Genomic DNA, 144,179 nt, shown 5'->3' on the forward strand with positions numbered 1-144,179 from the left:
CACACACACACACACACACACACACACACACACACACACGAGCCCAGCAGCAGAGTCCAGGACTGGGCTCTCACTTTCCAGGCTGGAAGTGAGAGAATGAATATGATTCTGAGTGAGGGAGGAAAGACTTTCAACCTCAGCTGATGGCTGTGGCCACCGCACGCATTGTGGAAGTGGTCAGTAGTGATTGGGAACAAGAAGGCTGCGGAGGAACAGAAAAAGCAGCACCCCTAAACAAAGCTGTGGGAAACGTGACAGAAGGCCAGTTTCAGAATCACAGGGTGATAGTAGAGGAGAGGGGGTACGGCCCAGTGGCTTGGAAGGGGTGTGTGTGTCTTAGGGTTTCCATTGCTGGGATAAAGCACCACGACCAAAAAGAACTTTAACACTTAGACATTGTAGTCATCTCTGAAAGAAGCCAGGACAGGAACTAAAACAGGGCATCAACCTTGAGGCAGGAGCTGATGCAGAGGCCATGGAGGGGTGCTGCTTACTGCCTTGCTCAGTGTGACTTGCTCAGGCTGCTTCCTTATAGAATCCAGGACCACTAGCCCAGAAATGTCACCACCCATCAATAACTAATTAAGAAAATGTCTTACAGTAGATATCTTATTTATTTATATATAACTACACTGTAGCTGTCTTTAGACACACCAGAAGAGGGCATCAGATCTGATTACAGATGGTTGTGAGCCACTATGTGGTTGCTGGGATTTGAACTCAAGACCTCTGGAAGTGCAGTCAGTGCTCTTAACCACTGAGCCATCTCTCCACCCCTAACAGCCAGATTTATGGAGGCATTTTCTCAATTGAGGTTCCCTCCTTTCAGATAACTCTAGATGGTGTCAAGTTGACATAAGACCAGCCAACAACAGCAGTCCCAAGAAAACAGCAGTCCCAAGGGATGCTATCCAAAGCTCTCCTGCTTCTGGATATTTAACTCCTGTGTTTTAAGGCTGTATTTGATTTTCATAAACTGTTCTTGGAGGCCCAATTAACATCCCTCCTCTATCTTGTGTCTTGGCCTCTTCACCTTCTTCACCCCAGCTAACTGGCCCATCTCCCACTCCCTGCTAGCTTGCCTCCAGTTCTTAGGAACTTGTGAGGAACTTCTACTCCTGAGCCTGTGGCTACTGCCATCGAAGCTTCTTCGTAGGAAGCCTGAGCGCAGAGAGTCACCTGGCTTTTAATGCCATGCTATCGAGGTCCCTAATTCTAGGGTCATCTATACACATTTATTCACAATCTCATGACAGCTAAATAAACGGTCTTCAATTTTTGCAACCAAACTGAATCTTGATGTGTGAGCAAGTGCTCCTGGGGTGTGCCAGCCAGCTGATTAGAACTGCACTGTTATGGAGAGGCTGGAAGGTTTGAAGTCCAGAGCCTGATTACAATTCATCTTGGTTCATCTTTAGCTCCTTCCTTGCCAATTTCTGTGCCGGACCTAACATCCTAACAGATTAAAAAAAAAAAAAAAAAAACCAACCCTTGGAATGATTTAAACCAACAAAAGACAAAACAACCAACAAAAACCCACCTAGTTTCCAGCAATCAAAGGGCCAAGTGTTGTCAGATGGCATCCACAGCGCATGGCAGAGTCCCCCCATCTTTCTATAACCTGCCTACCTTGAATATCCACCAATGTATTTGAAAAGTGTCTTGATTTATGATTTATGACTGACTTTCTTTGTCCTGTTACCATAAGAAGCTCATAAAATTGCTACCTCATTGACACATGGAATTTGGGGTAAGAAAATCTGTGTTCTTGGCCACTGGTATTTGGCTCCAGAATAAACTCTCTCTCTTCCCTTTGAGGTGAGAGCTGTGCTGTTACTTAGAATCTTCTCTGGAAGTCTACACCTTACATCTTGGCTAACATCACCCCATTTTTTCCAGTTTTCAGCCCAAACTCCAGATGCCACACTCTGGTAGGCCCAGGTGGTCATTACTTTTTCTCAGGGTTGAGGTGGTGGTGGTCATTACTTCTTGGCTAGATTTTAGCCATAGGCCCCAATCTTCCAGTTCTGCCCTTGTCCGTATGCTTAATGCAAACCAGGCACCCAGGACAACCTTTCCTAACCACTACCACCAGCTCATTCCACTTTCTTGCTGTAAACCAATGGCTCCTTACTGCAGAATGAAAGTTCTTAAAATGGCTCCATTGTACCAGTATCTTCCACCCATCACTGCATAAGAATCTTCACAGGGTTTTTGTATTCCGGCTTTTCTCTATTCCTCCAAGAAAAAGGCACTGACTAGTTTTGCTCCAGACGGTCCTTTAATAAAAGGGCTCAGATCTGGGTCAACTTTCAAAATAAAAGTAAAATGTCTTCTCCCTTCTGAGTACAATTCTGATTTATTTCCCATCCAGTGTGACAAAGATAATGTCTCTCTCACGAGGACAGGGAGGTTTGCTTGACATCCACTATAAAGTGTCCAGTCTCCAGGTTTGGGTTTACTTGGCTATGACAAAAATCCTCTAGGGATTCAGCACCCACCGGCCCGTGTCACCCACTGGATGGAGGGCACCGGGAGGGGAGCAAACTGTTGCTGGCAGCCTGTAAGAAGTCGCATGGTTTTCTTCCTCAGTCTGGAGTCCCCTGTTCTGCCAGAATCCATGCAACACTGCAAGCTAAATTTTCGAGCTGACTAGAAGGGCTGAGCTCTTCAAAGACCAGCACTGTGTCTACTTTGCTACGTGAGTGCTTCAACTGCATGTGCCAGCAGCTAGTTTAATCCTCTGGGCTACTAAAGAGAAATACAAAGATAAAAGAGCTGACAACCCTCCCTCATGGCAAATGATCCATCCCTCTTCTCACTTCATGCCCAGGGCTTGCCCAAGAACATGGCTTCCGAAGGGGACCTTCATACCCGTCAACATGGTTGGGAGAAGAAAAGAGGGGAGTCGCGCCAAGAAACCAAAAGTCAAGCGTACATCATGACAATGAAGGGCCATCCAGGTGGATGCTGTGTCCAGCTTTCACATGTAGACCAAGTAGAAGGCGGTAATCCCATCTCGTGTCATTTATTTAAATAACAATTCAATTGCACATTGGAGGTAAACTGGTTACAGCAATATGAAAATAGAGAATTCCGAAAATAATCTGGCAACTTAAATATATATCTAATAACACAGAGCCTTCTGTAAGGGACAAAGGTAGGAAAAAGAAAACACTGACTTTAAATTGATTTATTTCTACTTAAAAATACAATTTGTAAATGACATCTGTCTTCAAAACTGTCTAAATCGTAAAAATAGAGACAGGAACTGTTGTCTTCATGTTGAAAATTAAATCTTTATCTGCACTCACTGACATATCACAGGTGATAACATTAACATAAATCAGCATATGAAAAGTCACAGGGAACACAGCTTTTACATCAAAAATATTACATTTGCACTTTTCATTTTCCTTCTAGACTGATGAAAAGCTTTCTAGCTGGTCTCTTTCCCTCTCTAGGACCTGACCCTAATCCACTTATCAGCAGACGGATGTTCTGAACACATTTGTTTTACAAAGAGTTCTAGCCTCTCTGTTTTCCAAGACGGTTTTCCTCTGTAAAACTGCTGAGAACAAACTATCAGAGACCACTCAAGTGCAGTGAGGGGAGGAAACTGAGGCAGGGAGACACTGCCATGTTTGACCAGCACGGCCCTGAATCCTGAGGACAGATGGGAGCTCTGACGACTCAACTGGCAACTCCAAGTTGGTTCACAAATGCCTCACTTTTGCTTAATCCAAAACCAGGGGAAAAGCAAGTATCACAAGAGTCACAACAGAAGAGAAGACAGGATTACGATTTGTATTTTGAGGCAAAAGAAAAAAATTTTTTCCTTCTCAAAAGACAAACACCTACAAGGTAAATTTGCTTTGGGAAATAAGTTGTGCGATAAAATAATATCTCAATTATTAAATATATATATTTGCCTTTGTAAACAACTTGCATCAAAAAATTGAGCATCCGATGAACATCTGAAATAAATATTTTAAAATAGTAATCTATAAAGAGACAGCTGGCGTTCATTCAGGAGTTCAGATGCCAACAGTCAACAAAAGGAGCGGTGGACACTTGCCCTGGGACGCCCACGACGCAGCGACTGAGCACAACACATTGTCAGCCACTAAGTGGTTCCCAGTTCAGCACAGGTCAGTGGTACACAGTCTCTCTCTAAGTCTGGGGTAATCTGGACCCAACAGAACCGAAAGCCTGAGATTTAAAATGTTTACCATAATCTCTCTCTTCGTGCAAGTTACTCCCTTAAAAATAAATCACTCGGGCTGTGAGTCCAGTGCTCCTTAGCTCCTGTGCCAGAAACACTGGTGTAAGCGTGGGCAAGGGGAGAGCTGTACCGGAAGCATTTAACTGTCTACTGTGGAAAAAACTACTTCAGGAAAAACGGGAATTTGTGAAAATTATTTATGCTCATCTACTATCTCCAAAATTGTGGGTATCCTGCCCCGCTAAGATAAGACTGAAGTAAGATATATAATCCCTCAAGCAGGATGGGCCACACCTAAACTGAGTATACTTCAAATTAGAAAGACGCAATTCCTTCCTAAATAAATGTAAGTGATATTCTTTAATATCTTCGGTTATTCAGATACTCTCATTTTATCAGTTATGTTCCACTGAAAACAATTTCTTTTAATTTTCTTTTGTACACAGACTATGGAGACTTTTAATTCAAAGTCCTTAAAAAATTTTAAATAAAAAAGTTAATGTGCAATAAAATTAAATGCACCCAATGTCCCCTAAGTTTATCCTTTAAATTATACACTTCTAAGAAGCATGGGCTAACATACAAGGTGCACTGTGCGTTTACTGTCAGTAAGTTTGATATTATCATACCTTGACTTTTCCTATTCAATATTCAACCTGGGCCGAGGATGTGGCTGTTGTGGTAGGATGTGGTCCATTTCTAGCACCGCAAAAAACCAAAACAAAATGAAATTCAACCTGCAGGCGTGTGCACACATTCTTTATTATTTAACACAGTGAGGCAGCTGCTTTGATCTTTGCACGCAAAGTCCTGTTGCAGCCATACTGTGCTCAACCTGTCACTGTGTACAGCAGTCAGAAGGGGTAGGGCTGAGCCGGCCTCTGAGGCTAAACCCACATATCCTTCTGCACGGCTCAGGCTGAGAACCTGCTCGGCCACCTCAACACACAGAATAGCTTTTCCTGCACGTCTCCCTGCAGCAATGAGGTTTTATAAATGGAGTGGGATGGACTGTCCCCCACACAAAAGGCTGTCCAGACCAGAGAAAAACCCTCAATGTGAGGCCTACCTTCCATGGTGATAAAGTCTGATGTGCCCTTTATACTACATTTCAAGTTCACTATTCTAAAATAACAAGAGATAACAGTGAATACTAACTAGGGAGGCAGGGCTCTAGCCATCTAATACGTAAAGGAAAATGTAGACAGTTGGGCTGTGAGAAAGATCGCTCCCAGGTCACGAAGGATTATCAGATATGGGTTATTTTCTATTACTTACCTATAGACCAGTCTATTGATCCATCATATCTACCACTGCATCTAATTGAGAGCTGCTCACAAGAGATTAAAACTTGTATTTATGGATATCACTTAGGCACACACACTCGAGATACTCACAACAGGCAACGGGAAGGCAGAAAATATTTAAATTTAGTTAAGTCACCTTTCATGTTATTCCCTAAGTGGATAAATTGTGCCTAACAATCTTTAAGTAGTACACTGCGGTAGCTGAGAGGGTCAATGTTAGCATTTTGATAATGTAAAAGTATCACCAAGGGTTCACTAAATTTTTCAGAAATCGCCTTATTCATGAAATCTACGACTATTTCTACAACCCCAATAGCTGTGACATTCAGGAGAGATTCTGAAATGGGGATAACCTGGTGATCTTATGGATAAGGACTTTGAGATGGCACACAAGGAGCTCACAGGGGCATGCGGTGGGTCAGACCAACGTTCAAGCGAGCCACTGAGTGCTGTCATCTGCCAAGGACAGGACAGAAAAAGTAAACTACTGGAAGATATTTGAAGCAGGAATGGGCACTCACAGCGGGCAGCAGATAAATGCCAGGATGCCAGGGGCACGAACCTCTCCCAGCCTTGAAGAACTGCTTCAGGGAAGAAGGTTTTCCGACCATGGCCACTGCAAGAGTGGAGTAGCCACAGCTGACAATGGCTACTGCAGCAGACAGAGAACAGAAGACCTGACGTGCTCAAAGGCTGACAAGGATGGCATCATTTTTTAAGATCCATTCCAGACCTGATAAATCACAAATGCTCAGGACTTCAAATTACTTCATTAACTAATTCCAACTAAATGTACCAGAATTGGCAATTCAGGAATTCAAGGATGGCAAACTGGTAGTTAAAAAATCAATAGGAAAAACAAAATGTTGAGAGAATTAACCAAAATAATTCCAGAATTAATTTTTCTACTTGATCATAAACCCCTTTTTTAACTATTTTACTGTCCAGGGAACAGGGCTCTACTGACAAAGATCTACCCACAATGCATGGCACGGGTCAGAGGAGCCAGACCCATGGCCAACATTACCAGCAGATGCTGTGAGTGTCCATCACAGTAGAATGCCTGACAAGGAATGTGTTCTTCTATTTGAAGAGAGGGCACCTGCTTTTTATCTTCCCACACCTCAGATTTTAGACCCTGATCAAAGAACTGTAAAATGAGCTGACCTCCAATTCAATTAGTCCAGACAGACACTCAGACCAGGAAGGAATGACAGCCACTCAGAACTCCTTTCACTCCTTCCCCAAGGAGCTGGTTGGACTCTTGGATTGTACTAATGGCTGCGGATTGTCCTTCACACCCAGGAGTCTGAAATTTATCCACCTTAGCTCCTTCCTACCTACTTGTCTCCTCCTGGCCTCAGACCAATGGAAAGCCACTGACCTGTACTTGGGAACGTCTCCTACATAAAAGGGGGGCATGTGGTCAAATATACCCGGGAGTTGGTGTAGTTATCCTTCCATTCCTGTCCAGCAGGAATCAGGCGCTCCTTCCCAAGGGTCTGAAACACAATCCTTATATTTACAGAACACTGCCTTTGCTGGCAGCTACAGAAACTGCATCAAACAGACTGGAAACCCAGCCTACTCCTGTGCCTTCAAAAGGATGAGTAGATAGCGTTGTCTCTCAGGCCCTTGCTCTTCACAAAGCATCCTAAGTCACAACAGATTTAAAGGACGATTCTTACAAACATCCTAAGAAATCCATGCCACTACAGTATCTTGAACATGACAGAAAATAGGCAAAGGTCTGTGGTATTAATTCTGTTGCAGTATTTATAAAGGATATCTATACTGGATAGATAGTTAGTCCACACTGCTGACAGAGAGGATATGAGCAGTAATAAACAAAAGAAAACCACAAAATAAAATATAATAGTACAAGTAAATTTGTTTGATAATGTAAAAGTAATCGTTAAAAAAAAGATTTCTTGTCTGCTTATGTGATGTCTGTTTCTATGTGAATGTATGTTGGGGTGTCTACAGAGGCCAGAATGAGTGTCAGATCTTCTGAAGTTACAGACAGTTGAGAACTGCCTGACATAGGTGCTGGGAAACAAACTCTGGCCCTCTGGAAAAGCAGAAGGTGTCCTTAACTTCTGGGCCATTCTCCAGTCCCTAAAACAGTCATTTTTAGCTTAATTACTTCATTTTACATCAGAAATGGGGATTTACAGACCATGAGCTTTGATAATTTCTCATAAAATATAGGTATTTTTGTTTGGTTGGTTTGTGTTTTGAAGATAGACCGGGCTGGCCTCAAACCTGGAGATCTGCCTGCTCCAGCCCCCAAGTGCTAGAATTAACAGTGTGTGCCACCACACCCCACCATATTCTTTAATAGTATGAAAATATTACATTTTAAAAAAGTTACCAAAACTCTTCTAAAGAATTTGTAAACTTTCTTCAAAGAAATATAATTATTAAACATATTTCTATAGCTCATGACAATTTGTTTCCCCTTATATCTGGAGCCAGTTGTGTCATTCATATTAATGAGATATAATGATAGTTGTTTCCATGTTATCTGAAGGGATGGTCCTCTGACTCAAAGTGTATTAATCACCTTCCTCAAGGTTGATCAAGAAATGGTACCCAAGTAACCCGACACCAGGGCCTGCTGAGCACTGGAACTGCAGTACAGAAGAGTGGGAGCGACTCCACAATCTGGCCTCTGTCAGTGCTAGATGCATAAATTAATAAACTGAAAGGTTTTGAATGTCACATCCATTTCATTGTAGAGCAGAGAGCAAAGACTCAGCTGATCCTAGAGGTAATCCATGCACAAGGCTCAAACTCACTCCTATGTATACTGCTTCCCCGACGGACAGAAAGCTACCAAATGGACCATGACCTGAGGCCTTAGGCAGAGAGTGCTACCTTGCCATTCCCACTGGAAAAGCCAAGTCCTAGAAAGGGTAAGTTACTTGCTTATGTTGCTATTGGCTAACAGAGCGGGACTCCGAACTACGACCTTGGGGCTCTGTCTAGGAAAGATGGATCCATCTACTGTCTAGCCAGGTCACTGGCCTTTGAAATAACAGAAATGAGACAAAAGCTCAGACTCACAGACAAAGTAACTGGGTTGTCACTGGCTGGAATCCGGCCCTCAGCTCTAACACCTACTACTGATCGGCCGTTGATTGGGAGACAAGAGACAGATGGAAAAAAATATATTCTAATGGAAAGAGTTGTGATTAAATGCTAAACATTGCTGAAAACATCTAATACACATATTCAGTTATGAAATTTCAAAGAGAACTTTAAAGCCAACAACATAGAATGAGGAAGCTCTAATTCACAAATAGTAATTCACAGAGGTTGGGACTCCAGAAAGGCATCTGTTCACCCTCTGATTCTGTTTCCTACTCAGAGAACCAAATGCAGCCCAAATATTTAAAAGGAACCATCAGCACTGGGTCAGCAGCATCATAACTGTAAAAATCACTGATAGTTTCTGTATCATTTAAAGCAACAAGGATTTCCCTTCCTATAAGAAACCGTAATGCAAGTCTGTATTTCAGGCTTCAGCGCTAAGGGTAGGGAGTTCTAAAGGACAGCTTTTTCTTCCCTTAGATTCATAAGAAGTGTGTCTAGATGATTGAATGCTATTATTGGATCTGAAATGAGTACATTCAAATACAGGATAGTTTCTGAAAAATGCCACCACCTTCAACCAACTGGAAACCCTGAAACTTACGACTGTAACATCATGTAGAGATACAAGTCCCTTCTGCCTAGGAACACTGTACCCACCTCAGGACCTCCACTCCCCCTTCCAGAATCTTCACAAACCCACTGTTGTATTATTAGAGGTGTGATATTTATTTACTCTCTGAGATTTAAACAGCAGTAAAATATCTGAGGTTTAAAGGACAAGCCAATCTAAAAATGGCTCAGGTGATAAAGCCATTTGCTACTTGAACAATATTCATTTTTACATTAAAAAAATAAATAATCTAACTAGGCTTTATTGTACCTGCCAGTCTTTTAAAAGACGTGACCCCTCAATTGAAATCTAGCGTGAAGTCCTTTTCAAAGGCAGAGTATAAGAATTTCTATATAGTACTGAATGTCCTTCCATAGGGGAGCGTATGTAGACCAACAATAAGTCACTCTGGTGGCAGGAAGGGCCTGGCAACAGCTTTTCTGTTTCTTATTTGACACGAGCTGATCTCCACAGCAAGAGTCAACGTTAACTGGGGGGCAAGATTCCATCCTGCGTCTTCTGGATCAATCTGAGGATGGCTTCTTCCAGAGATGAAGAGCTGCTTGAATTCTGAAGTGTAGTCTGGACTCCAAGGAGTAATCTTTGTAGTTGTTTCTGATAAATGATAAAATTGAAGAGTCAGCATTTACTCTGTCTAGCAGGGGCCCTCCCTTCTCTGTCTCCCTCTGATCTCCTGCTACTTTCTAACTTTAACATGCATCAGTGGAGCGGAGTAAAGAGCAGACTCTTTCTATGGGGCAAAGTAAAGAGTGAGTCTGCATTCTTGGTTTCCAGAAGCTTCCCCAATGACAATTCAAGAGGTCATACTTTAAGTAGAACATTCTAATTGCCAGACCACAACTACAGCACAGGGTCATGAGGGAATGGCACATTTTGTTAAGTACTGCTACACAGGTCAACATCCATATTTAAAGAGGAAAACGTTAAGGCAGGTTCATATAACACAATGATCATGAATAATCCATTATTCAAAGGGATAAAACTATCTTGAAACCCACACAAAGTTACCCCAACAAAGACCCCACAACCATTTATTCCAGTTCTCATGTAAGTTCTCGGTGATTTTGTCACTAATGACTCAATCAGACCAATGTCAGAAGAGGCCAAGAAGGCAAGGAGTGGAACGCAGTGATAGAGAACTTGCCTGGCACACAGAGACTCTGGGGTCGATCCCCAAATCCATAAAAAGAAAAGCAGGGGGGCACAAAACCCAAAGATTACTTGAGAAATCTGGCTGTGGTAGTTTGAATGAAAATGGCCCCTATGGACCCACAGGGAGAGCCACTATTAGGAGGCGTGGCCTGTTGGAGGAAGTGTGTCACTGGGGGCGGGCTTTGAGCCCAGTATCTCTCTTCCTGCTGCCTTGTGGTTCAGGATGTAGAATTCTCAAGCTACTTCTCCAGCATCACGCCTGGTGCCACCATGCTTCCTGCCATAAACCTCTGAAACAATCAGCCATCCCCAATTAAATGTTTTCCTTTTTAAGTCACTTCACAGCAGCAGAAACCTTGACTAAGACATGGACTTTAATCACTCATGTTGACTTCTCCTCACTAAAATTGTTAGGACTGGTAAAGTACATAGATAGGACAGCTTCCATTTAGGTCTCCTGGTTTATACACTGCTTTGGCAGACAGGCAGCCTAGGCCTCCTCTGAAGCAGTGTTTCTTTCTATTCCCCACTCTCCTGACATTTTTTACACTTTCTTGGTAACTTTGATGAGTGTAATATATTCTGATATTCACAGATTAAAATAAACCTGTTACTAAGATTTATCAAAGAATAACTGAATATTTTCTCAGTGTCTGGCCAGACCCTGGCCATTTTGAAAGCCTGTGCTGAACTGAGCCATGTTTACATCTGTCCTACCAGTACTGCCTGGGCTAGTGGTGGCAGTGCGAGCTTTTGATGGTAGGGAGCTGTCTTTCTGGGGCTCCATCTGCACGGAGCAGCCCAGCCCTGTATTCCAACAGTAAATGTCTGAAGCAGCAGTGTCCGCTGTGCCACCCCTTAATAGCTTCATCTGAGGATGTACAGACATCACGGCTGAAACAGCAGTTGTTCATGCCCAACACAACGCCTGCAGAAGTGGCTTCTTCCTGAATTGTCCATTTCTCTTGTAAGAAGTACTCTGCGGCACCATGTCCCTAAGGCATCTTCCTCCTCTTGCCAGTCTGTTCACAGCTAACATCTCTAGCATCTTATGGCGGCAGAGTCTCTCCTCTCCGTGTCAAGGTCACACGTGACCTCTACAGCCCGTTCTCATGCTGCTCTCCGTGTCAGGGTCACACACGTGACCTCTACAGTCGGTTCTCATGCTGCTCTCCGTGTCAAGGTCACACACGTGACCTCTACAGTCCGTTCTCATGCTGTGTGGCAGCTGCACGCGCTGGCACACATTCTCACGATTTCCCAGTGCTTGCCTTCCCATATTGGAACACTCTTAGCTGGTAACCAGTTGTATGAATCTAGAGATCATGTTGATTTTATTGTTGTTGTTGTTCTTGGGCGTGTGCATGTTGCTGGGGTAGGCATGCTACAGAGCCTGGGGTCAGAGGACAACTCTCCTTCTACCTTTATGTAGGTTCTACAAATAGAACTCAGGTCTTCAGATTTATGGGCAAGTTCTTGACTCTCTGTTTTGAAACAACTTGAAGGAAACCTTGACATCTGCAGGAAGTTAAACAACTTACCATCTTCTTAGCACCACTTAATCATATTAAGATATTAAGATAGTAAGTATCTAATCTTACAGCTTAATCTTGAGACTGGAATGTTCCAGGCCCTGTACAAAACCTCCATCTCAAGCTCTATAGCTTCTCATGACAACCTCAGGAACAACGACTTTGACGACCAAACTGTGTTGAGGACTTGGCTCATGTCCATGTGGCCCTAAACACAGCTGCACATCTCATGGACAGCTTAGCTCCTCCTCGTAGACACCTAGCAGTCACCTTCAAGTACTGCAGCCCTAAGAGAGGTCTCTCTTCCCCCAGAGTCTGTCTCCGAGTGTCCCCCTAGCTAGTAGAGAGCACCACTGTCCACCTACTAACCACGCTGCACAACCCAGAGGCTCTCGGCCACATCTTGTGCAGGATGACCTGGTGACCCACCTTTCCAAAACTACCCTATGTCCTCCTTCAAAGACTCTCAGCTCAACGTCCAGGAACCCCAGATCAACACAGTACACTTCGGCAGAACACACTCAATCCTCTGACCTCTCCTTCCACCTAACACTGCAGAGCATTCCCTGATGAGCTCACAGCAGCCTCGCCATGGCCTTCCCTGACCTGGCATATAACAGGCACTCAGCGAGCAGGGAGAAATACCCAGTGACTACTGAGCTACTTATGACCCAGAATTTTTGCTTTGCTTTTTTGTTTTGTTTGTTTTTAATACATGATCTCACTGTCTGTCTGTTTTTGACTCAAGGTCTTACTTTGTAGCCCAGGCTGGCTCACACTTGTTCCCACTGCTGGGATTATAGCAGGGCTTACACTTGTGTGTGAGCACTACACTCAACAGACATAGAGTTTGTATGGCATTCTTTCTCCACTGCCCCAGTTGTTCCAAACAGGGTTTTGTCTTGCTGAAAGTGAGCCATGACCACAAGTCTGAATCACTATCTAGCAGAAATGACAAAAGACAGAAAGAGCATCACATGAGCAGTTGTTGTTTAGGAAACGGCAGATATGACTTATATGACAATATTTGTTGGTCAGAAAACTATGACCCAAAGACCAGCTCTGAACATACCCGTTCTTCACTTACCTTCCACAATACAGATACATACAATAGACCGAGTGCTGTCAGTGGACACCTTATTACTCTAAAGCCAATACCCACTCTAAGGCCAGAATACCCACTGCTTGGTCATTTGCAGAAAAGTGTACTGACTCCTGCTACAGAAGACAATAAGCTGAAGCTGGTCAGTTAGCTACACACACAATCACCTCTCCAAGTAGCCACAGAGCAATGGACTAAGGCAGGAAACAACACAACACCAGCAAAGGCCCACATGTAAAAACAAGTCTAAATTAGCAAAAGCAGCCACACTGAACCTGCAGTAGCCCACTGGCTTTAAAGGGATACAAAGTCACTGCTGCTGTTGCAATGGCATTGATGTCTCCCACTTCAAGTCAACAGGACAAGTTACCTTCAGCACTCACTCACCTTGCGGTTTCGAGGACCTTGATGGCCTTGTCGATTTCCCCTTGACTTTTATACAAAAATGCCAACTCAAACAGAGTGAATGGCACCAGGTAGTGGTCATACTTCAATAGCTTCTCACTAAGAGAGCAAAGGAAAATCAACTAAGTCTTAACAGAACATAAAAGGTATCACCTGAAGCACGCATCGTTCATTTCCCAGACAACATCGAGACTATCTTCGGAGGAAGGCTGCTGCCTCACAGATTGCTATGCTTAACAATCTATGGGATGAAGTGTGCTTTCTTACATAATCTTCTGTTCCTTGGGGTATGGCCAGCACTGGTACAGCACAGTCTTTCAGGCAGATCAATACCCACCGACCTTCAACAAGATGAACTCAGAGTCGACAAGACCATCTTGCTTAGCGCCTGATTCTAAATTTAGGAATAAGGAAGTTGCACTGGTTTTGTGTTTAACTAAGTATCAATTTCCTTCATACTTAAGCCTTAGAATTCTTCAAAACGTCAGTGACGAGGTGGCTAGCAGTCTTATTTCAGCATCATTATAAAAACTAGAAGCTCAGGGAAACAGTTGAGTAACAAACAGTGTTTTAAATCTAGAGCAACTGCTCTGTGGTTCTAACTATGATGGATTTTTCACTTTTGGATACATACATTAAAAATATACTCCTTATCAAAAGTATAAAATGCAGTATGATACCCCAACGTTTCCATTCTAAATGGCTACTCTGTTTGCTATATAGTATAGATTTGTGTCAGGTTAATTTTAGTTTACCAGGCTATCACCAAAACTAGTCTTAGATGCCAAAGAGAATTAAGAGCGAGACAGTTGTGCAGAAGGAAACGTGGGGACTACAGAGACCTGAGACTTTGTGTCTCCATGGCCATACAGGAGATGAAGCCTACCATAGAAAGGAGGTATCTGGAGCATTAACCTGGAAATGGGAGCTGTCCTTTGGAGAACGGGCAGATTAGAAAAAAAATATTGAGTCGATGTTTAAAAATCGGGAGATCTGACATTAGATGCAGCTTCCAGATTCTTTATGAAAAGTAGTAGAGACCCCTGCTACTGGGCCCACAGTGTACAAAGTGAGTAGTTACAACCTTTAGAGAACACAATGGCTACCGGTTTATTGACAGGCATTCACCCTTGCTCCAACTCTATGAGAAATATCAGGACAGTACTGTCATTGATATATATATAAAATCACCATACACAGAAAGACATGCACTTTGAGAAAAAAAAAAACAAGGAGTGGTATTTATTACCTTCCTTCCCTGTCAAGTTACCATGAGGGATACTCAACCTCTAGGTTATGCTGTCTCTGTCATCCAGTGTCCCAGAATACGTGCAGAATAAATGAAAGCGATACACACATGTACAACACGTGCACATACCACGCCCCTGCACCATACACACATACCACCCATACATCCCCAAACCCCCACACACATGCACACCCCCACACCATACACACACCACACACACACACCTTACACACACATCACCCATACATACATTTACAAACCCCCACACACCACACACTCTACCCCACCACCACTCCCCGCCACATACAGAAGTGATAGAGACCAAGTGAGTTTGAGAGAAGCCCAGCAATCGTTGACGGCGCTTAGCAACTGTCAGCCTGACTATAAGTTTGCATTTTGCCGTCATCTTTAAACACTGAGTGGCAATGTGTAAAGCCATATTCCACGCAAAAAGCTTTGTTCACGAGGACAAAGGCTTGGTCATCCATGTACTCGGGCTAGCTCTTACCTTTCCAAAACATGGTTGAAACACAGCTCGGCTTGCAAGGGCCGCTGTAAGTTTTTGAGGCAACATCCTTTCAGTAACTTCACCAAGCATTCGTCGTCCACGGAGTAGTCAGTAAAGTCTTAAAACAAGAAGCATGAACCAAGGGTTAAAAGCTCGGTGTTATGTGGTATCTAGGATGGGGCTAGAGCCTCGTCTAGGCAGACACTCTGGGCTGCCCTGCGCCTCCAGCCCGGAAATACTTTCAAAAGATCCTAATCAAGAGGAAAACTAACTGACGTTGGGTTTTAGGGGGAACCCCGGGAAGCATGTTCACTAACTCACTACACAATGCAAACACTTGCCGAGAAGAACGCTGAACTCACTCCCTCTCCCAGCGTTATTACCGTGTGTTCGCAGGCAGATGTTTCAGGTGGTCATTCTGAATTTTGTGGCCTTAGCTACGACAGGAAACCTGAACTCTAAATAAAGCATGAGCTTCATTAATTCTCTCAGAGGTAAAGGAGGAGGAACCAGGCTGTCTCCCCTGTTGTTTTGGCTTCTAACTCTGCTGGCGCCTGCCCGAGCAGGAGAGGATAGTGCTTCCATATGGAGAAGCAGATGGCCTCCCACCCGTTCAAAATGCAGGAAGCAGAAACCCCTCTTCCAGATCATTATGTTTACAACCTATCAGTTCTCCCAGGTTATGTTCTTTTAGGGGGAAATTATGCCATGAAATGGTTCCCAAATACAGGAAAGGCACCCAAAACCCCACCAACTTCCATGCTCCTAGAGAACGCCAAGTATTTCCTTTCCCTGCCTGGCCCCCGCCGTCTAAAGCTCAGTTTGAAGGTATTAAGGAGAGTGAGCCGCATCGCATGGTGCCGTGGCTATGTGACAAAGGTAGTCATGCCCACGTGTTCCATGCGTGAAGGCTTTCCTGCTTTTTTCTTTTGCAAGTGACATGTGAAGAAGCCATTCCAAGACAGACTGCTAATTTACACATTTCAGGCTGTGACAACAGTGTGGAGGGGTGGTAAAGGGAACTGACTAGACACCCAAAGTCCCCAGATTGAAAGTCTCATGCTTTGGGGTTAAGCCTCAGGCCTCACCAGTGACACACGCCAGTGTTTCCGTTCACAAAGCCCTCACCTACTGGAGGTTTCCAGTGCTCCTCACCCAACTAGAAGGGGCTCACTTCACTTCTAACTATCAGGTGCTGACACATCACTAGAAAACCCACAGACACCAACACCTCTAACCTTTCCCATTACTTAGAACTACCTTTCCCTACAGCTTCCCATCCCCAACCCATGCTGCTCTCAAAGATGTCTGCTGAGAAGCAGGTCAGTCAGGCCTCAGCCCAAAGCCTGAGAAGTGTCCAAACTGGACACTGGACTTTAGAGTCACTGCTGCGTATCCCATTCAACCGTGAGCAGTAGTTTCTTGGCAGTTTGTGCTGTGGCAACATTTGCTTGCTCAATGAATGATGGTTTTTGAGGTGGCAGAGACAACTACCATTGAAAAACCAGGGAAGTCACTCTGCGGGGATCTTAAGTTAGCAATGTGACAGAGGGGTTCATATTCCACATCCGACATAAACCTCAGAAGCAAAGCCACAGTTTCCTCTGACCACAGCACACTGTCTGTCACATGATCACTCCGTCTTGAGTCGAAGTCTCATGAAAGAGAAAGATTTCAACAGTTTCCATCTTCAATTGGAATTTTTTATTTTTAAATCCCTGCAGCAAGGCTGGCTCTGCAGGTGAAGGTGACTGCCACTAAGCCTGGGTTTGCTCCCAAGGACCCACGTGGTGGAAGAACAGTACAGTGCCACAAAATGTCCTCTGACCTCCACACCCAAAGAGAAATAATACTGTTTGAAAAGTTGTTATTTAAGTCATGGCAACAAGGCCCACTCTTGTGTGCTGCAGTGTAGCTGCTGAGGGAGGGCACCCCAAGAAAGAAGGAAGCTTGGAAACTACAAAAATATCTATGCTGAGCATCTTAGACACTCGCTGCTGCAATGCGCCAAGCAGGAAACGTGGAAGCTGACTGAAACGTGAAAGGCCACCAGACTGCAATCCCTTCGTGTGACGGATTCTGTTTGCTATATAATGTCGCCACACAAATTAACTGCAAGGATAGACAAAGTGGGTCTGCTGCCAACTTCTGCTACATGATGGATTTGTTTAGACTTCCAAAGAAAACGGTACAGAAATTAATACCACATGCCGACCGACGCTAAGCATGCCTCCAAGAGTGCGCGCTTGTGTCTAGGGTGCCCTTTGTGTGGATGGCCAACCTTTACTCACTATGTCCAGGCACCGCCGTAGGTCACTAGTGTCCTCCTACCCTGTTTTTGAGCCACAAAACCAGACCACATTCTGATTTCTAATATGGGCTGGGGTGGAAGCCCCCACAACCTCAGGCTTATTATATAACTCAATTTTCCAATCGCAGATTCCTCACCCCTCATTCTGGAGAATGGGAGCTTAATTACTAAGAGTCAGGAGCTTGGGGTCGGAGAATGTCCCTACATACAACAATAGTCCTAAAAACCATTATAAACTTAATCTGCAGGAACTGGTGATCAATAAACACCGAAGGACAGAGCTGTGGCAAGCCTGGTGTATCTGCTGGAGTCTGAGCTCATTTACCCAGAACCTTCTCAGGCCTCTCACCTGAAGAAGCCATTAGAAACAGAAAAGGCAGCACTTCCCCCGTACCAGACTATGGTGCAAGCATTACTCCCTTAGTTCTTTCTCTCCAATAGAGACCAAAAACACCCTGAGGGTGCAGAGTCTGTTCAGAGAAAATGCACTGCTCATCTGCAAATGTGACTGACAAAAGATCCACTCTTAGGGGTTGGGAGGATACAGTAGAACACCACAGAGGCTGGGGATCCATTATACAGAGTTTGGGGAAGCAGGGGACAGAGGGGGAATGCTGGCTAATTTTCTGGCAGTTGGGGTGACACCATGCAACTGTGTTCACATAACCCTGCAGACGTTTTTCCTTTACTTTCCAGTTTGTAATTTGTGGCCATGTGGAAAAGCCACACCAGCAAGCGCTATCTTTCTCCCCCTCGTCTAAGTCTATGTCAGCTATGGAAACACTAAGGGAGTCTGAATAAGCAAATGATTAAATTAGTCAAATTCACTGATCAACAATGAGCACTACTGAATTTGGTCAAAATTTTAAATTTTTTGGAGAAGCTTATCTCATGGACTCCCATTTTAAAACACAGTGGCTTTTACTTTATGTGTACGAGTGCTCTGCCTGCTTATAATGTGTGCTACCACCTGAGGGCCTGGTGCTGAAACTGGACTAACAGGCAGCTATAAACCAGCATAAGGGTGATGGGAATTGAACCTGGGTCCTCTGCAAGACTAGCAAAAAGTCTTAACCCCTTGAAACTGAGCTATCTCTGCAGCCCTCCATCTTATTTTAAAGGTAAGCTGACAGACTTCCATTTTATTTCAATTTCAAAATGACGTGGCTGTGTTTACTTCCATACAAAATAAAACATTTTTCTTTTTAAAATATTTCAAATAAAATAGCAAAGAATACCTTATATGCATTAGATTGGCTACCATTCCCTCTTGCTTTAGTCGCATGAGTGTTTTGCCTGTGTGTGTGATCATGTGCACCCCTGGTATCCTGGAGTCCACGAGAGGGTGGGATGTCTCATGGACCTAAGTCTAAGGCGACGGAGCCATTCAAAGCACAGCGCGGTGGTGCTAACCGCATGTGAGCAGAGGTTTAACTGTCATGGCGACAGTGTGAGAGGTAGCAACTTTAAGAGAGTGGTGCTGTGTGCTGTGTGCCTCGGTCTCTCCACGCCATGCCCTCTGCCCCCACAGGGAGTAAGAAGGTTCTCCTCAGCTGCAGCACCTTGATCCTGTACCCGCTAGTCTCCGCATCTGTGAAAAACATCTTTTTACTCCTCATAGATCCCCCAGCCTATGGCATCCTGTTATAGTTTATAGCTGCTCCTTGAAAACAAAGATGCTGACTGGTCCTTCTTTAAACACTGGCCATGTGGCTATACCATAAAAACGGGCTCTCATCTTATACCACGGTCTTTTGTGGCTCATGTCCGTTGTTTAGAACTACGTTCCCAGGACTCACTGGTGTCACAAGAGATGCTGTTCTCCCTTTATCTCAATGACAGGCACAAGCTCCAGTCTTGCTCTGGGGATGCCCACAGATCAATGTGCTCCAGGGAGAAACAGGAGAGGAAACAAGTGGAGACAAGCCCTGCACACACTTACTTTGATTTTGTAAGGCCTCTTCAGCCTTCTCCACAGTCACCAAGAGGTTTTCAGAAAGGTCCTTTCTTTTGCCCACTATTGAAAAGCCGTTCCAGACGTACATCATTTCCTATGGGAGAAGGATACAAAACCATTGGCAACTACATGAAGTATTGCAACAGGACAGTCAGGGTCTTGTTCTAACCTTTCTTCATTTAGAATTCGGTGACAGAATTTTTCCGGGTTTTACTATATCCCTTTTATTTACTATGCCCTAAGGTAAGTAAGCATATATCTTATACTCTTACTAGAAAATCACTCATTCATTCAACAAACACATACTAATTACCTACTAGCATACAATCCTTGGGTAGAATATAGATATGGAAGTAAAACAGTATTTTAAACTGACACCACGAACAATTTTGTTTAACATAAATTTCTGTTGTTACTTTTAAGTAAAGGGAAATATTTTAAAATGTCTGCCGCTTGTTTACATAAAGTGTTTCCAAGCATATCGCTAGAAATGATCATTGGAATATTTATTTTACTGGGCTCAGGTTCTTTTATATCATTAAAAACATGTGTCGGCCCAGTAATGCGATCCAATATGCAGAAAACGCACTTGTTTTAAGGCCATATGGCTGAATGACAGCTCCTGAAATGTAAACTAATGACTCCTCCTTGCAGATTATATTTAATGGGCTAACACATGAGAATTTTTTTTGGACCAAAAGCAAATGTGTTTTTGCTTCAAAATATTTTTCTAATGTCCAGATAGTGCAGTTCATATTTTGAAGGGTCTAGGATGAGCATGAATTTTAAGTTGTGACAGATATTAGCAGAGCAGCCGTGGCTATGAGGCAGGAAATGACGGTGTCAAGTTTGTTTTATGGTCCTAGAAACTAGGAGCACAATTCAATAATGTTATTTTTAAATTGATGATGATTTAAAGTTTCTTATTGACAGTATTTATCGAAGAGAGAGAGGCAAGCTTGGTTTGAGATTTTTATGAAAAACGGGCTGTGGCAACAACCCTAGATATGACTAATTCTAGTCAATTCTTTGTCACTACACACCCGCCAACCTTCAGTGATCCAAAGCATGATAGGGTCTTAAACACTCCAGTGTCTGAGTTCTAATGTAGACAAAGAAATGCAATGGCTCGGGTAAAGTGTCTGGAAAGTTCTTTGACACAGAGAACCCTCCCCAGTGCAGAGCACTTGATAGAAGAAGCGAACGGAGCTAAAGCTAATTAAGCAACACAGGCATCAGCTGGGAGAGGGGTTTAGGCATCTCAGTGTTTAGCACAGCCTTCTTGTTGCTGTCTGTGCTTGGGACACAATGACAGGTCCACTGCAATTCTATCTCTCCCTATCAGTCTAATCTTGGGGTTCTGTGGGAAACACCTGGGTCTAGGCTAGCTGCAGGTTAGCTCCTATCTGACCCTGGTCAGGGGTTACATTCTCATTCCTCTTAAAATACACCAAGAACTTCTGAGAGTCAGCATGAAACAAGGATAACCCAAGGAAACTGCAGGACATGAATGGTAACGCAGAAAAGGTAAACTGAATGAGCCTGTGCATAAAGACGCTCAAAGTCTCAGCGCAGGAATGCAAATTAGAAGATTATCAGTCATTTGAATTGATACAGGGTTTTTTTTGGGGGGGGGGGGTTGAAACAGCATTATATACCCAACATTAGCACAAGACCTTTAACTAAGAATTCCATTTCTTTGCAAGCATTCCTAGGGAATTGCATGTACATGTAAATGATGTTCATTGTAGCACGTCTAATACAGTAAAAACTGGAAAATGCCACATAACATTCAAAGGAGATGATTAAATAACCCCCCAAATAAAAAAGGTTCATAGAACCACACAGGAGGACCGAGAGGACAGTGTGCACTGAACAGCTTTTCTCAGAAAAGAAGGCTTCATTTTACAAATTCAAGTCAAGTTGTGTTTTTCACAGTGGCTTGGCCGAAACAGTGAGGCAATTAGGAGGGTGAGCTCAAGCAGGACTTGAGCAGCCTCTAGTCCTGCAGGACAAGGTCCCTGCAGTACAGCATGGCAAGTCCAAAGGAGGCTCCCCTGGGGGATGAGGGTGGGGGAGAGACCCTTGTCTGCGGAAGGGCGTGGCTCGGAGATGACTTTTCCGTTGTTTACAATTCCACAACAAAATGGCATCGTTTTGTTTACATGGGTTAGACACAATATTTTAGGGGTAGAGAAGGCTAGCCCAGGCCTCAAATGTGCACCAATTCTCTGACCTGGCTACCCGAGTGCTAGGACTACAGGTATAAACTGCTGTGCCCAGATTAAACAAACTATATCCTTGAAAAAGTGTGCTTTAAAGGTTTCCTTTACTTTATTTTTACAAAGCTATTAGAAAATGTAAAATTGAATTTGTGATGTTTTGTAATTCAATTCTACTTTATTCAAAACGATTTTTTTGAATAGACTTGATCACAATGTCTAGAACATACTAAGTAGTCAAAACCCATCAGGTAAAATTTTTGATTTTTTAAAATTAGTTTATGCATAAATATAAAAATATATAATAGTTCTTAACTGAGTTATAAGCTTCACAGCCAAAGGTAAGGAAATACATTCCTCGAAGCTCTCGACAGTGACTTTATCTCTAGTGTATAAACAGTGAATAAAAGCAGATACCAGGGCTGGCAAGACGAGTTTTCCTGGGACACCCGAAGAGGGAGAGTACCTCCGAGCCTTCCTCACAGCGAACTTCTCGGTTGGGAGAGATTTCCCGGCGATTCTCTGCTTCAAGCCATCTACCTGTCTGTGAAGATCCCACACAAAAGCCAGTGAGCATACATATCGGTCACAACTGAGGTTTTCAGACTACGCATAGCCCAGTAGCAAATGCACATTTTTGGGCGATACCCAGACCTGAGTCCTAGGGTAGGGACGGCGCTCTGTGGGTGCACAATTCCATGAGAGCCACTGACATACTCCTTCAGCTTAGCTAGTATCTTACATCTGTCAAACACTGCCCATGCCAATCTAGGTGTAAAATTGTCGATTTCCATAAATAAGCAGAAAAGAGCTCAAAGTATTTATCCAGCAAGAGGGAGGGGTATAAAGTACATTTCCTGTCACTGTCTGCAGCCACTACTCAGATCTATAACATAACATGCCTCCAAAGAGAGCCATCCACCTGTATAACTTGACAAAGCTAACCACACCTCTGGCTTTGTGAATTATCATGTTAGGATTTAGTATTTTCAAAGTTCTCAGGAATGCTGGGTGGGGAAACGGCTCAGTAAGTAAGCATGCTGGCTCACAAGCCTGAAGAACTGAGTTCAAACACTCGGAACCCGGGTTGGTTCACACTCATGCCAGTCAAGTGGAAGGTCACCAGGATTTGCAGGCCACAGTCTGCCTCCATGTTCAGTGACACCCTGTCTAGAGGGAATAGGGCAGAGTGTAGAGTGGGACACCTGACGTCATCCTCTGTCCCCTATACATGTACAGACAGGTATGTGTGCACACACGCCTGTACATGATGTGTACATACAACACACATACATACAAAATCTAAACACATGGATGAAGAAAGACTACATCTTTGTGGGGTGGCTTCTTATGCATAATTCTATGAATGCATAAACAAGGAAAAGAATTCAAGAAAAGATCCAGTTACATCACTGAAAGACTCCAACGGCTGTATGAGAGAGCAGGTGCAAAGCCCTGGAAACTAAACCCTAATTCTAGAAAACAAGTGTAGTGCTATGTTTCCATGATTCCCAGACATGCAAATGTATCTGAAATCATACTAAAGAATCCATGCTGGCTCTCGGCTAAATGCATCACTCTAAGTGTGTCCATAGCAGTGAGTGGAGAAATTGCAAACTAAGGAAGTAGAGCATGAAGCAAAACTCAGATGTGTCTTAACACCCCGGGGTCTCTGTGACAGACACAGTCTCATGCTCACCTGAACAGAGACACTACATTCTCCTTAGTCACTGCCACTTCTTCCTCTGGAAGCATGCTCAAAATGGCAGCTTTCAAGAACACATATGTTGCCTTGAGGGGAAAAAGACAAGGGGCTCGTGAGAGAACACTCATAGGAAGGCGACATTCTAACCTCGCACACCAGAAGTAACCGAGAAACCGTGCAGGTGTTACCAAGGCTAACTGTTTCTCCAGGGTCCTAGCACTGAGACAGAGAGGTGGATATGGGCCCCACCCTAACAAGAAGCTCTTCGCAATTGATATCGCTAGGAATGCGAAAATCACTTTTCTGCAATGGAGTGTCACTGGGCATCCCAACCACACTCCAGGCAGGACGTGGCCCCATGCCTACCCCCATACCTAGGAGAAGCTGGCCAACACAGAATGAACTCCATGGCTTTGGTCTGATTGGTTGGTTGGTTGATTGGTTAGTTGGCTGGTTAGTTGGTTGGTTTATGGGGGTTGTTTTGTTCTAAGGTTTTCAGTTTATTAATCCTGTCAGTGTTTTCGTTTTCATTTTTTTGATTTATGGGTTTGTTTGTTTAAAAAGAGAAGGGGAGAGAACATAAAGTTGGGTGGGTAAGGAGGAGTTGGGGGAGGGAGAAATGATAAAGTTCATTGTATGAAAAGAACATTTTTACTTAGGAAGAAAGAAGTAAGCAAGTACAGGCTTCAGCTCTCTGCACCAACTGAAGTGATGCAATCCCAGCACTTGGGACGATGATGCAGGAGGACTGCCATAAGTTCACGGCCAATCTGTGACTCACAGTGAGTGCCAGGCTAGCCTTGGCTACAAGGTGAAATTCTGTCTTAAAAGAACAAAAACAGAAACAAAGGAAAGGAAGAAACCAGGCGCTCCAACATATGTGCACAACTGCACGATTTTCAGAACTGCTTAAAATATACCAGTAACTATTAAAAGAAGATCTGTGTCAGAAGACAGCCACACTTTTCAGTTAATGTAACCATTCCCCTATGGCAGACCATGACATCGAAGTGGGAAAGTAGGCAGAAGGAACAGTAAACCATGACCCCTTTCTCCCAACTTCCCTAAAGTGGCTCAGAATTAACGTTAACTATCACCAAAAGCTTGATCACAGGGGTACTAAAAGTTTACAAAACTCGCCAAGATTTCAGTATTGATGCTCAAGGGCTGTGACCAAACATGCAGTTCATCCTGGCAGTAAAATGCCTTGTTGAAGAGCACTTTGGGGAGGAGTCTAAAAACCTGGATGGCTGAGGCACCTGCAATTACACCCTAGCCACGTCCTACCTGGGGTGTGGTTGGTATACCCACCTCCTCCTCCTGCAGCCTCTACACTGAGACAAGTATCCATCTTCCATCACAAACCACCGTGGTCACGCAGCAAGCAGAGGACATGACAAAAGCAGGGGCTTACCTTGGACCATTTACTCTCTTTGCAAAGTAGATCTGAATAGTAATACGCCTGCATCCAATTTTGTTGGTATATATAAATCCACATTAATTCCCAGTAACAAAGATGGTGAAACTGTTTCCACTCTTCTTGAACTGAAATGCATTTTCGAAATGTTTCTTGAGCCTATAAGTCAATTGCACAAAGCTGATCATCCAGATATTAGACAAGGAGACAATAACCTAATGGGAAAATACATAAAACGCTTTGTACAAAAAGAGCAAAATCATCACTCATTAAGCCACTCAATACGCTGTTCTGCTCTCTTCCATAATGTATGGCAATGCAATTAGTCTGTTGCTTCATTTCACTCTGTGCGGGGACCTCGTGCTTTAGAACACAGGAGTAGGAAAGCCGCTGTCCAAGTGAGACGGAAATGCCAAGTTCTTTCATAAAGCACAGACTATAATGGCGTAAGGATCTTCACTGGACAAAACACACATTAAACAAAATCCCATAATCAGCAAAAGGTAACTAAGCCCTTCTCAGAAAGATTGGTAAAGATGTAACCAGGCCAGTCAGAAAAGAATAACTTATAGCAAATTCATAAACTGTTAACTAAATTTAAAAGTTTGGCCTAGGAACGTAGTTTGGTGGTAAAGCACTTGCCCAGCATGCAAAAAGCCCTATACCAGCACAACAAATAATGGTAATAATAAAACTAAGTAAAAAATTTCAATTCTTTTTTTATACTCATCACATGGGCAAAAAATTAAAGGAGATGTCCCAAGTTGACAAAGAGCACTAGAAGTGTTTAGAGATTCATTTTTTTATATATACACGTGAGAGCCTGTACACATGTGCATTTGTGGTCACATGCATGCCTGGTGGCTACAGGGGCCAGAAGGGGGCGTCAGGTCCCTTGGAACTAGAGTTGCCTATAGGCAGGTGTGAACCACGTGACGGGGTGCTGAGAACTGATCCTGGGTCCTCTGCAAGAACAGCAAACGCTCGTAACTACTGCGGCATCTCCCCAGTCTGTTCATCATTTCTTTACAGAAGTTTGCACTGAAAGACTTGAGAAAGGCAATTTGCCTGGAGATGTCAAAGATGCAAGGATCGTCTGACCCAGAACTCTACACTGGTAAGTTTGTGCACAGAAACATTTATTGGCCAGTCACCAATCACAGATCACTTTAAGAAGTGTAAAATATCCATCTTGTAAAAGGAAATCCAGTCATCAAAATGACTATAGGGAGACTTAAATGTACAACCAGGAAGGTAGAGCTGGGGTTTGATATAAATAGAAAAAATGTTTGATCTCATTTGTGTGGATTTCATAGACACACACACTCTCACGCACACACACACTCTCACGCACACACACACACACACACACACACACACACACTCTCACGCACACACATGCAACGCACTTCTCTTTAGCTTTATGAGAGTTAATGGACTAGTTCCTTTGATGAGGAACCATGGGTGCATCATAGGTAAAAAAAAAATAGCTTCCAAAATGAATGCAGAAATAGATAATGGTTAAAGTTTTCTGAAACGTCTTATTAAATGCCCATGTATTATTTTATACATTCTTTTAAACAATATCAATATATACTCCACCATGAACTACTTCACATGTGCAAACATGTATGAGGTAAGTTACTAAGTACGACAACACACATGCACAAAGTAAAAAGCTTAGCTTTCCAGAACCACATTCCTATTCATTTTTGCGAGTCCACATAACCAAATTTACTTGTGTTGAGTGACCGTGTGACGCGACCCCTCCCACACAGACACTGCCCTAAATACCCTGGCTGACATGGCTACCTTTTCAGCGTTGCCTTTCAGCAGCTCGATTCGGGCATGATAGAAGAGGATGAGGGAGCCCTGTGGAGAAAGGAAAGAACACACTTCAACAGGCAATGGCGGCTATGGGTGCCGGCTGAGACAGACAATGGACACTGAGCATACATTTGGGAACTGCTGAAGGAACGGTGCAAGGAGACTCTCTGCTTCCGCAACATTCACTTCTCCTGTACCTAGAAATGGAACAGACACTGCTCAGTGCTCACAAAACACAGTGCACATTTACAACCAACCCCCAGCTCTCACTGACACACAGCACAAAACAAAATGGTTGTTTTGTGTTTTCATCTGAGAATGGAGTGACTTAAAGAGCTCCACGGCAGACAAGTCCTAAGAATGGAAGTAGCTATCTCAGACAAGTCCTAAGAGTGGAGGTGGCTATCTCAGACTCCCACTGACATTTGTATTTTTCAAGGCAATGTTACCTTACATTACCTCTGAATTTAATTTTCTACAAAATAAAAAAAAATGGAAATACTAAGATGAGTGTAGTGAAAATACAGCCACCTAATACTTAAATCTTATCTAAAAATAGATTTTAAAATGTTTAATGAGGCAGTAGAGAGATGGCTCAGTAGTTCAGAGCATTGGCTGTTCTTAAAAGAGGCCAAGTTCAATTCTTAGCACCCATATGGCAGCTCACAACCATCCATGGCTCCAGTACCAGGAGATCTAATTCCTCGTCTGGCCTCTATGGGCACAAGGCATGCACCTGGTACATATATGCACATGCAGACAAAACACTTATAGGCATAAAATAAATAACATACGTGCACATAAGCAACTTTGAAATTGTTCAGTGAAAACAATCGGTCAATGGTCTCTGCCAAAGATCTCTATGATAAACCTCACCTCCTTCCACCTTAACCCAAAAATTCAAAAGTCAGTAGACAGACTACTAGCTCTTACCGAGAATCAGGGAAATGTAGGTATGGAAAGCCAGAATTGTAAGGCAACAGAGTGGGGACCGCATGCTGCTTCCTGATGCACCTTCCCGTAGCTGCAGAAGGCCCAGGTCCTGCACAGAGTGATTGCATAATAGAGAAAAATCTGACTGAAAAATATTATATTTTGAAAATTTCATATCATTCATATGTCCTGCCCTCCACGAACATGGGGTTTTATTTTTCACACTCTTAGAATAACGGCAGTATTTAAATAGAAAAAAAAAACTTCATAGTTTAAACTGGCATAAGATAGATCCTGTTGTAACTGTCCCAATCAGCTTTAGTTGTCCACTTAATACAGCATAGAGTCATCTGAGAGGGAAGCTCACACCAAGGAACTGCCTGGTTCAGACTGGTCTGTCACATGTCTTTGGGAGATTGTGCTTGATGCATGAAGACAGCCCACTGTGAGTAGCACCAATCCCTATGCAGGTGTGCTGGGCTGCACAACAAAGCTAGCTAACCATGAGCCCATAAGCAGGCAAGACAGCAAGAAGCAGACAGACTTCCCTCACAGCTCCTTCTTCCAGATTCCTGCCTTTAGTTCCTGCCCTCACTTCCCTCAACAAAGGCTGAGACCTGGAAGTACAAGATGAAATCAACCCTTCCCTCCCTACGTTGTTTTTGTTCAGTGTTTCATCATAGCAACAAATATCAAACTAATCCATATTGATCATATGATTGCATAAAGAGGAATAAACTGCTCATTCCCAAGAAATGCTGTATTTCTTGGATGAAGTTTCTGATTTACACAGTGAGCTGCTAGGGGCTTATCTCAACGGTAGAGCACTTACCCAAGCCTGAGTAAAGCCAGGCCTGGGTTTCATCTCCAGCACCACAAAAACCATACTGAGACTCAAGCTCAGTGGACTGTGATAGGCAAGAACGTAGGATTCTATGCCTGCAGGGACCTGGCCACCCACCATGGCTGATGGGACAGGGACTCACAATTTATAGGAACAGAGTAAGCACCATCAGCTAGACAAATACATGATTCTGAACATTAGAAACACTAGAGCCTCATCAGGGAAGTGTGAGAGAGTGCACTGTAGAAGAGATAGTATTTATCTCAAACCTAAGAAAAGAGGCACTCTTGAGAGAACCTCACTTGAAAAGAAGCTGGGGGGAGAAGAACAGAACAACAGAAATTTCTTCAAAATGAAGACAAAATGCCATTTGTACCCTGTTTCCAGAAAATCCAATAAATTCTAGTAATCGGATGATTCTTGCTGGTAAAAGAGACAGCATCTGTAAGGAAAAACAGAAATGTAAGTGCAGTTACATGTTAGACTCTGACTACAGACAGCCCACGTGGGTGAGCTCATGTGTGAGGCTGACTATAGGCGGCCCAGTGGTTAACCCTAACCTGTTCAAAAGCTCCGATGGCCAAATCAAATCTAACGTGACTAGGACTCAGAGGAGACCATAAATAAAGCCCAGCTTCTCCATGGTCCTCTAAACAGTGACTTGGGTCTTCCCCTGTGAAATGAAGTGACTCGAAGGCATTGAGAGCAAGGCTGCTTTCTTCTTTTTCATTTTGCCTTGTTGAGAGAGGGTCTCAGCTGTAGCTTAAGCTGGTCTAGAACGTGCGGTGCCCTCCTGCCACTCAAGTGCTGGATTACAGACATGAGCCTGCATTCCTGGTTTAGGCAATGTTGCCTTCAGCCTCCTTTCTAGAAGGCACAAACCTAAGGTGATGTGGGTGATACTCCAGCACTAACAGAAGTGGGCAGCCACAGCAGCCCGGCGCCCTCTGGGACACCCCTGAAGGAAGTAAAAAACAGACAGTCTCCCAGAAGTGGCCATCTACCAATTCAAGGAGGTAGCCAGTGGGCTGGGGCTAGATGGCCAGAGGCTTTGGAAAACTCTCTGATGGGAGACACGGCATCCCAGGTGAGTGATAAAGTGTAGCAGCCAAGCAGACGGAACAGAAAGTCCACGGGGAAAAGTCCATCCACCTCAGCACTGCCCACTGCACAGGCTCACGAACATACCAGGGACTATATGCTCAAAATACAATTCTCTTCACTCCTTCATTTTCCATCGAATTAAACCTTCATAAAAATTCCAAATTTCTAGATGACATTGTACTCTGACAATCTTACTGACTGCATCCCCAGAGATCATCAACAATTGTTTCTCAAATAATATCACCCCATCCTGTTTTCAACTCCAGAGCCACCAGTGACATGACAACAAATATTTCTGATGCACGAGCAGAACGAGATTCTAAGCTCCTCCTTACTAAACGCCTCACTCATCCCGTCAGGGCCCTGCACACTTCCCTTGCCCTTGTGTGATCTAACGCTACTCCGAGCACATATGGAACCCTGCAGCACTCAGAGCCCAGGGAAACCAGGCCACTCCAGCAGCTACCAACCACACCCAGGCAGAGGTTTGGGATGGAGTTCAAACACAGAAGAGAGAGATTGGGCTCTTGGTTGCATCTACAGAAAGGTTCTGGTTTCTCTGTAATTGCTTCCTTACCAAATTAAAGGCCCCCGTTCCAAGCTTGACTCCTCCTTCAAACTCGTAGAAGAAATGCTGCTCTTCTTTGTTCTTCTGAATGACGTGCAGGATAGAAAGGCACTCTCTGGATGGAGAGAACAGGGCGGAGAATTAGTTTCCCATGCCTCTGACAGAGAAATGTCAAACCAATGCTACACTTGTATCCCTTGAGCTATGTCTCCAGCCCCAAGCTTTTAATTCTAGGAACACAAAATATTTCCCTATGTTCCTTGGTAATGACTTGATTTTTTTGTCTTGTTTTGTTTTGAGACAAGGTTTCCCAGTGTAGTGTAGTCCGGTGTAGTCCTGACTGTTCTGGAACTGACTCTGTAGACCAGGCTGGCCTTGAACTCAGAGATCTGCCTGTCCCTGTCTCCTGAGGAAAAAAATGTTAAAATACTAAATCTTATTGAAATTTATTTTTATATTAGTGGTGGTTTTACCTTATAACAGTTTTCAAAAAATATTTACTTAAAATATTTCTCTTTGTAGACTATTTTGAAAGGATTCATGTATAAGTAGGAATTCAGGATAGTGTGAACTTCTAATGAAACATGCAAACACACACACACCCAGACACGCTGAGGCCTCGCTCAGGGCCCCGTCACGCACGGAAGCAGGTGTCTTTGCTACCACAGGACTCCTCAAATTAGCTTTTCAAGGTTCTGATGACTAGAAAAGCAATCAACGCTTTCACCTTACAAAAGGGATTTGAAAGGGAATCTAAAACACTATGACAAGTTTCCCAAGTCTACTCCCTCTTGTAAGATTATTTTTTATGGCTTCCAGGTTTACATAATGAGTACTGGTAAAAGCGCTCCTAAAATACTGCGGGCTCTGCTTCTAGTGCTGGGATGCGTTCCCACTGATGCTAGGAAGTTTAGTTAGCTTTGCTTTCCCACACACGACAATTATAAACTCTGAAAAACACACAGAAATATATCTGAAACATTTTTGCAGGCTTGGAAACTGAAGGTGCTGGGGGGAGTAGGCGCCTTCTGAAAGCAGGAAACAGCTCATGAATTAACTTTATATCTACGTGTCTAAGTGCCTGAACCCATGCCCACTCCACACGGGGTACACAGACCACAGTCAGTAAGCCAGTCTCCCTGGGTTAAAAGACAGAATCCGAGACAGAGAGGGGCTGGGTGGACATAAGGACACTTCCACAGATGAGAGAACTACACTAACAGAAAACCAGAATCTGTGCCAAAACAACACCAAAGCCTCGGCTAATCCATCAGCTATGTGACTGGGGGAGGGGCTGAGAGGCAGCAGGAACAGGATAGCCCTCCCTGCAGCAGCAAGAATCTGGAGCCGAGTCTAAGCAAATTAAATGCTTCCCAGAACAGAGCTTGGCACATGTCAGAGAAAAGATGACAGGATCCGGCGTCTCTACAAATACATCAATATGGTTTCAAAATTATCCCACATAAGAACATGACACACAGTCAACTGAAAAGCAATAAATAGACTCCAAGATGGCCCACATGTTGGGTCTAATCTAAAATAAACATGTGGATGTGGACATGTCTGTAACTTACTGAACACAGTCAGGCTGACCAGGGTGTAACCAGAGGTTGGGAAGAAATAGTGAGAAAAGATGCAGGAGAAACAAACTTTCAGGAAATAATGGCAACAAGGTCTAAATCCACACTAAACTGCTGGGATGCAGACACACTAAACTGCAAGGAGATGAAAAATGGTAGATTAAATATATGAGATGACATATGAAATACAATCAGCTGAGGCCCTAACAACACAGAAACCGATACGATGAAGCGGTGGCTTTACCTAACAATTCAGAATACTATACATGCACAGAATATCCTTGAAGGTAAAGGCCAAAATAAACTGACTTCCAAAGCACTGAAAACAGAAGAAAAATGCTGAAAGTTGATATGAGAAGTGTTAAAGGAAGCTCATCAGCATAAAAGGGAATAGAAACAATGTCAAATATTTGGTAAGCAGAACAGAGTATGACGAAGGTCATTAAAACAAAAGGATGGTGCTGTATGATGCATTTACTGACACACACGTGGCACACACCATAAGAATAGTTTAAAGAGGGGGCTGGAGAGATGGCTCAGCGGTTAAGAGCACTGACTGCTTTCCCAGAGGTCCTGAGTTCAATTCCCAGCAACCACATGGTGGCTCACAACCATCTGAAATGGGATCTGATCCCCTCTTCTAGTGTGTCTGATGACAGCTACAGTGTATTCATATAAATAAAGAAATAATAAATCTTTAAAAAAAAAGAATAGTTTAAAGAGGCTGACTATAAATGGTCATCTTGACACAGCCTAGACTCACCTAGAACAGATTCTCAATTGGGGGAGAACACACTGGCCTGAGAACAAGTCTGTGGGAGACTGTCTGGATTACTAACGGCAGTAGGAAGATGCAGCCCACTGTGGGCAGCACCATTCCCTGGGAAGGTCCTGGCTGTGTAAGCTAAGCACCAGCCCACACGTGAGCAGCAAGCATTGCTTCTTTACTGTTTCTGCTTCAAGTTCTTTCTTCCTTAAGTTCCTGCTCTCACTTCCCTCAGGGAAGGACTGCGGCCTGGAGTGTAAGCCAAAGAAGCCCTTTCCTCACCTTAGTTGCTTTTGGTCAGTGTTTTATCATCACAACAGAAAAGAAGCTTGAACAAAGGCCAACTGGTGGCAAACGAAACTGTATTTTCATAAAGCTTTTACATTTTACACACAGCAGTACTGTACTAACTCTAATAGTAATGCGCCAAGAAGGACATTATAATCACTACATTAACCACAAAACCTAGAGATACAAATTATAATAGATGCTTTAAAAAGTTCTTATTAAAGCCAGCCAAATGTAGCTGCATGTGCTTGTAATCCCAGCATTCCAAAGTCTGAGGCAGGAAATCAGAGATGTAAAGCCAGCCTGCGCTGTGTAGTGAGACCCTTTCTCAAGAACACAATGTATAAATAACAACATAAATACAAATATACAAGTATTCTTAGGAGAGATAAATAAAGGTTAACTGACCAGAAACTGACTGCCGCTTTCTCTTCCAATATTTGCTCTTGCATGGGTGTGTAAATTTAAGCTTCGATATCAAACAGCACCGAGGATACTGGGCGAGAATCAAGTGCATTTACCAACACCACATGGAGAAATCGAGCCATACCCAGGTCACAGGAATTTTGAAGGACAGAATTATAGAGACCAAAAGTCTCTTTAAAAGCCAGTCCTAGTGGGGTAGTAATAATCCCAACACTTGGGAGTCTGAAGCAGGAAAATCAAGAGTTCCAGTGTACCCTGGCTGTAGAATAAGAGCCTGACTCCAAAAAATATTTAACTTAATTTCAATTTCAGTCACATTTTACTTTGTAACTTACTTATATATTTGGTAACTTGTTCTAATTTTGAGTCCACCTTTGATGAAGTTGATCATATTTTCATCCTGAAAATAATACAATTAAATAATTAGAGCACTTAGGGGGAAAAGTAAAACAGTATGTATTTAATGATAAGAGCGCGCGCGCATGTGTGTGTGTGTGTGTGTGTGTGTGTGTGTGTGTGTGTGTGTGCCTGTGTGTGCCTGTGTGCGCACGCGCATGCGCTGCTGGGAGCACACTAGAGCATGCTGGGTAAAGGAACACCCTATCACTGAGCTGTCTCCCTAGTCCCAAATACTGTATTTTGACTGTGTGATTCTGAAATTGATACATGATTCTTACTTTGCATTTGCAATGTGTCATTTTGTAATTTTCTTACAAGTTTGAAGTTAGTGAAAATACATTTTTAAAAAGCTTCTATTACCTTGTATTTCTAAGGACATGGGCCAAATCTAGCTCAAAGCTACTTCAACAGTCACTATCCTCCACTGAGAAATACTCTTCTAGGCTCGGTGGGAACCAGAACACTTGGCTGCACAAATCTGCTCTAAGGCCAAGCTCTCGCATCCGCCATGCCCAGTGAATAATAAGTTCTTTTTCAGTGGTGCTTGAACAAGAAGTCTACTTAAGTTTCTTTTTTTAAGATTTATTTGTATGAGTTGTCTTTCTGTAGCTGTCCTCAGACACATCAGAAGAGGGCATCAGATCCTATTACAGATGGTTGTGAGTCACCTTGTGGTTGCTGGGAATTGAACTCAGGACCTCTGGAAGAGCAGTCAGTGCTCTTAACCTCTGAGCCATCTCTCTCCAGCCCCAACACTGTAAATTTCACTTGTATAAATTTGTAAACCAAAAATCACTGATCTAAACTCTGAAGTGGTTGTCACTAATACGCAATTTGGGGTAGAAGACCATTTTACTTCTCTGTGCTTAAGGGTCATCGCTCATGAAGATGAGGCAGTTGGCCTACATGAACGGCATCTTTAGGATCAGCACTCTAAGAGTCTTTTAATAAATGCACCAAATTACCAACTAAAGGGCATTATATTAATGGTGATGACAGAGACAGACCCATACTCTTACAGTCCTAAGGCAATTAGCTGGTCTAAAGATCTCAGACACTTTTGAAGCCAAAAAACCCCGATTTTTAGTTTACTATTCTCATTAGCCACTTAAATATTTAACATTCCTATTTTTATGCAAGTCCATAAGTACATAATTCACTATACAACTTAAATGTTTATATTATTATTTAGGAATTATTTTAAGACATTAAGAAATTTTAATCTTACATATTTGAGATATTAAGAAATTAAAATTTTTAAGATATTAAGAAATTTAAAATATTAAGAAATATAAATAAAAATCTTATTTATTTATATTTACACAAGTTCATATACAAGCCAAAAAGAAATTTCTTGGGCTGGATTAAAATCAAATAATGATTATTTCATTCCATGATTCAGTAAACACTGACCAAATGCTTATTTTGTAATGGGCACCCGAATGCAAAAGCAACATGATGTACTGGGCTGCTCCATGGTGAGCATGAAGTCAACCAGAAACCCAAGGAAGGACAAGGACAGACCCAGGAAAGAAGGCAAAGCAATCCTAAAGTTTATGCAAAGGAAACCTCAACTGGACACACCAGGAGGCATTAAAGACCACGCTGGGCCATCTGCAAGTACAGAGATGAGAGCTAACACAGAGATGAGAGCTAACACAGCAACTACTGGAGAAAAGGAAGGAGCTGAGCTTGGCACCCTGTGCCAAGCGAGGGTCAGCAGCACCTGAGGACAACCGTAAGGGGAGAATGGGATTTCCAGTGCGTCCTGGAAACCCCTTCCCAATCTGTGATATTCTGATACAGAACACTGACAGAGTCCGAGAAAGCCATGAAATGCAGAAGCAGAAAATAACAAGGTCAGAGGCTCCTGTCTGAGTGATAACCAATCAGAATGCAGGATGAACTAAAAGTAAAAGGAAACTGGACAACCAACCCTTCAGCAGCTGGTGAGCACCACTGCAGAGCCAGGATTCACGTGGGAGCACGGAGGAAGGGGTGGGGCTACAGATCCTTACCAGCCAAAGCACACATACAAATACAGAAGGGACCACAGGCAGACATGAGGTTTGATGTCAAATCCTCAGTTACAAAACAAAGTTGTAAACCTAAGACAAGTTGTCAAATTCCCACGTAGGGGCCTCCATGACTCACACCGTGACGTTATAGACATGTGGAGACTGCTCTAGTCAATTGGTCTGGGTAGCATACTATAGCATACTACCCTGACTGGGCTTCACTGAACCAGAATCTAGGCTAACCAACATGTCAACTTGCAGAGGAAAAAATACCACCGCTACCACCTCAAAAAAACAAAAAACAAACAAACAAACAACAAAAACAAAAACAGAACCCAAAAAAGCGGAAAAGTAACTTTCAAAATAATTTAAAACTCAGACTTGCTCATCATGTCTTCTCCAGCCCTCACTGGGACATAATCATCATTGGTTCATAATGTAAAATCCATGTTTCTAAAAGCATTGGAGCACGCTCATGTGAGCAAAGGTGAAACTTAGGACCTCATGATGACTCCTTGACTTTTAAAAACTGTTCTGGCTGGGCACAGTGGCCAGCGCTTGGGAGGCAGGGCAGGTGATCCTCACCAGTTCTAGCCCAGCCAGGGCTACATAGTGAGTCTGTCTGGAAACAAAAGCAAGAAGGGGATGAGGATTAAAGGGTGAGTGTAAAACGTGGAGGGCCCTGGGAAAGAGTGGACATGCGTGTACCCATGAGCGTTGCAGAAGCAGCTGACACAGTAAGGGATTGGCAGAGGCTAACAAGGCGTCCTCAGCCCACACGTGCAAACTGGAGTCCTCCTTTCTCACACACTAAGAAGAACCCTAAAAGCCATTTGAAGCAGACAATAAGTGCATATGAGTGGGAATATAGCTCTCCAGAGCCTTCTCTTAGGCAATCCTTATGGGGTGGGGATGGGGAGGACCACAAACATCTTTTATTACCTCTAAGCCTCAGCACTAATGCAGGATGAGCAACATTTACTGTTCTTACACAGTGTTGGCAGGCTTCCCACCCAACCCCAGTATCCAGCCAGGCGTTTATTACCTGCACAAACGTGAGTGCTGCTTTCTGTAGGAGACACTCGGCATAACAGATTTCGGCATGCATCTCCTCTATTAAAAACAAATACAATTATATTAAGACAGAGTATTACTCTAAGACATTGTGAAAAGGGTGGACGATAAATAAGCCCAAGACAGACACCAAGGCCTAGATTGCTTCCGTGCTTCCTGGAGAAACGGGATGGCTTGACCCTGGGTAACCCTGGATTGTGCGGACTGTTCAGGGAAGTCATCTTCAGCCCCATCAGACATCAATAGCAGAGAGAAGCTTGACAAGAGGAGGAGACCAACTGTTTATTTGAACAGGGTCTCACTTTGGAGCCCAAGCAGTTCTAGAACTCACTAAGTAGTCCAGACTATCCTTCAACTCATAGTAATCCTCCTACCTCTGCCTCTTGGTACTAAAGGCCCTTTTGAGAGAAGAAAACTTACCTTAAAAAAATAGTTAACATAAACATCCAGCAGTTATACAGATTGAAAAAGTTAATTAAGCTTATGAATCCTACCTTCTAAACAATGAAGTTATGGTCATCATGACAATAATCAGAGAGAAAGCAGGCACACCGTAGAGATGTAGAAAAACTACTGACCTGTGTGCACAAGTAGGAGCTCCTTAGAAACAACAGAAAAGCCCATCTACAGTGAGCTCAGACCTGAACACAAACACAGGATGCTCACAAAAAGGAGTTACCAGATCCATGCTAGCCCAGCGATGTATGCCCCACCCAACATGTCCTGGCGTCCTGGACAGTCCACTGTATTTGCAGAGATCAGGGAGACAGAACTTTACGTTTCTACATAAACAAAAATCATCGGATTCCTTTCTCCACAAGATGCAAATCGGTGTGTTATTTAAGCAAATGAGCCTGGAGGAAGATTCTGCCACATGCTAGTATAGGGTACTGTGCAGGCTTGCCCTTCCTCTCTGGTGGTCTCCTCATTTGCCTAACCTGGTAACAATGTTTCCACTTTGCAACCATGGATTAGATGAGTACTGCCTGTAGGCTTACCAGACACAGTCAGCCTTGATGAATGCTTCCACCATTATTGCTTCTGGCCCATGCCTGTGCTTCCTGGTAAAGTTCAGAGGGCACAGGGTCTTTTTAATTCAAGTGGTGGGGCAACACGGGGCAATCTGTGTCACTGGGAACACCGTTGACCAAACTAGCTAAGATATATAATCCACAGGCCCTCATACTGACTCAACTCAAATGTTCAGCTTGTGAGAAGTACTATGCAAGAAGTACTATGTTCCTCAAACAGACGGGGAGATGGGGTAGGGGACCTACCAGGATATGATGCTATCTGTGTGCATCCTGGCACTGCCACCCGTCAGGAACCAGTCTCCAGGACACCTTCCCCCAGAGTGTGCCTCCGGGTTTTCTCAGTACCTAGCAGATTATTTTCACCACATGACTAGCCTCTTCCTAGGTAACTGCTATGAAGTGACAACCATCTGCAGTTATCAATGCCAAGGGCCACCCTGAGAAGAGATGACTGGCCTGGGGCAGGTGAAAGGGGGAAGTTAGCCCCAGTAGAGGACCAGAAGATAGAAAGGCAAGATAGTGCAAGTGCCCTCCCAAAAGGGCAATCGGGCTCCTCGGGCCATAGTGTGAGGTACATGAGGTACGTGAGGGGAGGAGAGAGCAGCAGGGTGACACAGGAGCAGGGCCAAATGTTACAGCTGGCCGGAGCTGGTAGGCAAAACAGCAGGTCCTTATCAAGGTCCTGAGCAGAAGGGTGACCAGACCAAAGCCAGAGAGACTAGAGAGTAAAACAAAGGATGCGTCACAACGCAGGGAGAGTTTGAACTCTGTAATTCACACTAAGTGTCCTTCCTATCCACTCTCTCCACGCCCTAAGCTTTGCACCTCACTGAAGCACTGCACTCTCTGAAGTCAGCTGACACGAAGCTATTCAGCACCAGCCACCAGAATGGGGGGGGAGAAGCAAGCCTGTTCCACACTAGGTCCACGAGAAACTCCACGTAGAAACTCCTTACTGAACACAGCTAGAAACTGGACCATGCAGACAGAAACTGCCAACAAGAAAACAAGTTCTACACTAAAGCTAGTGTTCTGTCACGCCCTGTTGTTCTGGGTGTTTTTTTGTTTTGTTTTGTTTTGTTTTGCCAACCTATCCTAAGTTAGTTATCTAGAGAGAGAAACTAACCTCCACCAGACTGCCTACAGGCCAGTCTGCGGAGCATTCTCTTGATGGGTGATTGATGTTGAAGGCACTCCCAGCAGGAGTGGTCCTGGGTGGTATAAGAAGGTAGGCTGGGCAAGCCAGTGTTCCTCCGTGGTATGTGTCTGTTTCAGTTCCTGCCTCCAGGTTCCTGCCTCGGCTTCCCCTGATAATGGACTGTAACATATCCTCCCCAAGTTGCTTTTGGTCATGGTGTCTATCACACCAATAGAAAGCAAGCCAACGCCCTTCAAACTCCAAGTCTGCTTAGGCTGCCCTCACAGGCAAAAGCACTGGGATTACATGCAACTTAATTTACTTAGCTTTATTCTTCACTGTGACTGACTTAAATTGAATTATTTCTTCACCAGCATACATCTGAATTGTAAATTACTTAATTCATGAAAAAAGGTCATAAAGTGCACTCAAAAGCTAGCTGAGGGCAGCCTTTCTATACTGGTCTAAAGATATTTATAGTTCAGAATAAGCTACAGACATAGGCTAGTTAATTTTTTAATAATTAGTAGAAAGTCCAGATTTCTTAACTGGCTTATTTAAAGGCAACAACAACAACGACAACAGCTCAGCCCAGTGTCACTGACTTTCCAAACATGATCATTCACTGTTCCATCAGCCACGTAAGGTGTTTCCTAACCCCTGACAGGAGAGCATGGGGACAGCAGGAGAGCGTGGTTTAGGGAAAGCAGACAGGTTTCCATGCTGCTCTGACAGCTGGATCGCCTTGGCCTCTTTCTCTCTGTGAACATCAGGTAAACACATCAGGTGGGTTAATGCTAAGGAATGCACCAAGAGGGTGCCTGGCACACAGCAAACACTTCAAAAAAATAGAACATTATTGTCTTAAAATTACTTATACTCACTCCAAAAATACCATGTCATTTCCTCTTAAAAATAAGGCTTAAAACTCTCCAATGTCTCCTTCATGCCACAAAGAAAAAGGGAAGCAGGCATCAATGGACAGGGGAAAAGCCACATGGGGTTCCCAGGAAGGAAAACATAACGCCCATTCAATCTCATGGATTGCCTCTGGAACACTCTAGGCCTGCAGGTACCAGCTCTTGTTCCTATGGCTGCTCAGAGATCAGTTTCTGATGAAAAAGAAGATGGGTTTCAACTGCTGACAGAAACTAACAAAATACCATCTGTTTCTGCCATGGTTGAGTCAACACAATACTCTTTTTCGGTAAGTCCTGAAGACATGGGATATGTATGTCACAGTCCTCTCCTGTGAACAACAATCAAAAGTTCACATCACTCAAATGTTCTCCGATGTTCAAACAAGCTGACGACACGCCTACAGGACAAATGGAGCTCCAAGGTAAATTTCTTTGGATGTGTGCAGCGTACACTTGACATTAGGACTGCCCTGCCTGACAGCCATCCCCAGGGCTGTGTCTCTCTCCCCTGCTGCAACTATTCCAGTGTTTGCACTAACCATCTCTTCCAACAAAACAGGCTTGAAAGTGACAACACGAACACAAGTTCTCCTGAGACAGCACAGCCTCTATGCAGTTCCTAGATGCCCCTGGGGGAGGCGCACCCTCCGGTATAGGGCTGATTCAGGCCACTTCTCCCCTCACCTCATAGGAATCTCATAGAAAGTGTGGAGCAACTGACAATGATATTCCTCCCAGCTATTTGACTGAGTGCTTCCCTGGGCTCCTGACTAATCCTAAAGCCCATAACACAAACACCGTCAGCTCTGTAGAGCGCTGTCACTTTACTGTCACTTTTAAAGGCATAAACATTATCCAGATACGCCTTTAATCTCAGCACCTGGGAGACAAAGGTGGGTGTGAGAACGCTGTGAGTTCAAGGTCAGCCTGATCTACACAGTGAATTCAGACCAGAGAGGGTCCATAGGAAGACCCCTTCAGAAAAACAAAACAGTACTTTCACCTTGGAAAAACATTAATAGTTGGAAACCTTCCAACATAGTCGAATAGTTTTTGAGGGAAAAATGAAATATCTATACATATTAAAATTATACATATTAAAATTATAAACTCTTAGTTCCAGTAACTCTACCTTTAAAAAACTGTCTCATGAAGTACTTGAAAGAATATACAAAAATATATATGTACAAGGATTTTAGGACAACAATATTTGCTAACAGGGAAAAAAGTTAAAACCATATAGCTGTCCTTCAAGGAGGAAAAACAAGTGCATTGGTACCATACCGTTCATACCTGCACAGTTCCAAACAGATAAAACGCATTTACACACACGAGTGTGGGGTAAGATCACACTGTGACACGTGTGTGGTTCAATGCTTACAAAAAAACAAAAAGCAAGTGAAAAATAAATTCCATGTGTCCCATATACACATTTCTGTTCACACAAATGCGTACACAGCTTCGAAGTCAACCAGTGACCAGGGTGAGCTGGGAAAGGCCACTCCCTTCGTCCTCTACCCTTCGGGGACGGGAGACGGAGGCTCGGTGGGCTCTTACCTTCACTCAGTTGTTCCAGTGACCCCCGAGAAAGGAGACTGGAGAAGGACTCCACAACTGTGCACTTCTTCCTGTATCTGCATTGAAGACAGGGCAAAGGCCAGCATCAGACAGAGCTCATGTCACTGGTGCTCACTTCAATCTAAGCAGGAAGTCTCCACACAGGAACGCCTGGCCCTCTGCAAGGCCAGGCCGCCCTCCCCTGCATACATGTGCCTAGTCCTGAATCACCAACCAGGGCACTCACGCAACCTGCCCAGCATGGTGTAGAGCAGCCCACACGCCCACTTCATACAAACCTCCCCTCACTTTTCTGCATAAAAGCAGAATGCCTGTGTGTCTCCATGGGTGAAAAGTGGACTTAAAGGGCACTGTGAGGAAATGCTCTTCATTTGAGAGTTACAATGTAATTACATGAAGATTCATCTTAGCCACATTAAAAATTCACCAGTACAAATAACAGCCTTCACTACGGCCTTCTACGTGCACAGTAAAGCTTGTCAGTAAACTTACACTCTAATTTTCACAAACGCATCCTTAGGCAAATCAAAGTTCCCTTCTGAATGTGCTATTTCTCCCACATAGAACGAGCACAGCCCCTAACTGACCTGACATGGTACTCGGTTCCTAAGCGACCTACCACAGAAGAACTAGAAAGATGCTCTCTGCTAACCCTTCTGAAGACTCCCTCAGCCTTCTACCAGAGCTCAGGCCCCGTGTATCCAGCAGAGGACACAGGTGCTAAATGGGAGCCATATTATAACTCCAGATAGGACTTCTTGAATTCCACTGTATAGAACTGAACTGGCCAAGAAACTCTGGAGCTCAAGTCCTACTCCATAGTTCGGCCAACCTCAAAGAAACTCCTTACTTCAGCAAGCTGCATTTGCTCGACACTAGGGCAGGAAGACTGGGTGTCTTAGCTCAGATATAAATTACTCAGTCATACTTTTGGCACGTTTGTAAAGCGTCCTTCATGGCGGAAATGCCATTCTGGATGTCCTGTTGCTCAAAGGTCATGACAGCCTGCAACACCACAATAGTACTGTAGCCCAAGGCGTGGTACATGCTCTCCTTGGCCCTGGAAAAAACACAACCAGTGAGTACATCTCGGTACAATGAAAAAGAGAGAGAGACAAGAGACCAGGTTTTCCTGATACCAACAATACCTCTTCCTCACCGTGTATATCTCAACTTCTTCTCCACAGTTAATGAAATGGCACAAGCTCTGAAAGGCCTGCTTTAAAACCTCAAGTACCAATTTAAACCCACACAGTTGAATAAAGTGCTGTGCACAACATGCCTTTCCCTGATTCGGCACAAGGGGGCAGCCTCTGGACTAGTTTCCTAGAAAAGTTTAAAAGCAAACCCATTTTTTTCCCAGTTGAATAGGGGCAGTGCACCATCTTAACAGCTGAAATGAGTGAGTTGGTGACACACAACTGATCCTAGCATCCCAAGAAGCAGAAACAGGAGCTCAGGAACTCACGGTCATCCTCTGAGAGTTTGAGGCCGGCCTGAGGTACATGAACCTTATCTCAAAAGGGACAAAGATTAAAGGGAAGGGAGGAAAGGAAAGGAAACCAGAAATTTGTATGTGATATGGAGAAAAAGTGCCTTTAAAACTGTTCTCTCCTCTCTAGTCAAAGCCAAGAGGAAGCAAGATTTTTTTTTCCAATAAACTGGGTCACGTGCACGGGACCTGAGCAAAGTAAACCTTAGGATTTAATACGTGAGAGTCCTAATGAAAGCCCCCAGTAGCTGAGGTTATCAAGCTCTCGGTCACTGCCTCGGGGCCCTCGCTCCTCTCAGTCTCCTACCTGACTACTTAAACACTACGGTTCAATGATCTGAGGCAACACTACTCCCTTCACTCACCTCAGACCGAGTCTAGGAGCCTCTGTCCCCACCGAAGGGTGGCAGGTCAAACCTCATGCTCAGTGAAAAGGGCATTTTAACAGCGAATTACCCGTGACGACCAGAGACTATGAAGCCGGTAATTTTATGCTATTTTATAAGTACACAGTAGAGTTGAAAAAGGGATGTTATAAAAAGAATAAAGACATAGTTAGTGAGCAGTCAGAAGCGAGAGAGCTAGAGTGGCAAGGCCAGGCAGATGGAAGATGGAGAAGGAAGCAGAGGTCCAGAAGGCAACAGACAAGTCTGAGGGACAGCACTGGCCACTTCACATTACGGGATTGGCTTCCCCAACTTCAGCATCAAGTGTTCCCTTAGCAGCGGTCTGGAGACCACTGCAAAGTCCATTGCCTGCACAGCCGGGGCCAGGAGCAGGCCGGCCGGCCGGGTGCACGAGGGTGCTGCCAAGCCTGAAAGCTCAGGGCTGGCAACTTCCATGACAACAGTGGGGAGTTCTGACTGCATTCCTATCCTCTCAGGTTTGATCTCAGCACGGCGATTAGCTTCTCTAGTTGTCCCCTGCTCACTTCAAAGGAAGCACTGTTCAGTGATCCTCCAAAGCCACGGTGACGACACCTGAGCAAGCGTAAGCACCAGGAAATTTCTGCTGAGTAAACATGAAGAGACATCTCTTTAAAGCTGACTGCTGAGATGGGTCTCACTCAAAGTAGCTTATTAATATTGAGGCAGACACAGCAACATACAAACATGACATCAGAGAGGCACACAGGACAGCTAATTACCATGGGCGAAGCAACTCTAAGGCATCTTTGAATCTGTTACTGAGAAACAAGTTCAGCGCCGCTGCACACTCCTCCAAGCCGCTCTTGAGATCCACCTTGGCTGATGAACTGAAGAAAAAAGAAAAGGACACCGGATTTTTGTGACTTTTACTATTAGCACCTTATCCAAGGAGTAGAGATGGAGAGCAGTTGAAGTTCCCCCTTTGCTGCTTCTCCGTGTTGGGGCATTGCACACACAGGCTGGACAGTGAGAAGCCTCATCACCCTCAGTGAGGCTGAAATGCAGATAAACCTATGCGGACAGGGAAGTGGAGCCAGAGAGACGACCAACGATTCTGTTTAGCTTGGGCTTGCTCTTGGAAACAGGGCTTCACACCGTAGCCCAGGCTGGCCTGGAGCTCAAAGCCCAATTCAGCTGCCCTATCCTCCGAGTGCTATAATCACAGGCATGTAACTGGACTCCATTTCCCGACAAATCCGTCCGGACAGTGGAAGTAGGTTAGTGTCCCCTTTAGTCTTCTGTCTGCTGCCTCATCTTCCTAAGTGGTGCAGATACAAGGAGGGCACAGTACTGTACTCTCTCTGAATAAACTCCTTATCAGCAGGGGCACTTCACAGAACGTTCCTCCCTGTTCTTTCAAACGGAAACAGAAAAAGCAAATGGGGCTGGAGAGATGGCTTAGCGGTTAAGAGCACTGACTGCTCTTCCAGAGGTCCTAAGTTCAATTCCCAGCAACCACATGGTGGCTCACAACCATCTTTGATGGGATCTGATGCCCTCTTCTGGTGTGTCTGAAGATAGTGACAGTGGACTCATATATAATAAATAAATCTTAAAAAAGAAAATGATACCCCAACAGTGTGTTGACATGCTGATCACCAAAGGAGGAGCTTCAGAACCATGTCTCTTAGAGCTTCTCCCATTTCCTTTTACTTTCCTTCTTTTCACTCTTTCTAATTGTAGTCTTAACCTGAAACTCACTAAGTAACCCAGACCAGCCTAGAACTGATGGTACTCCACCTGCCTTAACTTCCTAAGTACTAAGATTACAGGCAGACACTGCTACTCCTGTGTTCTAGGGCATCATTTTCCAACACCAACTCTTTCTATAACATACCTGGGCCTCAACTTCCTTATCTGTAAAATGGGAGCACAACAATCTATTTCCTGGGGCTGTTTTGAGGAGAAATTGAACGTAAGCAAGTGGCCATAATAGGCACTAACTACGTGAGGTATTGGGAGAGAAGGGGTCGCATGCACGGAGGCCTAATTCTGATGATACTGTGATGGAAAGGCGCTCCCTAACTGTCATACAGTGGTGTGACTCATGGGACTATCTAGGTTGGGGGAAGGAGGAATTCTAGGCTGCATATGCAGCAAGCAAGACAGAAAATGAGAGAAATGACAGAAACTAGGCCAAAGTCAAAAGCTATGGTGTCAGAGGAGGTGGATTCTATTCTAAGAACAAAGGGAAGTACATTATCTTAAGAAATCCTGTCCCCCGGCAGATATGTGGAGCCCACTTTTAGTCCCAGCACTCAAAAGGCAGAGGCAGGCAGATCTGAGTTTGAAAGTAGCCTGATCTACTTAGCAAGCTCCAGGCCAGGTAGGGCCACCCTGTCTTTAAAAAACAAACAAACAGATGAACAACAAAAAAGCTTTCACTTCCTTGCCCATGTGCTCCAGGCTTCTCTCTGTGCGGTTCTGCACCACCTCCCAATCTCATCTGCCCAGCAAGACCATGTTTTAATAACTCCCTCATACATAAATCAGTCAAAAACTAAGCAGTTTTATTAATATGCTTATAAATATTAATATGTAGTAATATTTGCTCAATAGGTATCAGCTCCTGCTGCAAAAGCCGGAAAAGATAAAAATGAGAATGTAAAAAGGGATAAAAATGTGATTGAATAATACACTGAAAGGGATGAGATAAAAATTATCATCTTTCAGAACTAAAAGGTGTGGTGGTGCACAGCTTATCGTTCGAGCACTTGGGAAGCAGAGGCAAGCATGTGTGTTTCCAAGTGAGTTTCCAGACAACCCGGTCTCGGACTGAGTTCCAGGACAGCTGGCGCTACATAGAAAGACGGGGTCGGGGGAGGAGAAGAGGAAGAAGAAGAAAGAGGAGGAGGAAGAGGAGGAGGAGGAGGAGGAGGGCAGTTCAGTCTAAAGTTCCTGTAAATTAGTTCTGCTTTGTGGTCATTTCTGCCCACGCTAGTTTATTTAAGTGTAAGTACAGTGAGCTGCTCTTTAATATCTCATTAGTGTGGTGCTATTTTTGCAATGCCTAATATGTTTCTAAAAAAGTTAACTGATTTGAAACAGCTCCTTGGCAAATACTGGGAACTACCCTGGTTTAGCCTACTAGTGATGATGATGCAAGATACTGAGAAACAGGAAATTCAGTGCCTTGGGCAAATGCCAAATGAGTTAGGAAGAAGCAAGAAACAACAGGGAGGAGGGAATAAGCCGGAAGGGGAGGTACATATACCAAACACCTGCCTTCACCTCCAAGCTCAGGTGGCTTTCCCTAACTAGAAAGGGTCTTTTCCAGAGGATATGGAAAACTGTACGGGTTTTACCCTCTAATACAAAGGGTCAATGTTGTAGACATCACTTTCTAATCCAAGAAGGCCAGGTATGGTGCACGCACTTGTAACCTCAGAAATTAGAAAGGCGGAGGACTGTTCAAGTCAAGTTGAGCTAGATAGTGAATTCAAGGCCAGCCCGGACAACACGGTGAGACCTCTCATCCAAAATGAGAGGCTGTAGACATAGGTAAGTCAGTAAAGCCTTGCAAACCTGAGGACCTGAGTTTGGATCTCCAGAAACCATGGAAAAGCAGGATGTGGTGAAGCACACCTGTAATCCCAGCAACAGTGATGTGGAAGTGGAAAGAGGCAGGTCACTGAACACTCACAGGCCAACTAGCTGGGAAGCTCCAGCCCAGTGAGAAATCCTTCCTCAAACAAAGGTCGAAGGTTCCTGGGGAAAGACAGCTGCGGTTGTCCTGTGAGCATCACATATGCAACCCCCCCACCCCCAAAGCATGCTATCTATTAATCAATTGAACAGGAAAAGGGAAGCAAGGTTAGGTTCAAAGGTTTGATCAATCTATCCTTCATTTTTTAAACATAATATAATGCATAATAAAATAGTGTAAAGAGCACAGTCCAGGATACCCAGTACAGCCACACTACTGTACAATCTCCGGAACTTTTAAGCCCTGCAAAACTGAACCTACATTCTTGAGGAGCAGTGGCTCCCTCTCCCCTGCACTCTTTACATAGCAATCCACTAGCCTCCACACAGTCTGACGTAGCCATTTGAGAACCTCGTCCTACTAAACAGTCTTCCTCATGGTGCTGGGATTCCCCCACAGCAGCCTTCATTAATAACTGACACCAGCCTGCTTTGCACCCACATGGGGTTGAAGCAGGATTCATGCTACAAGAGTAAAGAAGTTTATAAAAGGTTTCTTTCGATTTCTTTCCTGCTTTCGGGAAGAAGAAGACATTTCCTCAATTACAATACACATCAAAGCGATGATACACTTTACCCTTGAGGACACTGATGTACTTTATCCCTGGGATTTGAAAATGAGCAACCTTTCCAACAGCCCACTTCCATGAGAAATGCCTAAGAGTGTGTATCCTCTCTAATTACAGGATATGGTAAGCGGCTGATCTGACGGGAAACGTGTGGGTCAACAGCGTTGTCCCTCATTTCTCCAAAGTGCCTACTTAACACAACTACCTCAGCTAGCAGTCTATCAAGAAACTGGAGGTGAAAAGCACAGCACTTGCCGAAATCTGTGACTTTGTCACTCGTGCCCTTTAAAAACACTGGTTTTTCAATGACACAGTTTATGATAATAAATACAAAATCAAATAATTTCAGAGCCACACAAAGTAGCCACGTTCTTCTCTAGGTTCCTCTACAGGAAGATCTTTTTCCTCTTATTTCTAGGTTGGAGGAGAATCAAAAGAAACCATCAAATGATCTGAGACTAAACAAACAAGAGGGCCAATAACCAGGGCAAACAGAACCATGAAAGGCATGCTGCTTCAGAACGAGGGCAGACCGCCGCGCTTGCCTTCCCACTGCCGCCTGGCTGCAGCACCCCCTTCCCTTCACAAGGCACCTAGTGCTTCCAGCTTGTTAAATGGAGCCCCAGACTCCCAGCTGCCGGCCCTCCCGTTTGGAGACGCAGGGGAGGGGAAGGGCAATCCAAGGAAGAGCAAGCAGGTATAAGCTGGTTATTTCCTGTACCACCAAACTAATGCTGGCCACACTCACAGTCTTCCCAGAGGGTGTGACATCAGCAGAATGCCTCCTGATGAAGCAGGGTGGGCGGCCACATTGCTGAGGCAGCAAACCCTGCAAGCTCTAATACCGTAATAAAAGCATCTCTACATCATTTCCCACGTTCTACCTCCACATCTTCCTAGAGGTACATCTCTAAGCTCTCCTCTTCCTGACTCAGACATATGCACAAATCTCACTCATTTTAACCTAAGCAAACCAAAGGAGGAGACGGCGTGCCCTCAGCCTCTCCCTGTATCCCACCATGGCGTCTCTGCTAGTTTGCATCTGGAAAGTCCGCAAAGACAGATGTGCTAAAGGTGTGTTATCTGGGGATGGTAACCTCTAAGAGGTGTGGCCCAAGTGGAAGGTTGTGGTTAGGTGATGGACAGGTACCCTTAAAGGGAAGTGCAGTGCCCTGGCTTCCTCCTCCAGTCTCCTCCCCTGACCATGACTCAGTGCACCGCTGCCCTGTCTCGAACTCTGCATTTCCTCTGCAGATGCCCCTGTGACAGAGCCAAAAGCAATGGGGCTAGAAACGCTCAACTTGTGGTCTGTGAGACAAAAGAAACCTTTCTAAGTTGATTGCTTCAGGTGGTTTCTATGGTAACAAAGGCTGATTATGATTAGCACACCTTCCTGCTCTATACAAGAACTTGATCAAGAGGTGATAGCCATCACCAAAGCCTGAGTCCCACCCCAATGTCCTCCACTCTTCAAGAGCTGACCACAAAATACAAAGAACACTTTCCAGCAGGCATCCATGCGTGATCCTCAGAGCATCTGCCTGTAGACCACACTCCAGAGCTCGCCCACCCTGAAACCCTAGTCTAGCTTATGACCACGGCTATTTCACTCTCAACGCCATGTCTATGGCTCTTGCTAGAGCCCTCACTCCCTCAGCACCCCTTCCCCCTCCCCGCTTCCCGTGGTCCCTCTGCCCATCCCCCTCCCTGCAGCCTCTCCCTTCTTATTGCATGCTGTCTCCCAGAAACAGCATTTGTGGCCCGGGCTTCAAGTTACGATTCCCAGGCCACAACCTCAGTCAAGCTGTGACCTTACTTGTTATTACTTTCGGCTATTTTTATTTTACCACAGCTTTAAACACAGCTTTATAAATGCTGATGCATTAGTTACCTAGGAAACAAAACAATTAAAGGATAACTATGAGAAGGGAATATTTCTTTCTAGAAAAAAAAAACCAAAAATTCCAAGAGTGGGGACATTTGGAATTTTAAAAAGCAACATGGAAAATAAAATGTTAAAAGATTCTTACAAGTTATTTCCAACTTCATCTCCATCCCTCGCCTCTTCCACATTAAGAGAATTTGCCAGACTCATGAGTAGAGTGGACACACTTGTAAAGAGCTGATTCCAGATGTGAAATCTAACAGAAGACTGATGCAGACACTTCAGCTACAGGCCCTAAGTAAGAACACGAAGTGGTTTCTCATGGGTATTACCACAACTGAAGGCTAAGGAAATGGCTCAGTGGATAGAGCACTGGGCAGGCGTTCATGTCCCCAGAACCCACGTCAAACCAGATGCTGCAACTCATAATCCCGCATGGCTCTGGTGATGGAGAAGAAGCTGCGGCAAGCTAGCTGGAGTAAACAGCTAGCAAAAGACATCCTGTGTGCTCTGATCTCACACACATGCCAGGGCACACCAGCAACCACATCCATGTGCACAAACTCATACATGCATGCATGTACACGTGCATACACAAACATACACATACTTTTAAAAAAGGCAAAAAAAAAAAAACCCCAACTTAAGACAATCAAAAATCTGTTGATTCTCGAATAAATTGAAGAGACAATAACTGGCGATAAATGATATTGTAATTGTAGTCCACACCTACTAGGAATGAAAAGTATAATGATCTATAAGTTTACAAAGCAGACTACAGAGCAATGTAACATGATCCCAATGAAAACAGTTCAGGAAGTCTAAGAAGGACAGAAAGCTCTGCAAAACGGAGGAAGAAAAACAGGGTTTTTTAGTTTTATTAGTTAACATTAGTTTTTAAATCTATTATGGGTTAGGTGTGGTAGCTAGAATTCCTGAACCTTGTGCAAAAGGATAGGGAATTCAAGGTCATCTTCAGCTACATAGCTAATTCCAGGCCTGCCCAGCTACAATAAACAAATATACTAACTGACAAAACAAGCAGGACCAGTGTCAGCATTTAAAGCTAGGCCAGGAAAAGGTTCCTGCTGCCAAGCCAAGCATCATAGTCCAATTCCTGGCACCCACAGGGAAGAACAAGAGAACTGACTCCATGCTGTCCTCCGCCCAACACACACGTGCCGTGGTACTCATCCTCAGACACATGCACACATAACACTCACGTTTGTTGAGAATCAAGAAACTGGGTCCCGGAATTGAATTTAGTTTTGCTCTTACTATACCTCTGAGCCTCTGGACAGTCTTCTTCTTCTCTAACTTACCAAATGGACTCTATAATTGCCTAGGACTACCCCCACCTAGTTCTAGTCTCCCGAGAGCCCCCAAGAATCCACACGTACCCTTCTGCTCTTCCCACAGCAGGCGCTCCCAGCTGTCTGGAAGTCCGTTTGGTGTCACACGGTACAAAGTGAAAGCCGCTGGTTGCCATGTCTGATGGAGACCTGTGGATTGAAAAGCCAGTGAGGGTTTGTAGTTCTTTGTTCTGTGAGAAAGAGCTGCACAAACAGGAGAGTACAACACACATCTGTCAATCATTTCGTAGAGCTACCTCTACTTCAGTTCACAAAGCAAGTAATGCAATTCTACTTTGTGCTAAACATTTCTGAAGCCAAACCACCGGGGAGATTTATCTACTTTCCTTATATTTTAGCATACATGAGATATATTAAAATCATCCACAACAATATTCTCAACCTTCCTAATGCTACAACACTGTATGCAATATAGTTCCTCATGTTGTGGTGAACACCCCCAACCATAAAATTATTTAGTTGCAGGGTTGGGGATTTAGCTCAGTGGTAGAGCGCTTGCCTAGCAAGCGTAAGGCCCTGGGTTCGGTCCCCAGCTCCGAAAAAAAAGAAAAGAAAAAAAAAATTATTTAGTTGCTACTCTGTAGCTGTAATTTTGCTACAGTTAGGAATCGTAATGTAAATATCTGAAATGGAGGATATCTGATATGCAATCTGCCCAAAGGGGTCAGGACCTACAGGTTAAAAACTGCTGACCCACAGTCTTCATGTTTTGCATCCTTTTTCTTTAATTTTTTTTTGTCCTTTTTTTCCCCCCTTTGAGGAAGATGACAGAGATAGGCAGGGTCTGGCTTCATAGTCCTGGCTGGCCTGAAACTCACTATGTAGATCAGGGTAGTCTCAATTTGCAGGCCCTCCCGACTCTGCGTACCAACTGCTGGGATCGTGAGTGTGTCACTGGTTGGCCCACATCATTTCATGCTTAGTCTCCAGATTTTTGTTTTGTTTTGTGTTTAGTTAGGGTCTGTCTCGGGTGGCCAGGCTGGCTTCAGACTCACAGCAATCTGCTTGTTTCAGCCTCCCAGGGGCTGAGATTACAGCTATGAGCCACCATGCATGGCTCAGAACTTTTTTTCCTGAGAAAAGCTATACATATTTTATTAGGACATTATTAAAATATTTATTACAAGAAGGCGCTCTGAGGCAACAGCTACCTTAGGATGCTGGGTTTGTTGCAGTTTTAATGTGTATGGGTGTTTTGCCTGCATGTGTACCAGGTGTGAGAGCCTGGTGACCCAGAAAGCCAGAAGTGGATGTCATATCCCTTGAGTCTCGAGTTACAGACGGTTATGAGCTGCTATATGGGTGTTGGGAACCCAACTCAGGTCCTTCTGGAAGGACAATCAGTGCTCTTAACCAGTAAACTCTCTCCAGCCCCAGTGTTTGTTGGTTTGCTGGTTGGTTTGTCTGTAAAGAGAAAACTTTTCTCTCCAGCCAGACTGACAGTGAACACAAGCCTTGCCTCAGCCTTGTGAGTGCCAGCGCTGCAGGTTTATGGTCCCATGCCAGGCCCTGAACGCCAGCTCTTCAATAAAATAATTCCCTTCCCATCATCGGCCTCTGATTTCCTAAGTGTTGGCTCAGGTGAGCAGCCAGGCCTGGGTCTGGTTACAAACACTTAAATTACACCCTTCTCACCCTTTATGCTTTATACACACTAAGGCCTAGAAAGTCTGTTTTAAAGTGTACATTACTATCACAAGAGGCCTATCATACTACAACCTGCACTTTTAATCAACAGTATTTGCTCAGGATCAGTTATTTCTCTACTTTAGGATGTGAATTCTGTAACACATTTCAATTACAAGCATCAGTAGTAAGGTATGTGTGTCTGCCCTTTGGCATGGCTACTTCAGGGGATCTGGTCACAGCATGTCACCAAGGGCCACAGCATCTTTTTGACAGAAGCCAAACTTCACTGTTAAGGCTAGCAGGCATACTTGTACGCATACAGCTTCTCAACGTCTCCCTTCCCTTCACCTCTGCAGTTTCTTCCACTGCTCTGTAGAAAAGTGACTTGGCAGAGTAATCAGGATATATTGTCTTCTCACAAGGATGCCAATGATGTAACAGGAGAGGCCTCCAGAGAATCAGGTAAGAAATGGGCTGTGGGTGCTGACATTGCAGACTCCTGCCTTCCACTCATTCTCAGCATGACATTTCAAGCAAGCATCAAGAACCTCTTTTCTCCCTTCTTTTATTCAATGCTAGACTCAAACATACAAAGGAGAAAAGATAGCACAGCTCTCATACATTATATCTGGAATGTGGTTTGGGGTACATTTAACTCTCACCCCCAATTCCTCTGTTCCTCCAAAGATAGACAATCAATAACTCATCCTCCAGCCATTTGTTAGCTCGGTCGGCAACCAGATAAAAGGAAGAGTAAGTCCTCTCAAGATCCTAAAGCTCTGGCAGGCATGCAGGAATTCATCCTCTTGCTTGCTTTTGCTTGGCTGGTCACTAAAATTATATTCTAGAAAATGTGACATTGGGGCTGGAGCGATGACTCAGCAGTTAACCTGTTCCTCTTGGAAAAGACCCAGGTTCCAGCTCACATCCACCTACAGCACCAGTTCCCAGAGGACCCAACACCCTCTTTTGACCCCTGTGAACACCAGGCTCACACAGCACACACACTTGGTGCATACATGTACATGCAGGCAAAACATTATATGCATAAATAAATAGATCTTTTTAAAACCTTGACACTAGGTTGCAGCTGTTTTACTCCAATAGATATGCAAGTGTCTGAACATGTGGAGCTGTTGAGATGGCTCAGAGGTTAAGAGCACTGACTGCTCTTGCAGAGGTCCTGAGTTCAATTCCCAGCAACCACATGGTGGCTCACAACCACCTGTAATGAGATCTGATGTCTGAAAACAGCTACAGTGTATTTATAATAAATAAATAAATCTTTTTTTTTAAAACAAAAGAGTTTGTGTTTAATAAATCTCAATATTTTGTCTTCAGTTCCCCAAGTGCTTTGGGAGGCATCTTATCGCCTGGATGACCTCCTGCTGATCAGTGAGCTGCCGCACACGTGGATAATGTGGTTGTTATTTTTGGACCCTGCTGCACCGTGCTGCACCGTGCTGCAGCCCTGACAGAGAGAGAGCTCCCATGCCTTCCGCCTGGTTCTGGACACTCTGACTGCACATATCCTCTGCCACCTGCATGTCGCACACTTACCATCACCTCAGCTTTCTGGTACATGGAGACAAAAAGACGTCCTCTGCTACCCTAACTGGTACTTGGGGATCTTTTTACTACACTGTCATTCTCGTTTATGTGCCTTTGACAGCCATCATTTTAGAGTTACACAAAGTCTTGCTGGACTTTTGTATTATATGGATCATATAATGGATTTCATTATATGATGGCAGCAATCTGAAGGTGCTCTGCGTGCTGTTGCTCCTCACATCTATGTTCCAGCCTGCTCTGCCCTCTCCAAAGTGCACTGTGATTAAAGACCGGCCAAGCAGAAGATGGTGGGCCCTTGGGAGGTAGATCCCGCAGGAGGTCTGATCACTGCAGGTTGGTCAGGTAGTTCAACTACAACCTTTGAGCTTCCACAAACAGTGTTGTGAAAGGAACAAGACTGGTGTGCCTTCCTGTACCCGTTCAGCATGTGCCTATGTTCCTACACAGGCTACCATCATGATACGCTGTCCGTCTGCTGCCCCTTTTCTCTATATGACTTAGCTGCCTTGGGTGTTTTGTAAAGCTGACCACACAGTGACTTAGTCAAGGCTTTGCTTATTTCCTTCCATATAGGTAAGCAGTACAGAAACACTGTGCTGATATCCATGAATGTAAAGAACAACACTAAACTTCATGTTGCTCCACAATTTTAAAATCTGTACAACCACAAGCAGCACAGCATTTAAAATTTACCTGAATGCTTCTTTTCATCTTAAACACTGCTATACTCAAGTTAGAAAGTTTCTTTTCAAATAGTGAAAAAATAAATAAATTTGATTGACAGTGACTAAAGAGGGCCACACATTATCTTTCAACTACAGGTATTAACATATAAGGAAAATAAGCTTCTATACTGCATTGTTTTAGACACTTTAATTTTTAAAAATGTTTTAAACAGCTTTTTGAGATATAATTCCCAAGGTATCCAAGTATCTGCACAATCTAATTTACAGCATCCCATAGCACAGAAGTGCCCACCCATTTACCATCATTCTCCATGACCCCCATGACCTCTAATTCTAAGCAAACATGGATCTCTTTGCATCTGTAGATGTTTTAGGTGACAGGCTTTTCCACTTCCCATTCATTCGTTCGTTCATTCATTGTGTATGAACAGGGAGCAACGCTCTAGCCTATACTATAGAATATGCCATGGTTGGAGACAGATGCCCATTGGTTATCATCTCATTTGTACATGACACATGGGACATTTTACTTTTTGTACAGAATGGAAGACTGCTGTTATTGACGCTCACATATAATAGACTGGGTCATATAACCCCACATTCAACACTGAAGAATTGCCACCAACTGTTTTCCAAAGTCGGTGTATGATTTTAAAATCTAACCGATAAAACATGACAGATGAGTTCTTCCAGTGGCAAGGCCATGGCCAGTGATCAGTGAAAAAGAGAAGTTGTGACAAGGAGGGAGGGAAGGAGAGAGAGAGAGAGAGAGAGAGAGAGAGAGAGAGAGGCGCAGGTGGGGTGTGGTGGCACACACCTGGACCCCTGGTACCAGGGAGACAGATGCAGGAAGATCAGGAGTTAGTGATGAATGGTAGCCTGAGTCACATGAGATTCTCAAACAATACCAAAGAGGGACCACCAGGCCAGATAACCTGAACTAGATCCCCAGAACCGGCCCCGTAAAAGGAGAAAAATGACTTCCAAAAGTTATCCTCAAACCCCCACACAGGCTACAGCAGGCGTGATGTACATGCATACAGGAATGCAAATAAATAAAATGTTTTTTTAATAAAAAAAGAGGGGCTGGAGAGACAACTCACCTGTTAAAATCACTTGCTGCTTTCCCAGGAACTCAAGTTACATTCTCAGAATCCAGAGGGCGGTTCACAACTGCCTGTAACTCCAGCTCCAGGGAATCTGACATCCTACTGGTCCATGCTAGCACCATGAATGTTGGAATGTTTTTCTGTACTGTGTAAAGATTTTCCTTATAGTGTTCAAATGTCCATTTGCATGCAGGCAGAGAGCTGAGTACAGGCCAGTCTTTGATACTGTTATTTTTAGGAAGCACCATCTGTCTCAGCGTTTTGTAAACATTCTTCTCCATCACCTTCTGACTGGTCAATAAAGAGTTGATTGGCTAGGTAGCTGGGCAGAGGAAATAGGAAAGCTGGACCTCCAATCCCAGCCATGGGTCCCAGGGAGAAAGAGGTAGAAGAACCAGGAGGAGAAGAGGTAGAGAGACCACATGGAGAGCCCAGGAGGATTCTCCATGAGGTTCAATGAGAGAGCAGACATGAGGACAAACATGGATCAGAGTGAGGCGTGGGGCAAGTAACAGGGCATTTGTCTGATATTAACAGCCTTAGAGGCTCAGAATAGCTCAGAACCTGCCCAGTCTAGGCTTGCAGCTTGTTGATAAATTTAATAGGTCTTTGGGTCAATTGTTTGGGAGACAGAACGGGAACAGATAAAGTTTTATGCATAAATTACAGTCTACAGCTATGCTTACACCACAGACACAGAGAATATATACAAATAAAAATAAATCTTTTCCTTTAAATCAGAAGCAAAGATGCGCAGCGGAGGGGAGCGGGAGGAAACACACACTGCCAGGACTCAGCATGTCAATCAACAGCGTTCACCTTCAGCGTCCACCACAGCTCGCCTGCCTATCACCACAGCTACCAGGTCAGAAAAATCATTCCAGCTTCCCTCCTTCTCACCCTGATTCCTGACAAGAAAACCTAACTGACAAAGCCATGGGATGACGGTAAGAACATAACTGTTGTATCCTGAAGTAAGAAGATATTAGGAATGAGGGCAGTAGGGTGACCCAAGATACCCAACACCTCGCTTATCTCTAGGATGTGGGGGCAGGGTTTCCATTCTTTCATTCTTTGTTCTGTCTCCATCTTTTCCAAATTTCAGACATGGTCATACATCATTTTCATAATCAAGCAAAGGGATACTTAAGCTCAAATCACTAAAGAAACATTCAAGTATTAGTTTTTTTTTGTTTTGTTTTTTTGTTTTTTGGTTCTTTTTTCCGGAGCTGGAGACCGAACCCAGGGCCTTGCGCTTCCTAGGCAAGCGCTCTACCACTGAGCCAAATCCCCAACCCTCAAGTATTAGTTTAAGGAGAAAACCTCTGACCATCCATGCATACCAGACACAACTCAAACTTAGGCAAGAATGGTGTAAGTATTGCCTGCAGCCCCTCCCAGGTGAGGAGCCACAGTGTTCCTCTACCTAATGTTTTTCCACATCATTTTAGGCCATTCAGAAATCTTTCAATTTTCCACTAATGTGGCAAAGTTCTTAAACCTTTGTGGTCTTTTTCTAACTTGGCCTTTTTCTCTCCTCCGCTATAACGTGCTTCATTACTATTTTAAGAATTAAATGAAAATAGTTCATTCTGAACTGTTTTCAAATTTATGAATGTACCTTCAACCTGGTTTATTACTGTTGTCTGCCTTGGCTGAACATGAACTCTGGGTTTTACTGTGCTGGGGGCTGGGCTGCACTGAGCACTCTCCCACTGAGCTGCGGCCTGGCCTTCTTCTCACGTTTATTCCAAGACAGGTTTTACTAAATTGCCCAGGGCAGGCCTCCAATTCCCAGTCTTCTTCCAGGGCGGGGCTGCTCAACCAGACACCTACTCTTTACTGAAGGAACTAGCCCTGGAGAAACAGTAAATAATGGTGCACTATCGATCTTATTTTCCTATGTTTGGAGACCAGAACACTTCTTATATTCTGAGACTATGTAAAGGTCAGCTCAGTTTGAATCTGAGGCTAGCCCAGGCTCTATAGAAAGATGCTGTCTGAAAACATACAAAGCAAAATCCAAATGATAAAAAAATGCTGCATAAAGAATCTACGACGTGGCATCCATAAGATGACCCAGAATGCTGGCCACACAAGCCTGACAACCTGAATTTGATCCCTGGAGCCCACATAAAGGTGGAAGGAAAGTGAATACCCACTCTCAAAAGTTGGTCTCTGACCCCACCACCACCACACACACACACACACTGTGGCACGTGTGTACCTGCACTCACACACATCCCACACACATACACTACCTTTTGGGAGAGATGCAGCTTAGCAACATGGCAGCCAAGTGAATTGATGAACATGGCAGAATGCTAACTGACCCCACGTAAGTCATATTCGCAGAGACAGAGGGAGCGTGTAGGATGAGCAGAGTGAGGAGCCCCAAACAATGTTCTCTTCCTGGGACAGCAAACATCTTCTTTTTTTTCTTTTCTTTTTTTCGGAGCTGGGGACCGAACCCAGGGCCCAAGCGCTCTACCACTGAGCTAAATCCCCAACCCCGACAGCAAACATCTTAAAGAAAGCCAGTGTCTCAGCATCTATCCCTGGGCTTTGCAAGTGGGAACCTCCATTTAGTATTACACTGACTGGATAAAGGAACCAGGGGACAACTGAAGGATGACACCACCCTCCCTGAGCAGACGGGCCACCCTGGTCTACCCACCAGCCTAGACACACTCACTGTGTTAAGACCAACTGTGGGGAATTCAATCAAAAGCCAACAGCCAGGGAGGGAAGGCACTCAAGGCTGGTTCTAAAGGACGTAAAGTTTTTAACTCCAGAGCAAGAAGCACGGGCAGAAAGCTGGGGAAATAGAAGCATATGAAAGCCTTGTTCACTGGGAAGATCCCCATCCCCATTCTGGAGCAACTCTCAAATGACTCAGAAAGAATATACAACACCACCACTTTTTTTTTTTTTTTGAGACAGAGTTTCATATAGCCCAGACTACCTTTAAGCTTGCAATCCTCCTGCCTCAATCTCCCAGAGACTGACATGATGACAGATGTGTGCCACCACACCCAGCTCACAGAGGAAATATATATAGGTTGTTATTATTATATATAGATTAAGCATGTTCATTAACTCTTTATTTGATTACTGCACAATCTCTGTCTGGAATTACTACAAAATAAGGCTTTTCTCAGGTTAGTGACAAAGTGGGAATAGCTTCAGCATCAGGGGTTCTTGTGGGTCAACCAATATCAGGGAGAACTCCAAGCCTCGTGATCAAGGCCAAGTCCACTCACAAGTCCCACAGGTACCTACAACTACCACAGTCATCCCCTCCAGGCCTCCACAATTCCTGACAGCCCACAGCCACCTTAGAAGCTATTGGGAAGGCAGGACGGCAGTTCCTACTCAGGGGCTCCTCCCAACCCCTTCCAGCCTCTCCCTGGAAGGAGAGAGAGGGGTGGATGCAGCTGCAGCCTCAGTTCACCTGGCAGCTGCTCTCCCCACCACTCCTAACCACCTCAACTCCAAAGGAGAGTACTGGCAATCAGAATGTCAACTAAGCCATGCCGGCTTCCTATCTGTTTCCTGCTCCTGGTGGGAATAGGGTCTTTACAGCAAAGTGAAACCATTTGGGAAAAATGAAAGTTCATTTCCATATAGTATATAAACCAATTCAGACCAGAAAAGACACTACTCCCCAAAGAGTGTGGTTTCCTTGCTGGGAGACGCTGCAAACTCCCAAGAGCAGAAATCTAGACCTTCCCAACCTCTGTCCTTAGGCAGAACAAATCAAATTTCCTGAGTTACTCGAAACAAGCTGCAAGAGGTGGCAGGTCTGCTGGAGATGTGTGCAGCTCCTGCTTCATCTTCCTGGGGCCAACTGCTCATCTCTTTTAACTGAAAGGCGAATAGGGAAAAAACCCTCCTCTACTGGAGGACGCACTCCCAGCCATAGACTTACTTCATCTCTGGCTCGTCCTTTCTCAGCACAATACCACAGAGACAGAGGAAGTGGTGGAGTAGAAAGTGGATTGCTACCCTAGGTGCGCCAGCAGTTTTGATGGTAGGCCTTGGCAAGAGCAGGAGAGGACAATTCCTGGCTCAGTCTAATGAAATGCACTCCATTTGCAAAATCGCATTTTAAACTGAGACACCACATAAATACACATAAGGGGCTGTAAATGGTGGCGATGTTACCAGGCCACGTAAGGTGAGCAGAACCAAGAGCTTCCCGTTACACAGAGCAGGGCACACCTGCCACTCAGCAGTTCTGCCTAATGTTTCCAGCAAGCCTGGGGCAGAGGCCGCTAAAAGCAGTGTTCAGCTAATCACTAATGCCCCTCCCAGCACAGAAGCAAATATTTGCAGGGTGCACAACAAAGGCAGGTTTTCACTGTGGCTAAAACTAGGAAGAACCTGTCGCACTTTATTTTTTATTTTTTTTTTTTCGGAGCTGGGGACCGAACCCAGGGCCTTGCGCTTCCTAGGTAAGCGCTCTACCACTGAGCTAAATCCCCAGCCCCTGTCGCACTTTAAAAAGAAAAGGAAAGAAAAGAAAAGAAGAGAAAAGAAAAGAAGCCTCACAACTGAAGCAAAGAATAACTAGATGTCTTTAAACAACAATTGCAAGGACGAGTTTTCCTGACTGGTTTTTGAGTTGTGGCGAGCAGTTTATTTAGTGAACATGGGAACGTATTAGTGCAGAGATGATGGTGGCTGTGTAGGAGCCATGGAAGGAGAGGTTTGTGAATCCTAAGAGATTAAGCACCAGCATTTACTCTCCCCCAACCTCCATGTTCTCTTAGCTGATATGCTATATTTATTTCAGCTTGTGATACAAAGCTATCAGATGGAATGGTTTCCATAGCTGGATGCTACTTGCAAAGGAAGAGGGACAAGGGGAGTAAGAGAGAGAGGGAGAGAGAGAGAAGAAAAGGAAAGAAAAGAAAAGGAAGGAAAAGAAAAGCCCTAAGCTATTAAGGAGGTGAACAGCGGATAAATGTTTTGTGTTAGGTCCTGGTCTATGGATAACTGAGAAGCTCAAATTCTGCCTTACTCTCTGTCTAAAGACAATGACCACAGCGACAACCACAGATGAAATTCAACTCTTAGCCCATGTCCTTCTCCTTCTAAAGTGCAGCACCTGCAATGATTTCAAATAACACTCTACACTAATCTAACACAATCACTAAAGAAATCCGTCCGTGCCACTTGAATGGTCACTAAGGACTATCCACACCTGTGGACTGAATAAACATCAAAGGAAGAAGAAACCATGCATGAAATTTCTTCAAATCCACACGCCAGGCACAAAGTCTCCATCGAAGCAGCGCTTGCCACTTCTCACCAAGGTCACACGAAAGTTAGGTTAATATCTAAGTGTTAGCCTGGAGAGAGAGGTCTCCAACACTGACAGGCCTGTCTGTCCAATGTGTTCATGCCTTCAGTGCAGAGGCAGCAAACACACTCGGACACAGTCAGAGGGTGGGCAACTCCTAGGATGGGCACAGCAATCACGGTTTAAACAAGCTTTAAGAGAACAAACTGTTAACATGTAAACTAAGAACTGTCCAGCTGCAGGGTGAACACACACAGCTCGGCCAGAGCTGCAGAGTTTGAGGTACGTGACAAAGCTGGAAGCCCAAAGGGGACTTATGTGGGGAGGGTGGTGTTAACAGATCCCACGGGCTTGAAGTTGTCATAGTTCCCACCAAGAGGCAGTGTCACCACCTAGAAACAGGCAGGTCAAGGGAGATCTGCTAGAATGTGTCTGTTGAAGTCACTCCGCCTCATCACTGCATGCAGAAGGAGCTGGCATACTGCTGTGGGATTCTGGGAACACTGCTAAGGTTGACAGCTATATGGCCTTGTCATCAATCTGAACAGGAAGTGCAAGAAATGTCAGCTTCTTCCCAAGGCTGTTTCGTCTTTCAGATGAATCTCTTGCATGTCCTCTCTGACCCACCACTGAAGTTCAGTCTGTCCGTACACAGCCTCTGCCTCTAAGGAGCGGAGGATGGAAGCCAGTGAGAGGAAATCAAGTGCAAATGATGGAAGATCTGGGCTTAGGGCCAAAGGAAATAATCGCTTCTTCCTTTTTATGATGCAATGATGTCCAGCAACACACTGAAACTTAAACCAGAGGGAGAAATTGGGGGAGACTCCCCCAGTCAACCTCCAAGCAATCACCCCGAGGAGCACAGGTTGACCAGCTTACAGTGCTATTACAATCAGCAGTCTGAATGGCCCTGGGCAATGGGCTTGACCTGAGTCATTCCCTCATTTATGACAGGACAGTTGCTATAAGTAAGAAGAGACAGATAGTGGCAGAGGAGGTGGTGGAAGAGGGCCATTAGGCCTGGCCCAGAAGACATTTGTAGAAGGGTCTAGTTCTATGTCTCCCCTAAGACAGGAAAATGATAGCACAGAATACATAATAACCAATCTTCCTCCCTTCCCCAATGGACCAACCAAAGCCAAGCCAGTTCCTCTGCTCTGAACGCTATACTTACCATGCCTCTTGCAGGCTTGCTGAACTAATGAAATATTTCTAGCATCCCTCTCCAGCTAAGAACGCAAAGGCACCATCACCAAAGATCTGGGGCAGCACAGATTTCAAGCATTTGTGTCCCGTATAAGGATGCTCATAAAAGTAGCCTGTAGTTTATATAGCTGAAAAGCTCACCACAGCTCTAATGAAATAACTTGATAACTGGTTTTTAACTGCGTCCTTTATCTGCTTAAAATACCTGTTCCAGGAGTCCAAATACAGTGTTTTCTTCAGCATCAAATCCCCAAAGCTTAAAAAAAAGCTTTGCAACAAACGTAAACATTTGTGAATGGATGGAGGATGGAGGATGGATGGATGGAGAGATGGATGGATGGAGAGATGGAGGATGGACAGATGGATAGAGAATGGAGGAAGGATGGAGGATGGATAGAGGATGGATGGATGGATAGAGGATGGATGGAGGATGGATCGATGGAGGGTGGATGGATAGGGATGGATGGATGGATGGATGGATGGATGGATGGATGGATGGATTGATGGATGGATGGATGATGGATGGATGGATAGAGGATGGATGATGGATGAATTGATGGATGGATGGATGATGATGGATGATGGATGGATTGATGGATGGATGGATGGATGGATGGATGGATGATGGATGGAGGATGGAGGATGGATCGATGGAGGGTGGAGGATGGATGGAGGATGGAGGATGGATAGAGGATGGATGGATAGATGGATAGAGGATGGAGGATGGATGGATGGATGGATGATGGATGATGGATGGATGGATGGATGATGGATGGATGCATGGATGGATGGATAGAGGATGGATGATGGATGGATTGATGGATGGATGGATGATGGATGATGGATGGATGGATGGATGATGGATGGATGATGGATGATGCATGGATGGATGGATAGAGGATGGATGATGGATGGATTGATGGATGGATGGATAGATGATGGATGGATTGATGGAGAATGGAGGATGGATGGAGGATGGAGGATGGATAGAGGATGGATGGATGATGGATGGAGGATGGAGGATGGATAGAGGATAGAGGATGGATGGATGGATGGATGGATGGATGGATGGATGGATGGATGGATGATGGATGGAGGATGGAGGATGGATAGAGGATAGAGGATGGATGGATGGATGGATGGATGGAGGATGGATAGAGGATAGAGGATGGATGGATAGATGGATGGATGATGGATGGAGGATGGATGGATGGATAGAGGATGGAGGATGGATCGATGGAGGGTGGATGGATGGATTGATGGAGAATGGAGGATGGATGGAGGATGGAGGATGGATGGATGGATCAATGGAGGGTAGATGGACAGATGAATGAATGAATGAATGAATGAATGAATGAATGTTCTTTGCTATTTTAAAGGTAGAGTGTCCTAAACTTAGCAACCTTTCCTAATTAAATTCAAGTTGCTGCATTTAGGAATGACAAAATGTTTAAAAATAAAAACAGCAGATGTTTGATCTCTAGGTGGCAGGGATTTTTTTTCTTTTTTTAAAAAATCCTGTATTTATTTTTAGTTGCAGGAAATCAACCAAATCCTGGCACTAAGTCAGGCATATTACATATACAAAGACTGCTACCAGTTGGTGTTAAAGTATTTTAACCCCCAACCTCTGAATATATCACTCCTAAAAACCACTTTAACGTGGTTTTCGGACACAGGGAGGCTATCAATGGCCAACTGATACAAATCAGTTCACACACCCAATCAAGAACATGTGGGGACACAAGAGGAATCCAAAACCAACAGAATGCTCAGGATGCATTCACCAGCCCAGCAAAGAAACAGTTGCACTCTGATGAATTCCAGAGGGGAAAGTGGGGCACGATGACTCAGGACAGATGCCCTGAGTTCAGGATCTGCGTCACACAGACACACAAGTCAGAGTGATTGTGGTGCACAACTTTAAAAGGTCATGAAGCAGAGCTCACTTTCCGGGGCTCACATTTGTTCTGATCTGCTGAAGAAACAAGATGAAGCCAATACCACCCAGTAGGAGGAGAAGGCTAGGATAAGGGCGCAGGCTATTTTAAACAACATCACTTTATTCATCTTCAAAGTCTTAATTACCACAGCAAGATAAAACAAAATGCTAGGAAGAAGGCAGCAGACGACCTGAGACAAACACAACTGAACCTCCCCCTGCTGCTATTGTTCTGCTGTGGGAGGCTCGGGAGCCCCAGGGCACACCTTGCAGCATTGGTCAGCCAGCCACGGTCAGCCACAGCACCGGCACGGCACGGGGACAACCACAGCCTCTGCAGCTCAAGCAGGCGCACAGGCACAGACATGCGGCTTTCTGCAATTACAGCACTCGCCCTCAGGAAGACTCAAAGAAGGGAGGGGGCGTGAGAAGACCCGGCAAGCCTGACAGGAAGCTGCTAAGAGGACAATGTCATCTAACAAAACCTGCAGGTCTCTAATGAAGCCGAACTCTTTCATTTTTTTCCCCAAAGCTTTCCTTAAATAAATCCTCACAGACTTAAAGAGGACCTTGCAATCATGTCCCCCTAGAACTGCTAAATAAATACAGCATACTCACAGGCTAATGGCAGCAGTAACTTCAGAGGAAAGAACACGTTCCACTGTGAAGATGTCTCTCTCTCTCTCTCCTACCAGATCTTTTTTAAAAAAACAACTGAAAGAGGAGTCCTTCCTTAACATAAAACCAAAAGAAATCTTCACCGTCTGCTTCGTTCCCCGGTCTCCAAAGAGACTTCCAATGGCCAGACCTGGCAGTGGAGTTACCGAGGCATCAGCCAGCCGGAGCACTGCAGGGGTGAATTTAAGACCTGTCAGTGACAGTGGCAGCTACACTCACTACTGAGGCGGCTGCTTCCGCAGGAAGGGATGCTGGGAGATTTTCTTTCCCAATCCCTGCCATAGCCTAGTCCTAATCCATCACTGTTTAATTATCCTAGAAGAGCAGGCAAGGCAGGTACAGACCAACTGGGCTGATAAAAACCACAGGACTTCAGTGACTTCTCACCTAACCTAGGCATTTCTCCATCTATCAAGGAATGGCCCAGATTACTTTAAGAAAAATGTGGGAATTCCCAGACATGACTTACATATCCATGAACTTTCTTAAAAGACAACTGAGGGGTACGGAACAAGGAAAAATCAGTTTCTCTAGAATTTTCAGTCTAGATATTTCAGTGACAAACACCTACCACATGGTTGCTGGAAAGGCCAATTTTCACTTGGTATCTAATAAATATTATTTCAAATGTGTTTGCATTTAGAGTTGTGGGGGCTTTTTGTTTTTCGGGTTTTTTGTTTGTTTGTTTGTTTTGTTTTGTTTTGTTGTTGTTGCTTTATTTTTGTGTTCTGATTGTTGACATAAAATCTTACTCTGTAGCCCAGGCTAGCCTGAACTCAGGATCCTTCTGCCTCCTTTTCCCAAATGCTAGGCTTATATAGGCATGCATTACCGAACCCAGCTCTTAAAGTAGATTTGGCTAATCCAAATCCAAAACCATCATCCTTTAAGAACTCTACTCCAGAGAGTCTAAGTAAGCAAGACTCTGAAGCTGGCCTAGGCTGGCTTGGTTTGAAGAGCTAAGGGTCTGGGAAGTAAGGCCTTCTGTAACTTGGTTTCATCTAACAAAGGCTCAGCTCACAACGGAACTGAAACTGTCTTCCTATGGGACCCACTATTTTTTCTGATTATAAAAGTATCTGGATGTGGGGTTGCATGCCTGTAATCCCTGACTGGAGAGGTGGAGGCTGGAGAATCAGGATTTTAAAGCCAGTCTCAGCTACATGGTGAACTCCAGGACGACCTAGGCTCTATAAGACACTGCCTCGGTAAAGAAAAAAGTTCCCATCAAGTAAAATAAACCTGTTTCCAGGTTGTAAATAACTAGAAAAAGATTAAACCAGATGCAATCCCATAACCCAGAGATAATCACTGCAATGTTTTTAACGATATTTGTAACCTGGAGCACTCTCTCCTTCCTGTCACATGGGTAGGACTTAACCATTCTGTTTTCTTCTTTGACACCACTGCTCTCCATGCAATGTACTAGCTTCATGTTCAGGACTTCTCCAGGGATGGCAAGAACAAATGTCTAGTCATCCCACGTAAGAAACTGAGGACGAAACAAACCAGCCCAGCCAAGTCTTGCTTGATGACCAAATTGGTTCCCTAGGGTCACACACAGAGACTCCAAGGTAGTTACCCCTAACAGCTCTGCCCAGTGTGGGTAAAAACTCAGGGTGACTGTATCTAGAGAGTCCTGACCAACCTGAAGGCACCGATGCCTCCTCTTCCTCCAGCAACTGTGTTCTGCTCTATGACTTAGGGAGGGGCTTTGTGAACCTCCCAGCTGTCACGACCTGTTCTCAGAATCAGTTTTCTGGTCAGCTTCCTTTCTCCCTAGATACACAGCATCTCTTCATAAGAAATATAACCATTTGCCCATATGTGACCTATGGCTAACCTCCTGTTCACCTGTGTATTATGTGTCGGAGAAGAGGAACACACAGGTACTGCAGCCATATGAAGGTCTGGGAACGACCTTTAAGAGGTAGTTCTCTCCTACCATGTGAGTCCAAGGTTGAGTCAGGGTAGTCAGGGTTTGCAGCAAGCACCTTTATCCACTGAGCCATCTTGCTGGCCCAACCACTCAAACTTCTAAAAATGCTCACTAGAGTTAGAACGCATAATAACAGTTTGTGCACCTACTAAGGGTTATATGGTGTGGTGAGCAGAGCAAACACAACTGCTCTCCTCGAGCTCTATACAGAGAAGCTATATATTCACCAGATGCAATCAACTCTGTGCTATCTAAAAGAACTACAGACACCAAGGAGTACATCAGAGACCTGCTCTTGTGAGGGTTAACATGAAGGGGTCGGGGTGGGTGCAGCAATCCAACTGCAAAATTCTAAGTAGAGTGTAACTCACACCTCCACTTGTCATCATTATTAATACCTCAACTAATACTTCTTTTTCCTAAACTAAAACTTAAATGTATGTTTCAACTGTATTTTATGAATATAATGTATGTGAGAATAATTGATATGTATATATGTAAAGCATACTTCTTTACCCAACGAGGACAGAACTGTTTGCCTGTGTTTACTCATAACTTTATACAGTAGACTTCCCAGTACTTTTTCTCTGGTGTTACAAGCCCACCCTCCCCACGTGTTTGCACCCTTCGCCCAGCAGTGCTAACACTGAGACTTGGTTGGAGGAGGATGTCAGGGAGGGTGCGGTGGTTTGAGGGAGAAAGTTGCCAGGTGAAGGCGCTGTTTGAAGAGACTAGGAAGGTATGACCAGCCAGCTATCTGCTACAGTGCCATGCCTTTCACACCACTACAGACTTCCCCTTTGAAGGGTAAGCCAAAATAACTCTTCTGTAAGTGCCCTTAGTATGTATTTTATCACACAACAAAAAGAAACTAAGGGAAGCCTAGAGACTTCCTGGAACTTTTATCTATGTACAACTAGCTTTGGTCCCCAAACTAGCTTAAGGCCCTGTGGTACAGAGAATATGCTCAACAGATGTCCTGTTAAGCCTAGAGTGTCTTATAAATTCATAAAATAAGTGTGGGAGAAGAGGTGGTGGAGGAGGAGTAGGAGGAGGAGCAGGAGCAGGGAGGTGGTACCGGCACCTCACCAGGTAAAGCGGGCATTCTCTTATCCATGGTCTGATGGGGTGGATCTCGGAAATGGGGAAACATGCAAAACTAAGCTCTTTTTCTCTTGTTTGTTAAATGTAGAAGAATTTTTTTTTCTTCTATGAAAACATATTTTAATGTTAGAGCCATTCTCCAGCTACATAAAATAATCAGAATATCTCACATCTTGGGTGGTATAATGGTTCTATAGAAAGAGCAGTGCTTTCTCTCTATCTATTGCATGTTGACTGACTTTACCTGTGAAGTCTGTTTTATATCTAAGTTAACAAAATACTTTCAAATCAGTTACTTCATAGGATAAAGGTACGTATTAGAAAATAATTCTTACATGGACGTATGTGGAAAGGCATAACAATACCATTGTACTGAAGCCACAAGAGGGCACACTGAAAGCACAGGTGCCCCTTCAAACAGATAAGCGAGGGATTAACTTTCTTACAAAAATTACACCAAATCATACATTCTTCTGGACATTTTCTTTTAGACAGGGCCACAGTGTTTAAATGCCAAATACTCCCTTAATTGATGGGAGGGCTGACCCGCAGAACTTTTCATCAAGTACTCAAAAGCACAGGTAAGGCTGCCAGAGTAGACAGAAACCAAGTTTCTGCCTGACACGTGCGGGACACAACACTGGAAGGGCATCTATTGGCACTGCAGGCAAAGTCTGAGCATTCTGACTACAGGTGAGAACTGCTGCCTTAAACACGTCTGTTCTGAGCAACAAAGTAAATCACATGGCACGGAAATGACTGCACAACAGTGAGAGTCATATAAGTCCCCTGCTAGCACTTCAGTTGCCAGCAACTGTGACTTTCTAATTCGTTAGTGACTATTAAATGTGTATGATACACAACACTAAATTACACACAGTAAAATGTCGCTCAGCCCTGTATCTCTATGCCTTTGCAGAGTTCTACACATGCTATTCTATGAACACAGAAGACGAGAAGAAGAAGAGAAGGCAGGAGAGGAAGAGTTAGACACTGATTAACTTTCAAAATATTGATGGGGGGTTTAGGGATTTAGCTCAGTGGTAGAGCACTTGCCTAGTAAGCGCAAGGCCCTGGGTTCGGTCCCCAGCTCCGAAAAAAAGAATAAAAAAAAAAAATTGATGGGGACACATTTCAAAAGATGAAATTCTCAAGTACCTGCTTTTAAATGTTTTATTAGTCATTTTTTTCCGGAGTTGAGGACTGAACCCAGGGCCTTGAACTTGCTAGGTAAGCGCTCTACCACTGAGCTAAATCCCCAACCCCTTATTAGTCATTTTAAGTGACTGTTTTATCAAAGGAAGAAAGAAAAGGATGGCATGTCAGGGGGAAGGCAGTGGGGAAGACAGTGGAGGGTAAGATGCAATAAACTCATCCTACACTCAATTGGCAGGTCATTTACACAAAGCTCAAATAAAAATCGATAGTCAACAGCTGAGAAGTGGTTCCTTTAGCACTGGGGAGGTTTGCGTTGCCAGATTAAGCACTAGTGAATTATCAATGTAAGCTGACAAACCTAGCCAGCCACAGCCATTTGGTGAAGAAGCACACACTGTAAAGACCCCTTTAGTCAGTCTTTGAACAATCACAGCAGTTATCCTGGGCTTGCTAGTACTCAGCACTGACAGGAATTTGTTATTTCTATGTGGATCAGTGTTTTGCTGCATGTATGTCTGGTGCCCATGAAGCCAGAATTCTGAGGGCATTAGAGCATGTGCCACTGAAGTTACAGATGATTCTGAGCTACAGAGTGGTTGCTGGGAAGTGAACCCAGGTCCTCTGCAAAAGCAGTTTACTCTTTTAACAACTTAACTATCTCTTGGCTGAATTTTTTTTAATATGCTGCAAATCTTTATATTCTCTTTTGAGTATATTTTCTCAAGAGCGCATGCTTCAGTCTGAGTATCTGTGGACCTCCAAAATTCCTCTGCTGGACCTTAATCCTCAGGAGCCAGGGTAGAAGGCTGGGCTTCTGGAGGGCAATTAGGTCGTAAGAGCTCCACTCTCACAGATGGCCTCACTTCCTGCCTTAGGATTTCATTGCTGTGACAAGACATCACAAACAAGGCAGCGTTTATAAAGGACGACATTTAATTGGGGCTGGCTTACAGTTTCAGAGGTTCAGTCCATTATCCTCATGGCAGGAAGCATGGCAGCCCAGGCAGACATGGTGCTGGAGAAGAAGCTAAGCATTCTACATCTTGATCCAAAGGCAGCCAGAAAGAGAGTCTCTCCTGCAGGCAGCCAGAAAGAGAGTCTCTCCTGCAGGCAGCCAGAGGGTCTCTTCCACACTGGGCAGAACTTAAGCATAGGATGAGTCCCCAAAGCCCACCTACGCAGTGACACACTTCCTCCAACAAAGCCATACCTCCTACGAGTGATACTTCCCCTGGGCCGAGCATATTCAAGCCACCACACCGCCTTTACAAAATGATTGGTTTGCCTCTGCCCTACAAAGAGACAAAGGCTTCTCGCTAGGATCCCCAAGGTCACCAAAGGCACTGTGAGAGCCTGGCCCCTTTGCCTGAACCTTGTGTGCTCCTTTACTTCCAGCCACTGCTCACCTGTGCACTGCCATGGCCTTCATCACTCTTCAGTGTCTGGTGAGCCAAGCCAGTACTAAGAAATACTAATACCTTCACACAGCGATTTGCCAACATTTACCCTTAAAGCCGTAGAATAGACAAAATAACACATTGCCACCAACTGACCACCAAGTGAGGGAGGAAATGGCCACATGCTATCCCACACTCATCTACACTTTGGTTGAAACATTCAGGGGTGAGAAAGGAAAGATGTCCACAAAATATTTTTATTTCCATTGTAAGTTTCTAATTACCTGAATAAAAAAACACCTATTTCACCCCTCCAAGCATGGAGAGTTCTCAGAAGTTCTTATACATCGACACATCCATCAGCATTCCTGCATCCTCAGGATCCCACTAAACAACTACAAACTCCTACACCAGAATTCATTCAACTCCTACCAGGGTGCTATGGCATGAGAAGCCATTGCTGAAAACCATTAAACCCACAACTATTCTAACAGTCTGAAAACAAACGTGCCACGTCCCCTAGATTCTTTCTAACTACCATAAGAAGAAAGTTTGCATTAACCATTGACTTCCCAGATAGAATCTCTGTCCCACTGTCCACTGTGGGTATGAGGAAAAGTCAATCCAAACTGTCAAAGGGGGAGGCCCCCAAATGCCTAGTCCACCCCCACTACTCAATGACAAGACCCCTCTGTCACTCAACAGGACTTATGTCAACAGCCCCGTGTCTTCTCCACACCCACTGCTGTATGCTTGTAGACATATGTATGTGTGTTCAGGACAACTTTCAGGAGTGTGGTTCCTGATGAATGAACTCAGGTCAACAGGCCTGGCGGCAAATGTCCTTATTCACAACCATCTCTAAACCCAAAGACTTTTCTTCAAGATAGCTTTTTGCAACCCAGCTTGTTACAAGGCCAAGGATGATCTTGGACATAATCTCTTGAGTCATGGAATTACAAATTTGTGACACCACTCCTAGTTTACTGAATGGGGGAAAACACTCAAGGCTTTTGACGTCCTAAGCACACTTTTCTCATTTGGGCTATATCCCAGCCCAGAACACTTTATGTACTGTTCTGTGCCACGTAAAGGTTACTTATGAACACTATTTCATGTAACACCGTAAGAGTATGTGCACAGACTGGGAAGAATGGCTTGTCATGAGTGAGCCAAGGAACACAAGCCAACACAGAATGGTTCAACCGAGAGACAATCTCACAAGAGAGCTCAGGGGGAGCTAGCTGTGTGTAACACACGTAGCAGATCTCCACAAGCTACGAGGTAGGTTTAACTGACCAGACCTCCCTAGAAGCTTGCCTCCTCATGCCACACAAGTCACAAAACTCATGAACACTTTAAATTTATTCAAATGACACAGTCCATGTGCCCCTACTTTTCATCAGGCCAGCCAAGACTACATAGTGAGATCTTTTCTCAAAAGAGAGATTATATTAGACAGACAAACAGACAGTGTTAGAATAGCCTAAGGAGCCCACACCGGCGGATCCCGGACCGCAGCAGCTCTCTGCTCCCAAACCCTGTGGGAGAGAGACCTCACCGCCTGATCAGGTGGGCACTCCTGAGGCTGCAGAGCGGAGGAGACCACCAACACTGCCCACCCCTGCCCACATCCCTGGCCCAAGAGGCAACTGTATAAGGCCTCTGGGTTCCCGTAGGGGAGGGCCCGGGAGCGGCAGGACCCCTGCGCCTGAGATACTGCCGGAACCTGAAGGAAACAGACCGGATAAACAGTTCTCTGCACCCAAATCCCGTGGGAGGGAGAGCTGAACCTTCAGAGAGGCGGACACGCCTGGGAAACCAGAAGAGACTGCACTCTGTGCACATCCAGGCGCCAGAGGAAAACACCAAACGCCATCTGGAACCCTGGTGCACAGAGGCTCCCGGAAGGAGCGGCACAGATTTTCCCGGTTGCTGCCACAGCGGAGAGGACTTAGGCAGTACCCCACGAGCAAACTTGAGCCTTGGAACTGCAGGTAGGACCAACTTTTCCCCTGCAAGAAACCTGCCTGGTGAACTCAGGACACACAGAGGCAAAGTTCCTCTAAGGCCGGGCACTTCCTGTGTTTACCGGAAGTCCCACACCGGCGGATCCCGGACCGCAGCAGCTCTCTGCTCCCAAACCCCGTGGGAGAGAGACCTCACCGCCTGATAAGGTGGGCACTCCTGAGGCTGCAGAGCGGAGGAGACCACCAACACTGCCCACCCCTGCCCACATCCCTGGCCCAAGAGGCAACTGTATAAGGCCTCTGGGTTCCCATAGGGGAGGGCCCGGGAGCGGCAGGACCCCTGCGCCTGAGATACTGCCGGAACCTGAAGGAAACAGACCGGATAAACAGTTCTCTGCAACCAAATCCCGTGGGAGGGAGAGCTGAACCTTCAGACAGGCAGACACGCCTGGGAAACCAGAAGAGACTGCACTCTGTGCACATCCAGGCGCCAGAGGAAAACACCAAACGTCATCTGAAACCCTGGTGCACGGAGGCTCCCGGAAGGAGCGGCACAGATTTTCCCGGTTGCTGCCACAGCGGAGAGGACTTAGGCAGTACCCCACGAGCAAACTTGAGCCTTGGAACCACAGGTAGGACCAACTTTTCCCCTGCAAGAAACCTGCCTGGTGAACTCAAGACACAGGCCCACAGGAACAGCTGAAGACCTGTAGAGAGGAAAAACTACACGCCCGAAAGCAGAACACTCTGTCCCCATAACTGGCTGAAAGAAAACAGGAAAACAGGTCTACAGCACTCCTGACACACAGGTTATAGGACAGTCTAGCCACTGTCAGAAATAGCAGAACAAAGTAACACTAGAGATAATCTGATGGCGAGAGGCAAGCGCAGGAACCGAAGCAACAGAAACCAAGACTACATGGCATCATCGGAGCCCAATTCTCCCACCAAAGCAAACACGGAATATCCAAACACACCAGAAAAGCAAGACCTAGTTTCAAAATCATATTTGATCATGATGCTGGAGGACTTCAAGAAAGACATAAAGAACTCCCTTAGAGAACAAGTAGAAGCCTACAGAGAGGAATCGCAAAAATCCCTGAAAGAATTCCAGGAAAACACAATCAAACAGTTGAAGGAATTAAAAATGGAAATAGAAGCAATCAAGAAAGAACACATGGAAACAACCCTGGACATAGAAAATCAAAAGAAAAGACAAGGAGCTGTAGATACAAGCTTCACCAACAGAATTCAAGAGATGGAAGAGAGAATCTCGGGAGCAGAAGATTCCATAGAAATCATTGACTCAACTGTCAAAGATAATGTAAAGCGGAAAAAGTTACTGGTCCAAAACATACAGGAAATCCAGGACTCAATGAGAAGATCAAACCTAAGGATAATAGGTATAGAAGAGAGTGAAGACTCCCAGCTCAAAGGACCAGTAAATATCTTCAACAAAATCATAGAAGAAAACTTCCCTAACCTAAAAAAAGAGATACCCATAGGCATACAAGAAGCCTACAGAACTCCAAATAGATTGGACCAGAAAAGAAACACCTCCCGTCACATAATTGTCAAAACACCAAACGCACAAAATACAGAAAGAATATTAAAAGCAGTAAGGGAAAAAGGTCAAGTAACATATAAAGGCAGACCTATCAGAATCACACCAGACTTTTCGCCAGAAACTATGAAGGCCAGAAGATCCTGGACAGATGTCATACAGACCCTAAGAGAACACAAATGCCAGCCCAGGTTACTGTATCCTGCAAAACTCTCAATTAACATAGATGGAGAAACCAAGATATTCCATGACAAAACCAAATTTACACAATATCTTTCTACAAGTCAAGCACTACAAAGGATAATAAAGGGTAAAGCCCAACATAAGGAGGCAAGCTATACCCTAGAAGCAAGAAACTAATCATCTTGGCAACAAAACAAAGAGAATGAAAGCACACAAACATAACCTCACTTCCAAATATGAATATAACGGGAAGCAATAATCACTATTCCTTAATATCTCTCAATATCAATGGCCTCAACTCCCCAATAAAAAGACATAGATTAACAAACTGGATACGCAACGAGGACCCTGCATTCTGCTGCCTACAGGAAACACACCTCAGAGACAAAGACAGACATTACCTCAGAGTGAAAGGCTGGAAAACAATTTTCCAAGCAAATGGTCAGAAGAAGCAAGCTGGAGTAGCCATTCTAATATCAAATAAAATCAATTTTCAACTAAAAGTCATCAAAAAAGATAAGGAAGGACACTTCATATTCATCAAAGGAAAAATCCACCAAGATGAACTCTCAATCCTAAATATCTATGCCCCAAATACAAGGGCACCTACATATGTAAAAGAAACCTTACTAAAGCTCAAAACACACATTGCACCTCACACAATAATAGTGGGAGATTTCAACACCCCACTCTCATCAATGGACAGATCATGGAAACAGAAATTAAACAGAGATGTAGACAGACTAAGAGAAGTCATGAGCCAAATGGACTTAACGGATATTTATAGAACATTCTATCCTAAAGCAAAAGGATATACCTTCTTCTCAGCTCCTCATGGTACTTTCTCCAAAATTGACCATATAATTGGTCAAAAAACGGGCCTCAACAGGTACAGAAAGATAGAAATAATCCCATGCGTGCTATCGGACCACCACGGCCTAAAACTGGTCTTCAATAACAATAAGGGAAGAATGCCCACATATACGTGGAAATTGAACAATGCTCTACTCAATGATAACCTGGTCAAGGAAGAAATAAAGAAAGAAATTAAAAACTTTTTAGAATTTAATGAAAATGAAGGTACAACATACCCAAACTTATGGGACACAATGAAAGCTGTGCTAAGAGGAAAACTCATAGCGCTGAGTGCCTGCAGAAAGAAACAGGAAAGAGCATATGTCAGCAGCTTGACAGCACACCTAAAAGCTCTAGAACAAAAAGAAGCAAATACACCCAGGAGGAGTAGAAGGCAGGAAATAATCAAACTCAGAGCTGAAATCAACCAAGTAGAAACAAAAAGGACCATAGAAAGAATCAACAGAACCAAAAGTTGGTTCTTTGAGAAAATCAACAAGATAGATAAACCCTTAGCCAGACTAACGAGAGGACACAGAGAGTGCGTCCAAATTAACAAAATCAGAAATGAAAAGGGAGACATAACTACAGATTCAGAGGAAATTCAAAAAATCATCAGATCTTACTATAAAAACCTATATTCAACAAAACTTGAAAATCTTCAGGAAATGGACAATTTCCTAGACAGATACCAGGTATCGAAGTTAAATCAGGAACAGATAAACCAGTTAAACAACCCCATAACTCCTAAGGAAATAGAAGCAGTCATTAAAGGTCTCCCAACCAAAAAGAGCCCAGGTCCAGACGGGTTTAGTGCAGAATTCTATCAAACCTTCATAGAAGACCTTATACCAATATTATCCAAACTATTCCACAAAATTGAAACAGATGGAGCCCTACCGAATTCCTTCTATGAAGCCACAATGACTCTTATACCTAAACCACACAAAGACCCAACAAAGAAAGAGAACTTCAGACCAATTTCCCTTATGAATATCGACGCAAAAATACTCAATAAAATTCTGGCAAACCGAATTCAAGAGCACATCAAAACAATCATCCACCATGATCAAGTAGGCTACATCCCAGGCATGCAGGGATGGTTTAATATAAGGAAAACCATCAACGTGATCCATCATATAAACAAACTGAAAGAACAGAACCACATGATCATTTCATTAGATGCTGAGAAAGCATTTGACAAAATTCAACACCCCTTCATGATAAAAGTCCTGGAAAGAATAGGTATTCAAGGCCCATACCTAAACATAGTAAAAGCCATATACAGCAAACCAGTTGCTAACATTAAACTAAATGGAGAGAAACTTGAAGCAATCCCACTAAAATCAGGGAGTAGACAAGGCTGCCCACTCTCTCCCTACTCATTCAATATAGTTCTTGAAGTTCTAGCCAGAGCAATCAGACAACAAAAGGAGATCAAGGGGATACAGATCGGAAAAGAAGAGGTCAAAATATCACTATTTGCAGACGACATGATAGTATATTTAAGTGATCCCAAAAGTTCCACCAGAGAACTACTAAAGCTGATAAACAACTTCAGCAAAGTGGCTGGGTATAAAATTAACTCAAATAAATCAGTTGCCTTCCTCTATACAAAAGAGAAACAAGCCAAGAAAGAAATTAGGGAAATGACACCCTTCATAATAGACCCAAATAATATAAAGTACCTCGGTGTGACTTTAACCAAGCAAGTAAAAGATCTGTACAATAAGAACTTCAAGACACTGAGGAAAGAAATTGAAGAAGACCTCAGAAGATGGAAAGATCTCCCATGCTCATGGATTGGCAGGATTAATATAGTAAAAATGGCCATTTTACCAAAAGCAATCTACAGATTCAATGCAATCCCCATCAAAATACCAATCCAATTCTTCAAAGAGTTAGACAGAACAATTTGCAAATTCATCTGGAATAACAAAAAACCCAGGATAGCTAAAGCTATCCTCAACAATAAGAGGACTTCAGGGGGAATCGCTATCCCTGAACTCAAGCAGTATTACAGAGCAATAGTGATAAAAACTGCATGGTATTGGTACAGAGACAGACAGATAGACCAATGGAATAGAATTGAAGACCCAGAAATGAACCCACACACCTATGGTCACTTGATTTTTGACAAAGGAGCCAAAACCATCCAATGGAAAAAAGATAGCATTTTCAGCAAATGGTGCTGGTTCAACTGGAGGGCAACATGTAGAAGAATGCAGATCGATCCATGCTTATCACCCTGTACAAAGCTTAAGTCCAAGTGGATCAAGGACCTCCACATCAAACCAGACACACTCAAACTAATAGAAGAAAAACTAGGGAAGCATCTGGAACACATGGGCACTGGAAAAAATTTCCTGAACAAAACACCAATGGCTTATGCTCTAAGATCAAGAATCGACAAATGGGATCTCATAAAACTGCAAAGCTTCTGTAAGGCAAAGGACACTGTGGTTAGGACAAAACGACAACCAACAGATTGGGAAAAGATCTTTACCAATCATATAACAGATAGAGGCCTTATATCCAAAATATACAAAGAACTCAAGAAGTTAGACCGCAGGGAAACAAATAACCCTATTAAAAAATGGGGTTCAGAGCTGAACAAAGAATTCACAGCTGAGGAATGCCGAATGGCTGAGAAACACCTAAAGAAATGTTCAACATCTTTAGTCATAAGGGAAATGCAAATCAAAACAACCCTGAGATTTCACCTCACACCAGTGAGAATGGCTAAGATCAAAAACTCAGGTGACAGCAGATGCTGGCGAGGATGTGGAGAAAGAGGAACACTCCTCCATTGTTGGTGGGATTGCAGACTGGTAAAACCATTCTGGAAATCAGTCTGGAGGTTCCTCAGAAAATTGGACATTGAACTGCCTGAGGATCCAGCCATACCTCTCTTGGGCATATACCCAAAAGATGCCTCAACATATAAAAGAGACACGTGCTCCACTATGTTCATCGCAGCCTTATTTATAATAGCCAGAAAATGGAAAGAACCCAGATGCCCTTCAACAGAGGAATGGATACACAAAATGTGGTACATCTACACAATGGAATATTACTCAGCTATCAAAAACAACGAGTTTATGAAATTCGTAGGCAAATGGTTGGAACTGGAAAATATCATCCTGAGTGAGCTAACCCACTCACAGAAAGACATACATGGTATGCACTCATTGATAAGTGGCTATTAGCCCAAATGCTTGAATTACCCTAGATCCCTAGAACAAAGGAAACTCAAGACGGATGATCAAAATGTGAATGCTTCACTCCTTCTTTAAATGAGGAAAAAGAATACCCTTGGCAGGGAAGGGAGAGGCAAAGATTAAAACAGAGACTGAAGGAACACCCATTCAGAACCTGCCCCACAGGTGGCCCATACATATACAGCCACCCAATTAGACAAGATGGATGAAGCAAAGAAGTGCAGACCGACAGGAGCCGGATGTAGATCGCTCCTGAGAGACACAGCCAGAATACAGCAAATACAGAGGCGAATGCCAGCAGCAAACCACTGAACTGAGAATAGGTCCCCCGTTGAAGGAATCAGAGAAAGAACTGGAAGAGCTTGAAGGTGCTCGAGACCCCAAAAGTACAACAATGTCAAGCAACCAGAGCTTCCAGGGACTAAGCCACTACCTAAAGACTATACATGGACTGACCCTGGACTCTGTCCCCATAGGTAGCAATGAATATCCTAGTAAGAGCACCAGTGGAAGGGGAAGCCCTGGGTCCTGCTAAGACTGAACCCCCAGTGAACTAGACTATGCGGGGAGGGTGGCAATGGGGGGAGGTTTGGGAGGGGAACACCCACAAGGAAGGGGAGGGGGGAGGGTGATGTCTGTCCGGAAACCGGGAAAGGGAATAACACTTGAAATGTATATAAGAAATACTCAAGATAATAAAAAAAAAATAAAAAAAAAGAAAGAAACATGGTAGTCAAAGGCTTCAAGAGTTAATAAAAATCTGATGGATTTTGAAAAAAAAAAAAAAAAAAAAAGAATAGCCTAAGGAGAAATACTGTCTAAATATAACATGATATGATAGTTGGGATGACAAAAGAAGGGACCCTAAGGGAAATCTAAAAAAGTAAGAACAATGGACAGACTGCAGTCAGTGTAAGTGGTCAGTGTTGGCTTCCTGCTACTGTAACAGATTCTGAAACTCAAACAACTTCAGATAAGAAAAGGGTATTTGGGCTCACACTTTGCAGGCTTACTTCACATCCGGTCTGCCTCATTACCTTGGGGTCTGTGGCAAGCAGCACATCTGAGCAGAGGGAGGCCATTCAACTTGTGGGAGCTAGGAGGCAGGAAAGGAAGGGGGAGGGTGGAGTGCCCTGATTTCCTTTGTCAGCACACTGCCAATGACCTAAAGCCTACTACTGTGCACCAGCTCTTAAAATTTCCCAGTTTGGCAAGAGCACAAGGCTGAGAACGAAGCCCACACAATAAGCCGAATAGGGAACTGTCTTAGAAAGGGTTGTACTGCTGTGAGCAGACACCAAGACCAAGGCAACTCTTATAAGGACAACATTTAATCGGTGCTGGCTTACAGGTTCAGAGAGCTTCAGTCCAGTATCATCAAGGTGAGAGCATGGCAGCATCCAGGCAGGCATGGTGCAGGCGGAGCTTAGAGTTCTACACCTTCATCTGAAGGCTGCTCGTGGAAGAATGATTTCCAGGCAGCTATGATGAGGGTCTTAAAGCCCATGCCCACAGTGACACACCTACTCCAACAAGGCTGCACCTCCAAATAGTGCCATTCACTGGGCGGAGCATATACAAACCCTCACAGGGACACTTCTGATCTGAATTCTAGCAAGGTCCATGTTACTCAGTGTGGGAACTATAAAGTGCTGGTTAATAAATGACTGACAGGGAAGCCAGTGCAGGGTGCGTGGGAGCTCATTTTGCTACTTTCACAGGAAATCAACTCTGAAGCCATTCCTAAAAGAAAAGGCTTTCCCACCACTCACTATGATTAAAGTGGGTTTTTCTGCTCATTTGCTCTTATTTGTTTTTTAGTCTCATGGGCATTAAACAACAACAATGAAAACATTAAAACCTGTGAACAAAATAACCATTTACAGTTCTAACATAAAAGTATTAGTACAGGACAGCAAATGGAAGATTAGGATGTAGATAATTTAAGATCCATACGAACATAAGAGATGCCCAAGCTGGTGGTAATGCCTGTAACCCTAGCACTCAAAAGGCTGTGACAGAAAGATCGAGAGTTAGAAGCCAGCCAGTTCCAGACAAGGCTGTCTCTAAACAGTAATGACAACAAAAGTAAACAGATTCAAAGAAGGTACATAAATGTCTTATACGTGGGCACTAAGACAGGTATCATTTAAGGAGTGGATGACGGCAACTTTTAGGTCCACTTGGCAGAAGCTAGAGTCATCTAAAAGGAGGAAACCTCAACTGAGGAAATGCCTCATAGCACTGGGCAGCAGACAAGCCTGTAAGGCATTTTCTTAATTAGTGGTGATGGGGGAGGGCCCAGCGCACTGTGGGTGGTGCCATCCGTGGGCAGGTAGTCCTGGGTTCTAGAAGGAAGCAGACAGAGCAAGCTATGGGGAGCAAGGCAATAGTAAGCTAGCACCCCTCCATGGCCTGGGTCATGCCTCAAGGTTCCTGCTGTGTTTGAGTTCTTGTCCTGCCGTTCCTCAGTGATGGACCTTAGCTGAAATGAACCTGTGGGCTGTTGTCTGTACATAGGCGAGGTCAGGTGAGATCTTCATTAGTCAGATAAGGCTAGAGCCTGTGACTGGGCATCAGAAAAAGGAGGCAGAGTCGAAAGTTTTAGAGGGGACAGAGATAGACAGACAGGCAGACTGACAGAGAGACAGGAGATGAGAGACAGAGAGGAGGAGACTAGATGGAACCTGTGGGAGAGGATGATCAGTCAGAACCACACAGTCCTAGGAGCCATAAGTAACTGGGGATTTCACAGATAGATGACTGAGTAACGTAGGGCACATCTGTCCAATCCAGGTGTGTGACTTGGATCTATTTCAATTGAGTTTTGAGTTCTTGGGTGGGCATTTGGGGGGTTGAAGGTTTACTGTTATAAATCGGGCTGGTAAATTGCGAGCCTCTGGAGTTTTCATTTACTGGGCTATGGGGATTTGTGTGAGCGGCAGCCAGCTTTCTGCCAGCTAGCCACTTAGGGTGGTTGGCCTGGGAAGATCGGGGCGGCCCGCAGAGACCATGGGAGCGGGCGAGACCGCCAGGCGGGTGCCTAGCCGGCCATAGCGTGGACTGTCTTTTTAATAATTACACACTACATGAACCCTTTCCTCTACACGTTGCATTGCTCATGGTGTTTCATGACAGTACTAGTAACCCTAACCAGGACAATCTAGTGTGACTACCCTTCCGGTCACACTCTGTGGTGGTAATACTGAAGCCTATATCACTCACATAGGACTGGTACCCACATGAACAGAAGATACACTTTTGAAAGCACTAGGGATTGGAATGTACGTCCTCTCCCAGTGGGAGACAGCATGGCCTCACTAGAACCCTGTGACACTGGCACCTTTGTCGCAGACTCTCAGACTAAGTTTCTGGTGCTTCAGCCAGGCAGTGGGTTGTGTTACGTTGTTACGAAGTTCAAGCTAATTACCAGGCTGGCATTTCAAGATATGTAAGAGCAGTAAGCATACACTTGAGGCCAACAATCCTATATCCGAGCTCTTAGTTATTTCCAAACAATTCCAACATGTGACAGAGTTATATATATGAAAACATGCATCACTTGAACCCTTTTAGTGCTGCCAAGATGGCTCAGTGGTTAAGAGTTCTTCTAGGGGTCCCAGGTTAAATTCCCAGCACCCACACTGCCACTCAAAACTATCTATAACTTCAGTTCCAGAGGACTCAATGTCCTCTTTTTAAAACTGTAGGGATTCTTGCGTGTGTCTGGGTTTTCAAGACAGAGTTTCCCTGTGTAACCCTGGCCATCCTTGAACTCAATCTGTAGACCAGGTTGGCCTCAAACTCAGGGATTCACCTGCCTCTGCCTCCCAAGTGCTAGGATTAATGTCCTGTGCCACCACCTCCCAGCTTAAAAAAAAAGATAAACCGGTAACAGCTTAAATGCATAACAATGGACAGGTGACTAGCTACAGTATCCTACTTGATCTAATACTATTCAATCAGCTTAAATTTTTACAAAAACCACTCAGGCTTAAACATGTAGTTAAAATTAAATACTAAGCAAAAGCAACAATCTATATAAAGCTAATCATGTAAATAATATGGACAAATGTTTAGAACATTCGCTATAAATAAAGTAATTTGCTGGGAAGCATTCTTTTATTTAACAATGCAAGAATTAAATATGGTGGAGAATGTTTGATAGATCCTAAGTGTAATTACATCCTAACTTTTTCGTTATAGACTGATGACATTTTTCCAGACAGTGGCCACCACTACTCTCAAAAAAACTAAGAATGAAATACTGAGATTTGTATGCACAAGAACCATCAATTTCTCACTACGACACATTTTTTGTTTGGTTTTTGTTTTGTTTTTCAAGAGAGGTGTTTTCTATGTAGCCCTGTCCATCCTGGAACTTGATATGTAGACTAGGCTGACCTTAAACTCACAGAGGACCACCTGCCTCGGCCTCCTGAGTGCTGAGATTAAAGGCAAGGACAACCACTGCCTGGCTTCACTTTTTTTTTTAATTATGTTATTACTTACCTAGAGATGGTCTCCAAGGCATCTTCAAAGATGTCCTGGAAAAAGAGTAAAAAATACAGTGAGTTTCTCAAGAATGAAGACTGTCAGGTATGAAAAAGAATGAGTCTACGCATGGGGACGTGGGGTGGGAAAGGATCAGCAGGGAGCTCAGTAACAACCACTAGAATACCACTCACAGTGAATTTAAGTGAGATTCTTTCTGCTTTTACTGTGACTGAGACTGGTAAAAACACTCGGCCTGAAGTCAGTCACCGGCTTCAAGAGTGCAGCTTCTTGGATGTGAGGGTGATCTGGCTGTGACAGCTGTCGCCAGGGTTCATCTGGCTGATCTGGCTGGCTAGGCGGTGTCCCCTTCCTCCCTCACCGCTCTGCTCCATGAGAGTCCCTTCTGAAGCCCCCCATGAAGAGGATGACCTTCCCGGAACAGAGGAAGACAGACCGGTCTTCAGCCCAGAGTATATGAGCAGCTGCACTCCCCTGCTCAAACGTCCAGACAAGCTCTCGAGTGCCGCTTCTTTCACTCCTTGGTTTCATTCACCCCCGACAAAGAACATCCCATGAGTAACAGGACATGCCCACACCAGTCTTGGCTTTCCCTGGCCTTTACCTCAAACCTACCCACCAATCTTATGATCCTGAGCTAGGCTTGCCACCATCACCATGCTGTGCTGCAAGCCAGTCGCCTGCTCAAAAGCATCATTCTGTCCTAGTCAGGGTTACTAATGCTGTGGTAAACACCATGACCAAGCAACCTGTTCAGCTGACACATCCATACCACTGTTCATCATTGAAGGAAATCAGGACAGGAACTCGCACAGGCGAGGAACAGGGAAGCGGGAGCTGACATGGTGGCCATGGAGGGGTGCTGCCTACTGCCTTGCTCCCCATGGCTTGCTCAGCCTGTTTGAACCCAGGACCACCAGCCCAGGAATAGTACCACCGGTAACGCGCTGGGCCCTCCCCCATCAATCACTAATTAGGTAAATGCTCTATAGGCTTACCTACAACCCATTATGGAGGCTTTTTTTTTATTTAATTGAGTATCCCTCCTCTCTCATGACTGGCTTGTGTCAAAGTTTCATAAAACTAGTCAAAATAGAGGCTAAAGAGATGGCTCAGCAGTTAAGAGCACTGACTGCTCTTCCAGAGGACCTGAGTTCAATTCCCAACAACCACATGGTGGCTCACAACCATCGGTAATGTAATTTAATGCCCTCTTCTGCTATGTCAGAAGACAGCAACAGTGTACTCATGTTTAAAAAAAAAATCTTAAAAAAAAAAAAGTAACTAGCCAGAATATTCATATTCTCTCTCCTTCCCTCCTTCCTTCCTATCCCCATTCCCCATCTCACAAGCACAATACACTCCACACTCAGACACACACAGAACTCACACGTGCTCCCTATCTCCCAGTAGCAGGAGAGCCATGCACCCTCCTTTCCCCTTCATAGGCACACACGTGCCCTGCTCTGCTCTAGATCCCTACAAGCATTCACTGTACCCAGTCCAGCTCCTTGCCGCAACCTTCAGAGCCCCGCACCTCCCTCTAAGCCTCCAGCCTGCCCCTCACCCTCTTCAGCTTCGGGTCTTCTTGTCTGCTCCTCTAACACCATGCTCATTTATGTATGTCTCCCACCAGTGTGGCCCTGCTTGACCCAGGCTGACTCCCAGCTACCTCAGAATGCCATTTCCTCAAGGTCAGGACTTTAATTACACTAATTAATGTCACTAAGAATAGCAACTTATAATTTCTCATTATCTGTCTTATTTTGTCCACAATACTTATAATCTATAATCATCTTCCTTGTTTACCTAGCAAATAACTAGGTAATTGTAAGAAGTAAAATAATTGTAAGAAGGAGAAAATATCACAGTCTCACTCCTTGGGATTTAAATACCGCATTAAGGTCAGAAACACCAGGGACTGCCAGCTGGTGATTGGCAGGATGGGACCCCGGCTGAGCTTACCACGCAAGCCTCATAACCTGGGTTCAATTCCCTGAACCCACAAAAGGCAGAAGGAGAGAAAACAACTCAGACGCCGTTCTTTGACACCCTGCGCAAACAGACGCTCGGCTCATACACACACAACACTACCAACAGCAAAGGAGGTATGGGGCTTGTGGAAGCCCACTAAGAGACGACACTTCTTCCTGGTAAAGCATGCCTACAGTGTGTTTTCTTTTGTTTCCATGTGCGTTATCAGCTCTGTGACTTTTGGTGAAAAGAATGGGACCTGTGTTGCACCCCTAGCCCTGGTGGTAACATGCTACCGGGTAATATCATAAGATCACAAAGAAAAACTATTTTCCCTTCCCTTTAAGGGCTAACCCATGCGGACCTGCCCATCGCTTGGACAAGGAAAGACCCTCAGGAAATCTGTCCACTACTCCTGAAAGATAAAGAAGAGTGTGGAGCCTCAGAGATGCTCAGCTGTCAAGAGCACCCTCGGAGCGTCACTCCGGCCAAGGACCTGAGTTTGGTCCTCAGCATCTGCATCAGCGAGCTCACAATCACCTGTAACTCCAGCTCCAAGGGTTCCAACACCCGCTGTGAGCCTCTGTGGGCACCTTGAACTCACGTGTGCATACAACAGAGATTCACAAATAAAAATAGACCTTTCCTTTAAAAAAATTTTTTAATGGGAGTAACAACTCAGATATGTACTTTCTGAGCCAGGAGCACATCTCAGTGCAACTACAACAGACGTACACTGCTCAGTATGCCTGCCTGAGGCTCCAAGTTCTATCTCATGACCATAGCCTCCGTCTCCTTTCCAGATATCAGCCCAAAATCCTAAATCAGCTTGACTGATGCTCTGGGCATGCCACACTCTGAACACACACACCAAACTCTATTCTCCCATTAATGCGCTTGCCAGCATTCTGGCCTTAACTCACCCAGCTTTTCTGCTTCTTACCCACCTACCCCCGACTGGCAGCCCTGCCCTGTTTTTGCCATTTGTTTTTGTTTGTTTGCTTTCCCTCTCAAACTCCAACAAAACTATTCTCTGGTTTTCTTCTAGGTCATCTTAAATTCTATTATCTAATATAAGAACATTATTATATAAACGAGCTCTAGGTCAGCCAGGGCTATGTAGCAAAATTCTGTCTCAAAAAATAAAGAAAACGGGCTGGAGAGATGGCTCAGCGGTTAAGAGCACTGACTGCTCTTCCAGAGGTCCTGAGTTCAATTCCCAGCAACCACATGGTGGCTCACAACCATCTGAATGGGATCTGATACCCTCGTCTGGTGTGTCTGAAGACAGCTACAGTGTACTCATAAAATAAATAAACCTTTAAAAAAATAAAATGAGGGGTTGGGGATTTAGCTCAGCGGTAGAGTGCTTGCCTAGCAAGCGCAAGGCCCTGGGTTCGGTCCCCAGCTCCGAAAAAAAAAAAAATGAAATAAAGAAAACTATCAAAGCAAGTCCCATGTGAACCTGAACTGAACCACGGAGATCTTAATCAAAAGCTATGAAAGCTAACACTGCAGAGACCACTTCCAAATCCCCACCTGTAATCGCTCCTAGGTCTGTCGGTTCACAAAATACAACCTTCTCCAGGTTTCAAAGGCTACTACAAACTTCACTCTCAATTAGAGCAGACTAACAGGAAGAGAAGAAAAAAAAGTATGCAGCACAGTTGATCCTCTGACCAAGGTCTTTAAATCCAACTTTTATGGGGGGAGGGGTAATTTTTCAGTTAATAAAAACAGGCTTCAGAAAATTTTAAATTCATGTGTGGTGGCAGACATTTCTAATCCCAGCACTCAAGAGACTGAGGTAGGAAGCCTGAAGATTCAAGACCTAAATGGGCTGCAAAGCTTCCCTCCAACACCAAAATGCTCTTTAAAACAAAATTCTAATCATGGAACAGTGATGTCACCTACCTGAAGACAGTTTGTCTTGGACATTTTTTTAAAGATTCATTTATTTTTAATGTATATAAGTACATTGTAGCTGTCATCAGACACACCAGAAGAGGGCATCAAATGACTGTGAGCCACCATGTGGTTGCTGGGAATTGAACTCAGGACCTCTGGAAGAGCTCCCAGTGCTCTTAAGCTCCGAGCCATCTCTCCAGCCCACAACTTGGACATTTGTAACTGAACATAATTTCACACATTCTTCAAAGGTGACCTTACTGTTCTCTAGTTACCCTCCAGAAAGTGCTCCCTTGTTACCTAGAAGAAGTTCTGTGGAGTTGGTTTGGTTTGATTTTGAAACAAGGTTTCACCCTGGCTGACCTAACATTTACTGTGCAGACCAGGCTGGCCTCAAACTCAGAAATTAAAAGCCACTATGTCTAGAACTCTGGAGCTCAAGGGACCTGCCCACGAGGTCCTCCTTTCAGCCTCCTAAATGCTGAGACTACAAACATTGGGCGAAAGGCTTTTGATGCTTAAAGCTTCATTTTTACAACTAACATAAAACAGTTTTTAAAACCCACAGATATGAGAGTCAAAGTCTGGGGTGGTAGGTTAAGTCATCCCTGTGGGAATGATTTAATTGAACACTTTCTATAAGTGGATGAACTACAAACAGACGTGATAGCACACATGCATCTAATCCCAGCACTCAGTAGGCAGAGGCAGTTGGATCTCTGTGCGTTCCAAGCTAACCTGGGCTACATAGCAAGGACAGCCAGGGCTCTGCAGAGAGAGCCTGTCTCAAAAAGCTATTTAAAAAAAAACTATTAAAAAATTCAAATAAATGAGTTAAATGAGTTCATTTTTCCTAAGCAACTGCTTCACTCTGAGGAGTTGTGTTTTACTCAGATGATTCAGTTATCTAAGCAGTGCAGACATGATTCACACACTATTATCATGAAGATCTTCATTTTTTAAAAAGAAGTCAAAGCACAAAAAAAGCTTTTCCTGTTTCCTTCATCGTAGCAAACCCTTTCCACTCACTCCACCTGGAGGCAAGGGTGAACATCACAACACCTACAGAGTTAGGGCCCACGGGCAATCCCAGCAGGATGGTATGACCCCACCCACACACCCACCCCGCCTCCTACAGGTCTGTGCAGGGTCCCATGCTATAACATCTATGGGGCACTAACACTATACGTAAATATGCATTAATCACTTATTTATACTGCCAGTAGAGGGTGGTGGAAAATTCTACTTAGCTTGGGAGATAGACCTGTCTGGGTGTGAACCCTGACCTGAAGCAAGTCTAGCCCTTTAATCCTTCATTTCCTGGTGCTATGCCGGGAATCTCATCCCACTCCCAGGAGTTCTGTGAGGATTTTGGTGACACCATGCATAGAGAACAGGCCTGACTCAGAGCAAGCTCCACCATGAGAGATTCATCCTCAGAAATGAGATGAGCCAACTGACTCTGAAGACAAAGCTAGAGTCCCTCATCAGACCCAAGATTCTGAGCCTCTCCTGAAAAGGAGGGGAAAAAAAAAAAATCAGATGATGGTATATCTGCAGCAAACAGATGCTCCCAAATGTTCGCTGCCGTCTCCTTTCCCTTCTTAGATGCCTTCACCTCAGAATCTTTCACGTGCATTCCCTTTTTACACAGCTGACTTCTGGCATGGAAAGTCTAACTCGGCCGACTCACAGGACCTCAGCACGTCAGTGAGCAGTCAGTGAGCAGTGTGACCTTGGCCGACACACGCAATCTTTTTAGGATCCAGCCTCGAGAGTAAAGCTGAGAGACTGGCACACGTTCAAAGTCATAAACTTTGAACATTAAATTAAAAACAATAAAAAAAAAATAAAAAGAACCTCCTTGAACATGCAGTCAAGTCTCCAGGCTTCTGGGAGTGAGTGGGTTTCAGTGCCACCAAGCAAAGGGAGCCTTTCACAGAAAGGTTCTTGGGAATTACCAACGGAATTACCAACAAGCACAGGGAAGTGAAGAGACTATAAACCAGCCACCAGGTGGCAGTCTCAGGAAGAGCAGGACAGTGAGGCATTAGCTCCCATGGTCCACAGATTACTGTGTTAAAAGTGAACGTTAGGGGTTGGGGATTTAGCTCAGTGGTAGAGCACTTGTTTAGTAAGCACAAGGCGGCCCTGGGTTCGGTTCTCAGCTCCGAAAAAAAGAAAAAAAAAAGAAAAGTGAACGTTAACTGTATGAGGGAGGAGATGCTGTAGCAGAAGAGAGAAGGTCTAAGGACTTAAAAAAAAAAAAAAAAAAAAAAAAAAACCCGCAAGGCCCTGGGTTCGGTCCCCAGCTCCAAAAAAAAAAGAACCAAAAAAAAAAAAAAAAATTGCTGCAAAGCAATACTCTAAACTGCCAAGACAGAGCACACACAGAGACCCCACAGCGCAGTGAGTATGTATGGACATAAAGTGTGCTCTACCCCTGGGGGAGGAGATGATGATTATGGCCACACATGAAATTATCAAAGGGCACATAAAAGATATTCTAAAAGATGTGCTCTTCAGTGCACAGAATAAAGTACATTTGCAAAAGGTCTTTTACAGTTGTATATACTGAATTTATTTAGCAAAGGTGAGCAAATTATTTTACTTTCATTGATATTAGCTAAATTTTTGTTTTGTTTTGTTTTCCAAGACAAGGTTTCTCTGTGTATGGCTTTGGCTCTCGTGGAACTCACTCTTGCAGACCTGACGGGCCTCGAGCTCACACAGATCTGACTGTCTATGCTTCCTGATTAAAGGCATGTGCTGCCACCGCCCAGCTTGTCTTTATGACTGTAAAATAAAGCTTGCAAGTCACTTCTTATATCAACACCGGTCTTCCATCGCCATACCTACGCACGGTTCATAGGCCAGGGCCTACTATTTGTGTAGGAGTGGAAGGTAAGGGAGTAATTTCACACAAAGAGAACAATAAGCCGAACCGAAGACTTAGTATTCTAAACTATCTGACTCTGAAACTATCGCTAACTCAAGTATTTTTAAATTAAAAGAAATAAAAGTTCACACCATAATGTTTCAATTTCATACTATTCATACTATTAAAATATGGCTCAGTGAGTAAATGTGATTGATTTACTGCCAAGCCTGAGTTCAATCCCCAGGCCCCATATGGTAAAAAAGAACAAAAAGAGAGACTCCTGTAAGTTGTCCTCTGGCCTCCAAAATCATGCCATGGCATGAAGGTGCACACAAATGAGGATGTAGTGTGTGTGTGTGTGTGTGTGTGTGTGTGTGTGTGTGTGTGTGTGTAATAAAAATATTCATACAGAATGATCCCTCTGTCAGCATACACTGTCTTAAGAAAAACCAGATCAAGTGAGCTAGTTCAGTGGCGTGGGTGGGAACCGATCCTGTCCCTCTCTGGCTGCCCATGAATCTCCTCAGTCCACGGCTTCTGGTGCGGATGCAGGCAGAGAAAGGCTCAGCCTCTCTGGGGCAGGCTGGCCACTAGGAATGTGATCATGTTCCAGGGAGTATACGGACAATACAAAATGAACTTTTCTTTTCTTTTCTTTTTTTTCAGAGCTGGGGACTGAACCCAGGGCCTTGCGCTTGCTAGGCAAGCACCCTACCACTGAGCCAAATCCCCAACGAAACGAACTTTTCTTATTTTTCCCCCTTTCTTCTTCTTTTTTAAGTGGGGTGGGGCTTAATTCGGGAGGGTGGACAGGGGAGGACTGGGAGAGACGCATGATGTGAGATTTGAAAATAATCAATAAAAATTAAAATATAAAAGAAAACAGATCAAGTGATCTTCCATAGATAAAGTATGGCACAATCGGGTCACTCAGTTCTCTCCAGTTGTTACATAAAAAATGAGAATAGAACTATTTCTAAGACCTATTAAGTGAAAACTCCAGGTCTGGAAAAGACAGCTCAGCATTCCATCTATACTGGTAAGGCGGCCCTGTGAGCATGGTGATCAATGACACTAGGAGGTACAGTGGGTTCCTTGACGTAGGTGGGAAAAGACTGTAAACTTCTGAGTGATGTAAAGCTTACAACAAGCACCCCTATGTCTCTCACACAGAGCATGAACAATCTGAACACTAAGAAGGGACACTGTTCCTTTAGGAAGCAGATCCAGCACACAAGGAGAAAGCACAGGCACAGTAGGACCAGAGAACACTGCCGCTCACTCTGTTCCTTCCCATTCTGGTAACTTTTAAAGATAGATAGATAGATAGATAGACAGACAGACAGACAGACAGACAGATATAGATAGAGCGAGCAAGCGAGCAAAGCAAGCAAGCATTATTTGGAAAGATCTGCAAACTTACACACTAGTCACCAGTTTACTGGCACAAGGTATGCATGCCTGTGTGCCACTTACCCAATTCTCCTATCTTTGACACTTTGCCTCACCGGTTTCATAATCTGTTCTTCTCTCCCAACACCTTTCCCTTGCTTCCTGTCTAGCTATCCACACGGTTTATTTTTCTGAGGCATCTGACAGTAAGATGTGACGTACTTACAGGTGAGTGTGGTTTACATACAGCCTGGCCTGTGTTTACCTTTCAGGCAGCCTGGTTCTGTAAATTAGACTACACTTCATGCCAGTTACTATATGTCCGCTGATCCATCTCCGAAGCGCTTTAATCCTGCAGCACAGGCTCTGGGCTAGAGCCAGCTACTGTACTGGGCACTCAGGCCTCTCCTGCCTTCATTAATCTTGAATTTTTATACCATTATCTTTTAGAAAACTGACAGCTTTCTTTTCTTCTCTCCTTTTCACAGTATTCAGCACTAAAGTTCTCCAACAGATCTCTGTGAGTCTTTCATCTGCATGGACTCCAAGACCCCGACTGCTTTCAATGTTCTATAATGCACTTAGTGTCCCTAACCATTGTGGTGCTCAAGCTGTCCCAAATACAGCCCAGATAACTCAAATTCTCACAACCGTCCCTCTTGAGAATGCTCTAATGCCCAGTGCTTGCTCTCCAGAAGATTCCTGGTCAGAATTCTCCCCCTGTGAGTCTGAGGTATATATGAGTAGGTACTGCCCCACCTGCCCTCCAGTGGTGATGACAGTAATCACCTAACAGGCAGCCCATTTCCCCACTGCTGACTATTTTTGTTTGGCGATTACTAAGAAGTTCAAAGTGAGGGCTAGCAAGATGGCTCAGCAGATACGGATGCTCAGCTCCACACACACCTGCAGATCTGAGTTCAGCCAGTGGAATCCAGATGGTGAAGGAACAGAACTGACTCCCGTGCTGGCTGTCCTCTGACTTCCGAGAATATGCGCAGAATGAGTTAACTGATTAGTTAGTTAATGTAAAAAGTGTGTTTGAGGAAGAGCATGTGAGCTCTCCTGTCTACCACACGCTCCTCAGGCAAATGTGCCCCTAAACTCAGCACCTAGGACAGTGCCATCCTGCTGTGGCACTGGGATCTGAAGCAGTCATCAGCCTCCCACCACAGAAGGCAGGCTCTTGAAGCAATCTAGCAACAGCCTCTGAACACAAACAGCATGGACCCGTCTCAGCCTGCCTAGGTACTCTACCACAGCAAGCTGTTTGCTTATCTTCCATCTGCATGGACTCCAAGACCCCGACTGCTTTCAATGTTCTATAATGCACCTGGTGTCCTTTAACCATTGTGCTGCTCAAGCTGTCCCAAATATAGCCCAGAAAACTCAAATTCTCACAACCGTCCCTCTTGAGAATGCTCTAATGCCCAGTGCTTGCTCGCCAGAAGAGTTCCTGGGTCAGAATTCTCCCCCGTGACTCTGAAGCATATCTTTATTTTCCCAAGCCTGGCTCTCATTTCTGACACACCAATGTACACTCTCAAATGGACTTTAACAGTGTGTTTGGTTTGCTCCCGACTTCACCACTAGCCATTAGCTAATCTCTCAACTCCTCCAAACGCCTGGGTGTGGATTAAGTTCCACCTGCTAAGATTCACCAGTGCACACTGGGTATGGTGGCACACGCCTCTAGTCCCAGACTCTGAAGGTGGGGACTGGGAGAAGGAGGACCCTAAGTGTCTAGGCTAGCCAGGGCTAAACAGTGAAAAATAAAATAAAACAAAGTAGAACCCAGGCTCCTTCTGTCGGGACACACTGTCAGTCTAGAGGGATGGAGCCATCCTCCTCCCCTTTCTGGCTTTTCCTGCTGCCTAGCGGAGGCAAGAACAGGCTGTGTCAACAGCAGTCTCTGGGCATTTACTCTAGCTCACTGCAGAGCGCCATGAAGGTTTAGCCCCAGTCACGGTTGTGTCTTAAACAGCCCCAGAGGGAGGCTCCTGGGTTGAAGGATTGGTCCTCACTGACAGTTCGGCTGGTACTGAAGTACTACTGGGCTGTGGTGGAGCCCGCAAGAGCTTGTGGAGGGACATGCCTTGGAGGGCATATCTGTCACCACGAGCAGTGCACTGCCCCAGCACATCTTCCCACAAGAATGTCTGTCTGTCCGGGGCCAGTTCACCACAGCTGGAAGCCAAAACAAACATTTCCTCCCTTAATAACAGGGATGGAGAGCTAACTGACAGAGCCCAGAGCGCCAGGGTCTTCCCTAAGTTGGGTCATTTCTACATACGACTGGGGGGTCATGCATGAACACGAGTCTAGATCAAACACTATAGCCCGTCCATGAATTTTATTTCCACCTTAAACTGCCTACAGCAACTGCTGTTTTCTGCAAGGAAAATTAGATAGAGGAGGCAGATAACAAAAAAGGATATAAACAAACAAGATAACGTAGATAATAACCACAGCTAGGAGAAAACAAAGGCTCCACAGTAAAGACCAGCCGATCTGAAGATAGGAGCCAGTTAGGGTCATCATCGCTGTGATGAAACCCCATAACCAAAAGCAAAGTTGGGGAGGAAATGGTTTATCTGGTTTACACTTCTACATTATAGTCAATCATTGAAGGAAGTCAGGACAGGAACTCACACAGGGCAGGAACCTAGAGGCAGGAGCTGATGCAGAGGCCATGGAGGGGTGCTGCATACTCGCTTGTTTCCCATGATTTACCACCCACCAAGAAGTGGGCCTTCAGTCACTAAGAAAATGCCTTGTCTATAGCTGGATCTCATGGAGACATTTCCTCCTCTGGGATGACTCTAGCTTTGTGCCATGTTGACAGAAAACTAGCCAGCAAAGCCTCTTTGGAAATTTGACCTCTGTGGTAAGGATGGAAAGTTCAGGAATTGGTGACAGCTGAGTCAGCCAGACCAGGAAGCACTCACACAGGAGCTCTATGGTAGGGAATAACCTGGTACTGAGAGGGAAAAGAGGCAGAGACAGCAAGAGACAGCTGGAGGGAGGCAAAAAGCTCGACTATTCCGGTCACAAGGAGAGTGTTTTTCTTCTAATTACTAAGGACAGCCACTGCAAGTCTGTACACTGAGAAGAAACACATAATCAGTGTCTGGAAAAGATCTGTGGGGACACAGATGGCAAAGCAGATCACAGAGGGCAAAGAGGAGGCAAAGACACCTATAGGATGCTTTGCCAGAGGGTGGGGCTGGGAAGACCATTGTATAGGGTCTTAGACGGGGGCCACAGTGAGACCAAAAAGGCGCTACAGACTCCACAGCAGTGCCTGACTGCAGAGAAAGGGTGACTGAGAGGTGGGAAGGGACTGAGAGGTGGGAAGGGAGGATGAAGGCTGATGCCAGGCCTTTGGGAATGTGGTGCTATTTTAAATCACTCTGTAAAACCCTCTGTTTGCTTCAGGGGGTTACAAGAGGTGACAATCTCCAGTGACCTCCCTTGAAAGCCAGGGCTTTGAAGTCATCAGCACACAGATGAGAGTTCTTTAAACAACCTTAAAATATTCACATCTAACTACTGTCATGTAATTACAGACAACTGGACTTGTATACTTTCAAATGGGAGACTTCTTAAATTTTCTTTGATCTCTTTTTGCCCAAGAAATGATTATGAAACATCAAATATTCAGGAATTAAATATAAATAAAATTAATATAAATATAATATAATTAAATATAAATATAAATTAAATTAGGAATATAAATTAAACACTGATTGATAATAAATAATTTTTAAAATCCTGTTTAAAGACAACTCATTAGCATACATCTCCTTTTATCATTAAGGATGAAGGGGCTCAACATTAAAACAGTTGTTGCTCTTGCAGAGGACCCAGGTTCAATACCCAGTACCCACATGGTGGCTCACAACCATACAAAACTCCAGTTTAAGGGATCTGAAGTTCTTCTGAACTCAAAAGGCATCAAGCATTACATAATGCACAGACACACACTCAAACAGAACACTCACACACTTAAAAACGTGAATAAAGGTGAAAGTGAATTTGCATACTAATGAGGAGGAACTGGGTTTTTTCTATAAAGAATTAAACATTGGCTAGATTTGCTATTGCAGGATGGTAAACATCTTCAGCATTTTTCAGAGTTAAATATTTTGACTTTGTAACAGTCGATGCAACGAACACCACATAAAAACACAGCATATGTTTTTTTATGTGTTTAGGCCATTTCAGAAATATTTGGAAATTCTGTCCTAATTTCAAACCAAAATTCACTTAATTTTTTTTTAATAAAACTGAAATAGCAATTCTTAAATTCGAGCACAGCCCCAGTGCAGACTAACTCCATCCTTTCAAAGAAGAATGACGGGAGGAATAAGGAAGCCTATTCCTGTCATTCTACCTTGAAAAGTCGTGAGAAACACCCATCTGTGGCTGATAGGAAACAAGCCAGAGGCTGGAGACCACAGCGCCTCTAACAGCTTCTCTGGGCCAAAGCACAATCACATTCATCTTATGACCGCTCCATACCCAAACCAGGAGTCGAGCTGTGAGTGAGGAAACTGACTTAGCGGCCTTTCCTTGCTTCCCTGGCTTGAGCTTGTGTCAGTCCTGTGATAAAACACTGATGGGCTAAGGTTAGTGTAGAGTTTATGGCCCATCACTGTGGCCCATCACGGCCCACAGAGGGCTGAGCGCTCCCATTTCAATCATTAATCAGGAAACGCACCACACTCTTTGTACAGGCCAATCTAGTGGAAGCATTTTCTTAACTGACGTTTCCTCTCCTCTTCCCAGATGACCCTAACTGGTATAAAATTAACCAGCATGAGCCAGTTCTCCAAAAGGATCGTTACTACTGATTAAAAACAAAAATCTTAGGGGGCTGGGGATTTAGCTCAGTGGTAGAGCGCTTACCTAGGAAGCACAAGGCCCTGGGTTCAGTCCCCAGCTCCGAAAAAAAAAAAAGAACCAAAAAAAAAAAAAAAAAATCTTTCCTCCTCAAAGTACATCTTAAAATCACTAGCAGCAGATGAACATGCGAGGCCAACGTGGTCAACATGGGTAAGCGGTAGTACTAAAGACAAGGCTCACGACCATCTGTGATGAGATCTGACGCCCTCTTCTGGTGTGTCTGAAGACAGTTACAGTGTACTTATGTATAATAAATAAATAAATCCTTATAAAGAAGAAACAGCAAGACTGATGCCTAGTTACTAGCCAGGGGTGCAGTCACGTAGGTGGATATGCCAGACACTGACTGAAGCACCATGACACACAGCAGGCAGAGGGGCTTCCTCGCTGGGGAAGTCAGATTAGATTTCTACCCTGGGAGGAGGGAGGGAAGATGCGAGCGAACTTTATGGTGTGTAAATCACAGCTTGAAAAAGCTAGGTGGATGGCTGGTTTGTTTGTTCTCATGTACCCCAGGCTGTCCTTAAACTGTGCAGTAGCTGAGGATGACTTCTTACCGTCCTGTCTCCCCTCCTGAGTCTGGCACACATGGGTAAGAATGCGTGTACTGAGCTAATGCATGTTCATGCAGGTATTAGGGTGAATGCAAAATGTCCCCAGAGCCTCACTGCTCAGGGCTTGGTTTCTGGCTGCTGCATTTAGGAAGTGTTTGGATCCTATGGATCTGACCTAATTTATGGCTGGCTGATCCTTTACAGAGTCAGACAAAGAAGACATTATTGGGATGGGAGGCAGTGAAAAGTAGAAGATTGTTAGAAGTAAGTGACTGGGGCTGCTGTTGGGTGTGATCCACAACTCTAGACCCAAGGAGACTGCAACACTTTCCCACAGCCATAGCAGGGGCCTCACCACAGGCCCAGAGACCCAAGGCCAAATGACAAGAGACTAACCCTCTCAGACAGTTAACCAAGCAAACTCCTCCTTTAAACTCTGTTGGGTATTTTTACCACTGCAACAGAAAAGTCTGACTCTAGGAAGGAAACTTCTCTCCCGGGGCTGAGAGGATATACCATGCTGTTAGGAATTGCTAAAATCTTCTGGGAAGAAAGGCCTCAGTTCCGGCTGAACTCCAGGGCACCTCCATCTCTTCCTGGATGGACCTCATCACAGATGGGTCAAAGGGAGAATCCTTCTCTTTGGAGACAGCCAAGACTGCTAAAGAGCTATGGACTGGCAGGGGAAGCTGTGGGAGGGCTAGCACCTGCAGGGGTTGGACATGATGAAAGACTTGATTAGCCTGTGTGGGAGCTGCAGAGGAAACAGGTGGACTTGAGGTGACCTCGGGGCATGGGGCAAGGAGCACTAAGATCTACTCTGGAAAGGTCAATGCAAAAAGCCCCCACGTGAGCAACCCAGACATACTGAATGAGAATCATTGGTAGGAAAACCCAGGGATACCCATCTTAACAAGCCACCTGCTCCCCAGCAAGGGGATGCTAAGCAGATTCAAGTGTGGGAACCACTGAGCCACCATGACAAAATGACCACACTTTACCTCAGAGGCAATAAGGAGCCCAGGCAAGACTTGAGGAAGGTGAAGGTGGGGCTGGAGAGATGGCTCAGTGGTTAAGAGCACTGGCTGCTCTTCCAGAGGTCCTGAGTTCAGTTCCCAGCACCACATGGTGGCTCACAACCATCTGTAATGGGATCTGATGCCCTCTTCTGGTGTCTGAAAACAGCAACAGTACTCACATAAAAAAAAAAAGGTGAAGGTGGACTTTAGAAAGCACAGTCTTCTTGACGCAGTGCTTTAGAACAGTGCAAGCACTCAGACTGCCCCAGTGCCAAGAGTTCTTCCACAACGTCACCTACCTCCTTTACCTTTAACCTCTTCTACAGTAACCGCCATTGAGTAAGATGGTTATCCAGAGTCCAACCATTGGAAACTTAGTCTCAACTAAAATTGTCTTGAAAGGTAGATCTTTTGGAAGTGATTACAAACAGAGAGCTGTGGTGGTTTGAATGGGAATGGCCCCACAGGCTCATATTTGAGGGTTTGGTCCCCGGAGAGTGGAGATATTTGGGGAGGATTAGAAGTCAGCCTTGTTGGAGGAGGTGTGTCACTGGAGGGGGGCTTTGAGGTTTCAAAAGCCATGCCAGGCCCAGTGGCTCTTCCTCCACCCTGGGCCTACAGATTAACCCTCAAACCAGGAAGCAAGCTCCCAGTTAAATGCTTCCTTTCACAGGTTGCTTTGGTCATGGTGTCTCTTCACAGAAACAGAACACTGAGCCTCATGAATGGGTTAGTGTCGATGACTATTGTGGGAGAGGGTTACTGACCGGCAGTAGTGGGTTAGTAACTGGAAGAGTGGGTTAGTAGTCTGAGGATGTGGCTTAGTTGCTAGAGTGCTTGCCTTGCATACATGAGGCCCTGAGTTCAATACCCTGCATTGTTTAAAAGATAAAATGTGAAAACAGGGTGACTTTCAAGTAAGTTAACTTTCTCTCCCCTATGTGCTCTTTCCCTTCATGATGCATGGGCCATGTTAAGACACAGCAGGAAAGTCCTCACCAGATGTGTCATCTCCATCTTCAATCTCAGACTCTAGAATCTCTGCTCTCCAGGAGTTACCATCTCAGTAACAGTGGGAAACAGTAAGCATCCATACTCATGCCTTTCCTACATCCTCGTTCCTTACAAACCTAGTTCCTGCACAAATACCCTGTAAGAACACAGACCTCCACCAACGGAAAGTGGGGTTACAAAACACAAGGTCCAGAACAGCCAGAGGTTACACCACCATCTATCTGTCAGTGTCAGTGGAAGAATGGATGCCACTTCCCCTGGGGACAAATACTAACACTGTTCTGTGGCAGACAAGCTAGAACAGATGGCCCTTTGAGTTCATTTTTCTCCCTTAGAAAAGCTTAAGGACTATAAATCTGCAGCGTTTATCCAGCTGGAGTCCTGGGAATTAACCTAATAGGAAGCTGCATTGTCCTAAGGGACTCCCCCAGTGAAGGACTGCCATGCAGGGTCTGGGAGAACAATGCCTAAGAGCTGCTCTTGATGACAGCGCCAGGAGCCAGCACTTGAGCTAGCACTGATGCCCAACCCTAGGGCTCTGCTTAGACTGCACCCTCCACAGCAATCTTAATAGGCAGGGTGATCTGTTTTCCCTTAATATGAAGACCCCAAGAGATTAAGTAACTTACCCAATGCTATACAAGAAGCAGAAATTCAAGCCCACTTCCACCCGCCTCCAGTTTTGCACACGCCACTTCAGACTAGTATTAACTAAGTTCTGATATCTAACTAATAGGGAAGGAAGGAAGCAAATTATTCACAGGTTCCACTACAGATATGAATAAACTATATTCCTAGAAGTCACCTAGTACAAGGGCCAGCAAAGGACCTCCGAGTCCTTAAGTACTGACTACCATATGATCTGTGTCCTTGCTACTCAAGTGTGGTGCAAAAGTAGCCACACACAGTATCTAGACAAACAGCCACGGTTGTATTTCCAGAAAACTTTACTTATAGAATAAACAAGGCAGGGTTGGGTAACTCCTGTGTTAGGCCTTGCGTGGGAGTTCACAGGTCCCTGACCTATTTCAGAAGGTACTGAATTTAGAGTGAACCTTCTCAGCTTCCAACAGCTCTGTGACCTTTCACCAGTCACTTCCTTCAGCTTTCTAAGATGCACAGGGACTCACTCTGATGCCCAGGCTAGCCTGGGGTTCCTGGGCACAAGGGCTTCTCCTACCTCAGCCTTCAAAGTTACCTGGCACTACAGATATGTTCTACTGTGTGAGCAAAAGCTCTTTCTGACACTGGGGACTTTCTCCGCTCTCTTTCGGGTTTTTGTTTTGTTTTGAAAACAGGAAGCAACTGCTGTGTCCTTTACTTTCGTTTTCCCAGTCCCATTCCCTAGGAACAGTCCACAGCCGGGGACCTTCTTGGGGGGTATGGAGCAAGAACCCAGGCAGGGTCAGACACAGCTGAGGAGGTACACAGGCTGCTTCCTCACCTGATTCTTAGTCTCTGGGACAGAGCCAGAATGAGGCCCTGCTGCACTGGCAGGAGGGCCAGCCAAGGTTTCTCCTTTCCTCCCACTGACTCGGGCCACTGAGCACCCAGGAAACTACCCTCATATACACACAGAGTAAGCGAAATGAGGCTGACTAGGAAAGTCATGAGGCCTGATTTCAAAGCCCTGCCCAGAAACCCACTGACCACCAGGTGCTCACTGACTGAGCCCTGCTGCTGTCTATGTGAGTAGTGCTGGCTTCCAAGGGCATAGAGCACTACCTGGGCTCTGGGCCTGGCCTCCCCTTGTGTCAGACCTTGAGTACATTACTACACTGAATCCACTAAGGATAAACTGCTCAGAGCACTCTTACAGTGCTAGCCTGCTCTTATAATTCCTCACAGTTCCACTCTACCATGCTGCCACCACTGCTCAATGTCTCTGGATTTTATAGAGAATCTTCAGTTGATGTCTTGGTACAAAGAAACACGTTCTGTAGTAACGCTTTATATAAGTCTGACAGTATCTACAGGATACTGACTCAAAATAAATGTAAAAGGTCCCATAAAGTGGTGGCGGCGAGTGCCTTTAACCCCACACTGGCATTGGCAGGTGGATCTCTCAGTTCACAGCCAGCCTGGTCTTTGGAGGAGGTTCCAGAGTTCTGGGGCAGCCAGGGCTATACAGAAAATCCTGTCTCAAAAAAAAAAAAAAAACTAAAAAAACATATACTCTGCCACTAAAAAGGTAAAAATTCTCAGCTACAGAAAGATTCACCTATCTCCCCATTTGGGAAGGGGGAAACAAACAAACAAACAACAATAACAAAAACCCTCAGCTAATCTGATTCAAGGCCTAGCAAAACCTGGCCAGTCTCAGCCAGTTCTCCAGTGTTTTCTGCCACAGACAGACACACACCAACTATGGCTTCATTTCCACCACGCCTTTCCTCAAGCTCTCAGCTCCCACAATGGCTGCTAAAAATCTACCTCTGACCCTCTGAAAAAGCCCTGTGCAAATGTCACCTTCTAGATGACAGATGTCAAAACTGTAAAGAATTTACAGACACAGCATGCATTTCAAACTGCTGGCTACCCATTAAGAACCACCCCTACCCCACCCCCAAAACAATCAAGGCCCAAAGGATTAGAGGCAAGCTCTAAATTACTGCCCTTCCCAAGGTCTCAGTCTGGAATCCAAGTCTGGACCTCCCTTCCCTCTGGAGCAGGATACACCTTCAAAACCACACCCCACTGACCATTCACACTGAACTCCCTTCACACCAAACCCTGTTAACCTTTATTCATCCTATAAATGAAAACTTCACCCTTCTCCCAGTGAGATACCCTCTTATGTGTCCCCAGTGCCTGCTGGTATCCGCCACACCCAGACCCACCCTCCAGAGCTCCACCTAGAGAGGAGGAGTCTCCTATCCCTAGCACTTCCCACTCAAGACAGACTGCACCACTATTAGTTACCGTAAGATCCAATTAACGTACAGTGTATGGTTTACCAAGACAATCTAAATATATAGACCCTATACAAGTGCCAGTATAATAGGATCAAGGCCAAGGTACTTGTCCATAGAACACAGCAAAAACGCATTGGCTACACACACACACACACACACACACACACACACCATGCAAACACAGGGTCTTTAAGGACTCATGATAGCACTGTGAACTCCCAAGTATCCCATACCTCAAGAGTCCCTTCAGAAAGCTGTAATAACTTCAACATGGCTGTCTGGCCACAGTGATACAGAGATCTGGTGCAGTATGAGGGAGCCCAGACTCACTGGGCCCAGGGATGGAAAAGGCATTCTGACAGAGCGGCTAACAACAGGGGGTTTTCTCCTCCAGTTTTCCTCCCTGCCTGACCCTCACAAGTATGGCAGTGAGGGTAAAGTGACTCCAGGAGACTCCACTCAAGACTCACTACTGGGCCCCAGAGGGGCAGGTTGGGCAAACTGTCCATAGAAGGCAAGATGGAAACAAGAGTCTCACGGATTCACAGTATCAGATTCCCACTGCAGACAATTAGCAACAGATCAAGGCAGAGAACCGCCTGGAGAGATGACTCCTTGCCCATGTAAGCAAGGAAAGAGGGAAGGGAGGTACCCAAGTCTGTGGAGGGTTGGGGAACACCAAGGAAAGTTCTGCTGAGAAAGCTGCTCTCCAAGACTAGCTAGGTTTCCAGAAGACATTCTACACCAGCATCTCAGCAAGGGGGGGTGGCTTGTTAACCTGAGCTGGACTGATACTAACTGGTGCTGTTCCCTTCCACTTGCCTGCATTACGAGTTTACAGACAGCCTGTCTATCCTAAGTCCAGGATCCCCCAATAAAGAAGTCTTCCTGAGCCACAGCGTTTATCCTGCTTGCTTCCTTCCCTGAATAAGACCCACCCAATAGGAAAGGGAATGAGCCCTTCTTCTCCAGCTCAGATGCCTGCCTCCGTCTCCACCCAACCTGAGCTTACACAGGAACCAGAATTACCACTGCATGGCTGCTCCTTCTCCCACACCTCTGCCCCAAGCCAAGTCCTCTCCTTGCCTCTTCAGGCCTCATCCCAACCCACAGGAGCTGTTGAGACAGCCTCGGCCCCTCCTGTCTCCAATCCCACGATCTGAAAAGTAGGGAGACCTAGGAAGGAAAGGGAGGCTTCTCTCTGGAGTGTGGTTGAATCAAAGCCGGTCATTGCTTGAGAACCAAGAATGCTGCATGATAAGCATTTGCGTCAGGCCTTTCTCCTTCCACAACTGCACACTTGCCATTTTCTAGAAAACTAACCAGTAACTATAATAAAACGGGGTGTGGGTCCGGCGGTAGTGGCACATGCTTTTAATCCCAGCACTCCGGAGACAGAGGCAGGTGTTCCGGGATAGCCAGGTCTACACACAAAGAAACCATGTCTCAAAGAAAATAAAAATTAACTAATTAATTATGTTCAATTTAATTAAAAAAATAAAAAGATGTATGTAGCCAAGCATAGCAGTACATTCCTTTAATTCCAGGACTCAGAAGGCAGACAGATGGATTTCTATGAGTTGGGGGCCAACCTGGTCTTCGTAACAAGTTCCAAGGTAGACAAAGCTATATAGTGAGACCTTGTCTCATTAAAAAAAAAAAAAAGAAGATAAAAGGGAAGGGAAGGGAAGGGAAAGGAAAGGAAGAAAAGGAAAAGGAGAAAGGAGAAGAGAGAAAAAAGAAAAAAGTTTCAACCCCCAAGTGACCCTTGTAGCTCCTAGGTTTACCTTATCAGATTACAGTTCCACCCAAGGCTTCTCCAGAGATAGCCCCGGGGTCATTTATAAAGCCAGGAGGGGCTGGTAGCTCAAGCAGCTCTCTCTCTTAATCCCCATGTTAAAGTCCATGCTAAAGATCCTTACTAAAAGCTGCGAGTCCTCTCTGAGAAGCCGTACCTACGGCCTCCTTCCCTGAGCATCCTCCTACTGTTGATAAAACCTGTCCATCTGTTTCACACTGGCTCATCTTGACACTCTTTTTTATGTCAAAGGCTAGTTAAGGTCCTTAAAGATTAAGGGACCCTTGGAGCTGCAGCAGGGGAGTGTGGAACTGCTAACAAACACTTGCCTGATTATTTATAAGACAGAATCCAGGCCCCTTAGTATGGCCCTGTAGGCCTCATGGGATCTGAGCCTGCCTTTGCTATGTCAGCCCCCAAGATGCTCCCTCTAATCCGGTCTACACCAACTTCCACCCACGCTGGATCCTGGTTCACCCCAATGTATTCTTCTTTAACCCTGAACTAGTCCCTAAGCTAGAGTGGCCAGCACTCCCTGTTCCCTTTACTGAATGCACCCCAGTCTTATGCTTGCTCTGGAGCCTACCTTATAGAGTCCTACCTGAATCCCACCCTGACGCACGGGTGGACTGGTTACTTGGGTAACTAACCATCATTTACTAAGCTGTGTGCTCTTCTAGGAAACTATCTACCACCCTCCTTCAACGATTTCCAGTATCATTATAAAGCAATTGTGGCAATCAGTTTTACTAAAAAATGTCATTGGCTGGTCAGAGTCACATGCCTGTCAGCCCAGTACTGGGAAGGCAGAGGTAGTATGTGGAAGCTTGAGGCCAGCCTAGTCTATAAGGTCAAGTTCCTAGCCAACCACAATACATAGCAAGACTCCATCTTTTAAAGAAACACACAGAACGGGCCATGAAATCCATCCATAAGCCATTTCTTCACATTATTCAGTGTTTCTTAAGGTTTTTTTCCCTCATTATCACTTCCTTAAGTAGCTTTCCTAGATGCTTTCCTGTTTGTACCTGCTCAGAAATTTTAGCAACATGCAATGCATGCATTGTGTAAGAGAATATATATGGCTTAATTTTCTGACTCGATAATGGGTTCAGAATAACTAAACAAAACTGTAAGTGTTGGGCTAGAGATGGCTCAGTGGTTAAGAGCACTGACTGCTCTTCCAGAGGTCCTGAGTTCAAATCCCAACAACTACATGGTGGCTCACAACCATCTGTAATGAGATCTGATGTCCTCTTTTGGTGTGTCTGAAGTGTACTTATATAGAAAAAATACATCTTTAAAAAACTATAAATGTTAAATCCAAATTTTAAATCTATTAATAACTTGATAATTGTATTTACTGAATGACTTTTAATTTGAAATGCAATTCATACATGTGTAGGTACACAAATTGTTCATTTCTATTAAATCAATGTACATAAAATAAAATAAATTAAAAACGAAATGTAACCATACTTCTCTTTACAGAATCTAAAATACCATTTTAAATAACTTTATTTTTATTTTACAAGCATTGATTGGTGTTTTGTCTGCATTTAGATCTGTATGAGGGTGTTGGATCCCCTGGAACTGAAGTGACAGTTGTGAGCTGCCATAAGTGCTGAGAACTGAACCTGGGTACTCTGGAAGGGCAGCCAGTGCTCTTAATCACTGAGCCATCTCTCCACCCCCTTAAAAAGTCATTTAAAAATCTGTATCAAAAAATAAAATCCACCCAAGGTATACTTAGAATAAATTTCCCCACCACTATCATTTCTGTGAGTACTTAGGAAGAAAAAATATTCCTATAATACTAGTCATGACCTCAAAAAGGATCTCCTGCCCCATCTACCCTCCCACCCCACCCCCCAAAAAACCTCAACACTAAAATGTTCAAATAGCCCTAGCCCTAACTGTTCAGGACCAGGAAACTGAGTAAACCCTCAGGGGCTATGACTTATCAGTCAAGGTCATCAGTCATTGATAAGGCCCCTTCGATTTTAGTCTGATTTTCCAATCAACACTAGCTTGGCACCTAAGATGATCAGAAGTTTGCCATTTTAATCACTGATTGACCAGCAGTAAATTAACCCCACACACATATACATAAGTGAGGCTTTGTCCCTTTTTACTTCCCCAAAGCACTGAAGAGTGGCCAGGAAGAAAGCCATGTGCTCTGGAGTATATGAGAACCTTGGATAAGCTGCCTCCTGTCTACACACACACCAGGTGACTCTGACAGTCTTCCACACTCAAACTGGAGTTTTTTTGTTTGTTTTTGTTTTTTTCTTTCTTCCTCCCAACAACTCCCCCACCCCCAGACAGGGTATCTCTGTTTAACAGAGCCCCCTGGCTGTCCTGGAACAGGATCTATACACTAGGCTAGCATTGAACTCAAGAGAATCACCTGTCTCTGCCTTCTGGGTGCTGGGATTGAAGAGGCATGGTGCCACCACTGCCCATCAGGGTAGACTTCTTTAATCCACTTACAATTAGGGATTCTTCACAAGTACTTCAAGAATACGAGCTACAGCACCCTAATGCACACCTGCTCATCCACCCTAAATGGGTCCACACATGACTTCTCTCTCTGCCCACTCTGAGAGACCTTAAACACAGAATACTTAAGCACTCAGTAAAGGGTGGATAAACATACCACACACCCTGTACACCACGAGGGTAAAAAGCAGATTTGGCACGAACATTTGAGTTTCGTTGTGCTTTGTCTATCACCTAAGACTAATACAGCATGAGGCCTGATGAAGCCCTCTCTTGTCTGAAGTCATGCATTCACTCAACAAGCATGTATTCAAGTCTTTGTGCCAGGCTGTCTGCAGCTCTGACACCTAACTTTCACATGAGGTCCTGAGTTTGTTTTATTGGCCGTTCAAACTGAATGACCTCCATCTCAATATGCCAAGACAGTCCCACTTTACATCTACTGTTATAGCATGCATTTCTCCAACAGTAAGCAAGAGTCAGAAATACCACTCCAGTTATGAGCTGCTCTGAGTCGTGATTTTTTTTTTAAGGGAAGAAAAAAAAAAAAAAAACATGCTAGTGGATTTTTCTATGTGCCTAGAACTCACCATCTAGACCTGGGTAGCCTTGAATTTGTGACTCTCCTGCCTCAGCTGAGTGCTGAGATTACAGACCATTATCCCCAGGCTTAGGATGAGCCTTCATTTTCAATACAAATAAATTAAATGGTTAGGGACAGAGAAGCAGCTGGAGACAAAACTGGGGTAAGCAATTGAGACTGTACTATATAAACTCTATCATGCCAAGACTATGGCTATTCAATGTATACACAAGAGGGAATATTAGAAACTTTGGAGTAAGTGATAGACGGTCAAAGTACTATAGTGGCGTGTTACCTGGATTACAGAAAAATTTACGGCTGTTAAATAAAAAAGGGCAGGCAACAGACTGCCTAAAGCTATAAATAAAAGTTGTCACAGAATAATAACAAATATGCTATCACATTATTTGCCTTGTGTGTAGTTAGGACGAGCAACACAACCATGCCCCCTGGGCAAGCGCTAGTTCCCTGCTGTGTGGTCTTGGGCCCAACAGGCAAGGAAGGTCCTCGGGAAGCTCTGGTTCGCCTTCTTAACTGTCAGTAGCATAGATATAAATCCTTCAGTTTCTGGTCAGTTCTTAAGGTCAACATTTAAAGCACAATATTTATGCGTTACCAAGATCTTCTGGCAGTAAAGACAGAATCCTAACTCACTGGCTTCCTCCACATCATCCATCTATTGCATCATTTGAAACCAAAGCTTCCTCAGGCCGCGACTTGTAAAATTCAAGTCAGGTAAAATGGCAGCAGAAGCGGCAGGAGCCTGACCCTCAACTTGAGAGCAGAGCGCGCGCTCCCAGCAGCAGTAGAGTGCTAAAGGAAGCGCTGGAATCAACAGGTCGGGCGCCCCCGCCCGGGAGCGTTCAGACCCCAGCGCCGCGCGAGGACCCGGCAGGTCACTTCGGTAGCCTAGATAGGCGAGGCCGCGGGCGATTCTGGACCACAGGGGACGTTTCCCGGCCGCAGGGCTCAAGCTCCCGCCCTCGGCCCCGGGGTGACTAGGCAGCCCTACCCCACCCGCCTGGCGGACACCCCGCGGAACTTCCACAGAAAGCGACAGTCGGGTCTAGAACGGCTCCGCAAAAGCCCATAGGGTCCAAGGAGGCTCAGACGGGCTCCGGGCTGCTCTGCCTGGCCCCGTGGGACGCTGCTTGGCGTGAAGGACAGCCCTGCCCACCCTCCGTGCCAGCCAGGACTCCACGGGACTCCGCATCCAGCCCGCTCTGCCTGTCCTCGCACCTCGTCCGCGTCCAATTCCACTCGGCTGCCCACGAGCGCCATGTTCCCCTCCGCGGCGGCCGCACACCCACAGGGAACTCAGAACCGACTCTTTTCTGGGCTCTGGGTTCAGCCCAGCGCCGGTGGAGGAGGAACCAGGCGGCCCCGAGCGACTGGACCGAGCTGTCCCCGCCCCCGGCGCCGCGGTATCTACTGCGCACCCAGTACCCAAGCGGATGCCAGGCTAATGCCCCGCCCCCTCGCCCGATAGCCCCGCCCCGGCACGCGGCCCCCTTAGAGAGCAGCCAACCAGATGCCGAGGGGAGGAGTCACCCACAGAGTCAGCGGGTGCTCGGGAAAAGGACCTCTAGGGTACCGGCCTCCCTAGAGGATTGGCAGGAGCCTGGCGCCTAGGCTGGAGCGCGCAGAGCTGCCAACCCAAGGTCGTGGCTGTGCTCCGTCTGTAACTAGTGGTCCGCCTAGTCCTTGGTCCGGAACCAGAGCGTTTACTTAGCCCAGAGGGCAGAGCATCTGGCAGATGCAGCTAGAGGACAGCCACGGGTCACTGGTCACCTGGAGGCATCTGACACATCACATGCCCAAGTCGCTGTGTCAAGAACATCCTCTACAAGAGATGGGAGCTCAGTTTTGTCACTGCGTTTGCATATCAACGACTTCAATGTAACTTCAGTGTAACTCAGAGCCCTGTATATCTCCCAACACCCTCCAGGTTATTCTTGCTACAGCATCTTTCACTCAGCCCTTCTGTAAATCCAAATAGACGTAATGTAATTTGTGCTTGAATTATCCATGAGGATAGGGATGCTGTCTTTTTCAATACTGTATCTCTAAGACCTAGAACGGCGCTTCCTGTGCCTTGTGCATTCTATGTTGACTGCGTTTAGAAATTGATTCCTGTTTCTGGCTTGCAAATTTTAATTGAGCGATCCAACTGGGAAAAAAAAGTTAAAACTATATATCTTAAGGTTGAAAGACAGTTTTATTTTAAATTCCCCTAAGGGTGTGTCATTTGGTGACAAGTGTTACAAAACACCCCACTCATTTAGAGTACCCCCCAAATTTCCTATCCCTGTTCTGTGGTGTCCCCAGACACCAAATTTCTATCGCTACTATCACTACTTCCCTCTCCACCTGCCTTTTTGTATGCAGTCACTCATATACTCAGTGGCTGATTTATGAAATACTGCTAGTCCATCTGTAAACATAAAAGCAAGAAACTAGTTTTAACTGAGAACTAATCATGTACTAGGACTATGCTGGGGCCCTCATTTGTTTTGTCTCTAGTAAACTGAAACTCAAAGGCGCTTTCCTAGGGTCAGGCTGCTAAGTAAAACAGCGATGCCAGAGTCAGGAACACAGCAGTCTGACAGCAGTACCTGGCTGATAGCAGGTCTCTCTAGGACTACAGCCAACCCGCTTTTTCTCCCTGTGGATTTCAGTAGACTAGCTGAGAGGAGACCTATTAACACACATTTCCCATGAGTCACCACGGCATCCTGATACCAGCTTCATGATGTTATTGTCTGCAAGTGTCTTTGACACAGCAGCAGTAAAAAAAAAAAAAAAAAAAAAAAAAAAAAAAAAAAAAGGTTAAGGGAAGACTCCTCTTGATCAAGAGAATACAATATCTGACCTAGTTGGAGAATTGACATTCCTGTGAGGCATGTCAATCATCTGGCTAAGACATTACCACCCCTTAGAAGGAGGGCTCACCTGGAGCCATGTTAAAGAGGTAAGGGGAATGCTTCTTTCTTTAATGAGATAATGCACTTTTCTTTCATAGACACACACACACACACACACACAGAGAGAGAGAGAGAGAGAGAGAGAGAGAGAGAGAGAGACTCTTAGCAAACTGCAGACATACAGTTTCCTTAATCTGCCTGTTACTTGGAAAAGCCAAACTTTTCCTTTTCTTCTCTTTTCTATGCTTATGTTCTCTAAATGTAGCTCCTCTCCGTCACGTGTCTCGCTTCCATGATAGCTTAGAGTTCCTTTTTTTTTTTTTTTTTTTTTCTCCTCTTGCCTCCTCTGAGAAGCACCTGAGATTTTCAGTTCGCCTGCCTTGGAGTTTTTTCTTTTAAACTCTCATAAAATTGTCCTCTAACTTCCAATTGAGTCCATTCTTAAAGTATTTTATCATGAAACTAAGAACCCTGCCCCCCCAAGAGGAGACCTTGATTTCCTTAGTATCCACTAGCTACTTGAAGGGACTCCCAAAAATTCTAGCACCGCCTTTGTAACCATTTTGCAGCCAGACTGGCAGGGACGATGTCTACAAAAACAAACAAATATATGTGTCCCCTAATTGTTTCTCAGACTATCAAACAAACATGTATGCCCCCTAATTGTTTCTCAGACTATCAAAGCAATGGATCTCAAGAAATCAGAACTCCCTTGGGGAATCTCATCCTGGAAGGAAAGCCTAATGCAGTAGTTCTCATCCCATGGTAGAATGATCTTTTCACAGGGTCACCTAAGACCATCAGAAAACACAGATATTTACATTATAATTACAATTATAAAGTAACAACAAAAATAATGTTATGGTTAGGGTCACCACAACACAAGGAACTGTGTCAAAGGGTCACAGTGTTAGAAGGCTGAAAACCACTGGCCTAGAGCAGGAGCCATCCGGAAGGGAAACTTTGCTCAGAAAGAGATTTACAACTTGTCAGACTGCTTTGCAAAAACAAGGATGGGCAAGACCATGCCTTGATCTGTACTGCCCAGATTCACTTACCTCTGGGGCTCTACTGAAACCCTGACTACATTTCAGGGTCTTCCTCTCAAAGATGGACTTGGAGCAGGGGGAGATGGGAGAGGTATTGTTACTCGGGATCTCTTTATTCCTCTTCTCAGTGTGGCCACATTAAATTGATCTCCTTTTTCTGCTTCTCACCATTAATTTGGGTTCAGAAAGATGTGTGATTGAACTTGGCTTGCTGGGACACAGGCCATGACTAGAACTAACTGGTAACAGTTCCTAACGCCTATAAATCACAGGAAAAGAATGGGTTTGATTGAGGTGACAGACATGAGTTAAGCACTCTGCTGACTGGAGATATAATTCAACAGAGAAAATGTTCCACTAGCATGGAGGATGGACGGCCTGGGTATATCCTGATACTGCTGAGACCTAGTGTGGTGACACACGTCTTCTATCTGAAGACACAAGAGGGCCACTATCTATCAAGTTAGAGGCCACCCTGTACCTAGATCCTGACTCAAAAGGAAATTATTACATTGTACTCTTAGAATAGGTAAATTTTATAGTTACATATATACTATAGATATACATAGTTAACTATATACATATATATACATATACATATATATACATATGTATACACACACATATATATATGGAGCGGGTATTAGAAGTACATTCTTAAGCTGCTTAGAATGCTTAGAGATGTGGAGTGGAAAGGGTTTAGATGTCATTCAGTGCCCATGAAACATCATAACACCAATGAAATACCTTCTTAGCCATCCCTCCCTACCACTACCTCCTGTTTCTGCTTCACTTTCTGAAAGCTAGATTTCCTGTCTGGACCAGCCTCTACACTATTACTCACGCCTGATGCTCCTTTTAAAGGTCATTGCTTCCTGAGTTCGTGTAGCGTGCTTTGATGGGAAATTTTCTTATTGGTCACTTCCTCTCCCATTTGCTTGTTATCTTCACATCACTTTCAACTCCTCCAGTGTTCAAGAGACTTCAAAAACATGTGGCATGAATTAGAAACTGAATTATGCTATAATGAGAAGGAAGTTTATTCTTTAAAAAAAAAATCCTATTTATAAGCTTGGGTTCAGTGGAGGATCTCTGGATACATAGATCAGAGACTAAACCTGAAGTCCTATATGTTCTCAGGTCAACTATCTGTGCTTCAATTGTGAGTAATAAGTGTGTGGTAGCCACTGGAACATCTAGTTTCTGGTTTTTTTCTTTCTTTTTCAGCATAGGAGTAGCTTTATAAGATTCATGAATGATTGGGCTGGATGCCCTCTTCTGGTGTTGTCTGAAGACAGTGACAGAGTACTCACATTTACCTTATGATAAATCTTTAAAAAAAAAAGACCACAGATGATAAATATAAAACAGCTCTTTCCTGTGAACAATTAGGATGGGTTCATTTGATAAACAGAACTCTCCTTGCCAGGAATCATTATGCTCTGGTAGGAAAGTGTGATTACTCAGAGTCCATTTCCTGGCTTATCTAGTATAAGGATTAAGCAAGACAGCTGGAAGAATATTTCAGTTTAAAGCCACACGTACTGAAAGAAATTTCTGTTTCAAAATCAATCTCATATTGGGGACAGTTTCATTCTCACTATTTATGGACTCTTTACCCTTGGCTTGGTGTGGGGACTTTTGTTGATGCTTGATTTAAATAAAAACTACATTTTCACTTGTGTAAGAGCAGCTCGAATCTATGTGCTTGTGATAAGTCATGTTTATGAATGGGTTTGTCTCGGTTCTTGAAGAGTTTCTCCTTCTGGGACAGCCCCTCCCTCTCTGACACACTCTGCCCCACCCTCCTGCTGCCTTTGTGGCACCCTTCCCTGGAATCTACTTCATCTGCACATGTCACTTGCTTAAATTCTGTGACTCGAAGCAACACCTCCTCTACTATAATGTAAGCTACATGCTTAATAAGTGGCCATTGCATGAATGAATTATAAAATGTTCATAGTACATTAAAAATTATTGCTTTGACCTTGCTTTGCCAATTCCCATAATTAGCATAAAAATGCTGGGATTAAGGAATGAGTTCGATTCCCAGAAGTCACTTTTCACTAGTAGGACGCAGTGGCTGGCATGCATTTGTAATCCCAGATGAGAAGGCAGAGGCCAGGGTCCAACTTGTCAAGTTCTGAGTCAGTGAGAGCCCTTGTCTTAAAACAACAACAACAACAAAAAACAACATGGGTGGCATCTGAATGACAGCCAAGGTCATCCTCCGGCGTCCACACACAAGTGTACATGCGTTTGTACAATGGAAGAGCTGGGCATGGTGGCACACAGCTGTAATGTGAGCACTCTGGAATTAAAGGCAGGACATGCTGTTTCCTTAACAGAATAGCTGTCTTTACATCTACTGATTTAAATGATGAAAAATGAGACATTTAGGATTTGGCATAAGGTAAGTGAATGGAAAAGAAATCAAAAGGAAAGGAAAGGTCACGGCTGCGTCTACATATGGTGGAGAAAGTTTATTACAAGTATGTGAGGCTGGGGATTTAGCTCAGTGGTAGAGCGCTTACCTAGGAAGCGCAAGGCCCTGGGTTCGGTCCCCAGCTCCGAAAAAAAGAACCAAAAAAAAAAAAAAACACACACACACACACACAAAAAAAAAAAAAAACACACACAAAAAAAAAAAAAAAACACACACACACACACAAAAAAAAAAAAAAAAAAAAAAAAACCATGGGCTAAACAAGTATGTGAGAGAGCACAGACAGAGGCAGACAGATCCGAAAGCCTCCGGAGTGATGATAACCCTGGACCACGTGGGGAGAGGGAACAAGGAAACCAAGTATAGCAGCAGCCAGGAGGCCAAAGGTACAAACGGAGCAAAAGCGTGGCAACCAACTGTCTGGATTATATAAGGAAGGGCTTCTGGAAGAAAAGCAGCCCAGCCCCGCCCCAAGACTGGAGAATTCAGGGTAGAGGGCTAGTGTGCCAGCCACACCCTGTAACAGGTGTGGACTAAGGGATCCTGGGAGAACCTAGAGGCCAGGTCCACTTTGATATGTTAAATAGGCTCCTCCCTCCCTCTCCACCCCACACCCACCTCCCACCCCCCCTTCCCCATCCCACCTCATCCCCACCCCCACACCCCCACCGCCATCACCTTCCCTCCTAGAGGAGCCCCTTAGAAGAAAAAGGAAGCAACAATACAAAGACTCACTATCCCCGCAATATGTGATTTCCAGGTGGTGTTGAAGAAACATAAGGCCAATAAATAGGAGCAAATCTGTAGCAACCTTTTCATTGCTTTCTGTCCTCCATGCTTCCTGGACACCATGAGTAAGAGAATCTGATTCTTACATAAGGCAGCACGGTCTTACAAGAAGCTTTCATTCCAAGGACTTCTCTGGAACTAAAAGTGGCCAGTGAGGGGCTGGATGGTGGCAGAGTGCTGAACCCGGGGTTCAATCCTACTACTGCTTAAGATGGACATGGTGGTATGTGTCTGTATCCCCAGAACTCTGAAGGTGGAAGGAGCGTGATAAAGAATTCCAGTCGTCCTTGGCTATATAAGAAGTTCAAGGAAAGCCTGAGCTGTAGCAAACCCTGCCCCACCCCCCTAAAAGGAGGCAGTATCTGGATACAATGTATCTGGATATGGTGGTGCTCGCCTAGAATCCCAATGCCTGAGAGGTGGGAGCAGGGTTCCAATGATGGAATGTCCCGGGTTTGACCAATGGTACCAAAAGAGAAAAGAGACGACAACTCTGGTGTCTGGCCCTGGGACAGGAGACTGAGGTGCATATTTTACATATCAAAGCAACCTAGTCTCCAGATTCTCCTGAATTTTGCTGCCCAGAGAGGCTGGGCTACCCTTCCCTCAGATTCTCCACCCTAAGTAATCCAAACATTTGGTCTCCCTGCCCCACCTCCGCTTTCTCCAGTTTTCTGCAAGCAAGTCTTTCCTCTTTTCTTCTCCCTCCCTCACCACCATCTCCCCACCACGACTTCCCTGGCCTCCCTTCTTGGGGCCAGTGAATTCGCCCACCCAAGAGGAATTTATCAACAAACCTGCCTTTAATATATTCTAATCTGGCTTGAATTAGCTCATTTCACTAGTGGAGAAATAACCTGTTAAACACAAGTGCTGACCAATGAGAAATATTACAGTTGACGTCTTAGAAGGCTGTTTAAAATGAACCCCATTTTTCTCTTCCACCATGCCTCCCTCTTCAACTAAAACACAGCAGTGGTTGGAGCTTCTGTCCTATTGGACCATGAGGCAATACTTGAGCAAAACGTTGGGGCTCCTAAGAGCTGTGGAATCTCCACCCAAGTCTCTCTGAACTACCATCCTCTAGCTTCCTAGTGATCGACCAGTAGCTACCTCTGTTTGGTCTGGAGTTTTTTTGCTCTGTTTTGCTTTGGTTTTTTGTTGTTGTTTTAAGATTTATTTATTATATATAAGTACACTGTAGCTATTCAGACACATGAGAGGGGGGCATCGGATCTGACTACAGATGGTTGTGAGCCACCATGTGGTTGCTGGGATTTGAACTCAGGACCTCTGAAAGAACAATCAGTGAGTGCTCTTAACCACTGAGCCACCAGTCTGTTATCAAGTGTTATACTAAATGCGGATTCCCAAGGTCTGGTTGCCCCAGAGAGGAGAGTCTGAACGTAGTCCCAAATGACCTTGCCCCCAAGTTATTGCCGATTGGTGAATAATGACGTGTACAGCCTATAGCTGGGCAGGGTTGAGATAGGTGGGGCTCTGTGTTCCTGGGCTTGGGTCTGAGGAGAGAGAGAAGGTGGAGAGCAAAGAAAGATGTTATGTCCTGGGTTGGGCGTCAAGAAAACATGGCCCCCTAAGGCTGACCAACTGGAGTTAAGAGCAGCCAAGACGGAACTAAGTAATAACTCCGAATTATCAATAGAAAAGTAGATTCTAATAGCACAGAGAGTAGATATCTGCCCAACCTAAATGCTAATAAATGGCTTCAGAGTTCTCCTTAATGCTCATAAAGGCTTAGTATAAATATAAAGGTTGTGTGTATGTCTTTTATCCAGGCACTGACTGGTCAAAGGCAGGGTAGAAGCCTTGGATAGAGATTAAATATTTTCTACAATAATCTCCATCAAGCCATTATTAAACTGAGATTTCAAAATAAACCTAATTCAAAGTGTTATTGCATGGACATACCCACCCATTCTAGAAAAACCAGTTTAGAACTTCTGCTCCATGGCCGATCAGAACAAGTAACTAAAGCAGTTACGGCACTGCACAGTTTCTCTCTTGAGGTCTCCGTAAGAATTCTTCCTCTGTTCTATCATGACTTCTCTGATATCTTTGCCTTCATATGCTGGGCTCTCTTACAATCCCCGACTCCAAATATTCCCCCCATTCTGAAAAATACTCTCATCTTTTAAAATACACCCTTGTGGCAATGTTCACATCATTACGATAGCTCCTTATCTCTCTTTCCCCCTTCTTCCTCCCCTCCTCTTCCTCTTCCTTTTTATTCTCTATTTATTTATTTTATTGGTCTGGTCTTTTGCGAGTCTGCCTTTACATCCATGCTGGTGTCTGAGGTCGGAATTCGGTGTCAGGTCCCCCTGGGACTGAGCCTACTGGTGTCTGTAAAGTACCATGTGGGTCCTAGGAACCGAGCCCAGGCCCTCTGCAGGAACGACCAATGCTCTTAACCACCGAGCCATCGCTCTAGTCCTTTCATTTTTTTGAGACACGACCTTGCTTTGTAGCCCAGGGTAGCCACCATTCCTGATCCTCTTGATTTAACCTCCCAAATCTTAGTGACGGGGATTTAGAGCAACATCTCAGCCTTTAGTGAGTCTAACTCATTTAGGGTGCCAGGCAATCAATGGTCACCAAACCCACTGGCTTCAGAGTTCTCATTCCCAAAAGAAACAGGAAATGTGGACAAGAGTGAGAAATGTGAATATGTTAAGAGAAGTACAAGTTGTCAAAAGTGGATGTTCCAAAGGAGGAAAGCTGGGAGATCACCTTGCTGTCTTGCCCAGTGACCTGTGGGAAGTTATAGCCAGAACTCGCTACTGATGTCATCTTTATTGAGACTGGTTATCCTAGAAAACATCACTGGCCAAGCCAGTAGAGGGTCCACACATGTTAGGCATGCTCCCAACCAGAGAAGTGACTATGTGTCATTCATCCAGCGGGGGAGAAGTCACACGTGTATGTGACTAGCTCATAAGCCTCCACTCCCTTGCCTAAGGGGAGTGAGTACCGTCTCAACTAGGATTTCAGGAGAACAGCTCCGTCCGTACCTGGTTGGCTTTATCCATATTTAGCAATTCTCTTCTCATTTGCATCTTTTAGTCCTAGTATTAACCACACATCTGTCTGGGCTGCGGTTTCTACACCAGCCTAGAATAGGGTCATGCACAAACCATTTTTGCAAGACAGGCAATTGAAACATCTCTGTTCTAACATCAGTTTCAGCTCAGCACTTTAATGATAAGCCCCAAGTGTCTTTAAAGTGAGGGTTCTCAAGTTTAAGCCTGCACCTGAAGAGCTTGTTAAGACAGGCCACAGGCCACAGCCCAAGTTCCACAGTTTCTGATTAGCTCCATGTGGCATGGGGGCCAGTTTCTGCTGCCATTGTTAACTCCAGAATCACCCTGTGAAAGTCACCACTCTTGAGCATAGCAAGAAGTTGTCTATGCCCTTGGAGGATAGGTGACCTACCTGGCTTCCAGATGGAGCCCACCGACTAACTGTCCAGAGGGAAAGTAGGGAGAATGATCTTATGTAGTGCTATGAGCTGAATACTGATGCCCTCCCACCCAGACTTTGTATGGGGAAATCTAATGTTCATCCTGGGGAATACTAAGAGGTGGGTCCTTTAAGGAAAGTTTGGTGATGAGGGCTCCCCTCATGGTGGGATTACCTCCCTTTCCTATGGAGGTTCTGAAGCTGGAGCATGGATTGACAGACGTGAGTGACAGACGCCGTATCTGCTAACACCTTGATTGTGGACTTCCCAGCATCGAAATATTCTTTGTGTGTGTGTTGGGGGTGAGGGGAGAGGCAGGAGGTGAGATTGTGTCTCACCATAGCCCTTAGTCAAGCCTGGTCTCATGGCATTCCTGCTGATGCCCAAACGCTGGAATTATAGACACCAGCCGCCACCCAGTCTTTAAAATATTAATTTCTATTATTTATATGTTATCCAGTGCACAATATCCTCCTTGATGTTCTTCCAAATTAGGAGAAACAGTCATTTCTGATGTGATTCAGTAAAAACCATTTCATCGTCATAAACTTTTGTTGACGTTTGAGACAGGGTCTCTTTGTATAGCCCCGGCTGTCCTGGAATTCTACAGGTAGAACAGGCTGGACTTCACATTCACAAGTAACCACCTGCCTTTGCCTCAGAAATTAAAGAGGTGCACCCCCATACCTGGTGTCATTTTCACAAGCTTCAATTTTGTTGACCAATGTGGGGTAGGGGAATCTAGGTTCTCAGTGTAGCTAATGAGTCCAGTACCTACCTGGACAGCCGACTACCTGTAAACAGTCTGCATCTGCCCCAGGACACCCAGGTTTCTGTTTCTTAACTACTGTGATTTGAAGACAGTTTGAATATTTCTCCCCTCCCGACCCCAGGCTTCACAACTGAAACTTAATCCCCACTGTGAGATGCTCTGAGGCCTGGGATTTAATCTGATTGTTGTATTTAGAGATGGGGCTTCAGGGGAACCGATTAGAGTTAGCTTAGGTCATTAGAACAAAACCCATATAAATGGATCCTGATGGCTTTAGGAGAGAGTACACCTGGGTAAGTGCTGCCTGCCTCTTGTAATGCTCTACACAGCTCCGAGATGAGATGCTGCCAAGAAGAAAGCGATCACCTGATGTGACCTAGACCAGGCACTAGACCTTCGACTTCCAGAACTAAGAGCTAAAATAAACATATTTTCTTTACAAAAATACCCTGCCTCTGGTGTTTCATTATAGTGATAAAAAGGGGGTTAATAAACTGACCTTGATCTGCTTCAATTCTTTCAGGTATACGTGTGTGAATCAAACGTGAAGTGAGGTATTAAAGTGGAGAACCTCAGTTCAAACCCCTGCACCTGTTTAAAGATGAGTGTACTGATGTGCACATTCCGAACATGGTGGAGACAGGAGGATCGCCAGGACACGCTAGCTACCAATCTGACTCCAGGTTCAGTGACAGACCCTGTCTTACCAGAATACATCAGAGAGGGACAGAGCAGGACATCTGACATCTCTGGCCTTTGCACACCCATGGGTGCATACACCCACACATATGAACTTACAACCACACAGAAAGAAAAATAATGAGTAAATGAAACAAAAAAGAATAAACTATATAACTTCCATGTTTAAAAAAACTACAGTTCTGGGAATCTGAAGATTGACTCTGAGGCAGAGCTCCATCGTGCATTGCTACTATGGAGTGTGATATACTGTGCTGGGCGTGACGAAATGGACACGTTCATTGTTTCCAAACACACTCGACCATTTTCCTCTTTTATTAAAGATAATCAAAGCAAGATAATCATTTGCAAATATGAAAAACCTGGACTGAGAACTTATATAAATTCATCTAGAGGAGTAATTGGTGGAGATCATCTCCAATTTGGTCTGCTAGAACCTTCCATAAGAAGGTTCAGAGTTGGCTTTCAAAAGTAGAGAGCCAACCAAGGGCTCTCCATCACACTTCATCTGCAACACCTGGCTGAATTCCTCTCTTCTTGGGGCCTTAAAATATTCTGAAGCACTTATGCCTGTCAGGAGGTGGCATCCTCTCCTGTGAGCCATCATTTCCAATTGGCTCTTGTTAGAAAGAAAACAGGTGCTAATTTCATTTGTGTAAATAACTATATTTCCATAAACAAATTGTTACCAAAAATTTGTGGGAGGAGAGCAAATATTTGAATTCTGTTTACCAAAGCCTAATGCTTACAAAATTTCTATAAACTATGGACAGTTTTCAGAACAGTAAAGTCTCCTTAAGCCTGTGAAATAAAATGAACAAAAATCAATGTTCCAAATGAAAAGCAAGTTGATAAAGACCCTAACACTTCATTAGTTTAGCCCCATATGGATGAGAAAGGCCCTCATAGACTCACAGGCTTGAATGCTTAGCCTTCAGGATGTGGAACTACTTGAGAAGGACTAGGAGGTGTGGCCTTGTTGGAGGAAGTGTGTCACTGAGAGCAGGCCTTGAGGTTTCACCAAGCCCAGTGTCTCCTCCCACCCTCTTCCTGCTGCCTAAAAGTAGGAATGTAAAGCTCTCAGCTGCTACTGCTACAGTGTCATGCCTATAGCATTAACATTAACTCTCTAAAGTTATAGGCAAGCCTCCAGTCATGGAGTTGCCTTGGTCATGGTGTCTCTTCACAACAATAGAATAGTGACTAAGACAATGAGCCCAAATGTTTTTACAGGGGAAAAAAGTCAGTCTCTGTGGCTGGCCAAGCCTTAGAACAACATGAGCCAGGCAGTCAGCTGTTAGTCTACTCTGATGAGCAAGTGACAAGAACACCAGGCTGTTTCTGTGACACACATTTTAGCACACTAACCAGGATTTATGACTAGCAATATGCACTAAGATGTTCTAGACTGCTATGAATCTCAAACAAGCCTAGTTGGTTTAACATATCCCTTTTAGATTCGTGGGGTCCAGTGAAAAATCCCAATAAAAAAAAAAGCTTAGTTCAAAATTTGATTTGAAAAAACGTGTCAAATAAACCAAAAAGTTAAAACACTCAATGAAAAGGTTACTGTGGGAGCCTATGAAGTGCATCATATGCACTATGAGGCCAAATTTATCAATCTGAGTTCAATCCCTGGGACCCACATGGTGGAAGACGAGAACCACTTCTCATAAGTTGTACACACTCAAACACAAATTAAAATGAGATAAAAACAATTTCGAAAGCTACTGTGGAATAGCATTTATTTAACCAGAATAATGATTAAAAGACATTAAAAGCAAATGTAGGGCATCACAAAATTTGTAGAAAAAAAGATTTATAAATTACTTTATCATTAAATGTTGTTAACTAATCAAAGACTTAAGAACAACAAAATACAAGAAATTATTTGTGAAAGTGTGTATGTGTGCTATATCTGTATGTCAATGTGCTCACAGGGAAGTAAGAGGAAGAGATCAGTCATGCCATACCCACTAAGGCAGGCATGCACTGGTGTGTGTGTGTGTGTGTGTGTGTGTGTGTGTGTGTGTGCGTTGTGTGTATGTGTGTGTGTTGAGTGTGGTGTGTGTGTGTGCGTTGTGTGTATGTGTGTGTGTTGAGTGTGGTGTGTGTGTGTGCGTTGTGTGTATGTGTGTGTGTTGAGTGTGGTGTGTGTGTGTGCGTTGTGTGTATGTGTGTGTGTTGAGTGTGGTGTGTGTGTGTGCGTTGTGTGTATGTGTGTGTGTTGAGTGTGGTGTGTGTGTGTGCGTTGTGTGTATGTGTGTGTGTTGAGTGTGGTGTGTGTGTGTGCGTTGTGTGTATGTGTGTGTGTTGAGTGTGGTGTGTGTGTGTGCGTTGTGTGTATGTGTGTGTGTTGAGTGTGTGGTGTGTGTGTGTGCGTTGTGTGTATGTGTGTGTGTTGAGTGTGTGGTGTGTGTGTGTGTGTGTGTGTGTGTGTGTGTGTGTGTGTATGTGTGTCTGGCCAGGAAGTCCTGGGATCTCCTGCTTACCCTTAGCACTGGAGTTACAGTTGTTTGTAGCCACACCTAGTTTACTCACATAAATGCTGGGGATTCCCACTCAGACACATATGTTTGCACAGCAAGCACTCTTACACACTAAACCTTGTCCAGGCCCCAGGAAATTATTTAGATGAAACAGAGAATCTCTCATCCTTGCTATTATTCTCACTTTTTCTTTTCTTTGTTAATAGTTTACTCAAACAATGAACTCAAGTCTTTTACTATCTCTTATCAGTGCTATTTTAGAAAGCTAATTTTTAAAAAAATATTTATTTATTTATTATATATAAGCACTGTAGCTGTCTTCAGACACACCAGAAAAGAGCATCAGATCTCATTATAGATGGTTGTGAGCCACCATGTGGTTGCTGGGATTTGAACTCAGGACCCCTAGAAGAGCTGTCAGGGCTCTAAACCGCTGAGCCACCTCTCCAGGCAGAAAGCTAATTTTTAATAGGAAAGACTAAGTAAGGCAAGGTTCAGGCTCCTAAGGAGACTGACACAAACAATGCAGTGAGTTTCAGGCCTATAATCCTATAACTCAGAAAGCTGAGGCAGGAGAATCACAAGTTCAAGGCCTGCCTGAGCTATACAATGATCATACGGTCAACCTGGGAAACAGTGAGCTCCTGTCTCAAAACAAAAAGTGAAGCTGGGCAGTGGTGGTGCGTGCTTTTAATTCCGTCACTTCTTAGGCAGAAGCAGTAGGATCTCTCTAAGTTTGAGGCCAGCCTAGTCCTCAGAGAGCGTTCCAGGACGGCATACTGAAACGATTTTCCAACTTCCATTACATTCGGTTACAAGTATAAGATTGTTAGTCAAATAACCCCATTTTTTAAAAATAGAAATTTAGGAAACAATTCTGAACTGTCATTTATGGATGACAGTTGAGGATGTGGTTGATGACAGGGTTTTGAGCTGATCTACAAAAGATCTAATCAGTGAATAGCCCACATGCAAAATTCTGTGGGTGTTGTGACCCGAGAGATCTGGTACATTTTAAGGTAAAATCAGAAAACAGAAAACATTCTGTCTGAAAGTTCACTTATCAAGTTTTCATTTAATTACTTCTTGATTGGTGTGTGTGTGTGTGTGTGTGTGTGTGTGTGTGTGTGTGTGTGTACAATGTGAGTGTCCTGTGTGCCATGTGTGTAGAGACAACTTTGTAGTCAGTTCTTCCCTTCAACCTTTATATTGGTTCTGGGGATTGAGCTCAGGTCACCAGACTTGAGCAGCAAACATCTTTACCCACTGAGCCATCTCTCTGGCCCATCTAAGCTTAGTCTTAACCATTATGCTTGAAGAACTTTACAAGATAGTAAACAAACGAATGGCTTGATTTATGTCATTATTACACTGGCATCTCCAGGCCATTCTAGGTCATTCGCCCTGAGTCGTTGGGCTATTATTTTACTGTAGATTTGCTTTGTTTTGTGATACGTTCTCACGGGCTTCACTATGTAAACCTTGGTCACTCCAAAGTCACAAATGTCTGCCCGAATCTGCCTCCCAGTGCTGGCATTACAGGTGTGAGCAACCACACTGGGCTGGTTTGCAAAGTCTTTCTTTCCCCATCTTAACTGGAGTGCCAAGAAGAACAAAACTTTGCAGCAAGCTCAGAAGCCAGGAATGGGTTTTCACAATTAATACAGGTCCGTACAGCCAGAGAACACCTGAGCAAGGCCTTTCAAAAATTTATTTTCTGGTTTTAATTTTTTATTTATCACTTTATTCTATTCCACTTTATTTTATCTGGCCTGCATGTGACAGACGAAGCTTGTTTTGTTTTGTTCTTTGTGTTTTTGCAAATTAAAACGACCAATTTATATGTCAAAACTTTTCCTAATACTATAAGAAGCACCTTTAAGATAATTTTTGAAGCCAGGTATGGTGGTACATGCCTGTAATTCCAGGAAAGAAAAGGAGGAGTCAGCCTGAGCTGTCTAGTAAATTCAAAGCAACCTTGGGCTGTAAAGGAAGTGCATCACTCAAAATAAAAACAACGATTAAATAGATGCTTTGACTAAATTTTCAAATAACATTTGTGTGTTCAAAAACACACAAATATTTCAACCAAACAAACAAAACATCACAGTGAAAAGGAAAATAAACATAGAAGCTCTTCTTGATACCATAGCTCAAAAAAAGATCCCAAGAGGAGGAAATCAAGATCATTAGACCTGACTGAGGTGGGAAGTTAAGGTTTGCGTGAATGCTTAGTCACAGTTGGTGAGCTGTTCAGGGAGGATTAGGAGGCGTGGCCTTGTTGGGGGAGGAGTGACTGAAGTTGGGGCTGGGGAGGTTGAGGTTTCAAAGGCCTCACACCACTCCTGGCGCTTTCTCTGCCTCTTGCTTGCAGTTTTGAGACCTGAGCTCTCAGCTGTTCTCTCAGCCTTGCCATCATGCACTTAACCCTCCAAAACTGTAAACCCATTAAATGCTTCCTCTTCTATAGTGCCAAGGAGGGATATAATTCATCCTCAACTTTCATAAATTTGTAGCTGAGATAGAGTCCTCAAAAGCAAGGCAATTAATGAGAAAAAAGAATCGAGATTACTCACATGCCTGGAAGATAAGTCACTCACGGCAGTGGCCTGGGAGGCTACCTTACATGGTGTGTATTCTAACAAATAGTTCATGCTGGAGAAGTGACAGAACCCAGGAAGAGTTCAGAGGGGGACACGGTCGGAGGGTACCCTTCAGAGCTGTTGGCAGACCTTCTGGGGCCATTCTGTTGGAACCGATTAGCAAACACTGAAGAGCAGGATTTATATCCAAGCACCAGGCAGGAAAAAGAGGAAGAGGGAAAGGCTCCTGTGTGGGGACAATCTCTCCTACAGTGTGGAAGCATCACCTGTCAATAAAATGCTGGTGGCCTGTCACCTTAGGCAGGAAACAGCAAAGTGGGATTTTGGGTAAAGAGAGAGGATTTCTAGGAATTGAGTCAAGTGCAAAAGAGATTCACCCTGAACCCTGTGGGCGCATGAAATTGAGAAGGTGACCAGCCGTGTGGCACCCTTAGAATGAAGCAATGGGATGATTAAGTTATGCGTTAGTCAGGGAACAAACCACGGCTGTGACCCAGGCATTTACTCGTGTATAAGAAGTCTCAGAATCAGTATTTTGGGGAACAAAGTGTATGGGTGGAAAAACACAACGTTACAGATGACTTTAACTATGGTCTTGGACCTCGTGAAGCCTTATCTTGTTTTTAGGCAGAGAGTGTAGGGAGAAGAGTTCTGCTTTTTTATTATCTTCAGCTTAATACTCCTTTATACATAGAAGATATTTATCTTTATTGACTCCAAAAGCAAAAGCCGCTCAATAAGTACTAGCAAACTAAAGCAATAAGTTGAATTGACTCCACGTACAAGGATGGTTCACTATACAAAAAACAAATCTACATGCTATGAACACACTAGTAAGAACTGAGTGAAACACGCACATTATCCCACGTAGTTGACAGAAAATATTTGACAAAATCTAATCTCTTTTTATGATATAAAAATAAAAACCCAACGAACTAGCAATAGAAGAAAACATTTTCGGGGTTGGGGATTTAGCTCAGCGGTAGAGCGCTTGCCTAGCGAGCGCAAGGCCCTGGGTTCGGTCCCCAGCTCCGAAAAAAAGAAAAGAAAAAAAAAATGAAAAAAAAAAAAAAAAAGAAAACATTTTCAACATGATCAAAGCCATACATGAAAACTCCATAATTAGAAGTGTTACCGGAATTTTTAGCAATACAAGTCTGGGCATCTCAACAAACTGGTCTGGACAACCTATCCTAAACATGGCATTGGAAAAGACATAAGTAATAATGAAAAACATAAAAAGGAAATTTATTCAGTGTGGCCACATTAGAAAAGGAGCAAATAAAGAGGGGGCCTGAGTTGGAGAGATGGCTCAGTGGTTAAGAGCACTGACTGCTCTTCCAGAGGTCCTGAGTTCAAATCCCAGCAACCACATGGTGGCTCACAACCATCTGTAATGGGATCTGATGCCCTCTGGTGTGTCTGAAGACACACAGTATACTCATATAGAATAAATAAATAAATCTTTTTATAAATAATTATACCTTATTAAGTTATACTATATACTAATTATATAATATAATGTATAGTTATATAATAATTTGTTATAAATAATTGTGTTTTAATAATTTATTATAAATAATTATAAATTATAAATAATTTACGATAAACCTGCGATGCCGCCCAGGTTGATCTGCAGGACACAGGCCTGAAGGCAAGCAGCGTGAATGACTATGATCCTGATCACCATGTGTGGCATCTCTTTCAGGGAAGAAAGCTCCTTCTCAGGCTGGTACCTGGCTTCAGCTTTTTTCATTCCCCAGATGAGATTCCTGGAGAAATCTTAAGTCTTTGGGATCCAGCGTTTCAATACTCTGATATCCTCAGTATCTCTCTTTAAAGTGCCTTCTCAGCTGTCAGGGCAGGCACATTACCAACCTTCCGGGCAAAAGACTGAAACTCTTTCTCCTAACATCAAGAAGAAGAATGTTCTCTTTCAACATCTCCTCTCAATGTTGTGCTGGAAATTCTAGCCAGGGCGACAAAAGAAAACATAATGACACACAAATCAGGAGAGAAGAAAGCCATCTTCCACAGTCACAGACGACACCATCCGACACAGGGAAGACCAAAGAAGCCACAGAAAAACTATGAGGGCTAGTGATCAAATTCAGTGAAACTGTAAGACGAAGAGGTTCTTTAGAATCGTGTGTGTGTGTGTGTGTGTGTGTGTGTGTGTGTGTGTAAGAGAATTCTCACCCTCGCTAGAACCTACAGTTGAAAGTGGGAAAAGATCTGAATTGATAATTCTCCAAACATGCTATACAGATGTCTAGCAAGCATATGAGAAATACTCTACATCATTAGTCATTAGGAAAATGAAAGCTATAATAAAAGTAGCATTTCACGCCCACACGAATGACTTAAGTTTGACAAAAAGGGAAGAAAGCATTGGCAAGAGCAGAGAGAAATTGCTGCTAGAAATGCAAAATGGTGTAGGCACCGTAGGAAACAGATGGGCAGTCCTTGAATAATCCACACACAGGCTTTCCATGAGACAGTAAGTCTCTCGTGGGTGACCCAAGGGACAAAAGGCAGGTGTTCAAGCAAATAGGAGTGCTCCTAGCAAGCCTGTGCACAATTGCAGAATGATAGAACAGATCCAAGGTACCTCAGTGGCTGACTGGATTTAAAAAATGTGGTATATTTGGGCTAGAGATGACTCAGCAGGGAAGAGCATTGACAGCTCTTCCAGAGGTCTTAGCAGTAAAACCCTCGCTCAAGCAATACCCATAGGTGGTGTTTCCAGTGGCCAAGGCATCATGCTGGTTTTCCTTCCTTCCTTCCTTCTTTCCTTCCTTCCTTCCTTCCTTTATCTCTTCCTTCTTTCCTTCCTTCCTTTCTTTCCTCCTTCCTTCCTTCGTTATTTATCTATTTATATAAGACAGGGTTTCTCAGTGTGTAGCCCTGGCATTCCTGGAACTTACCATGTAGACTGGGCTGGCCTTGAACTCAGAGATCCACCTGCCTCGGTGCACAGCCCCACCCCACCCCCACCTCAGTGCTGGCATCAAAGCCAATACTCCACCATTACCCAGTTCCAGCTAATTAAAAATTAGGTTTTGGTTTGATTTGGCTTTCTGAGCCCCAGCTGATATGTTAGTCTCCCTTGTCCTGGGGATTGCAGGCATTCTCAGCCAGGCCTCAGAACAGAGTGACAAGGATGATTAAAATTAGCTCAGAGAGGACTGGCAGAGAATGTCTATGACAGACACTGATAGGCCTCAAATCAGAGAAAATGTTCAGTCCTCATGAAGTCCACATGCCAGTGCCGCAGAGAAAAATGCCAGATAAGGCCACATTCCTGTAATAAAGCGTTTAGGAGGCCAAGACAGGATCAGGAGTTCAAGACCAGTATGGGCTGCATATCCCTATTTTCAGACTCTGTCAGAAAAGAAAACAACCAGTCATTAATGATATGATACACACAGATAGGCACCAAGAATGGAAAAGAGGCTAAAGGTATTGGACACTACATTGACAATCGCTTTGAGGCACTCCTAGGAGAGCAGTCCTCCTGCAGCTAACAATTACAAACTTAGAAATGAAAGAAAGGGGATGAGAGGGGAAAGGAAGCACCTTGAATTACTGTAAATGACCCCCCAAAGGCAGTCTTACAGTGAAGGGTTTTTAGCTCGAAAGCAGCTCCAACACAGGAGTTTCATTAGTTCAAAGAACTGAGTCTAGAGTGGCCATAGCAGGTGGAGAGGAGAAATCCAGGAACAGGGTAAAGGTAAGGGGGTGGGGGAGTGGAACATGGGGCGGAGCCTGGTCGGACCTCTGGCTGTTCCCAGTTATACAGGGTCAACTCCCAGCTGCTTAGCCAAGGTTAAAAGAACCAAGCTTTATAGCAGGGCAAAGAGCATTTACTGCATGTGTTTGGCTAAGTCAACCAGCTAACTTCTGTTTTTGATTTAAATGCGTTGCTCTTCTGAGAATGTGGAGGTCCAAATCAAAGCCCTTAAAAAACTCGCCTTAAAGGCTATCTTCCTACCCACTACACGTGGGCTCCTCAGATGTGACTCTCTCTTCCCTCTTTGTCGGATGAGAAAGGGAAGCGGGGGGGGGGGGGGGGGGCGGGGGGCAGTTTGGCATCAAGACTCAAAAGCAGCATTGTGCGTGCCTTTGGCACAGTACTCCCTTTTTGAGATCTCACCTCTCGAAGATAAGCAAAAACCACACACAAACATACAAGTAAGAAATACAGGGCGGGGCTCGCCATGTCCTCACATGCCTAGGATCTCAGCTCAGGAGTCAAAGGCAGGGAGACAGATCTTTGCAAGTTCCAAGTCAGTAAAGGTTCCATGGTAAGGCCCCGACCCCTCCTACTCGGCACTCCATCCCCCAAAACCTTCCCCTCAGAAACATGTTGCAGGGAATTTTTTTTCCCCCGCTCTATCTGTTCATCCAAGTTTTCTGTGGCACAGACCCTGTAAAAATAGAAGACAAAGTGCAGGTAGAGAAGAGAGAACCAGGCAGGGACCGAAGGATGGCTCAGAGGTTACAAGCACTGACTCCTCTTCCAGAGGTCCGGATGGCGGCTCGCAGCCTTCTGTAACGGGATCCGATGCTCTCTTCTGGTGTGTCTGAAGAGCGCGACGGTAAATTTACATACATAAAGTAGTACGTAAATCTTTAAAAAAAAGAGAGAGAAACAGGAAGTTTGCGGCGGTGTGCACTATAGAGACAGGATGACACTTAATGATGAGGACCTGAATTTATATGTCATCATGTTAAGGAAAGAATGATAGTTCAGTGAAATTGCAGGAATGATGATCAAATCCAGGGCCTTACACAGGCTAAGCTGACCCTTTACCACGAAGCTGCATCACCAGCTCCAGAATAAGATTCCTATTTTTTTTTTTTTTTTATTTTGAAACAGTGTCTCACTGTGTAGGCCAGGCTGGCCTCTTCACAGAGACATACCCGCATCTGCCTCCCAAGTGCACCAGGTACCAGGGCACCTGGTCTGTAGGAGATAATCAATAACGTGTCAAGACAAATAAAGACGGCACTGCTAGGAAAGGTAAATATAGAGAAGCCACTGGAAAGTAATGGCTGGCTAAGAGACTCTGCCAGGCCAAGGGTCTCTTCTGTCTCCAGCATTTAATCTTCATCCTTCCTTGGTGAAGGCAGAGTGGAGTCTTCATACATTTATGTCTTAACTTTAGGCAAGTGTACAAGAGCCAAAATTAAGTCTTATTTCTGCTTCTTTTTGATTATCTTCAGCTCCAAATACTGCTTTCTTTCAAAATGGAGTGCTTGGAGTAGGCATGCCCGGACACTCCTCAAACGGTTTTACTTATAGTACTGTTTTTTTGTTTTGTTTTTTAACGTTTCAGAATTATCAGATAAGCAGAGATTAAACTTTCGAGAAAATGTTCTGTTGAGGGGCTAGAGAGAGGGTTCGGTGGTTAAGAGTGCTTTCTGTTCTTGCTCAAGACCTGAGTTCAGTTCCTGCCTCCCATGTTGGATGGGCCCCAAATGTCTAACTCCGACAGGAGGGGAGTCTAGCACCCTCTTCCGGCTTCTACAGTATGGTCACATCAGATATACACAAGCACACTTAAGTTCAAACACAGTTGGTTGTTTAAAATGCTCGGTTGAGAGACTTATTGCTGTTACTGAGGTCTGCATTTATGGCCCTGTTGAGGGCAGTAATTTACCCAAATCACAAACTCTCTGAACACCACCTCTGGGAATTCAGCCTACAAATGTCCTTACATGGCCATAGATCACGGTGGGCTTTCAGTAGAATCGCAGTATCTGGGGTAAACATTAGAACGATATAGCTGTTTTCCTTGTCTCTAGGGTAAACATCACAATGAACAGTTGTTTTCCAGAAGTACTCAGACCTGGAAGACATCTTTGTGGGAAGCAGAGATCGTTTTCTGTGATTTACGGAGTTTTCCGGAAGAAGCCTTACAGCCTTCGCCTGACTTTGGTCACATGTCCTGGCACACCCGGGACGTCTTGCATTGCTGAGTACCACAAGTGGTACACAGTACGGACTAAAGGTGCGGGGTGTGATGTTTTCCTTTACGAAACATATAGATTAGATCAGACGCTTTGGTATGAGGAACTTGTTTTACTCAACTACAACTGCGTAACCATCAATAAACACGCCTTTGTGCAGCTTTTCCGTCTTCCGTCCACCGAGGCCGCATCTCCCTGCTGCCAGCCAGGCCTGAGCCCATCCTGCAGTGTTTCTCTTACCCAGTCGCCCCTCACAGTTCAGAACACTGACAGTAAATGACAATGGACGTGGACACTTGGGTCTCTCCTGTGCTTCTTTGAGCCAGCACTACTGTCTTGCTGGCTCCTTATTCATTTTATTTTATCTGTTCTTTATTTTTTACATGTATATGCTTGCATGAGTTTATACATGCTGCATGCACGCCTGATGCCTGTATTGTGACCAGAAGCACCTCCCATGATTGGTATCAGTTAGGGCAATCAGGACAGTTCTTCAGGTGAGGATCTCTAAGCAGGTGATTCTGATTAGTGGTGACTTTAAAGCCAGCTATAGTATTTGCTAACATATTATCTTAGACACTGGCTTGACAGAGCGCAATCTTGCAAGTTTCAAAAGTGTAAATTCTAAGTATATTACTATTACTTCTCAATCTCTTGGTTGAGATCAAGGGATTAGATTGGCACACGTGTGTGTATGCGGTGACGATAGGGGTACTGGGTGCTGAATCCAGGTCCCAAATGCTGAACTAGGGAGCTTTACCCCTAGCAGAATTTCCTATGTTTCTGACTCAAGGTCAGGGGTGTGGTCTTCAGGTTTGAATGGAGTTGCTCCTTAAGGTCATATGCAGGCCCGAGTTCCTTCTACTTTGTTGTTTCTGTGTCTTCTAGGGGCTTGTTATCCACACAATCAAAACTAGATATCACTGTTCTATATTTCACTGTATCTATATTTCAGCCTCTAGAACAGGGCAGGGATGTGGAGAAAAAAACCTATTCCTTTAAGCTCATGACCTAGAGGCTGTTCACATTGGATTTCAAATCTTATCAGACATCATTTAGTCGCATGCAAAGGAAAGTGAAAAATCTTGTTTCTAAGTAGATAACTGTCTTCGCAGCAAACGCCAAGGACCACATAGCTGAAAGGAAGTTGCAGTGGACACAGGAAGTGGTTTGCAGTCTCAGTTACAGAGTTATATCCCATGCTTGCATGCATGCTCTGCATAATGGCATGCTCCTCAGTCATATATATATATATATATATATATATATATATATATATATATATGATATAGATAAAGATATAGATATAGATAGATATAGATATGCATATACATATATACAATAGTGGTCTCATATACACATAAAAGAGATGAAATTTCCTTTTTAAAAAAATATATCTTCTTTGTCAGTTTCATACTTGTATATAATACATGTCTATATAGTTTTGATGGTCTGTGAGGCCTTTTTGGCCAACAGTTCGTAAGGAGGTGATCCACATGGCACTGGATTTTCATTTAGTAACCCATAGATTCTGGGATTGGCATTATTCGCCCATGCACAATACCTCCAAGACGAAAAACAGTTATCGCCTAGAGATACTGTAATCATCGTTACATAATAGCCTAAAGCACATTGCCTGATGTGTGTTTTCAGTCACACTGATGTAAACAAACCCACCACACTGCCAAGAGAAGCATAACTCATACAATTATATACAGTGCATAATACTTGATATTTAAATAAATAATTTACTGACATGAATGTACAATTATACACTTTTTTATCATTACCTTAGAGTAAATTCGATCTATTTGTTTATTTATTTATTTATTTATTTTTTTATTTTTTATTTTTTGGTTCTTTTTTTCAGAGCTGGGGACCGAACCCAGGGCCTTGCGCTTCCTAGACAAGCGCTCTACCACTGAGCTAAATCCCCAACCCCCTTGTTTTTTTTTTTTTAAATGAGCCCAAATCATTTCTTACATTTGAAATACTCCTTAATGACATCCTTGGCCTGAGATTCTTTGTCATAGTCCTTAACCACGACACAATTGCAACCAACCGCTTTCCGTGGTTTCCCCACCTCGATCGATCGGTTTTACAGAGGCCTACCCATTCCCCTAGTTTCTTGTTGTTGTCAACCTTCATCAGGTTGGTTTGGTGCTCGGCACAAAGTGCCTCCACCTGCTTGCCATACACGGGCTCATCACAGTCGGATGCAAGCACACAGAGAGGGCCTTGGCGCTTGTCTAAGACTTTGGCAGCTTCGTGTACGCCACGTACTAGGTCATCGTGCGTGAAGGCGGTCTTCAACACCTCTTGTAGAGCAGTGTTGACATCCATTACACCGGCAGCGGCTACTCCTCCCTCAGCCATGGAGGTGGAATAAGGGAGACACTAAATTTTCAACGCGCCTGAGCTTCCGCCTGAGCAACTTGGCGGCCGCGGGGGGGGGGGTCTTTTTTTTTTTTTTAATCTTACTGTTAATAATAGTCTGTTATGCCAGAATAGCTTCATAAATGTGTTTACTGTGTCCCTTCACTGCATTAAAGCCACATTGAAGCCAAGCATCATGGTTTATAGCTATAATCACAGCAACCAAGAGGCCGAGGCAGGATTGCAAGTTTGAGACCAGCCCCGGTTACAAAGCAAGACTTTGTCTCAAAAATCTAACCAAAAGCCTCTTTGAGTGATTGGCCTAAGCCATTCTGGTTTGCCTGAGTGCACTCTGTGATGTTTTTGCAATGATGAAATCACCTAACACAGTATTTCTCCAGATATTGCCTCATTAACTATTGGCTTAATTTCTTTTCTGTTACTACAATATACCGTCTTGACAAAAGCAACTTAAGACAGAAAGGGTTTATTTTAGCTCACAGTTTATTTTAGCTTCCATCCTAGAGGGGAAGTCAAGGCATTGGGAGCTTGAAACAGCTGCTGGCATTACATACACAGTCAGAAAGCAAGGGCAAAGAATGCATGCATCTTGCTCAGTTCACTTCCTCTACTTTTATGCAGTCCTGAATCTCCTTCCTAGGGAATGATGCCTCCCACAGCGGGTAGAACTTCCCATCTCAAGTAAGACAATGATAGTTTCCTACTGACATTCCTAGAGGCTCATCTTCTGAATGATCCTAACTTCTGTTGACAGTTAGCACTAACCATCATAACTATAATTACTAAAGGGTTGAGCATTTCATTGACCTTTTACCTGATGTACATGATGTGCGTTTGTAGAAAAAGTAGTGGGGTCACATCTACAGACGTCTGATTAGTCAAACACAATCAGCGTTTCTCATGTAGCCAACATACAGCTGCCCTCATCTAAGTTTCCTTTGTTAAAGAGAAATAATTTGTTTATCTCTTGTTTAATCATTTTGATTCATGGTTTTCTATTGCTGGCAGATAAGTGCTACAAATATAGCCTGCTGCTGCTCAGCCAGTAGGTGATGAAGCTGAAAATGATAGGACCTGTGCCCCTGGCCTCCATACTGTCTCTCTATGGAGCTGTGCGGCGACATTGCCATCCTTCGTAATCCCAGAATCCATTTCTGCAAAACATGGTAGGAAGAATGCCTATTTTAAGCTCTGCAGATCATCTCAGGGCTCCCAGAACAAAGGAGAGAAGATTTTTCCCCTCTTCTGATGGTCCTCCAGCTCCTGTTCTCCATGATGTTTCCCCTACTTCTCTGTCTGAAACAAAATGAAGCAGCACAGCATACATTTCTTGAAAATTATCATGCTATTTCTTATACCCCTGCCAGCAAGGGTTCACTCAGGGAACTCCGAGACATTGATTATATGTTTATTTTTCTTAAATCTTATTTGTATATTGTATTATTCAATGTTTTATCTTTGACCTAATTATGCTTAGACATAAACTGAGCCTAACTCGAACTCATGCTCTTCAGTGTTCCTTATTTTATTGTCCCAGTTGTATTTTTAATTTATTTTGTTTTGTTTTGTTGTTTTGAGACAGGGTCTTACTATGTAGCATTGTCTTGGACCTTACTTTATAGACCAGGCTTACCTTGAATTCATAGAAATCTATTAGCTTCTAACTTGTGGTAGGAAAATTAGGTACATGTCACCATACCTAACTAAAATCTATTTTTTTAATTTAAAAAATACTATGCATGATAGCATTAAATACATCAAGTACATAAAAATAATCTTGAAAACAAACTTGTAACCGTGGTATAGGCCAATAATTGTAACATTTAGAAGTCTGGGGCAAGAGGATAGAGAATTTGAAGTCAGTCTGGCTATATAATCTATGAGTCAGTCTGGGCTATATAGTGAGGTCCTCTTTCAAAAGGAAAGTAGAAAGAAGGAGAGAGCAAGGTGACCGTATATGGTGGGGAGGTGGAGAAAGAGAGGAGGAGGGAGGGGAGAGAGAAAAAGAGAGAGGAGAATGTAGAACTGCATAAAAACTGCATAAGAGGATTTCTGAAGACCTAACAAGAAGAATATAGTTGTGGAGACCTGAGTAAGAGACCAAAGCTAAAATGCCAATAGAGTGTGTGAGTCCTAGATTTAATCTCTCAAAAACAAAATCAAAAATCAAAAAACAGACAACAATACTTTTGTTTCCTAGTGAGATTTTTCAGTCTATGAAACACAAAGCTGATCTCATTATGTCACCCATTAAATTGCCTAACAAGGACCACTAACAAGTGATGGGAAGTAACTGGAGGAGGAGAAAAGAAAAAAACCAAAAAACCCTTGCATGCTTGGGGACTATAGATTGGTACAGCCACTGTAGAATTTTTCCCCTTAATGTCTACCAGTATAAAGCATGGAGGATCCTTGGAAAACTAAAAGTTAAGCTGCCACATAATACACCAATTAAAGTCATGGCTATACACCCATGAAATGAAACCAAGACATCAGAAAGATGCTAGCACTTGGAATCGATCAGTGTGGCCACCAGCAGATAAATGTGCTGTCCAGACAGCAAGCGAGTGTTCTGGAGATGGCCCACAGTTTTACATGGCAGCTTGAAGCACAGCCCCACAAACTGCATCCCAGGATGGCTTCTCACTGCTGATATGCCTTTCCTGCTATTATGACATAGCCTAATAATTGCTGGACATCAGCCCACCCTACTGGGCAAATTTCCTGCAGATCTACATGAAAATGGACTTTTATGAATTAATGCCAATTAAATGAATTAGTGGCTTTATAGAATTCAAATAATTTTAAGTAGATAGTTTAAGGGGGTGGTTTTATTTGTTTTGCCAGAAAGATATAATAAAGTTAGAGTCAAGAATAGAATGTGTCCCCCTCCTCAAAGAATAATAAGTAAAGGCTGCATAATAAGGAATACAATGAGCTTTCATAAATCACAATAAGAGGAGAAATAGGCTTAGGACAAATTTGGGATCAAGTAAAACATTCTTTCTAGGTCAGATCCAAGGATGAAGCCACAGGTGTGCTCTATGATAAAGGGAGGCCACGTGAAACTATTGCTTTGAACTTATAATGAGCTGACAGAATGAAACACTGTTTTGTACTTGCTACAGACATCCTTGTGCAACTCCCCTTTTGTGTAACATTTTAGCTATGAGGTAATGTTATAGAGAACTTTTTCTAAGAAGGTCTAAAAAGGCTGAGAGAAGAAATGAAGTGTGGCTTTTGGGACTCTGCCCCATCCACCAAATGCATATGTGTGTATGTCTATAGATTTTTTTTCCTTAAAATGCCTAACAGTATGAAATATGGAGGATCCTTGAAAAACTAAAAGTTTAGACAGGAATTAAATTGTCAGAAGCCAGCATCTTTTGACCATGGAATAACAAAGAGCTAAAGAAGGCAGAAATTGCCAAAAGTAAGCAGTTTTTGGCCATGCAATCAATGATAGACACTGCCAAAGGTAAAGCGACTTTAGCCACCATCACCAACTCTATACCTCCCCTTATTGCCTGCCTCAGTACCTGGGTGCCTGGATAAGCCCCCAGCACGTAAGCATAGTCACAGGAGTAGAGAGTAGAGTGGTGCACATAAGCATCCGCAGGGGGAGGGAGTAGTATGGTGGACAACAGGCTCTGGTGTGGCTGGAGAGGAGAGAGATGGGGAGGTGTTGATCAGAGGATGTAAAAGTCCAGGTAGGAACAAGCAGATGTCTTGTCTGTGTGGCAGTACCTACTCTTGAAAACTGCGGAGGGTATTTTAAGAGTTCTCATCCTCGCCATACAAATCGTTATGTGAGGCAATGCCTAGGTCAGTTTGCTACATTTGGTTATTAATTTGCTCCAAAATTCAATAACTTCCTCCTCTTTAAATACAGAGAAGATCTAAGCAGGTATCTCAGTGGTCAGCATTTGCACACATGCCTGAAACCTGGCTACCCATACTCCCAAGGAAAAGACAGGACTGGTGATACATTATTTCTGATACTGGCTACAGAATGAAGTAAGTACTCTTACCCACAATTCATGCACTTCCATTCGCTTGCTCAGCTCTCTCTCCTTACACTGCAGGAAGCCAGCTGCCATGTTGCTAGATCACTCAGGCAACCTAAGAGATGCTCACTAACACAGAGATAAATGGCTCCCAGCCAACGCCAGTGGAAACTGACGTTGCCTGCCAGCAGCTACACCAGAGAGCCCAGAATTTCTAGACAAGCCTGAAGATGACAAGAACTGAAGCCAAACTCTTAACTATAACCTCATGAGAGAACCATGTCTGAGCCAGGATCATGACTATAAGAAATCAGTGCATTTGTCTGTGTTATTTTGGACTAAAAATAAAAGAATTCTAAATTAGAGATGTGATGCTCAATTGCAGAGACTAAAACTGGAAGCATTTTAAGGAAAATAATCTAGTTTAGTGAATTTTAGAATTTATTATTATTATTATTGTTATTATTATTATTTTGCTTTATTTTTTTGGAGGGTCTGGGTGTCATTTATTGACAGCAGCTTACATTGTGTTTTCTTTCCTTGATTGCTTCCTTTGGAGCAGTGACCCACAGCCCTTGGGAAGGAAGGGCAATCTCGGAGAGAGGGGGCGGGAAGGTAGGCACATGTGTCCTTGGCAGGTGTGCTTAGCCCTGGCAGGATACAATCCTTCAAGCTAGAATTCCTTTGGATATTTGACAAGACCGATGTAGGGGGTGGACAGGAAGTCTTCCACAGGGCTCACATCTCAGTCCAGGCCTCTTGTCCTATCCAAGTCTATCCAAGGGTTAGGTCTCTGGTGGGGGCAGCAAAATTAGGCCCACCCACCTTGATGGGCAGATTCTTCATTCCATGCCCTGGTCGCACACACACACCTGCTTCCGCTGGTCACCATTAAGAGGGAACGGCCTTACAGTTAAGACAGACCACTTCCTCCAGCCTTCCTCAGCTGCATCTGTCCGGGTTCATATGGCTGGAAAAATTGAGGGCTTGCCTTTTGGTTCACATGTGTGCACCACTGTCTGTAAATCTTCAATATATAGCAGAATGGAGGCTCCAGGTCTACTCAGGCTGCCAGCTGGCTCCCGGTCCACCACACACACTGCCCTGCCTTTCTTCCCCCAACTGCCAGCGCCCAGGGTGATAGGCCAGTCTGCATAGGCACTTGGCAATTTCGGATATGAAAGTGGGCAAAAAGTGTAACAATAAAAGCTTCATTTGATAATTAGAGATCTGAAGTGATTTTACCTTTATTTCCTTCACGTTAAGCCAATCATTAAATTTCAGTGATTTCTGGGGTAGGGAAGAAGGAAGGTGTCATTCAGAGCGATGGAGGCCATGGCCTGGTTAGCCTCACTGGGGGAGCTGGAGGAGCACGGACTGCCCTGCTGGCAGGTAGGTGATGTTCTGAGAGCGGGAGCGCTGTTAGGCAATGTCCTCTGCAGCCTCCAGCTTTCGTAGCTTGATCAGTCCATCACGGGTGTGGCCAGGGAGTCAGCTCAGCTGCCTTGGAGTCCCCCTCAGCAGAGATGATGGTCGCCTTCTGCTGCTGCTAAGCCTTTTCCACTACAAATCTGGCTCTCTCTGCTTCCTGCTGAGCCACCTGTTTGGCTTCCACCGCCTCTGTAGCGCCTTCCTGAAGGTCAGATGTGTCAGGGACCCGTCATCCAGGATGAGCCCAAATGTTACTGCTCGCTCTGTGAGGTCATCGCTCACCTGCCTGGACACCAGCTCTCACTGGTTATCAGTTCTCCAGCACGGAATCGAGCCACCACCGGATCCCTGTGGTGATAGACGGCAGCACCCGCTCAACACAGTCCTCGACAATGCTGGTGTAGTAGATACGAGGTAGCTGGCCGGCCACAACAATGCAAAGCAACCAGAGCTTCCAGGGACTAAGCCAATACCTAAAGACTATACATGGACTGACCCTGGACTCTGACCTCGACCTCATAGATAGCAATTAATATCCTAGTAAGAGCACCAGTGGAAGGGGAAGACCTGGGTCCTGCTAAGACTGAACCCCCAGTGAATTAGACTGTTGGGGGGAGGGCGGCAATGGGGGGAGGGTTGGGAGGGGAACACCCATAAGGAAGGGGAGGGGGGAGGGGGATGTTTGCCCAGAAACCGGGAAAGGGAATAACACTCGAAATGTATATAAGAAATACTCAAGTTAATAAAAAAAAAAAAAGAGATGGATGTGTATTGGGCTTTGTATGTTTAGGTGAGCAATTATATCTTATTAACTGGGCCAAAGGTTATCGTGTCGTGTGTTCTTTCATGTGTAGATTTAAGTGTAATGGAGTGTGGGGCGGCTGGTCTGTGCCGCCACAAAATTGGAATGTGTGCTTCTGGCAAGATATCCAGCAGACATCTTGGGGCACCTCGGTGTTGGACCTAGCGAGGTAAAAGACAACCCTACTTTTTTTATTTTTTATATTTTATAACAACAAGTTCAAACAGAGCCTCAGCTCCCTTCCTCATGTCTCCTAGCAAACCATTTAAAAGAACTAGAATTGTAATCACTTACTGCAGTCAGTAGGAGTAATAGCCTCTATTGTGTTGGAAAGAGTAAATCAGTCTGTTTGGAGCGCCTGCCCACATTGTGGGTGGGGCGCTCTTCTCCTGGTGACGCATGGCTCTTGAATTCTCCTTTGCAGAGTAGTATGAATAAGTACTTAGTACATTTTACCTGTCCTCATAATTCTTATGAGAATTATGGTCTAAAACTATGGGCTTGAGTCAGGCATGGGAACACAGACATGTAATCTCAGCTACTTGAGAGGCTAATGAAGGTCAAGACCAGGAGTTTGAGGCTAGGTAAAGCAAAGTAATAATGTGCCCAGAAGGAAAAATAAGGTAAGATACAAAACACATTTCAGACCAGCAAGATTGTTCTGTGGAGAACAACAGCAAGCCTAACGAACTGAGTTCAGTTCCCAGGATCCACATAGTGGAAGGAGAGAACCATTTGCGCCAAGTTGCTCTCTAATTTCCCTGAGCCCAGACTTAGACACACAATCAATCAGTCAGTCAGTCAATCAATCAACCCATCAAAAGTAAACATAAAAAAGCTCATTCCTATGTTAGACCAAATGTATGCTGTCTTCTTACCCGTGAGGCACATGGAAGACTTTATTTCCTAGCTTCCTTCCATTTAAGAAAAATTCTGGCCAGGAGTGGCAGGATCCCTGCGCCTGAGACACCGCCGGAACCTGAAGGAACAGACCGGATAAACAGTTCTCTGCACCCAAATCCCGTGGGAGGGAGAGCTAAACCTTCAGAGAGGCAGACACGCCTGGGAAACCAGAAGAGACTGCACTCTGCACACATTACTGATTCCAGAGGAAAACACCAAACGCCATCTGGAACCCTGGTGCACTGAAGCTCCCGGAAACGGCAGCGCAGATCTTCCTGGTTGCTGCCGCCACAGAGAGCTCGTGGGCAGCACCCCACGAGCGAACTTGAGCCTCGGGACCACAGGTAAGACCAACTTTTCTGCTGCAAGTGACCTGCCTGGTGAACACCAGACACAGGCCCACAGGAACAGCTGAAGACCTGTAGATAGGAAAAACTACACGCCCGAAAGCAGAACACTCTGTCCCCATAACAGGCTGAAAGAAAACAGGAAAACAGGTCTACAGCACTCCTGACACACAGGCTTATAGGACAGTCTAGCCACTGTCAGAAATAGCAGAACAAAGTAACACTAGAGATAATCTGATGGCGAGAGGCAAGCGCAGGAACCCAAGCAACAGAAACCAAGACTACATGGCACCATCGGAGCCCAATTCTCCCATCAAAACAAACATGGAATATCCAAATACACCAGAAAAGCAAGATCTAGTTTCAAAATCATATTTGATCATGATGCTGGAGGACTTCAAGAAAGACGTGAAGAACTCCCTTAGAGAAACACAGGAAAACATTAATAAACAAGTAGAAGCCTACTGAGAGGAATCGCAAAAATGCCTGAAAGAATTCCAGGAAAACATAAATAAACAAGTAGAAGCCCATAGAGAGGAGACACAAAAATCCCTGAAAGAATTCCAGGAAAACACAATCAAACAGTTGAAGGAATTAAAAATGGAAATAGAAGCAATCAAGAAAGAACACATGGAAACAACCCTGGATATAGAAAACCAAAAGAAGAGACAAGGAGCTGTAGATACAAGCTTCACCCACAGAATACAAGAGATGGAAGAGAGAATCTCAGGAGCAGAAGATTCCATAGAAATCATTGACTCAACTGTCAAAGATAATGTAAAGCAGAAAAAGCTACTGGTCCAAAACATACAGGAAATCCAGGACTCAATGAGAAGATCAAACCTAAGAATAATAGGTTAGAAGAGAGTGAAGACTCCCAGCTCAAAGGACCAGTAAATATCTTCAACAAAATCATAGAAGAAAACTTCCCTAACCTAAAAAAGAGATACCCATAGGCATACAAGAAGCCTACAGAACTCCAAATAGATTGGACCAGAAAAGAAACACCTCCTGTCACATAATAGTCAAAACACCAAATGCACAAAATAAAGAAAGAATATTAAAAGCAGTAAGGGAAAAAGGTCAAGTAACATATAAAGGCAGACCTGTCAGAATCACACCAGACTTTTCGCCAGAAACTATGAAGGCCAGAAGATCCTGGACTGATGTCATACAGACCCTAAGAGAACACAAATGCCAGCCCAGGTTACTGTATCCTGCAAAACTCTCAATTAACATAGATGGAGAAACCAAGATATTCCATGACAAAACCAAATTTATACAATATCTTTCTACAAATCCAGCACTACAAAGGATAATAAATGGTAAAGCCCAACATAAGGAGGCAAGCTATACCCTAGAAGAAGCAAGAAACTAATCGTCTTGGCAAAAAAACAAAGAGAAGAAAAGCACACAAACATAACCTCACATCCAAATATGAATATAACAGGAAGCAATAATCACTATTCCTTAATATCTCTCAACATCAATGGCCTCAACTCCCCAAAAAAAGATATAGATGAACAAACTGGATATGCAACGAGGACCCTGCATTCTGCTGCCTACAGGAAACACACCTCAGAGGCAAAGACAGACACTACCTCAGAGTGAAAGGCTGGAAAACAACTTTCCAAGCAAATGGTCGAAGAAGCAAGCTGGAGTAGCCATTCTAATATCAAATAAAATCAATTTTCAACTAAAAGTCATCAAAAAAGATAAGGAAGGACACTTCATATTCATCAAAGGAAAAATCCACCAAGATGAACTCTCAATCCTAAATATCTATGCCCCAAATACAAGGGCACCTACATACGTAAAAGAAACCTTACTAAAGCTCAAAACACACATTGCACCTCACACAATAATAGTAGGAGATTTCAACACCCCACTCTCATCAATGGACAGATCATGGAAACAGAAATTAAACAGAGTCGTAGACAGACTAAGAGAAGTCATGAGCCAAATGGACTTAACGGATATTTATAGAACATTCTATCCTAAAGCAAAAGGATATACCTTCTTCTCAGCTCCTCATGGTACTTTCTCCAAAATTGACCATATAGTTGGTCAAAAAACGGGCCTCAACAGGTACAGAAAGATAGAAATAATCCCATGCATGCTATCGGACCACCACGGCCTAAAACTGGTCTTCAATAACAATAAGGGAAGAATGCCCACATATACGTGGAAATTGAACAATGCTCTACTCAATGATAACCTGGTCAAGGAAGAAATAAAGAAAGAAATTAAAGACTTTTTAGAATTTAATGAAAATGAAGGTACAACATACCCAAGCTTATGGGACACAATGAAAGCTGTGCTAAGAGGAAAATTCATAGCGCTGAGTGCCTGCAGAAAGAAACAGGAAAGAACATATGTCAGCAGCTTGACAGCACACCTAAAAGCTCTAGAACAAAAAGAAGCAAATACACCCAGGAGGAGTAGAAGGCAGGAAATAATCAAACTCAGAGATGAAATCAACCAAGTAGAAACAAAAAGGACCTTAGAAAGAATCAACAGAACCAAAAGTTGGTTCTTTGAGAAAATCAACAAGATAGATAAACCCTTAGCCAGACTAATGAGAGGACACAGAGAGTGTGTCCAAATTAATAAAATCAGAAATGAAAAGGGAGACATAACTACAGATTCAGAGGAAATTCAAAAAATCATCAGATCTTACTATAAAAGCCTATATTCAACAAAACTTGAAAATCTGCAGGAAACGGACAATTTCCTAGACAGATACCAGGTACCGAAATTAAATTAGGAACAGATAAACCAGTTAAACAACCCCATAACTCCTAAGGAAATAGAAGCAGTCATTAAAGGTCTACCAACCAAAAAGAGCCCAGGTGCAGACAGGTTTAGTGCAGAATTCTATCAGACCTTCATAGAAGACCTCATACCAATATTATCCAAACTATTCCACAAAATTGAAACAGATGGATCACTACCGAATTCCTTCTATGAAGCCACAATTACTCTTATACCTAAACCACACAAAGACCCAACAAAGAAAGAGAACTTCAGACCAATTTCCCTTATGAATATCGACGCAAAAATACTCAATAAAATTCTGGCAAACCGAATACAAGAGCACATCAAAACAATCATCCACCATGATCAAGTAAGCTTCATCCCAAGCATGCAGGGATGGTTTAACATAGGGAAAACCATTAACGTGATCCATTATATAAACAAACTGAAAGAACAAAACCACATGATCATTTCATTAGATGCTGAGAAAGCATTTGACAAAATTCAACACCCCTTCATGATAAAAGTTCTGGAAAGAATAGGAATTCAAGGCCCATACCTAAACATAGTAAAAGCCATATACAGCAAACCAGTTGCTAACATTAAACTAAATGGAGAGAAACTTGAAGCAATCCCACTAAAATCAGGGACTAGACAAGGCTGCCCACTCTCTCCCTACTTATTCAATATAGTTCTTGAAGTTCTAGCCAGAGCAATCAGACAACAAAAGGAGGTCAAGGGGATACAGATCGGAAAAGAAAAAGTCAAAATATCACTATTTGCAGATGATATGATAGTATATTTAAGTGATCCCAAAAGTTCCACCAGAGAACTACTAAAGCTGATAAACAACTTCAGCAAAGTGGCTGGGTATAAAATTAACTCAAATAAATCAGTAGCCTTCCTCTACACAAAAGAGAAACAAACCGAGAAAGAAATTAGGGAAACGACACCCTTCATAATAGACCCAAATAATATAAAGTACCTCGGTGTGACTTTAACCAAGCAAGTAAAAGATCTGTACAATAAGAACTTCAAGACACTGAAGAAAGAAATTGAAGAAGACCTTAGAAGATGGAAAGATCTCCCATGCTCATGGATTGGCAGGATCAATATAGTAAAAATGGCCATTTTATCAAAAGCGATCTACAGATTCAATGCAATCCCCATCAAAATACCAATCCAATTCTTCAAAGAGTTAGACAGAACAATTTGCAAATTCATCTGGAATAACAAAAAACCCAGGATAACTAAAACTATCCTCAACAATAAAAGGACTTCAGGGGGAATCACTATCCCTGAACTCAAGCAGTATTACAGAGCAATAGTGATAAAAACTGCATGGTATTGGTACAGAGACAGACAGATAGACCAATGGAATAGAATTGAAGACCCAGAAATGAACCCACACACTTATGGTCACTTGATTTTTGACAAAGGAGCCAAAACCATCCAATGGAAAAAAGATAGCATTTTCAGCAAATGGTGCTGGTTCAACTGGAGGTCAACATGTATAGAAGAATGCAGATCGATCCATCCTTACCAGCCTGTACAAAGCTTAAGTCCAAGTGGATCAAGGACCTCCACATCAAACCAGACACACTCAAACTAATAGAAGAAAAACTAGGGAAGCATCTGGAACACATGGGCACTGGAAAAAAATTCCTGAACAAAACACCAATGGCTTATGCTCTAAGATCAAGAATCAACAAATGGGATCTCATAAAACTGCAAAGCTTCTGTAAGGCAAAGGACACTGTGGTTAGGACAAAACGGCAACCAACAGATTGGGAAAAGATCTTTACCAATCCTACAACAGATAGAGGCCTTATATCCAAAATATACAAAGAACTCAAGAAGTTAGACCGCGGGCTGGAGAGATGGCTCAGTGGTTAAGAGCACCCGACTACTCTTCCAGAGGTCCTGAGTTCAATTCCCAGCAACCACATGGTGGCTCACAACCATCTGTAAAAGAGATCCAACACCCTCTTCTGGTGTATCTTAAGACAGCTACAGTGTACTTATATATAATAAATGAATAAAAAAAAAGAA

The 144,179-nt window shown here is 44.1% G+C and overlaps 1 protein-coding gene and 1 pseudogene across 2 annotated transcripts; both read right to left on the reverse strand.

Annotated features, from left to right (window-relative positions):
• Window positions 1–3,012: 3,012 nt before the first annotated feature.
• Ttc39b (tetratricopeptide repeat domain 39B) lies at window positions 3,013–107,667 on the reverse strand. Of its 2 annotated transcripts, NM_001106665.1 has the most exons (20): window positions 107,495–107,667; window positions 82,805–82,839; window positions 50,799–50,900; window positions 43,959–44,066; window positions 42,248–42,379; window positions 41,299–41,375; window positions 36,621–36,688; window positions 33,494–33,558; window positions 30,108–30,213; window positions 28,803–28,868; window positions 27,583–27,691; window positions 26,779–26,846; window positions 26,635–26,694; window positions 24,820–24,981; window positions 23,400–23,491; window positions 22,118–22,244; window positions 19,464–19,572; window positions 15,211–15,328; window positions 13,436–13,552; window positions 9,075–9,856 (listed from the first exon to the last, which is right to left on the reverse strand). In NM_001106665.1, the coding sequence occupies exons 1-20, from the start codon at window positions 107,534–107,536 to the stop codon at window positions 9,766–9,768; spliced, it is 1,854 nt and encodes a 617-aa protein (NP_001100135.1). In that variant the 5' UTR covers window positions 107,537–107,667; the 3' UTR covers window positions 9,075–9,765. The 2 variants fall into 2 exon arrangements, with proteins under 2 accessions (XP_087404181.1, NP_001100135.1); XM_087548055.1 differs by lacking the exons at window positions 82,805–82,839; window positions 107,495–107,667 and adding an exon at window positions 64,842–65,136 and having other exon boundaries at window positions 3,013–9,856.
• A 23,788-nt stretch (window positions 107,668–131,455) lies between these two features.
• Window positions 131,456–131,859, reverse strand: Rps12-ps5 (ribosomal protein S12, pseudogene; annotated as a pseudogene).
• Between the last annotated feature and the right edge of the window lie 12,320 nt (window positions 131,860–144,179).

The sequence above is a fragment of the Rattus norvegicus genome, chromosome 5, assembly GCF_021556685.1.
Source record: "Rattus norvegicus strain SHRSP/BbbUtx chromosome 5, alternate assembly SHRSP_T2T, whole genome shotgun sequence".
Lineage (NCBI taxonomy): Eukaryota > Metazoa > Chordata > Mammalia > Rodentia > Muridae > Rattus > Rattus norvegicus.

Coding starts and splice junctions, on each gene's coding strand:
- Ttc39b (XM_087548055.1), bottom strand. CDS start 64,963: ATGTTAAGGAAGGACTCCTCTTTCAGTTGTTTTTTTAAAAAAGATCTG. Junction 41,376..42,247: donor GCTTTACAAACGTGCCAAAA/GTATGACTGAGT, acceptor TCTTCAATGCAG/ATACAGGAAGAAGTGCACAG. Junction 22,245..23,399: donor AATGTAGTGTCTCTGTTCAG/GTGAGCATGAGA, acceptor GGATCTTCACAG/ACAGGTAGATGGCTTGAAGC.